The sequence below is a fragment of the Adiantum capillus-veneris genome, chromosome 14 (assembly GCF_014529385.1).
Source record: "Adiantum capillus-veneris isolate H3 chromosome 14, ASM1452938v2, whole genome shotgun sequence".
Taxonomy (NCBI): domain Eukaryota; kingdom Viridiplantae; phylum Streptophyta; class Polypodiopsida; order Polypodiales; family Pteridaceae; genus Adiantum; species Adiantum capillus-veneris.
Window position 1 is genome coordinate 132626454 of NC_140944.1, and position 144179 is coordinate 132770632.

A 144179-nucleotide genomic window follows, 5' to 3' on the forward strand; every position below is an offset into this window, starting at 1 on the left:
TACCTCCCCCCCTCCTAGTCTGAGTCCTCCCGGACGACTATGAAGTGTCTGTGGGTGAAGCATTGTAGTTGTTTTGGTCATGAGTTCCCAATGCAGTTGTAGAGCGACGATACAACATTCTTTCCAATAAAGCTGCTCTTTGTTTGATTGAAGGATTTGTGGTCGGGTTTGGGGTTGGTTTTGGCACTTCGGTAGTAGAATCAGTAGATGGGTTCTTCATTACCTTGTTGTCATTTTTTACAATCCAAATCTGGCTCCGCTTTGCTTGTGCTTGCCACAAACTCTTTGCGACCCAAACCTGTTTTGTTCTGTGTGTTGATTTCCTCGCCTTGAAATACCTAGGAGTTTCCGTTGATTGTATTGAAGTGAGTTCCATTTTACAAATCTTTGGGATCCAAATTTGCTGGCTGTAGCTTTGTGCCGTCATGAACTTCTTTGGAATCCAGATCTGTTTCACTTTCCTTGATTGTCGGGGATCACTCTGTTGTCTGGTATTGAAGACTCTGTTTGTGTTTTCTGGCACCACCTTTTTTGGTCTCCATACCATCTTTGACTCCGTTTTTTTCCAAGGTTGAGCTGTTATAATATTGCTTGTCTTCCTTATCCACTGTTGAGAATTCCTCGTCGAAGAGTAATCCGGTTGTATAGAAACTTTTGGTTGCCATTGCTTCTTCTTTTCCTCTGTTTGTTGTTTGCCCTTGTCCGTGGATTCTTCCTTTGGATTTGGCTCTGCTCCTTTGGTGAACTTAACTGATTGACTTTCACCTTCGTATTTGATAAGCACTGATTTAGAACTCCAGTCAATCATTGCATCGTATTGCTTCTGCCATGGTTGTCCTAGCAATAATGGATGTTGTGTAGCTTGGTCTTCAACCACGTAAAACATATGAGGATACACATATTGGTTAATCTGTATATGTAAAACTGTGCATCCGACAGTTTTGATTGCATTCTCAGAGTAACTCTTTAACTCTTGCTTGGCAGTTTGTAGTTTAGTGTCATTTGTCAATTGTCTATACAAACTGAGTGAAAGTAGGTTAGCTTGAGCTCTTGAATCCAATAGTGCTCTGGCTTTGATTTGGTTGGTCCCTACTTTGCATTCAATGATGGGTTCTTCTTTGTCATTCCCCATTTCTGTTATACTGACTGCGTTTATTCGTATTGCTCCTTCATTGCGCTGTTTCGGACGCAGTAGTCTTCTTTTCTCCATTCTTTCCTTCGCCTCGGCTTGCGCTTCCTCCTCAATCTTTTTCTTTTTCTGGACACGCAGCTTTTCTTGATGTATTTTGAGAAGCATGTCTTGTGTTAGCGGCAACAGATACTTTTTCACTCTGCATCCACTAATCCAATTGGGCATTTCTTCTCCGTCTAATGTAGCAAGCTTGACGGCTCCACTTGGTGATAGATCTTTAATCACCAGAGGTCCCATCCCTCGCTTTTTAAGCTTCTTAGCATGCTGTTTCAGAGTGTAAACTAGGACATAGTCCCCAACTTTAAACTCTTTAGTCCGCACATGCTTATCAAAAAATTCCTTTTGTCGTCTTTTTTGAGCGTAGATGGAAGCTCATCTAGCTTTTCCAGGTCATCTATTCTATCAGAGAGCTCGTGCCCTGTCCACTCTAGATCCTTAGCCACCCTTAAGGTTGAAATCAAGAATTCTATTGGCAAGATAGCATTTAGCCCAAAAACCATGTTATATGGGGTCGTTCCTATGGATGTTTTATACGCCACCCTATATGCCCATAATGTTGAATGTAACTTTTGGTCCCAGTCAGTTCTCGACTCAGATACAATCTTCGTGAGGACCGTGCATATGGTTTTGTTTGTTGCTTCAGCTTGTCCGTTTGCTTGTGGATGATACGGGGCTGATTTCCTATGGATTACCATGAATTCATCTAGAAGGATCTCTATCACTTCATTTATGAAATGTGTGCCTCGATCACTCACAATTTCTATTGGCAATCCATATCGTACAAAGACGTATTCATACAGAAATTGTGCCGTGTCCTGGCATCTGCTTTTTGAGTTGCCTTTGCTTCGACCCACTTTGTTAGATAGTCTGTAGCCACAACGATGTATTGTGCATGAGTCTTATATGCAGGAGGTGAAATGGGTCCAACATAATCAATCCCCCATTTTGCAAAAGCTCTTGCCCCCATCATTGGTCTAAGCGGCATATCATCTCTTTTAAGTGGTACTTTGGTCCGCTGACAGTCATCACACCGTTTAACGTATTCCTCAGCGTCCATATGTAATGTTGGCCACCATATTCCTGCGGCTAAGACAAGTTTTGCTTCTTATCACCTGAGAAATGGCCTCCACCTACTCCTCCATGAGCTTGCTCCAGGATTATCACATACTCAGACTCTGATGCGCAAATCCTAAGCTGGTTGTCTTTACCTCTCTTATAGAGTTGATCTCCTATCAAAGCGTAATCTCTAGCTTCTGTCTCTACAGATTTCTGACGAGCTTTTGACGTTCCTTTGGGAAAGTTCTATTTGTGAGATATTCAACAATATACTGACTCCATTCTGGAGCGATCATTATCTGATATAATGTTGAATACTCGGCTGGCGGTTTTGATGAACATACAATACATACTGTGACATATTCATGTACGCTTTCTTTCATTCCTGGCCAATAGACTCCCAATTGTAACAAATTCCTATATGTGTTCCTTCTTGAACAATGAAATGCACATTCCTGAACATGTGCTTCGCGCAGATATATACTATATTCCTCAGGATTGATGCATAGTCGTAAAACATGATCATTTCCCAATTGATACAACCTTCCTGCAATCAATTGAAGATTCTTGGATTGCTGAATAGCAATATGTTTCAGGTTGTATTTCTTCTATCGAACTCTCCTCCATAGGTTAATAGGTCAACGACATTTTGAGACCACCTCGGTATCATTTCTATGTTGAACAAGTACGCGTCTGGCATGTCGTCATCTACTCCTATAGGGTCTTCTCCATTCGTCAATCGCGAAAGATGATCAGCTCTAAGATGTGTTTTTCCTTTCTTTACTACTACCGTGAAGTCGAATTCCAGTAAGATAATGAACCATCTCACTATTCTCCCGGTATTGCATGGTTTATTCACTAGGTAGAGCAAGGCTTGGTGATCCGTAAAAAACACAAACTTGTTGGCTAGAAGATAATGCCGAAATTTCTTCACAGCATATATCATTCCTAATCCCTCTCGCTCTGTTGTGGTGTAATTCTTCTCTGCATGGTTGAGCTGTCGACTGGCGTAACAGATAGGAAAATCCATGTTTCCTTCTTCTGGCTGAGCCAGAATGCATCCTATTGCATATGCCGAAGCATCTATGTGCACATGGAATATCTTTCCCAATCTGGTGATTTCAAGACTGGAGCGGTAATGAGTGCCTCTTTCAATTTCTTGAATGATTCCTCACACTCCTCTGTCCATTCAAAGTTCACTATTAGCCTGTAAAGTGGTTGGCCTATTATAGCGTACATGTAAATGAATCGTCTATAATATCCACAATGTCCCATAAAGCTCTGTACTTGTTTCGCATTGGTTGGTCTAGGCATATCCACTATAACTTTTATCTTCTCTAAATCCGTGGATATTCCGTTTTGTGAGACAATATGTCCCAGAATTCTGCCCTGTCGGACCATAAACACACATTTCTCAGGATTGAGACAAATGCGATATGTCCTACATTTCTCAAATACTTTTCTTAGGTGTTCTAGATGCTCATCTCTCAGTAGAGAATGTACACATAAGTCATCCATGTAGATTTCTAGAAACAGCCTTAAGTATTCTTTGAAAGCATGCGTCATCAGCCTCTGGAAGGTTGCGGGAGCATTGGTTAGACCAAAAGGCATAACCCGATAAGCATAAATTCCCCACTCCGTTGCAAAAGCTGTTTTATGTTGATCTTCCAATGCTATGGCTAGCTGGTTATATCCTGAAAAACCATCAAGAAAGGAGTATGCTGTTTTCCCTGATACACGCTCCAGAACATGATCAGTTATCGGCAGGGGATAATTGTCCCTGATTGTTGCAGCATTCACTTTCTTTAGGTTGACACACACTCGGAGTTTTCCGTTCTTCTTAGGTACTACCACAATCGGAGATACCCAATGAGTGTGTTCAATCTCGTATATGAATTCAGCTTCCATTAGCTTATCTATCTCTTCTTTGATTCGCTTAGCAAACGTATCATTATATGTGTATGGTCTCTGTCTGCTAGGCTTTGCGTCTTGTTTCAGTGGGATTGTGTGTTGGCATATCGATGGGTCAACTCCCTTTAAGTCCTTATAAGACCATGCAAACACATCCCTATACTCTCTGAGAAGACTCAAAAGTCTCTCTTCCTCGCCTGGAGACAAATCTGTGGCTATGTACACCGGTCTAGGTGGCTCACCTGGAGCTGCTAAATCAACTTTTTTTGCATCCTCCGGTCCGTCATAAGATTCGTTCTCCTTCCTCTCTCGAATAGGTGGGGTTAATATCACCTTCCTATCCTCTATTGTGAATTTCCTATAGTGAGAGGGAACATCCATGTTTTCCTTGATTTTGGCGTTTTTGTCCTCTCCACTCTCAATTTCTGTCGTCCAAACTTCTTTCAGAGTTTTCTTGAGCTCTCTGTACTTGTTTCTACGTTCTAGCTTGGACTCCGTGTGTTCTCTGTTGCGCTTGTTCTTTTCTGATTTTTCTGTTTCAGTTTTCGTTCCATTCTTTTGAACTTGATTTCTTGAGCCTCTTTTGTCTTTTCGTAAGCTCTTTTGATCACTGCCTCTCATTCTTTCAGAAATCTTATCCTTAACACAATCTTCAGCCTTTACTAGCATTAGGAATTGATTTTTTCCTCTTATTCTAGGCATCGGATTGGTTCTAACCCCTTTTGTTTTTTTTTTTGCTCTATAGTGTTTCTGGCGTTGTTTAGTTTGGTTCGGAAAATCATAAAATCGGACATCCATTATAGTTTCTTCGTTTCCGCTTGAATTGTCCGTTGACTCGTTGTCTGCTTCATTTCCCCACTCTGGATGATTGGGAATGTCGTGAAACACCTCTTCTTCATCTTCCTTTTCCAGTGTATCGTTCTTTTCAGTTTCTTTTTTGAGTACAGTTCTCAACATGAAATACGGAACCACGTCGTACCCGTCCTTGTCGCAAAATTTCGTTGTGGGACCATCCGGAATTGCACAAACATCTAGGGTTGCTAGAATGTGTGTCCATTCTAATGGTTCAAACGTGTCCTCTGGAAAGGGTTCTCCTACATAAGTTTCGTCTTCGATAGCCCTTTCTAAAACACATTCTTCTCGTTTCAGACTTCCACATTTCGAAGCTCCACACATCCATAACTCCTTGGGTTTACCTAACCAAGCTGGAAATTCGGATCCCGCCAAAGTAGCTGAATCAAACTCCTCTACCGGTGTTCGGTTCACATCTTTGTAGCTATGGTCTTTCAGGTTCACACGTGTAGTGGTTTCCATATTTCTCAGGTATATGTGATCGTAGCCCCAATCCTGGACCATTTTCAACTGTCTCATGAATGGTCTTCCCAGTATGATATCATAGTTATTCTCCTTGCCAAAATCGACAATAGCGAAAGTATGTTCGTATTCAATGCCGCAAGAAGTCACTACAACTTTCTCTAATAACCCCATAGGTTTCTCCATGTGTCCATCTGCTAATTGGAGTTTCAACCTAGTCTTCCTTATTGCTGGTTTCCCCCATTTTTTCCAGATTTCTTTTGTAGCTATGGCTACCCCAGCTCCGCTGTCTAGTATTGCTATTGTGTTCACTCCTTGGAATTCAACTGGTAAGGTTGTATTCCCCTCTTCACCTTCGCAATACTCTCCGACCTTGTTTAAGGGTACATGCTTAGCGTTCTTTTGTGGCTTGCTCAGCTCCTCTATGATCTCTTGCAATCTCGATGTTGGATCTTTTATCCCGAATTTCTCCAAGCATTTTCCTACAGTGGTCCACATATGTGGTCTTAGCCTCAAAAGCTCAGCTAGAGTGATAGTGCATGTCACTGGTGTTGACAAAATCTCTATCAATCCTTGCGAGTCCATGACTTTTTCTGATGAGATTTTTCGTGAGGGAAGTGCTCTAATCTCGAATTTTGCTTCATACTCTCCTAAGTATGAAGGTAAAGTTTTCAGTGAATGAGGTTTGCTCTCCATTGTTCTAACAGAGCCCCCATCTCCCCAGTAAGATTGCAGATCCAAGTCCACTTGAGATCCTGCCTCAAATTCCACTATGGGAGGATTCCTGATGTCCTTTTCCCAATTTGTCTGATTAGCTTGGCAACTTAGCTCGTTTGCAAAGTTTGCCTCTCTCACTTGTTTCCAAAATTCATTGTAATCATCATCTCTTTCGTAACTCCTCTGTATGACTGGATGAAAACTCTCTATCTCCTGATCGGTTGTGTTCAATACTATGCGGTCATCCTTTTGTGTATTTTCAGGCTTTTGTGCACTGGGAGTCTTTTCAGCTACCCGTGAAATGATAGTCTCTTGCTGAATTGGGTTTTCCTTTCCACAATTCATTGTTTCTTTTGGTGGTTCTAATAAGGCTTGTGCAGTCTCGATCATTCTCTGGCACATTTCAAGTCTCTGCTTTTCCAATTCCGCGTTTGGGTATGTCATCCACCTCTGTTCTTGTGTTTGGTTGTTCTTAACCTAGCTTCGTAAGCTCTCATCAGTGCGTCCAATGGTTCGTGTACCTTGTCGACTAGCACTGATCCCCCTGAGCTTAAGCTCGTTGTTTCTTTGATACTCTTTTGTTTCGTTCTTTCCGGGCTCATCTCTCGTTTCTCGTTTTGACTCTCAAGTTTTTCTAATCTATCTTTAGTTCGCTTTAGTTCCTCAGCTAGAATAGCGTCTTCACGTTCTTTTCTCAACTTCATGCGTGCTTTTCTAGCTTTCCATGTGTTTTTCTGACTCCGCGGTCCTTGACTAACCATTTCAGTCGCTAACTTTCCATTCTCAGGTTCTCTAGTGGTTTTCTTAGCTTGAGCTCTAGTAACAACTTGCGTTGGTATCAGAGTTTCATTTTCAGACCCACTGCTGGTAGGAATAGTTTCTAGCATATTCAATGTCGTCTTTTGCACTTTGTTTGGATTCTTTGAACAATCCTCAATGAAGTGAGTAACCCCACACTCAGTGCAATAAGCGTTAATTCTAATGATTTCCGTATGTGGGCAAACATTCATCAGATGGTCACCTCCACACTTGTAACAGGGTCCTAGTGCTGGTCTTGGTCCCATTTGATTCGTCCTTTGTGGATAGGATGGTCTTTGTCCTGTTAACCCTCCATGAGCTATGAACATCAATGTTCTTGCGTCCAAATTGTATCTCTCTTCATCAGAAGCACTTGTAATTGTTGGTATTCCAACATTCCCCATCATGCCCCATGGTTCTGGTTGTTTTGGTTCTTCTGGTGGGTAATACACTATCGGAGACATGTGTGCACCCGATTCTTCATAATAGGCTTGAACAGGCACTAAGGCTTGTTCTTCCTGATTCTCTAAGGTTGGTGCATATCTAATGCCCACTGGTCTTGCTCCTGGTAAAGGTGGTTGTTGTCCCAATACCGGTTGCGGTCTTTCTATCCCCATAGGTCCTGGTACATTTCCCGTTGGGTATCGAGGTACTGGATGTATCTGAGGTGGTGCTAATTGAGCAGGAGGTGCATACTGGCGCTCCCTTACATACCCTTTGTTGTAATAGCACTCCTCTGTTGGATGATTTGTCCATTTTTGTTCAATAGCACACCATTTCAGTGTTTTTGGCAATGGTTTTTGGTATGGTGCCATCCTTTTTAGAGCATCTTCTATCATTTGCTCTACATTTGGCATGGTTGTTGTTTGAACATTCTTTTTAGTGGTAGTCTCGCTCGCTACGGAGGAGGAGCTACTGGATGCAAAATCTGTATCCGCTGACACCTCTCCATAAACCGTACAGTTATCCACTAAGTACAATGCCTCTCTCGTTACTTGCTCGAAACTTGTACAAGCTTTCAAGTGCAAGTCCTTCTTGAGAGTGTCGTTCCTCAGTCCCTCAATAAAGAGAACAGATAGTCTGTCATCTTGTGGTCGTTCACGTACTGGACATCTCTCAATGTATTGTTTGAAGCGAAGTGAAGCTTCCTTCACTTTTTCGTGTTCTCTCTGTTTAAAAGCATATATTTGTGAGACCGTATTGTGCTTAATCCCTCGTTTTGAGAATTCCTCAGCAAACTCTCTTAGCAAATGGTCAATGTCATGGAATCCCCCAATGTTCATTGGTTGAAACCATGTCAATGCAGTACCTTCTAGAGTAAGACCAAATCCCTCGTATTGTGTATGGAAATCTGTTATCTGCTCAGCTCTTAAGACTTGCTTAAAGAGTGACACATGTGCATACGGATCTCCTGAACCACCATACTTCTTTGGCATACACTTGGCTACTTGAGATGGTCTCATACGTCTATGATCTGCTACCAATCTCATTGCTCCTGTATCCCGGCTAAAGCTTTCTCTAGCATCATGGACTTCATGGGTTACCCTTGTCGGTTCCCCCGCCCTGAATCTACTACTAGGAGGTAAATGTGATGGTTCCGCTTCAAATCTTGGACCTGGAGTGGTATAGGTGGGGATTGGAACTGCACTACCTCGATTCGTCTCCATTGACTCTCTGGAATGTAATGATCCCATTGGTCCGAGCTTCGAGTCCCAAGGTTGACTGAAAGAGTCAGCAACCTGAGTTCTTTGTCCTCCTGTTGTCATTGAGTTTTGCACTCCAGTTGTTGGTGCTGGTCTATGTGAGCTAGAAGTAAAATAATACTGATGTAGCGGTCCCCCAAAGTATGTATATCCTTCTAATTCTTTCTTGCCCATTGTTAAGTATTGCCTGCCATACTTATCGTAAGCGGCAATTTTCACTTCCGATCCCTCTGTGTAGGTAAAGACATAAAGTCTTTTTTGGTCTGTCAACTCTCCGGTGTAGGGTTCTTCACATCTATAATAGAGATCTTGCTCCCCATTATTATATTTGTACAGCCCCACATAGATGTTATCAGTGTTGATCCTTGTAGTTTCATTCTCTCTTCTTAACCTCGCATTAGGGAAGTTCATTATTGGTGCTTTCTCCTCGAGTTCTTCATCTATTTTGGCTTTGGTGCCCATCAATCCCCACTTGTCCACAATGTTAGGGTTTAGGACTACCAAGTACATGGTACCCTCGTCATCTAGATATCTATCTCCGCTATAGCTCACAGGCACTAAGTCCTTGAACTCACTAGGTCTATCTTCTATCTTTACACAATAGCGGTCCATTCCATCTTTGTAGATCTTGGCACCTTGCTCATTGTCGTACTGGTATTTTATGAACAATAGCTTCATGGTGGCGGAAGGGTTTGATGATCCTGCTGCCATATTTTCTCTGTTGTTCAGGTTCAAGTGTTCCAAGTTTTCGGTGAAAATCTCGTAAGACCTCTCCGAAGAAGTATCAGAGACACTTCCTTCAAAGATCGGCTCTAATGGTTGCACCCAACTTTGGTTTACACTTCCCTCGGTTGATATGACACTTGCTGGTTCCCCTTGTTTTGGTTGATTATTCCGGAGATTCCTGCCCGATCTCAAATTCATCAATTCCCCTAAAGGACTTTAACTTTTCCGTCTCGGCAATTTGTTTTCCTCAAGTTTTTGTGGTCAGAATTGATCCAAACTGACTGATACTTGGTCAATTGTTTAATCTTGTCAGTTGGACAACTTCTGTTTCATCAAGTGAGAATTTTGTTACTGTTATGCTGAAAAAGACATTATACACGTATGATGTCTTTTTTCACAGATTTTGACTATTTTGGTTATGCTCACTCTCAGTGGCCCCTTTATGCTCTGTTCACTCACAAAATTCAGTTTGAACTCTGTTTGAGCAAGTTATGGCTAGTTCAGACTTTTCTTGGCAATTTTCTGCTTTTGACTTGTTTTCTGGGTCAATTGTGATCCAAATGGGATGAAACTTGAAATATAACCTCTAGACAGCTATTACAATGGATCTGGGTTAGCAAAGTATCAAAATATGTCCAAAATTAAGTCAAAGACATCATACGCGTATGATGTCTTTTTCATCAATTTGGGTCCAAACTTGATATTTATGCCTCTTACAGTGCCTGTAACAATCTTGTCAGGTCAGATTTCAAAAATAAGCAGTGGAAGTGCCAAAAGACATTATACGCGTATGATGTCTTTTGTCCCAGATTTTGACTATTTTTTGGTTTTAAGCCTTCTCCAATGTTTATAATTGAGTTTCAAGTGTTTTTGTCAGGTTTGAATGTAAAAACAAGATCTGAATCCAAAATTTCCTATTCTTTGCGTTTCTTGGACTCCGACTTGTCTTTTCGGGTTTCTTTGAGTGTTAATGCTCTTGTTTTAAGTTGATCTTAGGGTAAAACCCCCTTTCTAAACACTCTGGCAATGTCAAATTTTCAATTTTAGTCTCTGTTTAGGTCCTAAGACATCATACGCGTATGATGTCTAAAGTTGCAGATTTCCAGTTTTTTAGCACAGAACTCTTCCAATAGCTCTTTTAAGTGCTCAGCAACAATCAGTTACACAGAAAATTTTTCTGAACTTTGTTTATTGCATATTTCACTACCAAAGAGACTTTTTCAGTGATCTAACATGCAATCAAACACATCAAGCAAATAGAACACCAATCGATAGCTCTAGATCAGGATCAAATCAGGCCCTACCTAAGCTACTTCTAATCATAAAATGGATTTTTTGCAATTGAAAATATAAAGAGATTTACTACCACACAAGGAGTAGCAAATGCTTTTTATGTCAACAACCACTTAAACACCATCAAAAAAACAATCTAATCTAAGCTAGACTAAAAATACTGTCAACGCGGAAGACCCAGGAATACCCCACTTCCTAGTATCTCTCGAGATCTTCGGAGTCCACCACTCCTAGATCTTTTCTAACTAAAGTATACAAAGTAGTTTATACGACTCACCTCGTAGGATTAGTCTAAGGTCACCTACTTAGGGCTCTCGTCCCCGGCATCGGCGCCAAATGTTAAAGCGGTTACGCCGCTAGCGGAAGCTAAATAGCGAGAACTCAACCAACAACAGAATTTGTCAGACGAGGACGAAGCTTGACCCGCAGGCGCATGGAAACAACTAGGTGGGTGTCAAATCACCTACTCGACCTTCTAATGACAATCACTACTAAGGAAATCAAATCTAAGTTCTAAAATACGCAAGTGACTGAAATCCATACTACGAACGAATGCTATACGAAACAGGATCTAGAATCATTGAATCGATCTCAAACTCAAGGGGAAGTCTATACACTAGGTAAGAACAACACCCTAAAGACTTGAACTGCAAAATCAACCTATAACCACTCCGTGCGGTAAACGCGTATGAAGACAGGCCGAAAAATACAGGTGACCGAAACTTGACCCCGTTGGTACTAATGTGTAGCTCTACTCGTTGTGGTTCTATAGATATGCTGCACGCTCTATTCCGACACACGAGTTGGAAGAAAACTCACACCGAAGCTCGTAGGAACTTACCACACATAGAAGCCGATAGCGCGCACTCTTGGTATCAGTGCGTAGCTCTCGCCGTTGCTAACACAATGGCGGTGTCGCTTCTCCAATGGCGGCTCCATAGCTCGCGTAGCAAGTAGATAAGACTCTCTCTCTCTCTCTCACTCTCTCTCAGACACAGTCACGGCGCTCAAAAACTCACTTTGATTAATAATTGAATCCCTTTAGGTTACAAAACTTTGGCTTATATACCTCAGCCTTGGAGGTGAGAACATCTCTAATTATTTACATCAGCAGGTGAAATTACGTCGGGATTCCAAGCTGGAAACTCAATTGAGTCCCGTTACTTAATGAATGGCTCAAATCAAAATTAATGTCGGAAAGACATTTATTACAATCAATGGTTACAAAATGATGGGTGGGAGAAAAAATGCGGGTGTGATCCTCTGCTGGCTCAACAGCAACAACTAATGGAATCTCAATGGAATCCTTCGCTATCTCCAATGCCTAAGACATCATCTCCTCATGTGCCTTGGTCTGCCACAATGCCAATAAATCACATGTTTGTGCCTTGAGACCTGCCTAATACACCACATGTGTATCCAATGATGAACTGTCACCGCAAGATGCCATAACTGAGCGCAAAACGAGTGTAGGGATCAGTCCACACAAAATGTAAATGAACTATCCATACGTGTCACCATATACATGTGGTAGTGATGTGTGTGAGAACACTTAGGACCGACGAGGCATTTTTCCCTCACTAGGAGCTTTCCCCCCTTGTGCATTGTATACAAGCCCATCACTCTAGGGCTATCTTATCTTTCCATTGCACACTAAGTAATACACTCTCTAATATGTTCCTTGAGCTTCCTTTGTCTTCTCCAAGCTGTGTGTGTTTTCTTGCAACCCTAATTCCAACAATTGATATCAGAGCAGGTTGCATCCTCCCGAGCTTAGTCGCCAATAGTGTCGCCAACAGCTCCAACACACGCCTACTCACTTTATCTGATTTTTGTGAGCTTTGGTGAGTGTCAGCACACCAAAAATACTTCAAGAAAGCTTATAGAGCTTGGTCTGATCAGATTTTTTATTCGAGCTCCTTTTGGCCTCCGTTTCCACTACAAATAGTACTACATATGTAATTTTGTCATTTTGTGAAGAATTTTTGTGAGTGCCATTTTCTGCATAACAAGTCCCTTACAATTTTCTATGGTTCTTCCTATATAGAACGTGTTTCTACCACTTTGTTTCTCCACTTTTTGGGCAATTTTCACATCAGGTGCAACATTCACCATGACTGACAACAACACAGATGTGTTCAAGATGTTTACTGTTTGAGGATAGATTGGATGGGGATAATTACCCTATGTGGGCTTACATGATGCAACATGTCCTTGTGTCAAAATGTTTGGAACATTTTGCAGGGCATTACGTTCTGGTTCCGAGGATGTAGGCGATGTTGAGGATGTTGTAGGTTTTGGTGGTAGGATTGCTGCTGCTAGAGTTGTTTTGCCTACGGCTGAGCAAGCTCATTGGGATGTAAAATATGTGTAGACTCATGCATTGATGGCGTTGTCTATGAAGCACACAATTACTCCCCACATTCATTCATCAAAATTGCAAAACAATCTTGGGATATTCTGGCTGGTCTTTATGCAAGTCACAATGAGGCAAAAATTGCATTTCAAATGCACAAATTTGGCATGCACGTTTTGGGCATTTTAGTTTTGCCAATTTGTTGTGTTTGCAAAAATCTGATATGGTTACTTCTTTGCCGCATCTTGAAGCACCTGTCAAACATGTTTGTGAAGGCTATATTTTGGATAAGATGCAGTGTTCGAAGTTTCCAAAGGATGGTTCGGTTAGGGCCTTATGCATAGTGATGTTTGTGGACCCATGCAAACTCCATCCTTGGGCAATTACCTTTACTTTGTGACTTTCATTGATGATTACTCTAGGCATGCATGGGTGTTTAAAGCAAAGTCCAAAGTGTTTATGTGCTTCAAACAATTTGTGGCTATAGCTCTCAATATGTACTATGGGCACGCTCCGTTCCGATCAAAGGGGGGAGTATATGTCTCATGAATTTAATGCATTTTTGGCTAGTCGTGGGATAAAAGACCAATTTATAGTGCCTTATACACCTCAGTAAAATGGTGTTGCTGAGAGGAAAAATAGGTCACTTGCAAAAATGGCACGATGTATTGTCAAAAGTCAAGCTTTGCCGTATTAGTTTTGGCTTGAGGCCATCATGTGTGCCACTTATGTACTTACGAGGTATCCTCCAAAAGCTTTGCAGTCTATGACTCCATGCAATGCATGGCATGATATAAAGCATTCTATTGAGCACATGCGTGTCTTTGGATGTTTGGCATATGCTTTGTTGCCACAAATGCATCATAAAAAGTTGGATGATAAAGATGTCAAATATATTTTCGTTGGTTATAGTGCTGAAAGCAAAGGTTACAGGTTGTATCATTTGCAAACAAAGCGTATCTTGGTCTCGCATGATGTTGTGTTTGCAGAAGATTCTGTGCAGCCCTTGCTGTCATGTACTAGAGACGGTAATGTAAGCTCATAGGACATTTATGAAACTTTGTTGCCTCGTTTTAATGAGGAAGTTTGAATGTAAATTCCAATGAGGCAAATGGAAAGCCTATGGGGGTTTTTGAAAATGTTACAAATTGGCCTATTATTGATGCATATGTACATGATGTACTTAATGAGGAAAGGGTTGAGAATGAGCAGGCAAGAGGTATTCCTAAATAGCTGGTGCATACTTTGCATGACAATAAATTGGATGCACCTTTTTTGAGTTGTACTTGTTCAGGTTCTTACCATGCATCTTATGCATCAGATTGTTATGCTTTGGCTGTGTCTAGCTTACATGATGTTGAGGAACCTCTGTCTTTTGATGAAGCACAAACTTCAAAAACTTGGATGGCTGTCATGCAATCAGATTATGATGCACTTATAGAAAATGACACATGGACTTTATGTGATTTGCCTCCTGGGAAAAAGGCCATTGGTACAAAGTGGGTTTACAAGTTGAAACACAAGCCAGATAGTGAGATTGATTCCTATAAGGCTTGACCTGTTGGAAAGGGTTATGCACAACAAAAAAACATAGATTATGAAGAGATTTTTGCTTCCACATGCTGTATGACTATTGTGCATTTTTTATGTGCATTGGCAGCTCATTTTATTTGGGATGTACATCAATAAGACATTGTTACTGCTTTCTTGAATGGTGACATATTTGAGAAAGTCTATGTAATGTAGCCTCGCGGTTTTGTCAAGAAAGGACAAGAGGATAAAGTGTACAGATGTAGGAATGCTTTGTATGGGTTGAAGCAATATTCTTGTGCTTGGTATGAGAAGGATGGCACTCATCTGGTCAAACAAGGCTTTTGTAATAGTCCAACAAAAAGCACATTGTATGTAAAGCATAAGGGTGATGTACTTCTCATTGTGGTTCTCTATGTGGATGATTTGTTGATCACTGGACCAAATGAGAGACATATTGTTGAATTTAAGACTGGAATGCTACTTTCAAGATGAAAGATTTGGGGTTGTTGCATCATTACTTCGGTATACAATTTAAGTAGTGTGATGGTGGTATTGCCTTGTGTCAGACCAGTTACATAGAGACATTGCTGTGTAAGTTTGGACTTGAGGATTGCAAACTTATTGCCACTCACATAAAAATAAGTTTGAAATTGAGTCTTCATGATGCTGGTGATCTTGCTGATGTCACTACTTACATGCCTCATTTATGTATGCAACACGAGGCCGACTATTCAGTTTGCAGTATCATAGGTCAGCAAATTTATGCATAGCCCAGGGTCTAAACATTGGCAGACTGTCAAGAATGAGGGGCACTTTACATCTTGGCTTGTTTTATTCCAAAATTGGTTTTTGTTTCATGCTCGGCAGTTCATATATCTCATGGTTGAGCAAGAAGCAACCTACTATGGCCACTTCAGTTGTGAGGCTGAGTACATGGCAGTCTTCACAACTACAGTTGAGTGTGTATGGCTTAGACACCTTACGACTGATTTGGGTGTTGGACAAGACACTGCCAACACTATCTACATTGAAAGTCAGAGCACATTGGCAGTTGCAAGGAACCCAGTTTTTCATGCTAGCATTATACTATGTTAGGGAGAGGCTCTCAACATGAGAGATCAACTTGGCTTATGTGCCAACATAAGACAACCTTGTAGACCTTTTCACAAAGGCATGGTCTCGTGAGAGAGAAGTTCAAAGCTTTGGGCTTACTACCCTTTGTGGACTGATTATGTCCTCAGGGCATGTCACTTACCTTTCCTCCACTATAAGAGGAAAATTCCACAACCGCTAGCATTGGCGCAAAAAAACAAAGGAAAATAGAAAGAGAAAATATTGCATGTGCAACAATCGTAGCGGCAAAATACGCGGTAATGGTTAAACAACAATATACACAGTAATAGTCGCAATTATATACCCGCGGTTATTACCGTGTGCATCACCGCTGCTATTACTCTGTATATTACCGCTAAATGTCTATTAAAAAATAAAGGTGCTCATACTTTGGGTGGCCCAAACGAGCACCTTTATTTTTGACCCGCATAAAACATATGAAACATCAATTTTTTTTTAAAAGAGTATACAGAAAAAAGAACAAAATTGAAATTGAATTTTCTTTACCTTGACAATTTAGTGTGAAGAAGATTAAGTATTTAAAAAAAGCTACAAATAAAATGAAAATAGTTATATATACATTGTGCCACATTAGGACTTTATGAGAGTTTAGACAAATAATTTTGTATCTAATCCCCCTTCTCCTCATCGTCATCCACATGCATGTATGTTTGATCACCGTGACTCTACATAAACCCAAACCAAATTAAACAAATATCAACAGCTAAAAACAATTGATACAAAAGTATTAGTTTAAACTTACTGCTTGTACTGATCCAACCATTGTGTTGAATTGCTCGCAAGAGATGTGGTTGTTCTCGAACAATTATCGCCAAGTTTTAAATTATGTATGCCGCTCCCGAAACTTGACCATCCCTCTGGTTGGTTGACTAAGAGTGATATTTTTCTAAGTTAGCAATAACAACAACAAATCATCAACTAATATCTATAATCACCGATTTAGATTTTCATTTAGGCAATCTTACATATTTGTCCTTCCATGCTGCTTTGCCTCTCGAGCCATAGTGTGTGGGAGTTTGTCCGGCCCAAGCTTCGTGTTGTTGTCTGTAGGATGAGTACGTTGTAGCCTTGTCGCTCTTTTCTTGTATTTCCCACTCCCACTCAGCATCTGCCATGTTTCCATTGTGATAGATCCTATCTGGATCTCTAACTTGGTTGGCTGCTGCGCGTCGTACACTAGACTGCTTGTTTTTCAAAAATGTTTTTATGTAGCCCTCCAACCAATGTTGTGAAAAACGCTGATCGGGGGACATTTGGAAATCTAGCATGTAGCGTATCCTGAATGAAGCGTACATGATTGGGAAGCTGGTCTCTAAACTTTACAAAACAATTTATATACGTCGAATGTATAAGAATATGAAGATGGCATCAAAATGCCCTGCCTTGTGCTGTACCAAAGTCTACCTTCCCATCATACTTTACCTTGTAGTAGCACCCATGCGTGTCTCGCACGGGTGCATTAGTATCCTTATTCTTTGCTTCAGGGGTAGAATGCTCTGAAATAGGAGACTCCATGCCCCCTCCACTAACAAAACAAGTGAAGCCACAAGATCCCCTGTCGCTCTATCTCTCTCTACGCTAGTTGCCCTGAGACGAGCATCGGCGCACACCGCTAGAAGAAGTGCGTCGATGGTGCTATGGAAAATTAGGAGTGTAATGGAGTGGCATTGGACCGTGTCATGCCATGGGAGTGGGACCCTGCGATGGAAGGGGAGTAGGATGGTAAGAAGGGGCCGTAGACTAAGCTGGCATCGGTGCAAGTCTCTGGATGTAAGGAGCCCCTCCCTGACTCCCCCATGGCATGGGTTGTGGAGAAAGACCGTAGGTTGCAAGCTACTATGGAGTGTACCGACCAAGCAATGCATCCGTAGAACGGAGGTATTGGTCCTGTTAAGAGGTAGCCCGTTGTAGGTCTAGATCTACCACCGGTGGAGGAACCTGAGTAGAGTAGGTGTAGGATGGCCATGCTTGCAATTAACAAAGATAAACCTATAACACTCATCGTTTAGGGTTAACTAGCCACAAATAATCTTGATTTTTTTGCTTGGTCTCACTGCCTCAAGAGTGGGGTCCACTGGAGGTGATGTCCACCTCGGGTGGGAGCCCACCTGGGATGTGAACCAACCAAAAGAAGAACCAGATGGCTTCTCCCCACTAGGTGGTCTCTTGTCTAGCATCTACATTACAGAGAGAAATATGAGATTTAGCTTTCTCTCCCTACTCACTCATCTATATATATGTACACAAGTATATATGCACACAAGCACGTAGATACATATATATACTAGTAGACCTAAGCAGGGGCTAGTAGTGCCAAAGGTCAAGTGGCACCTCTTTAAATATCATCATAGTCTCAACCATGGTAAAATCAAAGATACATTATGGTAAATTATGCATGAGTGGATCAATGACTACAATTACACTATTAAAAAAGGACTATATCCAGCGTCTAACCTTCGGGTGCTATGCTCCCCTACTTAGTATCTACATACATGCCTCAACAAATATATACGTACCCCCCCCCCCCCCCCCCCCCCCCCCCCCAACATAGTTTAAGTATTTACAATTACATACTCTCTAGAATTAAGTATAATTTAACTATATACAGTTAGCCATCATTTTGTGTTGTGCATAGTGCAAGAGTGCTTCTGCCTCTTAGAGTGTTTTGAAGAAGAGCTTCTTCATTGTGCTTCTTCGAGGGACTACTGTGCACATTACATGCTTGCCTCCATTTTGAGGTACTGTGCCAAAGATTTCCAGCCTAATTCCGCATCCATAGAGAGAAAGAGAGGGAGAAAGAGAGAGAGATAGACAGAAAGAGAGAGAGAAAGATAGACAAGGTAGAGAGAAGAGCATAGAAAGTCACCTCTAAACTCCATCTTGGGGATGTAAAAAATATCTTTTCCAAAGCACTCTACAGAAGCCACAAAACGATGGCTTCGCTTATAATCATTGCTCTTTCCTTACTTTCAAGCTCACATGTGCAAACGGCTATCTCTATATATATCTCTCGCTCTCTTTTCCTCTCTCTCTCTCTCTCCCTCTATCTCTCTTCTCTATCTCTATCTCTATCTCTCTTTCTCCCTCTACCTCTATCTCTATTATGTTTTTCCCTCTTACTCTATCTCTCTATCCCTCTCTTCCTCTATCTCTATTCTCTCTTTCCCTCTCTCTCCCTCTCTTTCTAATCCTCCCTCTCCCTCTCCCTCTATCTTTATCTCTCTCCCTCTCCCTCTCCCTCTCTATCACTTTTTTTTCTCTCTCTACTCTCTCTCTATCTCTCTCTCTTTCTCTCTTCCATTTCTTTCTATCTCTATTCTCTCACTGTCTCTCTCTCTCTATCTCTCTCTGTGTTTATCTATGGTTACTCACTTTCTCTCTACCTATCTCTATTCTCTCTCCCTCTATCTCATTCTATCTACCTCTCTATCTCTCTTTCTCTATTCTCTCTCCCTCTCTATCTCTCTTTCTCTATTCTCTCTCCCTCTCTTTCTATCTCTATTCTCTCTCTCCCTCTCCCTCTTTTTCTCTATCCATGCATTGTATACAATAATGAGCAACTTGAAGTGGTAGATAGCTTGAAGTACCTTGGCCATGAGGTTCCATCCAATTATAAATGGAAGGATTGCGCAATGTGTCGCTTGGAAGCTAGAAAGAGGGCTTATTATGCATTTGAGAACATGTGCAATGCTGGAGAGATCTCGTGTTGGGCTCTCAAAAAGTACCTCTTTGACACATTGGTGACACTAGTGATTCTTTATGGAGTGGAAGTGTTGGGTGGTAGCATCGGGAAGTCTACTTGGAAAGAGTTTGAGAATGTCCAAAAGAATTTTCTCATCAACTTTCTCCAAGTCAAGACACAAACACCCTACATGATCTTACTTCTTGAGTCCGGATTGCTTCCCATTGAGGTCTTGGGCATGCAAAGGGTTGTGGAGTACATGCTTAAGACACAACGTAGCCCTTTGTATCAAGTTCCTAGAATTGCATATGAAGCAAGTCAAAAGGTCCAAAAGACATGCAAGAGCAAAATACTAAGTTCGGGGTGGATGCTTGACATCAAGAAATGGTTTAGAAGATGGGAGGCATGTCACTTGGTCAAGGATGCGCCAATCGACTCCCAAGTTAATGAGACCTTCTTACAACACCAATGTATCACGGCTTGGGAGAAATCTGGAGGTTCTTGCTTTAGCCATTACACCGCACACATTGCCCCAAACTACAAATCTCTCTTCTTCTCCGAGCGAGGTATCCGAACCCATCTCTACATACTTGAGCCCATCCCGTTGAGTGTGATCCGCACCATTGCCTCCATGCATCTTAGCTCCCATTCTCTATGCTGCGAGACAGGATGTTGGGGCACTGGCGAGGAGTCTCATCAACTTTGCACCTTATGCCTTCGTCAAGTGTGAGAGAGTGAGTACCACACACTACTTAAGTGCTCAGCTTTTGACCACATTAGGTCCTCTTTTCCCCATATATTCAGCCATGAGCTCTCCCTGCATACCTTCCTTTCCCAACCACAATGTGGACTCTCTATTTCGACAGTCATTTCAGTCATTTTGAGCATCGAGAGTCACTTATGACCTCCACTCACACAATGTGACATGTTCATTTGGTCCCATAGGTCATATTTGACCTCCGAGGATGATAACAGAACTATCTATGTGTGTGTGTGTGTGTGTGTGTGGTAATGCTAGAGATTAGAGAGGCAAGGGAAAAGGCAAGATTGCCTTTTACCGAGATGGGAGAGTGGTAATATTAGAGCGACGCTCCACATGACGGTGTGAGGCCTATGGGACCACACTCAAAGTTGCTACCTGGAATTGTAATGGATCTATGCGCCTTGATGTGGGTGCTTTTGAGGATAGTTTTATGGGAAGAGACATCATCTTCTACTCTGAGACACATCAGGCCCCTGGGCAGTCTATGACTCACATTAATGGATACAGATGTTAGACAACCTATAGACAGGAGACACGGTTAGAGCATAGAGGGCTGGGATCAAGAGGAGTGGCAGTGTTATTCAGGGAGGAGTTGCAACCATTGATACATATAGCTCGCAGGAATGAGCAAGCTAGGTACATGTGCATGAGATTGAGAGAGCAGAAATAGGCATATATCTTTACATTTCTATTTACTAATTTCCCTTGAGTATGTCCGTATATGCACCACCCAGAGGACAGTCTCCCTTTTCTATTTTGGATGATGACATATGGGAGTTCTCTAGAGATGGAGACATCATCATTCTAGGGGACATCAATGCTAGGACTGCCCATCATCAAACAATTTTTTATGATACCTCAGAGGAGATGCTGAGAGAGCTGGATGTTGCGGAGACAGGCCTATCCAGGGTATCACAAGATGGGGAACATACTGAGTATGGATGAAATTGATAGACATGGGGACTGCACATGGATTGGTAATCTTGAATGGCCTACAGAGATTTCCCACTACGGGGGGTTTTACATGCTTTCCACACAGACATGGAGCCAACACAGTGGATTATTTCATGTCACAGGCGAGCCTCATCTCTAGTATCAAGGATCTCACGGTTGGACCTAGACCTGTTGGTGTGGCAGTGGATCATGAAGTGCGCGAGCGAGAGCGTGTGTGAGTGTGTGCAGAGATAGAGGAGAGAGGAGAGGAGGAGACCTTGTGTTTGCAGGGGTTGAAACTCACTCTCTACATGTGAGCCCCCTTATTCTATTATGTACATAATGAATAAGTATAGTGGGAGGGCACCTGGCCTAACCAGCCACATGGCCCGGCTTTACCCCAACAACCACCCACGTAAAGGCCAATGTGGCCGTGAGACAGAAAAGAAAAACGTACAAAACCTGTACAAGGCCATCACAACTATGACCTCAGCCAATGCCCACTGGCTCACTGAATCTATGTGCATCCAGCTCTAATTGTAGAGGAAGTATAGAGCGATCGACACCATACTCCTCACCAAAGCCGCACACATCCTGCAGGTATCTCACCATACACTGCAAAGTACCCCTATGCTCAAGGCCAACGTCAGTCACTGCATGACTAACCTCTCCCACTGCAAATGCACCTAGTGCAAATGCAATCTCGGGTCGGGGGATGAGTATCTCGTACATGAGACTCGCGAATGCTGATGCAATCCTAGCAATATCTGCCAATCTGACCATCTCAGTCAAATCTGGCTCAGAACTCCACTCATGGAAATCACCCTGACACCCGAACTCCAATCCCTAGAATCCATCCTCATGTCCATCGCATGTCACATGCGCACCAAGAGCATCTGTCTGTCCTGAACCTTGTGTGGTAAGAGCAATGTCTAGCTCTAACTCACATACATCAGCCTCTGGTCTAAGCATATCCATGAATGACCGAATCACGGATGATCCTCAGCACTCAAGCCATCCATATCCGTCATCATATCCCCGAATGACATGCGCTGCTGCACAACTGTCTGCACAACTGGCTCAACATGCTCACAAACTGGAGCATCATGCAACCTATTTGCAAAGAAGACATGCCTCGTCTCTCTGCATGGCTGGGTACTCACAAAAACTGTGCCGTCTCGCACATGACGTACTCACATCGCATGAATCATGCCAACACTAGAACCTCTAGCTATGACTAGTTGTAGACGATGCAATCGGAAACTGTGCTCATCCAACACTACCTGGCATCCACTGTCTCGTAAGTGACTCACAGAGATCAAGCTCTGTGTCAAACCTGGCACATGGCGTACATCTCGCAACACATATGATGCGCCACTCGGCAACGATAGTCTGACATCTCCTAAACCAACTATGTCATGCACTGAACCATCAGCTAGACACACATGTCCAAGCATACCACTAGCACATGTGCTAAACCACTCACGAGTCAGTGTGACGTGCAACCTAGCACTCACATCTAGTACCCAATGCAAAGGTAATGTGTCGTCAAAAACTTGGCATAAGAAAGTCAAGAGTAAACATGGAAGCAAATTCGACATCTCCGTCATGCATAGCCACATATGCTACATCTACTCCCACATCATCCAAAGTGATAGCATCCCTCTTGTGCTATCTCCTGCGTTGTCTCATCCGTCGAAAACGACGCCTACGTACATGCCCTGTATGACCACAATGCCCGCACACAACATCTCTATGTCTGCAAGATCCTTTGACTGTAGGCATCTCTCTAGACTCATTTGGCACATTACACAATCTTTGCCATAACTCTCTAGTTGTACATGCATCCAAAACAATGCGATAGACAGACTCACCAAGGTGTAACATGATCGTCGAACGTGCAAGCTCATCCAAGTCCTCCCACTCATCGTCAGTCATAAACTCTGGCCTAGCATCCATGCCCTATAGTGGCAACACTTGGCCCAACTGAGTCAATGCATCATGTATACCTGCTTTCCAATGCTCAAAGTTTGAACCATCAAACTTTGTATGGAAGAATCATAAACCCTGACAATGATGCACATGCCAAATCCATGGCGTCAACCTGTGACAAGACCAAGCACAAATTGATCTACTGACAATAGCCAAAGCCTGGCTAACTCATACACCAAGTACTGTCAAAATACAACATAAGCTGTCTAAGAGAAGTATCAGCAAATATGGCGATCAATGTAATGAAACAAGTGAGCAAAACTGCTCAAATGATGCCAAAACACCCGCTCTAATCCAAGAGCACTATGTGGTATCGATGAAACAACACTCGCTCTAATCCAAGAGCACTATTTGGTAATCGATGAAACTATCATCAACAATTTCCCTCCGGAAGAGATTACCACATGTCTGTCAAATGACATAATCCAGTGAGCAAACACTCTGACAATGCGATGCCAAAACACTATGGCAAAGCAACCACCGAGTGCCAAATGCAATCAAAACACGATTGCAAACCATGCGCATAAACAAATAAACTCGTAAGAAAAATATGGCAGAGTTTCGACAGTGTTTGGCTATCTAACCATAATAACCATACATGCTATAAACATGCTCAAAACCATGAGCAAATCATGCGCAAAATCCGCACTCAAGTATACATGAGCTGCCCCAAAGTCTCAACTTCTTAAACTTGGAAAACAATCCTGTAATCCGAAACACAAAGTGCATCAACCGCACTCTACAAGCGAAGCATATACTAGCATAAACTTGGATGCAAACCAACCAAAATATGACACAAATTGATGCTTAAAATAGTTGAGAATCAGCCCACATATGCCATTGCAAGGCAAAGAATACCATACGCCGAAAAGCGCACATCATGTGCATCCACATTGCAATATAAACGAGCATCAAGCATATACCAAATGTGTATCAAAGAGCATCCAAATGAGCTGAAAATTCAGCTCACAATCATGCCAAAAATGCTTGCAAAACTCTCTGCAAATATATACACCACACTTTTCAAAATCTGCTCAATCGCATAAGTCAATGCATATAACCTGAGAGTCCACAAGAATGCATACATCCACGAAGTGTTCTCAATGTGTACGCCTAAATGTGTTGAAAATATCAACCCACACTCTCTTCACTGAGAGCAAAACATCAATGCACAATACAAGAGAATGACAAAGCTCAATTAGAGCTCTCCAAATGTAGCAAATCACCACAATATGCATACATAACCTTCAACTTTTCGAATACCTTGCAGCCTGTCAGCCCATATCTTCCAAATCGCTCAGAATTTGCAGAAACTTCCTTCTGCAAAGTTGTAGACCACGCGAAAACGGCTAGGCTGCTAGAGAATGGACCTGAAATGTGCTCTTTATACAGGTCAAAATAGATATGTAAAAATATGTACCTGTGTACCCTAGACGTGCAGGCAGTCTCAGTGACGTATCTCAAAATTGGTGAAGATTTTGAGAAAACTTTCTTCTGCAAATTTGAAGAGGATGAAAAACTGGTCAAGATTAATAGGAATCGGCTTGAATGAAAACGTTTTGGTAGACCAAAACAAATCTGTAAAAACGTGCTGCAGTTTTTGCTGCTTCTCTGCCTGCCTCCCCACCGCCGCTGAGCTCCAATGGTGCTCCCAATCCCTGAGCTCTGATACCAGTTGAACTGCGCGAGCGAGAGCGTGTGTGAGTGTGTGTAGCGATAGAGGAGAGAGGAGAGAGGAGAGGAGGAGACCTTGTGTTTGCAGCGGCTGAAACTCACTCTCTACATGTGAGCCCCCTTATTCTATTATGTACATAATGAATAAGTATTGTGGGCGGGCACCTAGCCTAAGCGGCCACATGGGGCTTTACCCCAACAGATCATGCTCTTGTGTGATTGAACATCTCTTTTTAGTGTAGTGTAGCTCACAGGCCACAGGCAGAAGCCCCTAACTGCTACACCTTCACACGGGAGATAGAATCTGTATACATAGATGGGATCTACAGACGCCTGTGCACAGAGGAGCTAAGGTGACTTCTGGAGGAGCTTACTACTATAATGACACATACACTACATGATCCAACAATAGAGGCATACCCATATACCCATACTGAGCAAAGATGCCGTTTGGGGAGCATGCCCCAGAACAGTTGGTATGATGAGTAATGCCGGGACACTAGAGCTAGACTTCAGAGGGAGGTGCTTTTGGGGGACATCACTCACATACAGTCACAAATTGACTTTCGACGCATAGTGTGGCGGAAGAAGAGGGCATTTTTGGCTCGCCTAGAGCAGGATCTATACCAGCTATTCTTGATTTAGGACTCACCGTGAGGCATGGTGGCTCTTTCATGAGCACTCCCCCCCCTCCCCCCTGCCATCACTTCTATAGAGGCCTGGGGCTAGTACGCATCATCTCTGTACACAGTTCTTGAGCACCCCCCCCCCCCCCCCTTCCCTACCCCCCTGATCCATGCCCACATCCGTGTGCTTTTTGCACCGTTGCGATGGTGAGGAAGGATGTTGACAGGATGAGGATTGGGAGAGCATATGATCATGATGGCTTAGTGGCTGAGCATTTCATGCATGCCAGAGATCTACTAGCAGAGCTTCTAGCAGTTATGTTTAACTGCGCCATGTGTGAGGGCTTGCCTGATACTTGGAGCCTATCTACTATTGTAGCTATCTTCAAGTCAAGAGACTCTATGGAGCCTAGGAATTATCACACTATCATGATTGGACACACATTGGCACGGTTTTACGTATCCATTCTTGAGCAGTAGCTGAGTAGATGGGCAGAGAGGAAGGGGATATGTGCACTCGGGCATGCAGGGTTCCAAAGAGGTTTTTTTGCTCTTGACCATATCTTGATGCTCAGAGCCATCATTGAGGAGGGCAGATCACATGGGAGACAAATCTATTGTAGCTTTGTGGACTTCCACAAAGCATTTGACACAGTACCAAGAGCTAGATTGATGTGCATATCACACGAGATGGGAGTACCCATAGAGCTCATTTGGAGGATCATGGCATTATATAGGTAAAAAGTGGGGCATGTACGCACTCAAGGGGTCTATCTACACCGATTCACTCTAGTATTGGGGTGAAGCAGGGTTGCCCACTCTCTCCCACCCTATTTGGTATGTATGTCGATGAGGTTTGTGACTACATTGGGAGAGATGGTGATAGAGGTGCACAACTAGCAGGGACATGGATTCCACTATTGTTAGGTGATAATGAGATTGTGTTGATCTCCGACTCTTCGGAAGGGATGCAACGTCACCTGGTTGCTTTGCATAGGTTTTCCATGAAAGTGGTTTGTCTGTCAACCTTGGTAAAACCAAGGTCATCGTATTTAATACCACCCCATAGTGGATCAGGAGGTCAGTGCCCGCATTTACATACGGCCAAGAGGCAATGGAGTATACAAATGCTTACACTTACCTTGGAGTGGTTTTTAGTGGACCATCTTTTTCATTGAGGAGAACAGGCAGAGACTAGGTTGACTAGAGCCCATTTGGCCCTAGGTAGATTAGAGAGGATGTGTTCACAAGTTCAGTTTCACAATCCTTGGACAAAGATCTGGCTCTTTGACACATTGGTGGCTTCTGTATTGCTCTATGGAGCTGAGATATGGGGGCCTTCATTGGATCTTCACGGGAGGACATGTCGCACTGATGGGTGGGGGAGCATGGAGAAGCCTATGGTCTCTATGATCTCGCGGCTCACTAGAGCCAAGGCTTCAGTACCACATGCCATTATCCAAGCAAAGCTAGCTGCCCCCCCACTAGTGGTTGAGGTGCTCACCAGATCTGTCTCCTTCATACACCACATGTGGGCACTTCCCAGAGACAGATATGCCCGCCTTGCACTTGAGTCCTCTCAGTAGTTAGCCATGCTGGGAGATACAACATGATGGGAGATACAACATGCTGGTATAGAGAGATGACATCATGGTTTTAGGCACATTGGTTCAGCATAGACAGATTGCCCCCCTTCTAGTACTCATTGGATGCTCCCTCTCTGATTCTTACACAGTCCAAGATCACTAGGCTCACATCCGCAAGGACCTGACTCAGATAGACACTGAGAGGACATGGATACAACCATGACAGGAGCTGGCCATGAAGATGGATTTCCACGGAGAGAATCTTCTCTAGCTTACAGAGGACGGTTTTGTGATGAGGCCGAGATACATGGACACCCACTTGTCTCATGGGATACAATGTGCTATTGGCTAGATACGCACATTTTCACTCCAGTTGTTGCGAATCAAGACTGGGAGATACAGTGGAGTACCAGCAGCTTCCTGGACATGCCTCCAGTGTGACATGGATCCTGAGAGAGTTGCAGTACACATGCCACTTCCCCGTCTATTACAAGATACGAGACCGCTTCCACTACTTGTTTAGAGAGGGCTTTGCGCCACTCTTCAGAGTTTTGTGGTACGAGGATCAAAGATGCTTGGGTCAATTTTTGCTTGAGGTGCACAGACACAGAGAGAGCATGATGAGGGGAGAGGCTAGCCAATCTCAGAGACAGATCAGAGACTTCTTTAGAGCAGACACTGGACATCTAGAAGAGCTACTACCACAAGAGAGCTCATCACCTCACAGCAGAGGCACACTAATCGATCGAGCAACCGAGCTGGGAAGATCCAGATGCCCATGACTGTGGAGGACCACACAACATCGATGGAGGCTGCATCAGAGGAGTCGGATCACTCTTGCCCACCCGACATGCACGACGCTCGGTTAGACTATTGACCATGGAGGAGATTGATGAGATCTGCCAGGCGACCAATGCTGGATCTCTTGTGATTTAGCTATCCCAGCTAGCTGCTTAGTTCACATCTAGCAGTTTAGGATTCCATAGTATTATTTTGTCAGATGTCATTTTTGTTACTGTGACTTTGTATTACATCCATCATATTGTAACTTTCTGGTCTCATAGGTCACTTTGGCTTTTTGAAGACGTTAATATAACATTTCATTTCATTTTATTTCTCTCTCTGTCCTCTCACTCTCCCTCTCCCTCTCCCTCTCTTTCTCTTTCTATCTCTATTCTCTCTCTCCCACTCCCTCTCTTTCTCTATCTCTACTCACTTTCTCTCTACCTCTATCTCTATTCTCTCTCCCTTTATCTCATTCTATCTCCCTCTCTATCTCTCTACCTCTCTCCCTCATTCTATCTCTCTCTCTCTCTCTCTCTCTCTCTCTCTCTCTCTCTCTTACTCTCTTACTATCTCTATTCTCTCCCTCTCCCTCTCTTTCTCTATCTCTACTCCCTTTCTCTCTACCTTTATCTCTATTCCCGCCCCCCCCCCCTCTCTCTCTCTCGCTCTCTCTCATTCTCTTTCTATCTCTATTCTGTCCCTCTCCCTCTCTTTCTCTAATATCTCCTTCTTCCTCTCTTTCTCTATCTCTACTAACTTTCTCTCTACCTCTATCTGTATTCTCTCTCCCTCTCCCTCTCTTTCCCTATCTCTACTCACTTTCTCTATTCTCTCTCTCTCTCTCTCTCTCTCTCTCTCTCTCTCTACTCCCTCTCTCTCTCTCTATCTCTACTCTCTCTCTCTCTCTCTCTCTCTCTCTCTCTCTCTCTCTCTCTCTCTTTTTCATTTTTTAAACTTTATTTCTTTATCTACTCCCCTTTTTCATTTCTCACATTTTTTAAAATATTTTTTACTTTAACCTATTTCTTTTTCTATTTCTTTCACAATCCATTTGCAAACAAATCTACTCATACATTCATTTGCAAACAAAGCTACTCGAGTATCCATTTGCAAACAAAGCAAACAAGTTTACAACTACGCGCAAAAGATTTATCCACTTCACTAAGAAACCAACATAAAAAAATCATTAACAATAATCCCTATTGCATCAATTGGTCAAATGAATGAGATATGTGCACTTCTTAATCTCCTATCGTTTCTATCTTTATGCATGTAAGTGTGTATGTGTTTGTACGTGTGTGTGTGGAGTAGAATACAATAGGGAAAGAGGGAGGGGGGGAGGTTTTGTGCTTACCTTAAGTTGCAGATATGGTTGACTGTTAGGTTAAGCATCCTATGACAATCACGATAAGCCCCCCTTCAAAGACCCCTTCGTAAGACGATCCAAAAATGTGTGTGTGTGTGTGTGTATGAGAGAGAGAGAGAGAGAGAGAGAGAGGAGAGATGGACAAGAGAGAGAGGTAGAAGGTGTGGAGGTAGAGTAGGAAGGGTTAGCCAAGGTGCATGTGTAATGGCGGAGAAGAACAGGGTAGAGTACACCGTAAATACACGACATACTCTGCCCTTATTTTTTTAAAAGGTGCCAGTGATTACCATGGATATTACCACACCCATTATCCCGCCCATTACTGTGTAATGTCATTTGAAACGGATACAAACATATCCAAGGTGGGGGGGGGGGGGGGGGGGGGGGGGGGGGGGGGGTACAAACCACCCCCTTCTACCCTTAGATACACATAATATCATACATAGCCTTCTGACTTTTTTAATGATTCTTTTCTTTTGCTTAATTATATTATTGAAATTTTTAATGCTAACATGTATTGAAACAATAAACATCTGTGTGTTTATTTGTAGAAATTTTAGACGTTTCTTATATGTATTTTTTAATCCTTTTGTACCATTTGCGATTAAAAATTGAACCATTTAGTATAAATAATAATTGCACTTTATTTAAAAAAATTATAGTACTTTATTCTCTTTGTATTTTTAGTCATTTCTCTTTTTTTATTGAAATATGTAATTGACACTATTTTTTCTAATTAATTGTTTATTTTTTAGGACACATATAGTTAAATATAACTTTTCTGAATTATAATCTCCTTTTCACGTGTGTGCAGGACAACTGGGATGATTGTGGCCCTTTGAACGGCCATGAATGCGATCGGTGGCTCAAGGACAAACTCCCTTGTCCTTGCGCCAAGTGCAAAAGGGCAATCCCTCGCGTGAGGCGCATTGCTTTAGAGCACGTGGAGAACGAACGGCGTTGGAATCCTTGAAAAAACGCTCGGAGAGATGAGAGAAGCACTCATCCCTCGCTTGAGGAGGTGCCCCAGTGGTTTGTGATGGTGGTGGTGCATTGGTGCACAAGGTGGAACAATAGAGACAAGAGATATTGGATGGATTAGGTGTGGCGCATGGTGACCCTCCCACTAGCTCTACTTCAAAAGCTCCTCCTCTGGCGTCTCATTCGCACTTTGAGGTAGAGGATGAGCACATGTTTCTCAACATGTGTGATGAGTTACTGGATCATGAACGCGACATGTGCGAGGAGGATTGTTAGCCATGCACTCAACAAGCAGCGACAAAGGAGGACATATTGTTTATGAGTGCCCGAACTCCTCTTTACGATGGTGCATAGTACTCAATGCTCCGGGCATCGTTGGAAGTCCTCAACTTGCAAGTGAAATTTGGTTGGAGCAATGCAAGTGTCGATGCACTCCTTGGGTAAGTTTGTTATATGGCGTTTTATACATCTCTCTTGCTTCATGGTGCCTCCTTGCAATTGTATTAATACGTTTGTTTATTGTAGTTTGATGGGAAAAATGTTGTAAAAAGATCACCACATGCCTCCGGATCGTCAAAAAGCGTATGTCACTGCACTTGGCATGGAGTATGAGCGCATCCACGCGTACGTCAACGATTGTATACTATACCGCAATGAGCACACACATGCTACCTCATGTCCCGTATACGGGGAAGCACGCTACAAGACTGGAGTCAGTGGGGTGCACCTACCCCACAAGGCATTGAGACATTTTCTATTAACTCCTCGCATTCAACACATGTTTAAAAGCAGGTTTATCGTGGAGCTTCTTGTGTGACACGCCAACCACTACTCAAATGATGGAATGACGCGTGTCCCTACCGATTCACCTTCATAGAGGCACATCAAAACTCAATGGCTAGAGTTTGGGTTGGAGCCTCAACACTTGAGGCTTGGGTTAGCAAGTGATGGTGTCAACCCTTTTGGCACTAAGTCTACTTCATGGAGCACTTGGCTTGTGGTGATTTTCAACTACAATGTTTGACCATGGGAGACAACCAAGAAGGGCAATATACTTCTTTCCTTGCTTGTGCCAGGTTAGTACAAAGTGTCAAATATTGATGTCTACCTCGATCCCCTCATCGAGGAGTTGGAGGAGTTATGGAGAGGCATCCCTAGTGTAGATGTCTCACTTGCAAAGAGGGGGAGAGAAGCCATTGTGAGGGAATCCTTATGTGGACTATGCACGACTATCCTAGGCTTGGAGAGATTTTTGGTATCTCCCTTTCCCTTCTCTCTCTATTTCTCTCCCTTTAGTTTGAAGCTTCTCACTAACAATATGATATGTATGCAGGGTTGTCCACATCGGGCCACAATGCATGTGCTACTTGCGGACTGTCATTGGTGAAAGAGAGGCCGGATGCCTTGCGCAAGGTAATCTATCCAAACAACCATCTTTTGTTACCCCAAGGTCATAGCAAGCACAAGGCTCCAACAAAAGGGAAGACGCCTCTAGAGCTCATGATGGAAAATTGGACAACTATTTGGGAAGAGCACTACAACAACAATCTGGCTCTGAGTACTCCAAAAGGTATGTCAAGGTATTCCATATTTTTAAGGCTTCCATATTGGAAGGACTTAAAAATAAAACCTCTTGGATACCATGCACATATTCAAGAATGTAGCCCACACCATGTGGGACCACATTATTGGCAAGAAGGACTCATTGGGGGTGAGGGAGGATTTGAGGGTCTTGAAATGTATCCTTGCCTCTGCTACTCCCCGTTGTGGCCCCAATGGGAAGATTGGGATGCGTAAATCACCATGGATGCTAGCCAAATAAGAATTGGACAAAGTGAAGGGTACCATTGTGTCTATTTGCACACTAGCAGGATACATGAGGTCGCTGAAGGGTTTTTCAAAAAAGCAAAGAAAGTTTGAAGCGTTCAATTGTATGGGTTGAAGTCCCATGATTAGCACAAGATGCTTCAAGTAACGTCCCTTATTTCTCTATTCTCTCTATTTCTTGTTTTTTTGGACACATATGATTTGTGTGTATGACTTTCTCTCACTTTCCCTTCATCTAATATACATTGTAGTTCATTTTTCCGGTGAATATGTGTATATGCCGGAACAAGAAAGTCAGGGATGCTATTTTTAAACTTGGAGAGCTAGTAAGGTACAACACAAGACTCCACTCAACTACACTTTTTTATGTACACAATAACCTCAACTAGCACTTAGTGTATTCTTGTGTGTTCTCTTGTAGATTTGTGAGCTCCAAGGAAATTTACATAGATGCTATCCCTACTGGTCAAACACTTATAGTAGAAACTGTGTGTGCCATTGAGGTTGCATTTTCTCGATCGATCCTTCTTAGTCAAATCCACCTCTTGGGTCATGTGGTTGAGGAGATCGCTATATGTGGAGTAGTGCACACACGATGGATGTTATTTTTTTGAGAGGTTTTTAAAGACTCTCAAAGATTTTGTGCAGCGTGGCTACGATCTCAACCAGAGGCATGTATGGCCGAAGGGTGGATTGTGCTTGTTTACATCTCATAGTATTTGTCACAAGTTGATCCTTCAATGCCTCGCACGTGGTCAGACAAGGAGGACGAAAGGATAACTTCACACTTGACAAGTGGAAAGGAAAAATTATTTAACATGGATATGAATCTATCCCAAGTGGTCAATAACTTTTGTATTCTCAATGCAAAGGTTATGACCAAGTGGGTGGACTTGTGGACAATGGCAAAGGCAAGGTGTTTGCAAGAGAGAGAAGCATGGAAATAGGTACATGGAGGAATTCGGGCACCCCTAGTGCCTAGACACCTGTAGGTTTCCCAGATCTCATTAGTGTGGAGTGGATTCATGAGAGCATGATAGAAGCAAAAGAGCATGGAGAAGACATCACCGATAAAGAATGGGAATATGGACGAGACTGCGTATCAAAGGTAGGGTACTCATATACCTAAACCATATTATATAGTTTTTTCTTCATTTTATCTTTGTCATTGATAAAAGATAATTTTTTATTTTGGAGTGCCTTTCCTTTAACTCTATGTGGTCAAGGTGTCGTCACTTTTGTACATGCCACATTGACAAGTGTAAAACCACCATGGAATGTGGCATCATGGGCAAATTTGACATAGATGGTGATGAAGCCAGGTATTGTGGAACTATTGAAAGGATACTAAAGGTTAATTTTAAAACCTTTCATACCTTCATCTTTGAGTGCAAGTGGTTTGCAAATGTGTCTAGACAACATGAGAATGCCCTCTACATGGTGGACTCTAGTGTGCATCACACAGGTGAGGTATGACAATTTAGTTTTGCTACGTAATTGTGAGCAGGTGAGTGACTACCTTTTTTATTTTTATTTTCTTGTAACATTAATTATACCAATGTTACTCACTTTTAGCTTCTCTTCTATAGGTCAACTATATCCCAACAATCCACCAACCAAAACTTTGGTTCGTAATGCCCGTAACACCTTAGGGAGAACCATTTTTGCCACTAATAAAGTGGAGACCATCTTCGACCCTCTTCCACCTCCTACTTTGGATTAGGGGGAGATAGAGGAGAGGGAGATCAATGATTCAAATCTGGAGGCCACAAGTCTTAGCGCGGATGATTGTCATGATGATGAAGATGATGAGATGGAGGATTAAAAATTTGAAGATGATGAAGCCAACGCATCCAAAAATGACAATTCTATTTCTCTCTTTATTGATTTAAGAGCCATAGGCTTAGAATTGGATGATGCTTCTTGTAGGGATATTTTGGAAGATGATTCATAAACATTTTGCATACTTTAAGTCATGTATTTTGTTGGTCATGTCATCCATTCGTCTCTCTCTCCACCCTCTTCCTCTTTCTAATTTTGTGAAGCATGCTAAATTATGTTTAATCAAGTGATAGTGATTAGTTTAGTTGTAACCAAGTGTAATCCCACATAGCTAACTATTGTTCCATGTCTTCATATCTTTGTTTTTTAAATTTGAAAACTTCATATAATGTTCTTTAATCTTTATCAAGGGGAAGGGAAACACCAAAATTTGAGGGGAGGGAATGCTTAAGCCAAAATTTGAATATATAGGTGCTAACTGCACTTTGAGAATAAATGAAATAATTCTTACGGCAATAACAGAGGTAACTATCTCCGTAATAATCACCAAAATAAACATGGTAATATTTGAAATGAAAAAAAGCCCCCCCTGTCCTCTTCTCTCTTCCCTCTCCAGCTCATTTTGGACCTTCTCTCTACAAAACATGGTAAAAGGCTGAGGTAAACAATTAGAGATTTTCATAGTGCTCTATGTGCCAGCTCTCGTTCACCGCATCACTCACAAGGGGGATTTGTTACCATATACATGTTGTAGTGATGTGTATGAGCACACTTAGGACCGACGGGGCATTTTTTTCCTCACTAGGATGTTTTTTCCCTTGTGCATTGTATATATGCCCATCACTCTAGGGCTATCTTATCTTTCCATTGTACACTAAGTAATACACTCTTTGTTGTGTGCGTTGAGCTTCCTTTATCTTCTCCAAGCTATGTGTGTTTTCTTGCAACCCTAATTCCAACAACAAGAGCATAGCCCCTCAACACAATGCAAAAGAAAACTAGCTGATCAAACACCTGCCACCAAAACTATGGCAAAGATTACATGATCACATAAAGTGCATAATCTTCTGCCAAAAACCAAGAACTAATCATGCATAAATCATGACCATACGCAATGAGTGTAAGGAAAATGACCATCCATATGGGTAGAAGCCAAAAATTGGCTAAAACAGCTCTCTAGCACCTATCACAAAGCGCATAAGACCTAGCAAAAAATTGGCAGAGTCTGGAGCAGAATGGCACCAAAAAACAAGAAAATAAACGACACCAAAACATTATGGTAAACAATCCCAAAATCCCTAGATCAAAATCAAAGATCATAAAGCTCTTACAATGTCAAGACGAGAATTGTACCTGTTGCACAAGACATTGCAAACCTGTGAGCTAATGGCCAAGCTCACCTAGTGCGGTATTGAGGCATACACTCACTAATCTTCCACATGCACAGAATACACTTGTGAGCTAATCATCAAGCTCACCCAATGTGGTATCAAGGAATACGCTCACTAATCTCCCACTTGCAGACAATACTGCAAAAAAGCCCTAAGTGCAACTTGGAATCATGACCTGGATTGCATAAAATCATGTGCATAAAATTGTTGGGAAAAATCTACCAAAGTTGCGACAATAAAATGGCTATAACCAACAATCTACCAAGCTCAAACACGAGCAACGGATGTACATCAAACTGCACTCAAACATGAAAAACATCTATGAAAATTGTGTCCGGAAAATGCTCATGAAGAGATCCATATAGGACCATATATAATTTGCATTCATTAAGCATCATATCCTCCCACTTGATGGAAAACCTAGTAACAATACCACTCTCACTCCTTAGAGCAAACCATGTGAGGAATCCATGTGAGCAAACCATGTGAGGAATCCTTGATGCACAACAAACAAAATCCGGCAACAAAAATGGAATGAACAAAACTCCTGTAATACAAAAATCATGGGAGAAATTTTAGAGGTAAAAACCAATCCAAATAGTCATCACCATTGCGTCTGAAGCATGCCTAAACCCCAGGCTACAACCTAACCTTGCATAAATTGCATTCCGTATCAAAAAGTTATGCAAAGAACACTATTTTGGAGCCCAAAAATTGACCTGCAAAAATGCAAATTTTCATTCTTCTTGCAAATAGGGCTTCAAAAAAGGCATGCACACTTGCAATATACTCTCCTCTCAAGATTGGGAATTCCTCTCAAGCTTCCATGAGCATAGATTCTGGTGGTTGCTCACCAAAATCAATCTCCCACTGAAAGCGAGCTCACCATAGCCAAAAGATCACTTCTCTATAGCACTACACCCATTGCAAAACCAAAGCTTTGATACCACTTGTAGGATTGTTGCCGAAAATGTGGAAGTGGGATGAGCATGTGAGACAGTGGAAAACGGAAGAGATTATTCACTCATTGGGAATAGAGTGAGCGAGTCCCGTATTCATATGTATATAAAGAATAAGGTATGAGTAGACATGTGGACAACCAAACATGGTGAGTGGCCGGAATCTGGGTAGGTGCGTGAGCCTTTACCCCAACACAAAATAGCCCCTAAAGTGTAACTTCTAATCAACTACTTTGATGAAGATTTTGACCATACAATTGGCTTTGAAAGGGTGGTAAAACCATAGGACACTTGATGGAAACTCTTTCAAATTGATCCTTCTCCTCTTTTTGTGCTTGAAGTGCTATCTACCCTGTTAAAACCATGATCATTAAGCATGCAACTTGTGAGCCCTTTACACTTCTCCAAAAGTGTTTGCTTTTTGCATGAATGCTAAAATTAGCTCAAAAACCTTGATTTATTTGCACAAAGCTTTGCATCTAGAAGTTTCTATTCCTTTTTTAGAAAATGACGTGAATTATGTACATATGTGTCCAAAAAAATTTCAAAAATCCTAAGAGTTCCTATTTTAGCCACACTATAAAGTGACCAAATGAAACACCTTCACTTTCACATACGTAAGAACCCAAAAAGAAAATTTGTTGGTTATTTCTCATTGTGATGGCATAGGGCACGACTTCATGGAGGGTATGGAGGTAGTGTTGATCTCCTTTTGGGAAATCAAATGGACCAACATCACAAGCTTGTAAATACAGAAAACTGAAGCCAAGATCTCTCAAGTCCACCCTAATGCCAAGCATATCCTTCTTTTCAATGAGGTGATCCCTCAAAAAGCTTCCTACATTCTTAAATATGTGCTTTGGATGTAGGAGGTGGTTGATTTTCAAATTTGTCTAATAGGGAAGCTCAAACCATATTGGAAACTTGTTCATCCTTAGAGGAAGGCACTCATCATGCCTCTCTTTCAGCTCCAACTACTCCAAGAACTACTCCCGAGCAACATCCTTTTCCTAGAAAACTCTCTCGTAGATCATGGTTCTCTGGAATATGTTCTTGATGAAATTCAAAAATATACTTCCTCAATGCTAGCAATTAGTGGGTGCATAGCCTTGCGCAACATGCAACACATGCATTGTAACCACTAGTTTTAATGCAAACTAAACTAGCATGCGGTGTGAACATTGTTTGCATAGCATTTAAGGTGCATTGGATGCTTACATGAGCATTCTTAATGTAAAATTAGTCATGCATTAGCCACATTAGAATTCCTATAATGTGGCATTTCCCCTCATGCCCAACACTTCTCTCTTCTTGCCCACAACTATTGTAGCTCTTCAAGGAGAGGAAAAAGATATATATCCATATTCTTTACTTTATATCAGCATGATGACAGAATCAAGCATAAGAACAATGTTCCTACTTAGGTTCTAGCCACGTTCAAAGAAAAACTTTTCCATACAATGTAGGATGTGTAGTGTTTCTTAAATAGGTCAACATCATCCATAGCCAGCCAAGACGCAAATCCTATGCATTTTGTGCAAAATCCAGCCACGTGGCATCTATGTGCCTCCATGCCATACTATCCATACAAATCTTTAGCATGACATTTGAAGATTGATTTCTCCTTGTGCCATCGTGCTATATCTACCATTGATTTCATTTAAAGAAGGGGGGAAGAAGTGATTCAAGGTGAGGTATAAGCAAAAAAGTATCTTAGCACCTTCGGTGGCACCTTTTGTCCTTGGAGATTTTTTGATATCTATCTCCTTCACATTTAGACATATTTACATGTCTGCAAACTCTCCTCTAAAAAAAATACAATCATTAAGGCAAAGTATGAAGGGAATTATAATCTATTACCAAATATTATAAAAAATTTCTTGGATGGAATTGACTCCCACTTAGCCAAGCAGTCCAACATGGTGAACGTGGGAGGTGGAAGATTGCAGCAATGTTCGCATCCTAGTTCTACTCTGGTGTGTCTGGGTCTAGCTTTATTAGGTTATAGTATGTATAAGGTTGTGGCTCCTTGTAAAATCCATAATATGAACATTTGTCTCTTAACGGTATGGTGCTCATGGCAAGATTATTACATGAGTCTTTGTTGTATATGTTTTGGTCTATTTCTATAGCTCACTCTAGGGAGCATTGCTATATATTCAAAAAATTCATGTGCAAAAGAGAGTACATTTTAATCTCTCTCTCTCTCTCTCTCTCTCTCTCTTACGCACACACACTCATGCACAGTAGTAGTTTTTTTTAAAAATAGACTCTCTCTCTCTCTCTCTCTCTTTCTCTCTCTCTCTCACACACACACACACACATGCATGCACATTAGTAGTTTCTTTAATAAAAATAATAGACTCTCTCTCTCTCTCTCTCTCTCTCTCTCTCTCTCTCTCTCTCTTATACCCAAGTGGAGTAGCCCTCCTCCCCCATCACATTTTACATATAAGACACACCTCTCTCTCTCTCTCTCTCTCTCTCTCTCTCTCTCTCTCTCTCTCTCTCTCTCATACCCAAAAGGTGGCAAAAAGAAACTTTTTTTTTGCATGTTTCATTTCAAAATTATTTTCTCACTTCCTCTCTCTCTCTCTCTCTCTCTCTCTCTCTCTCTCTCTAGCTTCAAAATTGGATAGTTTCTCCACAAAGGTCTACCTCCACGATATTTCCCTAAAAACAAGTCCCTTGAACCCCACAATAATTGACTGGGTCATTTATTTTTATATAAAGCCAAGATACAGTTTTAACCTTTCTAGGGATAATTTCCCTGCATAAATATTAAAAATAGTTTTTTTATATGTATATAAAAAATATGGCTTAAAAACAAAAAAACAAAAAAATATAACTAAAACTTGATCACTCCCATTCTCTCTTTCTCTCTCTTTTGGTTTCTCTTCCTATGATCAAGAATACTAGGTAGGTTAAAAAAATCCCTTGAGTTCTCTCGCAATTACTATCTCACCTGATAAATAACACTTGAACGTATAAAAACCATTCCCCATTTTTTTTAAAAAACTCCATCTATAAACCCTTGGAGTGGTTAAAACTTAGTAATACGGGATGGTTTTTACCTCGCGTTCAACTCTCCTCGTCGGCTAGATTTTTTAAGGACTCTGGGGATGATTTCCTATGTCGTTTAAAACTCTCGTCTCCTTCTTCTCTCTCTCTCTCTCTCTCTCTCTCTCTCTCTCAAATTAGGGACTTGCAATTTTTTCAAACCTACGTGGGCTTCCCCTATCTTGATCTCTTATCTTCCCACCAAATACAATTTGGTGCCAGCCATAGCCATCTAATACAATTACTAAAGATAAGGTATCAATAGCACTGGACAATACTATAAGAAAACTACAACGCTCTCTGTAGAACGTACCCAAGAGCACAACATAAGAGTGTTTTGGCTCTGCGTTTCTCTCTAGCCTGTAATTTGGAGGGGTTTGAAGCACTCTCAGGCATAAGTATACCTATTATAGTACATACACCAGCCTCTTCCACTGCGCAGGGTATTCGTAGAGCTCGAAGCCTATTACCTACTGCTCCGTACACTCACACACCAAGCCCACACACACACACACACACACACACGCACATGCACACGCACACGCACACGCACACGCACAAGCACACGCACACGCACACGCACACACACACATATACAAGCCATAGGGACACCTTCATAGAAGAGAACGCATGCCAGATTATATACACACACACACAACACACAATCTCTAGTTTTTTGAGTTATTCTTAGAAAAACGAACTTGGATTATAAGGAAGCAATTCAAAAGGGGGTCCCCAAGAGCTACACATGATGAGAAGTACACGCACACAGTGATATTCAAATTGCGGCAAGAACCACTCGAATCTGCAAAAAAATAGCATGAAGGTATTTCTCTAACCACACAAGATCGCGGCGAGATTTGACAAAACAATACACGCCTCCAAAAGAAACCCTCGACACCTCAGTTATGGCGGGAACTTCAAACCACGTAGACTCCTGGTCTACTGAGATGGGGTTTGTACATATTTAATGATGGTTTTTAAACGCATATAAGCTTTCATACAAAGTAAAGATTTGATTGTAGTCTTTTAAAATATCAATATCGTAAAGGCTAACCTGTAATTGACTTTTATACGATGTTGCTTCATTAGTTTATCCTATGTCCATATTTCAAGGTCTTTATTGTTAATAGCTTTATTTTAGAATACATGAAAGTTAATATTAACAAATTCGGATGAAAAATAAGATGCACGTACATGGCTTATGTACAATCATGTGACAGGACTAAAATAATCATTTACCATAGAAAAAAAGTAAATATAGATGTACAAGTTTTGGTCAGGCTTATTGGACGGTCTCAATTGTGTTTAAAAATACAAAGATGTTGAAACACGGTAGCGTCTTCAATACAACAACAGTAGGAATAAAACACATAGATAAATAAAAGCACGATTGTATACAGAAATCCTTGAGGTGAGGTAGCAAGATATGGCTCAAAAAATGGTTTTATTTTTTACAAAACATTCAAAAAACAGAAGAAACTCTGGCAAATTTTTCAAAAAATCTAGGAAACCTTTGGTTTTTTCTTAGACACATAAAAATTCATTCTTAAAATTGGTACTTACTGGCAGGCTCTCCCCTTTATTTGTTTAATACTTAGATTCCTCCATGGAATCTTTGATCCCAAGTTAGTCAATACGTTAGCTTCCAAAAGCAGGACATAGTATTCAAACTTATAGACTAGGACTCAATCCACGGCTGGCTTAGACCAACCCACCTCCACAAAATCCGTGATTCTAGCCCCAATGTTAACATTAAAAAAAAGCACACTGCTCGTCAAGTGCAGACCCGCCCACCTGCGCTCCCACTTGGTCTCCGTCTTCGCCTCTTTCTTCGCGTTTGGCATGACCTCCGTTTTCTTCTATGGTTGTAATCTCTGCGCCCCCCCCCCCCCCCCCTCCCCCCAACACACACACACACACACACACACACACACACACACACTCCTCCATTCCATTTTTCCTACTTCGGTGGCGATGCAGTATCATATTTTATTCGCCCTTGTATTTTTTTTCCGAAATTGGGTACCCCCTACTTACAATAAAAAACAAGAAACAAAAATCAATGCTCCTTCTACGCATGTTGCCCTAGTTAGGGAAGCTGATAGGATCTTCAGCTACCTCCCCCCTCCCTTTTATCATGAAACTGATTGTACTTATTATGTGAAGGACAATACATGTACTCTGCTCCTAGAGCATAAGCTTTCCTTGGAGGTGGTTAATCCAAACATGCATAAGTTTAAGTACTTACCCAATGGAAAACTTCGACCGTCACACATAAGGGATTTCCTAGAAGGATGTGGGCCAAGGTTTCTCAACAAACCTAAAGTTCCAGAAAACTAGACCATACCATTGTAGGAAAGAAAACCATTATGAAAAGTATTACACCAAAGCGAAAAGCAAAAGACCTTCCTCCTAACATATACAAGGAGAGTGAGGGGGTCTAGGGCCGTGGGACAAACATAACAAGCAGAATGGGTTGTTTGGATACCTTTCTTCCCAACAAGGTTGTCCAAGTTCTAACTGGATGCTTTTTTGGACGGTGGTAGGTATAAACCTATTCTTGTTATGGAGCTTGTTCAGTCTCTTGCTAGAAATGGATGTACCAAAATAATTTCACTTTATATAAAAAATTCTTTTGTCTCTCGTCATTCAATTATAGTTTGTCATGTTTCAGTATATGGTTCTTAAATGAAGGGATTTTAAATATAAACTCTCTCTCCTTGTTTCTCGGGTTGTCCTCGGTCGGACAACCACCATATACTGAACTTGACTTCATTTTTATTACTAAATTTGATATATAACAATCTCTTTCAGGGTGGATGGATAACATCTCTAGCACACCTTGGATGTTCTGAAGAAAAAGACATCCCTATCCCTCCTATCAGTACCCAATGCTTACTTTCTTGCTTTAAAGGAACAGAATTTCACAAGTGTCTTCTAGATTATGAGAAAAAGGCATTGCAGGAACAACAACTCTCGGCTTTGAAAACTGCCTCAGTAAATGATTGGTTAAAACTCTTAGCATTAGCAAGGAAAGACCCTGCTCAATTAGATATTGCCTTAGGATCCTTCTTGGCCTCTTTATCTTATTGATGCCCAAGACTGTGCTGATTTGGTAATCTACTTTTCTTTCCCTAACCACTATTGCTAACAAAATCTATTTCATAAACAACCTCCCTATTCTTCCTATCGAAATCACACAATCCCATGAGGTTATAAATCCTCTTTTAGATCTTGATCTACTAGAGTAAGAGAGAAGGATGCCCTAGGCTTCTCAAATGACCCCACCTTTCAAATATTAGAAAAATCTATGCACATGCATTGTTTTGAAATTATTCCACTTCTTCCCCACAGACAAAACGAAGTAGATGCAATCCATCTAGAAAATAAACTTTGGGACTTTGAGATCTTGAATCAGTGCGCGCCCTTTACTCTTGAATCCTGTGTGTGTGTGTGACCATGTTAGCAAACGCTCCAAAGGCGATTTTGCATATGTCTGCCTCACTTAGTAGTTGCTGCATAAGAGTCTAGGCAGCTCATTTTTTATTTCGGTCCAGCCTTGCATCTTGATTGTTCTAGTAAAAAAAAACATTGACAATATGCATTAGTTTGCACATATCTCTATAGCCCTCATCCGTGCTTGGGAAAATTGTGTATCAGCTTAATATCGTGCTATGTTTCATTACCAAAAAAATTTGGCTGAGGGTGAGGGGAAAGGAAGAAATTCTGCCCAACCATAGGGGGAAAAAACAAAAAATAAACCTAATTTTCTCAAAATTCCCTTTTGGTAGATTTCAAGAGAGGGGCATTGTTTGTTTGAAAAAATGATTTTTCCAAACGATGATCATCAGTATGGCAAGCCTTAAAGGCATTCCTGCGATGTCAATTTTTTACTACCTAAGAGACCACCTTATCATTGTCGAGTAGTTTCTAACAAGAAGTTATAGTCCATCGTACCCACTGAGGAGAGGTAGGTATATATAGATAAATTTTAGATGTATTTATGAGTATTCAAAAGATCATGTCTGCGTGCGTGCTCCTAGTTTTAGCATTTAAAACTTAATGTAACAGTAGGAGTTATCACAATGTGTGTGTGTGTGTGTGTGTGTGTGTGTGTGTGTTCCCGTCCAAACTCAGGTACACTCACTCTATGAGGCAGTAGACCCATAGAGTGGGGCCCTACTGCCTCATCAACTTGATAATAGTATATTTATTAGCCTAAGTTCCATGCCATTCATTTGTTTTAAGAGATTGAATAATGGTATTGAGTATTTTATGCCTTAGAAACCCATTGTGCATAAATTTGTTTATTAATTTAGAGATTTCTTCAAATGCAATGAAGGAATCACTAGAAGAGTACATAATAAGGTATAGAATTCTTAAGCATGTATATATAGTGTTTTTATATGGATTATTACTTTTCTCTTTGATAAATTCAATAGAAGTAAATTGAGATTTATCTCTTTTCCAACTATACCTTGTTGTAAAGTCCCCTGTAAACGGTTCAAGTAACGTGATTTTTATTATTGTAAGATGAGTTGTACTAGCTGTGAAGGGTTATCCCTCTAATGCAATTATGGTTTCATACGTATCTTCTATTTTAAGCACATTCAAGAGATAGATGTTACTAAGTTGTTCTTTAAAACATTTATTCTTTAAATTGAGAATATCGTCCATTATCTTGTAGTATGTATAAACTGTGTAAGTTTTTTCTGTGTCTCAGAGTTATGTAATTGTTTGATATACCATTTGTATTCAAAGTAAGCTAAATAAAGGTTACATAGTACTGGTGAATAGGAAAATCCCATAGGGATCCCTTTTTTTGTTTAAAATAGTTTGTTCCAAGTTGGATAAAACTATTGTTGAGTAGCCAATGAAGGTGAATTATCAAACTAATTTGATTAAAATGAAGAGGGGTATTGTGCGTACATTTTTTTAACCCAAGTTGGTTCTTTGATGAGAAAGATAGAAAATAATGGTTTTTTGCTTTATTTCTAAAGGCAAGATCAATAAGCTCTTCTAAGATCGAGAGCAAGCCATAAGGTCCAAAAATAAGAATGTTTTTGTAGCATTGCGTAATGTTTGCCGTATAGACATGTGTAATATGTTCTAGGAGGTTTAGAAATAGTTTGGTACTATTTTTAATAATCCAAAATGGATTTTAATGATCCACAAAAACTCGAGAGTGGTTTTTTGTTTAGTTGCACAATTGAGTTCTAGTTCAATTAGGATCAAATTAAGACATTTAGTCATGCAAGCCATAATTTCAGTATAGATTCCATTGGAGGCATCTAAAATCCATCTAAACTTATGTTATGTGCTTTGTAAGTGGTAAAAAGTACATGTAGTTTTTAGTTTTTTGCTATCCATAATGTAACCAATTTCTTGAAATTGAGATGTAAGTAGGTTCCTAGTATCTATTGGGTTAAGGGCAAAAATGGAGAATTCATCCCCATTCAATCTTTATAGTGCAGCTAAACACACCAATTGTTTACAAATAATGGAAGCTATGTTGGTAGCCTTGTCTAATCCCACAATAAAGAATTTAGATGCTAGATCTCTAATTTTTGTGATTATATCAAGAGTAAACCAAGTAGTGTACGTACTAAGCCATTGTGGGTTCATGTTACCTACTTTTTTTGAAAAGTTTTGAAAAAGTAGTTGAGAAAGGATGTGGATCTTCATTAACTCCTGTTGGATTTTATTAACCAAGTTGGTTAAGCAGTTAAGAAGGGCAGCAAAAGCTAAGCAAGGGTTGAGTGGTGGTAAGGGAATATGATTCAATCCTTTGTTCAGTAGTGCGCAAATCTCATGATCCTCGCATATGTCTAAGTTTAAAGTACAAATGTGTGACTAAATTTTTCAAATTGTGATGTACAGTCTGTATATTTAGCACAATTACATGTAGGGTTGTCGTGTAATTTTAAAAAGTCAATATGGTAAAACCAATTTTTCAATGGATATGTGTATTTCCATCCAAACAAAGCAGAATGAAGTAGAGAAATGTTACCAAGTGTTGATGAAACATTTCCATAGAAATGGACTTAGGTGTGTATAATTCTAGAATTTTGTTAACAAAAAGACGATGCACAAAAATTTGGTTCTGAGCCTCCTACTTTTTATTCAAGATCTTTCTTGCCGGCCATTTTGGTAGTAACCTGGGCATATTAGAATCACATATCAAGAATGTTTGGAGGTGATAACAACATACAAGTGCCCACCTAGCCAAGGCGCCCGTTGGGTCAGCCGGCCAAAGTTTTGATGCGGTCACATTATTTTTCCGATGTTTAATACATCAAACCTTGTAAAAGCCTAATGTCAATCGTCTATGTCAAGTCTAAGTCAAAGATGTAAATTGTCCAATGATGTATGTAAAGGTCCATGAGAAGTTGGCTGTCGGCCACTTTAGAAAGCCCTAGGTATATAATACACTAAGGTTAGTGGGAAAGGAGAGATTCTTTTTGGAAGATAAGGGACTATTGCGTTACGCACAGAGAGCTACTTCTTTGCTCCAACTTGTAATCATCGCTTCTGTGGCTACGGTAATCCAAATTCAGTTTTGTTTCTTGCATTGTGTTTCTCTTACTCTGATATTTCATTCAAGATTCGGTGAAGGTTTCAAACGCATCCACTTAGGCCTTAAATTGCTGTTTTGAGTGTTTATATGCGTATTTTATGTTGTTTTGACCCTAGGAGAGGCTTTAGGTACCCAAAAATGACCCTTTAGGGTCATCCGTTTACTATTTTTTTGTACTTTGGGACGAACGATCGCGATCCATGTACCTCCCCAGAATGTTGTGACAGTGATAGGATATGTTCCTGATAGTCTCCTGTAGCTTCCCTTCATGTTTCGTGTGATTTCAATATGATTTGCATGGTGAACGGGCGTGATGACTGTACAACTGTGTAGAAGGTGCGATTGATTTTGTTGTAGAGTTAGTAGTTGCATCTCTTCGAGTTCACTTCATTAGGGTTGACATCCTAGTGAGTTTCCATGCCTCATCCAAGTCGCTTTCCCTGTATCGATAATTTTATGTTGATGCTTGAGAGCTATGCTATGGACGTCCGTCGCGGCGACCAAACACTCCCCCCTTCCTAGCTCGTGTCGTCCCTTGACACGACCATTTGTAGTCTGATCTTCTTTTTGATGTGACTCCCCCCTTTCTTGATTGAGTTATATCTGGCATGTTTTGCTTGTTCAAATGGGGTGCCCATTTGCCTTTGATGGATGAACATGTGTTCTTCGTGATTTCGATGTTGTGGATGAGGCATTTGTGCATGTTGTTGCACATCCTGCTTTACCTTTCCATCTGTGCAGTTGGTCGATGATACCTGCTTCCTGGTGCAATTGACTTTTTATTGGAGCTCGTACCTCAAAATGTTTGAGACTTTGACGTGTGTGCACTGGCATCTCCAATTTGATTTTGTTTGCCACTTTGTCAATAGAGCTTTGTTGGTATCTTTGAAGATAAGAGCTGCTCTTGTCGAAGCATAGTTGAGAACAATGTGGCCCCAAGTCTTTATCTCTTGGAAGATCATGTAACAAATTCTTTATTGGTTTCATTTGATGGAAGGAATATATACAATAGAATAGTGATGGATGTTTCTAAATTAGGGTCTAGAACCTGAATGACCAAAGGGAAAAACCCAGTGGGAAAAAATGCCTTTGGTATACGCTCTTATTGGGGTTGAACACTTGGAAGTTGAGTACCTGTTCATGCAAGGTGAGTGCTTGGGAGAAATAAAGTAAGAGTGCGTAATGCAGGTGCAAATTATGGGACACTCTATATGCACACAAGAGTTCTTTCAAGAAAATCATGCGGTGTGAAAAATGAGTTGTTGGGTGCTTCAAGCAACAAATGTAGCACATGTGATGTCCAAGGACATCTCAATAGCTTCCACATTTCCAAGAAGGGTTTTTGATGTTGAAGCTTCTCCACTCATAACTCACTATGCATAGTGCATGAGTGTCTTTTGGACTCTCTTCTCCACTTTACCAAACTTAAAATACATAGACTTGGACTCTTATGCTCACCTATACCAGCATGAGCGACACAACATAAATATGCTCAACTCCTCCACCTTGAGCAGTACCTAGAATAGCTAAGACTCTAAGACCACATAGAATATTACTTGAAGATTTGGGACTAATGCCTTGGTCATTTAATGGCTCAACTGCCCGACTCTTGACTTTTATGCCATGTATTTTTAATGGAGACTTGGACTTACCTGTTCATGGCCTAAAACCCAATGCCATAAGTTCTTGAGATTAAGGCCTCTATCATTGTGTTGGTCTTTGGATGCCACCATTTTGTCGAGTATGTTGGCATATTTTGGCTCCTCTTGACTTGCTTGTTGTATGTTGATACTTCTTTGTAAAACAAGTCCTTCAGCTCTGATAGGGCTTGATATAGCCTTTGCATTAATTTCCATGAGAAGCTATTGTCGAGATGTGTGGGTTCTCTATGATTGAGTTTCCACTAGCAATTTTGGAACCCATCTTGCTTTTGGTCCTTGTGTGATCGTCTTTGGCATTTTATCTTCTTCTATAATTTGATGGACACTAGGCTTTGGTATCCAAACCTGATGATTTCCGTTGTACAAGCCTTTCTTTTGTAATTGATGACAAGGTATCCATCTTTAGATTGCAGCAGCCTTGGTTGTAATTGGCTTCTGTTGGCTTTTGGTTGTCATTGCTTGCTTTGGGGTAGAAGCTTGTGCTGCTTGATTTCTCTTCGTTGTTCCCAATTGAGCTACAATTTTTGGTAACCATATTGGAGTGTTACCTTCATAAACTCCTTGTGCTTCAAGTAGCTTTACTGGAATCGCTGATTCACCTGTTTGTGTTGGGTATCTTCGTTGAAGTCTGATTTCGGTACCCAAACTTTTCGCGTTGCCCGCTTGGAAGGTCTTTTTGTTTGCCTTTTGTTGGTGTTCGTTCGGTTGCCTGAGTATTTTGTATTCCGTTGATAGCGCGTCTTGTTCCTTGTAGAACTCGTTGGTTGAGGTGGGTAGGTCCCTACTGTTACTTTAGGCTTTTTGGCCCAAACATTAGTGTTTTCTTGGAAGTAGCCTTGAGCAGTGATTGACTCATTTGATGCCACCCACCCTGTCACCTTTTGTTGTTGTGGTTGAACTCATGTTTCATGTATCCAAACTGGGTCTTTGACTTCGATGTGTTCTTTGGATACCAACACTTGTTTGACATTCTTCGGATTTTTTTGGATGCTTTTTTGTGATGGAAACTTTGGTTGATAGACTTTTTGCTTTGGTTTCCGTTTCATTGTTGATGGTGTGGCTCTTGATGTAGAGACTTCATGGGAAATTTGATGGAAGCTCGTTGAAGGTAAAGTCGTCTGGCGAGGTTGATTTACTTCAATGTTTACCTTTGCTTTACCTTTTTCCGTGATGGTTGGCGATTTCTTCTCTGCATGGATTTGAGAAGCTTCATGGAGTCTTACCGTTGTTGTTGTTGAAGCTTATAATTGTTGTCGAAAGAAGATGTTCCTCTGGCTTTCTGTCAGGACCAGACTCTCTTTGATATGATGGGAGTTGATTATGTAGAAAGTATCTTTATACTCCCCTGTACTCAATTTGAGTACAGCTTCTGCCACTGCAAAGCTAGGAATCGACATTTTTGAACTTGTGTAAACTGTTTCTTCTAGATCATTGATTGGTGGCTTTCCCATCATGATCCACGTTCCATAAGTCATTAGATTCTTTGTTGCTTCTGGATCTATCACAGTTGAACATGTTATTTTGAGTCCTATTTTTCCGCATATGCTGAATTTGATCATCGTAGGAGATAGTCTATCTTCTTCCTTGTCCCTGTTCTTCTTTTGATCTTGCGTTTGTTGAAGATTTTCCGTTGAACTTGGAAGCTTTTCTCCTTCATCTACTTTCATTTGCACTTTTTCTGGAGTCGGCTTCTTTAAAACATCTTTTGTTGTTTCATCAGGTATGTCAATAATGATGTATTCTTGTGGTTGCTCTGCTTCCTTCGTTTTCAATTTTGACTCATGCTCCAGGATGTAGCTATCTGTCTCACTTTTTCTGCTTTCACACTCACAAACTTCATTAGCTTCCTTGAACACCCTTATTGTAAATAAGGGAGTTATATCATAGCCTTCCTCATCATAGAATTTAGTCAGGGTCGCCTCATTCACACACACATCAAGAGTCGCAAGTATTTGATCCCATCCAAAGGGTTCAAATAACTCCTCTGGAAATGGTTTCGGTATGTAAGCTTCATCGTCCATTGATCTTTCTAGGATGCAATCCTCCTTCCCTGAGCTTCCACACTTCGAAGCACCACACTCCAAAGTTCTGGTTTGGTTTGTAGCCATGCATGTATCTCTTTCCCATTGACTATAGTAGAGTCAATTTCTTCTAAAGGAGTTCTATTCACATCTCTATAGCTATGGTCTTTTATGCTTATTTTTGTGGTGATCTTTTTATGTCTCAAGTAGATATAGTCATAGTCCCAATCTTGAACCATCTTAAGTTGACGCATGAAAGGTCTTCCTAAAATGATATCAAGATTGTTCCCTTTTCCAAAATCTACTATTGCAAATGTATGTTCATATTCAATTCCACAAGAAGTCACAATAATTTGCAATAGGATACCTAGAGGTTTTTCCGTGTATCCATCTGCAAGTTGCAGCTTCATTCTAGTTTTCCTAAGCGCTGGTCTACCCCATTTTTCCCAAATGTATTTTGTGGCTATGGCTACTCCAACACCACTATCAAGTATAACCAATGTTTTAACTCCATTGTATTTTACAGGTAAGGTGGTGTTTCCTTCTTCTCCTTCGCAATATTCTCCCACCTTGTTTATTGGCACAGGTTTAGCGTTTGTACTTTCTTGTTGAGTTTTGTTTGATTGTTCATTTGAGGGTAGATCTTGAAGAGGTATCTTTAATCCCATATTCCCCAAATTGTTGCCTACTTCATCCCACATATGTGGTCTAATCTTAAGCAGTTCAGATAAAGTAATGGTGCACTGTATTGGAGATGACATCAACTCTTGCATACTCTTTGTATCCATCATCTTGGATATGGTTTTCCTATGAGATGGCACCACTCTAGTCTCTGAGTTTGCCTTATATTCTCCTATGTATGAGGGTAAGGTCTTCAAGAACTCTGGTTTGATTTCAATTCAGGAATTTTGGGTTCTACCTCTGATCCACTTGGAGAAGGTAACACTCCCACAACATTCATTGTTGTCTTCCCCTATTTGTTTGGGTGTTTTGGACAATTAGGAACAACGTGTGTAATGACACACTCCAAACAATATCCAATTATCTCTACACGAGAACAATTCTTGGCCCAATGTTTACCTCCACACTTGTAGCATGGTCCATCTTGTTGAGTCACTGGTGGCACAATTGATGGTTGTTCTTGCTTAGCCAGAATGGTCTCTGGTCTACGCTCTTGATTGGCTATGAACATCAAAGTGTTCTCATTCAATGAATAGAGTTTGCTCATAGGTTCTTGCCCTAGCCTAGTTTGTGATACCTCAGCTCTTTGTAAAGCCCTTGATACAACCCTATTTTGAAATAATGGATGATTTGGTAATGGCATTTGTTTTTCTATTTGATGTCCAAATAGTATCCCCCTCGTGTAGGTTTGACTATAGTAGCACTCACTCATCTCATGATTGGTCCATTTTTGCTCAATGGCACACCATTTTATTCGTTGTGCTACTTGCGCTGCTAGTTCATCTAGGTTGGTCATTAATTGAGACATAACCACTTGCCTTGTGTTGGTTTCACTAGATACTAAAGGAGCATTATCCATAGTGATCTTTGTATCACCAATTTCCTCGCCATAGGCTTTACAATTGTCAACTAGGTATAACGCTTCTCTCGTGACTTGTTCAAAGGAAGTACATCCTTTTAAGTCCAAATCTTTCTTGAGAGTTTCATTTTTCAAACCCTCTATGAAGAGAATTGATAATATTTCATCCTATGGTAACTCGCATTCCGGACATCTCTCTATATATTGTTTGAAGCGTAGCGATGCTTCCTTCACTCTCTCATCTTCTTTTTGCTTGAATGCATAGATTTGGGACACTGTGTTATGCTTGCCCCTTTTAGAGAACTCCACAACAAATTCTTGCAACAGTTGTTCAACGTTTGAAAAGGAATTTTTTGTCCAATGGTTGGAACCAATTCAATGCTATCCCTTCCAAGGTTAAGCCATATCCCTCATACTGTGTATAAAAATAAAATACTTGTTCGGCTCTTAACACTTGTTTGAACAAGGATGCATGTACGTATGGACCCCTTAATCCATCATACTTCTTCTTGACACATTTGGCCAATTGATATGGTCTCATTGGTTCTGGTTCAACCATGTATCTTAGCGTGTTGGGGTCTCTCACAAAGACATCCCTCGTTCCTTCTTCTCATCTTGGAGCAAATCCTGGTGGAATCCCCTTCGAGACATGTTTTAGAAATGTTGATGGATTTGTAAGTCTAATTGGTGGTCTCTTCGTTCCACTCAATGAGGTAGGAGCTATACTCCCGTGAATAGCTATTTTGGATGTTTGAGGTCCATTTGATTCCATAGTTTCAATGTTAGCTTCTTGCAAATCAGTCTCAAAAACCCCTGGTACGCTTATACTCGGTTGAAAGTAGTAAGCAGAGATTGGAGTACCCATGTATGTATATCTTTCCAGCTCAATTGGGTTGATAAGTTTGTACTCTCATCCATACTTATCTACCATTAGAACTTGCACTCCCTGGTCATCTGTGTATGTGAAGGCATAGAGGTTCTTGTAGTCTGTTAACTCTTCAATGATGGAATTTAAACATCTATAGAAGTTGTTTTGATCCCCAATAGGTAACCTATAAATGCCATCATAAGTGTTATCCGTTAGAACTCTCGTAGATTCATTGGTTTTGATGAACCTCACGTTGGGTTTTTTGATTAGAGGATGCTTCTCCTCTAAGTCTCCAGCAATTTCCACTTTTGCTCTTCCAAACTCCCGCATTTTAGTTGATTGGTTTGGCTTCCAATGAGCTACATGATCACTTGACAAATATCCATGAGCCCTGCCTTGATTTTTACTTGATATGATTGATAAGCTTCATGGTCTTGTCTCAACCCTCTTGTTATAGGTGTTGCAGTATTTTTGGCTCTTTGTGTAGGTGGCATAGCTCTGAGTTGAGTGGGAAACCCTAATGATGGATAAGTTGTCATGTTTAAGCCTCACTCAATACTCTCAAGATGGTCCTTGATAAGAACACCTTGGCTTAGTGCACACAATCCCTTTTTGCCCCTGGTCAAGTCTCTAAAAAGTCAAGAATTTGTGACTTTTTTGGTCTCTGGAAATTGGTTTTGGGTACCCTAAAAGTTTGGATTTAGGAAACCTAGTAAAATTTAGCTCTAAAACCTAGTGCTGTTGCCCACAAGCTTTCTTCCTAGCTATACCTGACTCAATTTGGAGTTGTCTATCAAAAGTTAGAGCAGTTTTGGTAAACTGCACTTGAAACAACACTCAAAACAGTTTCAGGATCATGACAAAGAGAGATTTTTGCTTGTATCTTGGCTTCCAGAGGGTATTTTTCACTCAAACTTGAGATTTGCGATGTACTCAAGTAGGTCTACAAACTTATGAAGTCAGATACCCTCACTATGTAGAGGTACACCGATTGTGATCGTTGACCCCATGTCACAGATTTGGAAGATTTTTGCACAGTAGCTAGCCCTTGATGTCTTGATACCAAGTGTCTTTGTATTTTTGAATTTGGAGATGTTTTGACCAATGAAAACCCAAATCCCAGGTGGTTTTGCGGTTATTGGCCTGATTGTGTAACTAGGACTTTTGACCACTTTCTTTTGCTTTTTTGACATTGCTCCTTTTGGAAAATATGTTGCACTAGATGTCCGCTACCTACTCATAAATTTTCAATCCAAAATGTCACTGGGGTACACTGATCGCGATCGTAGTTCCAACTCCTTTTTGCATGAAATTTTAGGAGTTGATAGACATGGGTATGATTAGTCTATTCCCAAACCCACTTTGCATTTGGATCACAAAAACTTGAATTTTCTCAAAATTTTGGTCTGAAGGATCAGTGATCAGTGTTTGCCCTATTTGACAACTGTCTTTTGGTTTTTTGACCCTGGTTCTTTTGAGAAAGTTGTTTGTCTAGTTATCAACTACCTACTCACCAAGTCTCAACTCAAAATTTCACTATGGTACACCGATCACGATCGTAGTACTAGCTCCTTTTCAGGTGAAACTTGTGGATATGGTAGACAATGATGTGTACAGTCTACTCCCCAAATATCTTTGAATTTGGACAAGAAAAAGTCAAGTTTTCACCAGATCTTGGTATGTTGCAGTGGTTTTCTGACTGTCTGCTATTTTTGGCTATTTTGGTGATTTTTTTTGAATTTTGACATCTCCTGGTATCTTATATAACCTAGGTGTATGTGTGGGTCAAATCTGGTCAAAATCTGGCACTGAGGTACACCGATCGCGATCGTAGTTTGGAGCCCAAATTGGATGAAACTTCACCAGCTTGTTCACTAGGCTATTTTAAGACTACCTGCCAGACACTTTTGTATTTGGACTCAAAAAAATCAAGAATTTACAATTTCTTGGTCTGAAGTTCCTGATTTTCCAATTTTATCAGGTTTGATTGATTTTGATGTTTGATTTGGGATTTGAGAGATACCTAGGCTTGTCCTATGTATAGGCTATCCCTCTGCATGGTTTCTTCCCAGTTTTGATGTGTTTTGGTCTACTGCAAGTCAATTTCTATGTCAGTTCAGCAGTTTTTGACTTGGATCTGTATTTAGTGGTTTTGACCAGTTTTTTGTGGTTTTTGACCCTAGGTCCTTTAGACTTTTATGTTTGTATACCCTTGAAGAGTCTACTCATCAAATCTGGTACAAATCTGAGGTCTAGGTACACCGATCGCGATCGTAGTTCTGAGCCCAAATTCAACCAAATTTGGCATGCTTGTAGACACTAATGTTTTAAGGCTATCCCCCAAGTCTTTTTGCATTTGGATCACCAAAAGTCAAGATTTTACAGTTTCTGGGTCTGTCAGGCTAGTTTCACCCAAGTGGCCTGATTTCCTTGATTTTTGATGTTTTTGGGTGTGGTTGCTTTAGACAAACTTGTTTAGAATCTTATCAGGAAGGCACATGTCAAATCTTGTACAATTCTGTCACTGAGGTACACCGATCGCGATCGTAGTACCTGATCCAAATCTGATGAAATTTTACAGGCTCTCTCTGACAAGTATTTACCAGTGTTTGGTGCTACCACTTTGTGATTTGAATCAATTTCAGCTTTGTTTGGTCAGATTTTCTAATTTCAGAGTCTTATGACCTTTTTGCCAAAGTTATGGTTTTCTAGTGTTTTGACTCTATCTTTTGCCCCAAATCTGACTGGAATGTGAGTTACTTATCCTACTCCTAAGTACAGAAATGAAAGAACCTAAGAAAATGAATCAAACAAAACAAACAGGATAAAAAACGGATGATGGATCAGTACTCAATCAATACAAAGAAATTTGAAGAGAAAAAATGCTTAAAGCAACCTCACTCACAACTCCCTATATCTCTCAAGAGTAGATCTAGCCAGTCCACCGACCCTAGACTCCACTAAGCACTAAACCCCTGTCTAGATGCTTCACTGAAATGTAAATGGAATGGAAATTATCTTTTGGAACAATAAGAAAACTCTGAATACGCACTCGGTCACTCATCACCTAAGATTAATTCCCCGGCAACGACGCCAATGTTTGCGGGTCGCCGCGACGGACGTCCATAGCATAGCTCTCAAGCATCAACATAAAATTATCGATACAGGGGAAGCGACTCGGATAAGACATGGAAACTCACTAGGATGTCAACCCTAATGAAGTGAACTCGAAGAGATGCAACTACTAACTCTACAAGCAAATCAATCGCACTAAAGCCAAGTAATCTGCCCATGTCCTTCTACACAGCTCTACAATCATCACACCCGTTCACCATGCAAATCATATTGGAATCGCACGAAACTTGAAGGGAAGCTACAGGGGACTATCAAGAACATATCCTATCACTATCACAACATTCTAGGGAGGTACATGGATCGCGATCGTTCGTCCCAAAGTATGCAAAAGTAGTAAACGGATGACCCTAAAGGGTCGTTTTTGGGTCTCTAAAGCCTCTCCTAGGGTCAAAACAACATAAAATATGCATATAAACACTCAAATAGCGATTTAAGGCCTAAATGGATGCGTTTGAAACCTTCACCGAATCTTGAATGCTTACACTTGAATGAAAGAGCAGAGTAAGAGGAACACAATGCAAGAAACAAAACTGAATTTGGATTACTGTAGCCATAGAGGCGATGATTACAAGTTGGAGCAAAGAGGTAGCTCTCTGTGCGTAATGCTATAGTCCCTTATCTTCCAAAATAATCTCCCCTTTCCCACTAACCTTAGTGTATTATATACCTAGGGCTTTCTAAAGTGGCCGGCGGCCAACTTCTCATGGACCTTTACATACATCATTGGAAAAATTACATCTGACTTAGACTTGACATAGACGATTGACATTAGGCTTTTATAGGGTTTGATGTATTAAACATCGGAAAATTAATGTGACCACATCAAAACTTTGGCTGGTTGACCCAACGGGCGCCTTGGCTAGGTGGGCACTTGTATGTTGTTATCACCTCCAAACAAAGAAGATGTTTTACAGGAAGATTTTTGGCTCTACCTTTACTGGTATACCTTTTAGCTTTACCTCTGCCAAAGTTAGAACTAGAAGTAATAGAGGGAGTTTAACAGGAAGTAAGTGAATTAGGAGTGTTATAGTAAAGAAATAGGCCATTTCAAGGAAGGGCTAGATTCTTCTTCCGTATTAGGTTTAAGTAGACTGAGAAGAGTCTTTACTCTTTTGTAGTTGCCATATGACGTAAAAAAGTTTCCACGTTTGTCTTCTTTAAGATCTTTAAGAACTTCAAGCATCATGTTGTGGAAGTGAATGAAAGCAATTTGAGCTAAAACCAAGTTACGAGCTTGTCTACCCAGCCATGAACCTATTAATGATAAGTAAAATTTTGCAGATTTGTTTGGGATATAATAATTCTTGATGATTAAGAATGTACCAAACCAAATGATGCTTGATTTGCATGCTGCTTTGTTGTCAACAACGAGCTTGCAGACACATTTGATATAGGGCGTGTAAATGTTCCGAATAGAACCTGAATAGTAGTATGCATTTTGGCTTGGAGAGAACCATAATACCCTTTGTGCGACCATTAATCCAAGTATTAGTAGAGCATTTTGCGGGATCCAAAAAGTTTATGGTAAAGGGAGAAATGATTAACTCTCCTTAATCCAAAAATTGGATACCTTTAAGAATATGAACCCTACTTTCATCCATGCAGGCAGCAGGCAAATCGGCTAAGAAAATCCAAGATTCAAATGAGATAGGCGCCAGAAAGCCTTTGTTAAGAAGGGTCCAAAGTTGATTGTCCACACTTGCACCTTCAACCTCTACTTGTTTCGAAGGAAGAAATGGGAAGCATTTTGACACTTTAGGAACCATTTTTAAAAGATCGGACTCACTAAGTGAGCATAAGTCATGTTGAAAATTCTTAACAGCTTCCAGTACCACCGGATTGCGACTGACGATATTGCTTGTAACATTGACTGTTGGAGCAGCCGACGTAGTAATGAAGGCTGGGTTGAGTCCACATAACTTTTTAAGGAAATTGGTTAACTCTGCACCAGAGGTAAAAGGTAGCACATTAGGAAGAGAATGAGGTCTAGGAGGGACTCTTTATTTGGTAGTTTAAGAAAGTCAAATCTTTACTATTAAGAAAGTAATCAATGGAAAGCTTTTGAATTCAAACAGGTTAAACGGCTAATTTAGTTGAATTCAAAAATTTCCCCCAAAATGGAATTTGAAATCTAGAGAGTAAAACCATATTATGTAGCATATCTATGGAAAGAGCTCAATGCATAGATTGTAGATCTATGATCTCCGCTAAAATCAAAGATCGCACGTGGGAGGTATGGAAGGCTGAAATTCATAAAACTATCCACCTCCTTTTTGGGGGGGAAAGGGCATCCTTTGACCACTTTTACACATCCATTACACACCCACCATTCTTGCACACATGGCATATACCTATTTGTCAAAGTATTAATCACCTCCATAATCTCATGGAAAATAAAGAGACCCTCCTAGACCCTTTCCTCTTCCTAATGAAGTGGCTCTATGTGCAATTTTTGAAGCAGAGGAAGTTATTTTAATTCCTCTTCTAAAAGTTTATGTCCTTCCTTCTTGTTTTTAACGAGAGCTACTAAGAGTTTTATCCAATTGTTAAATGAAAGAAGTTGTAGTAAGGAACTATGAGGATAATTCTCTACATTTGGTGATCCAATAATAAGTTTAGATGCAATTACATCTTCAATTCAATGTAGAACATAAATACTCGCTTTAGAAGAAGCAAGCTCGACAGGAAATTCCAACCCAAGGGCCAAGGAATCAATATGAAAAATAGATAAATCATCATAAATTAGAGGAAAGTAGAAAAAAAAGTTAAAAAAGGGTTACAATCAAATTTTAAAATTTTTTGGCAGCTCTAGCAAAAAAAGGTCTATATCTATTTGCAAGAAACATCAAAGGACGCCTAAGGGTATGTTTGTACAATTTGGAATGGGCCATTCTCAAATTTTTATTGATAGCTTCTATGTTTTTTGAGGAGTTAAGAATCCGCATTCGGGTAGTGTATTTGTAGGGTAGAGATACCTAATAAAAAGTGAATGAAAAATTAAAGAGGTAATATATACAACCTTTAAACCAACCAATCCTAGGATATAATAAATGTGTGTATGTATCCCAATTAGATAATCAGGTCAACACCTAATAATCTAATTTTTATGTATCTTTGCCATACTCCTGGACATAAATTGACAAAGCGATTTTATGCCCTTGTGCCTATGCGTGTGTGTGTGTTAGAGTATTAATCTATATACTTTATTCACAATTTGAATAATATATTAAAAAAGAGACATGACAAAGATTAATAAAAGTGATTACATATATATATTTTACAAAAAAAATTAAGTACATCTGAAATGGAGTTTTGATGTTTTATTACATCTAAGAAATAAAAACGAAGTAGCAGCAGTAGAAGAAGTATCCCTGCCAAAAATTTATTTGAACAACATTTGAATTCAATGATAAAAGAAACCGCAATCCTTACATACAACCATCATGCAAGCAAAAAAATCATTAGCATTTTTGTTTAAGCATGTAATGTAGGTATAGGACAAACCTAGCAGTTGTTATCCATGTCCTCTTATCTATGCATTCAAAAACAAGTTAAAGATAAAAAATAATTTTCTGTCTAAGATTAGTTATAAGAACATGGATGGCTAGAGTAGATACTCTAATGATGTGTAAGCAAGCCAATGTTTATGGACTACTTCAAGTCCTGATTAAGGGTAAGAATAAACTCTATCATTTATAGCTAGTGAAGGAGCCCATAATGTCATAGTGTGAGGCATCATGTTTAGTAAATTGAAAGCTATAAGTCTTTGTGATTAAAGTAACAAATTAATATCCAATGTAACCAAGAGTGTTGTAAGAACTACAAAGAAGGAGTTAATGCTTTTATTCCTTGAAAATCATATTTCTATAAGCATTAATTCTAAATCTTTGATCAAAGTTTTTTACGATTTTAAGCTAGTTTGATTGGCTTATCAAAAACCAAAAAATTGTTATAATAATAATAGTCCACAATCTATTCAAAGCTGACTTCAATCATTATTTTTAAGAAAAAGCTACAGTTCTAAATTGCAAGAGTAAAAATTACTTGCAAAAAAATCTCAAAAAAGTTAATTTTATGCATGCTAGAGATCATATTGAGTGAACACAATGATTTTTATGTCAAAAAGGGTATATCTAAAAACCAAAATTAATGTGAAAGAGGAAAGACATGTGTTTCCTAAGGAAGAAATAGATTATATAAACCTTCCACATGAGAGGAGGATGCACTGATAATTTCATTCGCGGTTTGTTTGTCCGCCATGGGTACAATGGTACTGCAGTTCTTGTAGATGACCGGCACTGAGAACTTGTCTTCTTACGGTAGATTTGGCCTTTGTTTTTGATGTTTTGTCTTTTGAGATTGTTGTAGTCTAACTGAGGTAGTTTAAACTAGTGCTAACAATTGGAGAGATAAGCATTGTGAACTTGAATGCAAATAGGTGTATGGAAAGTTGGATACTAAGTGATCATATTGAGCCATGGATAACTGAATGTATCATGCTGCCAAAACGAACTAAATAGGGGAGGACTAAAGTAAGTAATCAGCACAGAGGAAGCTCAACACTCGTTGTGGGCACTTTGGGGTACCTGGCACCAAAGTTTGCTCGGACAGGCAAGGCGATGAGAGCCATGGATGTCTACAACTTTGGTGCCCTGATTCTTGAGGTGGTGTTGGGGTGTCGGCCTATTGAGCATAGGGGAAACAATGTTGAGGACTTCTTGCTTGTGCAGGGGGTGTGGGAATTGTACACAAAGGGCAGGCTTCTTGAAGCTATGGACAAGAAGCTTGATGGGTTGTTTACTATTGAGGAAGTGGAGAAGGTGCTCATATTGGGGCTTTTATGCTTGCATCCTACCCTTTGGCTAGGTCGACAATGTGGCAAGTTGCAAAAATACTTAGCAATGAGGCACCCCCTCCCTTGCCACCATACCATGTCAATTTATCATCTCAACGTCCAGGTACAGGTGAAGAGTAACGGTGGAACGATGCCTTTCTAAAACAATAAGAAAGTGATAATATCATTAGGTTGAGTTCAATTGGAAAATTCAGTGTTTGGGAAAGGATTGCCTCAACTTTAGCCTTGAGCCGATTGAAAATTGAGATTAGCCGATTGCAAGCCATGGTAAAGGGAAGAAACATTGGGGAAATATGTGAGAAAATAGTTAAAAAATCCTACAAATTTTAACTTTATGCTAGCATTTTTGTTTTTCTTCTTTGTGAGGAGGAAACTTGTCCAATGATCGCTTGATAAAAGAGGCTTTCTCAAATAGTGACTAAAATTAAGCTATAGAATGCAAGAAAAATCAAGCCATGTGAGGATATGAAATGAAATGTGAAATAAAAAGAACTCATCAAAAATATATATAAATGTGTGTGTGTGTGTCTAAGTGTGTACGTATGTATCTATAGAATTTACTAGATTTATGCAAGGTGAAGCTTCAATTTTACATTCTAAAACAATAGAATGCAAGAAAAGAAGAGAAAAGTCATGTAAGGGTGTGAAATTGAAATAACATCTAAGGTAAGTCTCAATCACCACTAAAAACATTGAAAGTATGTAACATTTAATGGCCTAGTAACTTGTGTGTAGCGGAGAATAGCATGAACATAGTAAGCATTTTATTAGAATGGATTCCTAATGAGTATAACAAGAGTGCTTGGGTGGAGAGAGCAACAAAAAGCATAACACATAGTTAGATAGCATGAACAATACTTCAAAAGAGAGAGAAATTTAAATTGTATTGACAATAGTTGAGGACCGGATTTACATGGAGTCCGTCCCCCCTCAAAAATATTTGTATTATAGGTTTCTCCCATCAAGAGAGACATTTTACAATACAATTCTTTGTATTCCTTCAATACTAGCTAGTTCAATGAAGATGGAAGCTTCAAGCACTAAGCAAAACACTTATAAAACACAACATCAATTCCCTCACGGTTTCAAACCCAAGACCTCACACACCTTTGAAGATGGAAGCGGGGTACGAGAGTAGATTGAGAGAAAGAAGGAGTAGTCTTACAAGAAAGATGTACATCTCCTCACGAAATTACTCATATTAGCATAGCATAGCTTAGTAATTAGCATGGTAGAGGAGATGAGCATGCATTGGAGCTTGGCTCTTGGTTGGATTTGCATCACAAATCCAAGAGTTGTTGGTGTAGGCCTCCCTTCTCACAAGCTTGAAGTAGGTGATAAGATTTCCATTAAAGCTTGAGAAGGAGAGAGAGAGAGAGAGTCTTCTTGATTCACACATGAGCTTGTGTGTGAGATAATGCCTTTGAAAATTCAGCCCCCTCTCTCTCTTGGTCAACCCCTCTTGCTATTTTCTCATGCTACCATCCCATTGGACCTCTCCGGGCTTAGCCAATAGGATTTGAGGAGCATAAGTGATAGCCTTGTGACATGTGTCCCCCTTTCCCCTTTTGTGAGAGCTTTAGGTAATTAATTAATGCAACTAAACTCTCATTGGATCCCTTTGTCTCTTGGCCAATATGAATCAGGCAAGCCATTGGGTTGCTGAATGCTCATTGGACCCCTTGGGAGACTGTCCAATAGTCTTCTAGAGAGCTTAATTCTTATTGGTTCTTTTATTAAGTGTTTTTAAATTAATTAAACTAGATTTACTCTAGCCTAATTCGCATTGGTCCACCTCCATGGCCATCCAATAGGATTTGAGTACACCTTATGGGCATCTGGGCTAGGGAGCTGACATGTGTCCCTCATTCCCTTTGTGTAAAGGAGGCTTGTGAGTGTGTGTGTGTGTGTGTGTGTGTGTTTCTCTCTCATCCCCTACTTCTAGGGCTCACCCCCTCCTATGTAGGAACTATGAAGACTTTTTTGTACACACACTAAGCATCCAATTTTTCCCAAGCTTGACCATTGGACACAACCTTTGAATTTTGGAACCTTAGCTTTTTGGAAGTCTTAATGGGTTGAGCCTTAGGGTCTTTAAAGCCCATTTTTAGACCTTGCTCTTTTGCAGATGGGTCCCCCCTTTGGATCCCTATTTTCCCTCCTTTGGATCCATACTGTGGTCGGTCTTTCAGCTTAACCAATATTCTAGCTTTTTCTCCCTGACACTTCCCCATATTAAATGATCAGTTTAACATGAGAAAATCATTTAGGAGAATTAGATATTAGTTATTATGACATTACCTCTCTCTTGAAATCATAGTCGTCCTCGACTATGGGATAGAGAAGATAAAGCCTAATCATTAGTCCTTTTTCTAGCGGGTAGAGGATCCCTATGTTACCCTACGACTTGATTGAAAGGAATCTGACAACATGGGAAGCCAAGGTTTGTCCTTGGTGGTTGGATTATCCACTAGGAGTTATTCCAAAGCAAGAGTTGGAATTACGTAAGAGTAAGTATCTTAACACTAGTGGCTCTTTTATTTTGAGAATGTATATGTATTACTTTAGTACTAATTTATGTGATATTGTGCTATATGGTTGTTGAGTGAAGGGTTTCAAAATGAGAGTGATGAGTACTTACAGGAGACACAAGAAGAGTCTCTCCCTCCCGTTTCTCAAGGAGTTACTCAAAACACCATTGAGAGTGGCTCTCAAGGTACTCCACTAGCAAGCAATGTACTCAAGAAGGGTAAAGGGAAAATGGAGCCTCCAAGTACATCAAGGAAATCCACTCCTTCTTCAATGCCTCCCATTGTGCCAATTGAAGAGCCCGGCATGTCCTCTTTGGGTACCACTATACCCCATATGGCACCCTCTTCTAATGTGCCCACTACATCCTCATTGGTGCACACTACTTCGTTCGTTGCAGAGTCTTCACTTGGGCGAGAGGCTTGGGAGAGAAGGCCAATCACACGATCTGTTGGTAAGTTTAAGAAAATTGTTAGCATATCTGTCTTCCATATTTCCTAATTCAAAGCTAATTTGGATAATGCTTGTAGGGTTCCATTACCAAACTATTGTAGATGTTTTGCTTGTGGATATATCACAAATTGATAAGTTGCCCTTGATAGGTAGATTTTCATAGTGCTTACTTATTTGCATTTTCTTCTTGCATTGTTCTATGATTTTGAACATAGTTCATGTTTGGTTTTCTTATAGCATCAACAATTTTTTTGCGACACAGAATACAAATCTATATAGCAAATATTGTGTGCCATGTCGTGAGGTTGCTAGGCTTATCTTTGCAAATTTTCCTACAAGTTTGCTTGTGGATGGTCTAGGACCAATCCCATTGGGTAAGTAACTTTTCTTTGGACTAGTACCTACAACTAACTATGGTTGTATGCTTACATGTCATCATTCACTTTTGTAGAGGGCATGAGTGTTCCCAAGTGGAACACATTTTCCAGGGGTCTAGTGACAGGGTGCATGGATGTTGCTCATGAGTTTTTGGCCAATGAGGGGTTTTTAGTGACCATGTGCATGGCCGAGCATATTGAAGATTTTATTGCAGATGCAACTAGGGTAGGACTTGTGCTCTTATGTACATGAACTCTCATGTGTAATAGGAAGGCATATCGGCATCCACTCACTAGAGAGGCGGTAAGATAACAAACTTAGTTTCATAGTTTAATTTCCTAACTAAAAACATTGTAGCTATGCCATTCATTCTTTGAGTTTTTTATTCATGCAGGTACTTGATCTTACCATGTGTCTTCGGTATTGTACTGGCCATCCTGTGCCACACTATGATAGAGAGGCAGGGGAGAAAATTGCCGAGAGATTGTTTCCAGCAGATTGTAGCTACATGATAGATGATGTAGTCTTCCCCATTGAGATTGATGGTGTTATTCTTAGAGGCGGGGCAGAGCGGTCTTCTTTGTTCTTTCGTTAAGACTAGTCCAAAGTATAATACTAGTGAATGTTATGGTATATATGTGTTTTCATTCGGTTTCTAATTTATTTTTTATATGGTCAGGTGGTTGCTGGCAACATTTACTGAGCCTCATGACTATGTTTTGGACTTGTTTGCGGGGTGTGGTGGTTTGGGCCGAGCTTCTGCGGAAGATATGAGGCATTGCATGTGTCTAGAGCTAGATCATGTGCTCTATGAAAGATGTTTGACCGATATTGCATGTGGACCTGTGAAATGTTGATTGCGGATGCACATTTGGTTGAGGAAACTCTATTCTGATAGTACACATCTTCATGTTTTGATTTATGTTTTTATGTACATGGTAGCCATATGACATTGACATGGTATTTTGGTATGCTCCATACATTTCATTTGGATATTTCATTTGTGTTTGTTTGGTACATGACCGCCACATGATGTGGAGATGACTTTGATTGGAGCTTTCTTTTGTAGTTAGATTATGTTGACACCATTGGCTTGTGTGTTGATTTTTGTGAGATAACAAAATCATTAAAGTGATGGAAATAAGAGTTTATGTGAAAGAAATCCCATGTGGGAGCCCACGTTTTCAGTACAGCCTCAAAAATACATACAAATGGTGCTTTTTATAAAGTTTCATTTTGCATAAGCATAGACATGCTTCCATATTTCTTAAAAGTGTTTGGTAGTTGAAGGATTGTACTGTAAGGTTTTGAGTTTTTCCACTATACAGTGATATTTAAAGATATCATTGGTGTAAAATTTGGGTTTAAAAGCTCAAAAAAACAGTTCCAATTGTAAAAGCTCGAAACTGAAAGCTTGCAAAAATAAAACCCCCGTTCTAGACTAATCCTCTGAGGCTTGTTTACCTCCGATCTTGTGGATCGTGACTTTGATCTCTTGTATGATTTCACAAAACCTTGCCACAGCTAGATCCCCCTCAAACACACGGTGGTTCCTTGCTTGCCAGATATGCTGAAAGAAGTAGTACCTGATTATTTGAGTGAAGACAAGCAGAGCAGGACTTCCCAACTTGTTACTAACAAAGAACAAATCAGTCTTGAAGAACTTAATTTTCCATGTCCTTTGAATCCACTTGCATATTTTCCCAGTCATGCCACTGATTGCCTGGCATCCCATGAAAAGGTGGGCTAGGTCTTCACTAGCTATTCTCCACCCCGAGCACCGATCGGACCCGATCCCTCTTTCTTGTATCTTATAAGACAAAAAATTTGTTCATTTTAAACATTTTTACATTTGCTTACTCTAGGGAAGCATTGACAAGGTTTATGTTATCGTTTGGTTGTATGCCTTGCATCCATCTAACATCTTCAAAAGGATAGTTCTTAAACTTAATAAGATAGTGTCGCACAATCTTATCACCTCTCAATACCTTGTCTTTATGTCGGAGAATGGACTCTGACTGCAACACCTCTTCTTGGTCCTCGAACTCCCGTGGATCTTCAATAGTTGGTTCTTGAGGTGGCTCTCCTTTTTAAGGCTTTAGTAGGCTCACATGGAAAGCATTGTGTATGAGCCAATGATTGGGAAACTTGAGTTGATAGGCCATCTCATTGATTGGTCTAAGAATCTAGAAGGGACCACAGTACCTTTTTGCTAACTTAGCATAGTACTTTTGGTGTCCCGTAGGATTCTTGCCTGTGGTGTGCCTTAATCAAGCCTTGGGAAATTTAAGCAAGACACAGTCATTTTCTTTAAAGGCTTGCGCTCTTCTATGCTTATCAGTAGCAGCCTTTTTCCTTTGCTGTGAGATAGAGATAGCATCCTTAATCTTTTGGAAAGATCTTGTAGGTCTCGGCTATACTCATCTCCAGCGAAGATCTTCCCGTATACCTTAAGTAGCAGGGGGCTTTTGCATCTTCCCTCAATTACCTCGAAAGGTGCTTTTCCTGTGGAGGTATGTAAAATATTATTGTACGCATACTCCACTAAGGGTAAGTACATCTCCCATTGGGACCTTTGATCTACTTCTGTTAAATAGGCTTTTAGTAGATCAAGAATTGTTAGGTTAGCTATTTCACTTTGGCCATCCGTTTGAGGGTGATAGGCCAGAGAGAAATTTAGCCTTGTTCCTAAGTTTTTAAAGAGACCCTTCCAAGAAGTATTGGTCATTTGAAGATCTCTATCCAATACTATGGACATTGGAAAGCCATGGTACTTGAAGATTTGTGATATGAAGAGGGTTTCCATTTGATGGGCTTTGATAGTCTTTTTGACAGGTATAAAATGAGCTTGTTTGTTGAACCTATCTACTATTGTGCATATTCCCGTATTCTCACGGATAGACTTAGGCAATCCAAAGATAAAATCCAAGGATATGCTCTCCCATGGTGACTTAGGGATTGGAAAAGGTTGAAGCAATCCAGATTGCTTCCCTCTATCAAACTTTGTCTTTTGGCATACCACACATTTAGAGATATATCTTGTATGTTTGCTTCCATGGCAAGCCAATAGAAATATGTTTCTATCCCTTTTAGGGTAGACTCAATCCCTCTATTCCATGCATAAGAAGAAGCATGAGATTCATACATTACTTTCTCACGTAGTGAGTTAGTAATGCATAGTCTATTGCCAAAGAGAAGATAACCATCTTGTAAGGTAAATGGTTCCTCTTTCTTCCTTAGTGCAAGGGCTGAAATCACATCTCTAAAATCGGGATAAATAGCGTACTCATGCTTGCTAGTAATGTGAGAAATATGAATATGTAATTGAAAAGAAAATTTGCCCACCTCATTTGTTTTCTGAGAGCTTGGTCTACATCATGAAGTACTTAAGGCTTTGGTGATCCGTCCGCAGAATGAAAGGAGTCCCCAATAAATATTGATTCCATGAGTCTAAGGCATGTAGAACTGTGAGGAGTTCCTTTTTATATATGCCTAGATCTTCCTCAACAGGGTCGAGCCTTTGACTTTCATAGGCTATGGCATGCCGTTCTTGGAGCAAAACAGCTCCAAGGCAATCACCACAAGCGTCACATTGGATCTCAAATGGCTTTGAGGGATCCACTAGTGTAAGCACAGTTGAGAGATAAGATTTTCAAAAGCATTGTTCTCCTTGGGAGACCATGTATACCTGACGTTTTTCTTTTTTTAGGTCATGTAATGGTCTCGCAATTTGTGAGAACTTTTCTATGAAGCGTCTATAGTATGTACACATACCTATAAAGCTTCTTAGTTCATGTAGATTCCTTGGATTAGGCCATCCTTTTATTACCTCTAGCTTTGATGGATCCATTTGGATGCCATCTTGAGAGATAATCTGACCTAAATAATGAATATCTTGTAAGAAAAACTCACTTTTCTTTCGATTAATATAGAGTTTTTTCTCTTGTAAGACTTGAAATATTACCTGGAGGTGTTGCTTGTGTTCGCCCAGTGAATTAGAGTAGATGATTATATCATCAAAGAATACTCCAGTAAAGGTTCGGTGAGGCCTGAATAGCTTCTCCATCAAGCGGTTGAATGTGGTTGGTGCATTGGTCAAGCCAAAAGGCATGACAATGTATTTGTAAAGACCAAACGTAGTGTGAAATGCAGTCTTGGCAACATCTTGATCAACTATCCTTATTTGATGGTAGCCACTTTTTAGGTCAATCCTACTGAAGTAGGTTGACCCTTGCAGCTTATCAAATAGGTATTCTACTCGTGGAATGGGAAACCTATTCTTGATAGTGCTCTATAGTCAAGACACATACGATATGTGCCATTTTTCTTTTGCACTAATAACATGGGCGAACAAAATGGACGAGCTAGGCGTAATCATGCCCTTCTCAACTAACTCATGCACTTGCCGCATAATCTCCTCTTGTTGATCTTGAGAAACTTTATAAGGAGGTTTATTAGGCGGTGAACTTCTTGGAAGAAGTTCAATTGCATGGTCATCATTGCCTCGTTTAGGAGGTAGTTCACAAGGGATGTCGTCAATAAAAACATCTTGAAATCCCTTGAGAAAATTGGATAACTCTAATTCCTTTTGATTGTTTATATTTTCTTTTGCTAAAGCATTAGGTTCATTTTGAGAATCTTTAACAAAAATCATATACACAAAAATAGAGCTCTTTATTTACTTATCAAAAGCTTGCGTATGTACAATGGGTATGGTGTTACCCAACTCCTTAGCATCTATGTACATATCTTTTTCCCTAAACCTAAAATAGATTTTCCTTTTAGGGAATGTAACATTGGCAGCCATGCGATCGAGCCATGGTGCCCCTAGGATTACATCCTTAGCATCTATGTACATATCCTTTTCCCTGAACCTAAAATAGATTTTCCTTTCAGGGAATTTAACATTGGCAGCCATGTGATCAAGCCATGGTGTCCCTAGGATTACATCCTTGTGCTTGAGAGGAGAGATAAAGAATTACTCCTTGTCCACATAGCTTTGGACATGGAGCCTCAATTTTTCAATTAAGGGAGCGAGTAAAGATTCTTGCCCCTTGAAAGAACCATCGGCGGGTAGGACTTCTCCCATCTCATAGGCTTGGATGCCTAGCTTGGTGGCCAACTCTATCAATATGAAATTGTGAGTAGAACTAGGGTTAAAGAGAATAAAATCATCATGTTCTCTTACCTTTCTCCAAGCATGGCATAGAGAAGATCCTTTGTGGTGAGCTTCCTCTTCTTGGATTTCCACCAAGGCAGCTCTAGGAGGCTCATTTTGTGTATTCTTGTGGGGACAATCATGATAGGCATGCCCTTGCTCCCCGCACTTGAAACAACGGTTATCCTTACGATAACACTCAAGATCTTCAAGAGAGAGTTTATTTTTGCCTTTATAAACTCCCTTCTCCTTAGATTTGTTGTTGTTGGTGTTGCCTTTAGGAGACTTTTGGACAATGTCCTTCCCTTGAGGCTCGTTATTATGGTCCTTGTTCTCCATGGGCTTAAGATTTATCTTAGCCCCTTGTTGGAAATTGATTTGTGAAGCCACCATGGTATGGTGTATGACCGCAGATATGGTGCGTGACCTTTGGGAGTTGACATACTCCGCCATATCTTCAGTTAGATCCACACAAATTTTTTGTTTTTACTTTCCAATATCCATCTTTTTGAAGACAGTGTCTTTGAGATGTAAGTCCCAAAACTTGTATACATATTTGTGAATAGATTTGTAGGGAGAGAAATTCAAGCTTTTCCATTCGGTGAGTACTTTGTCTTTGGCATCGGTGGCCATAAACTGCTTCATGATGGAAGCTCTTAAAGATTTCCATGTTTGTGGAGCTTCACTGTTTGCCCATAGGCTAGACCACCATTGCCTGGCAGACTTTTGAAAATTCATAGCTACATGGCATAGTTTAGAGGACTCCTTGAAGCCCTCATCTCCAAATGCCGCATCGAATTGTTGAATGAAGTCCAAGACTTTGTTCATAGCACCAAAGGTGTCATCGTAAGGAAAGAGATGTTATTTCCTCCCTCTTTGAACTTTTTTGAGATTGGACGACCTCTTCCACGCGGCAAAGGATTTCCTTTGGTCTCTTCTTTTTGGTGGTTCAAAAGTTGCACCATCGCTTTCTTCAGAAGATGAAGAATTTGAGGAGGATGGAGAAGAGAATGACCTCTTTTGCCTTTTTCTTTCCTTGTTTCTCCTTGTCTGTGCCATCACTTTCTTCATAAGAGGAAGAGGATGAAAAATATGGAGAAGAGGGTGATCTCTTTCTCGCCTTTTTCTTCTCTTGTTTTCTAACATCCGTCTTTGAATTATGGTGTGGAGAAGTGTGCGATGGTCTTCTTCGTTTAGGGGGTGTTGGAGAGCGTTTTGCCCGCCGTCTTCGTGGATCCATCTCCCTCGAGGTGGCAGGAGACTCACTTATTTCTTGTTCCTTCAGTGTGGGATCTACTATTGAAACTTGATCTCTCCTTTGGGAAGGAGATGCGTAGTCAAGTTAGTAGACTTTTGAGCCCTTCATACGGATCCTCTTCTTCTTCCCTTATCTGAGAGAGGCCTCTTTTGGAAGTCCCACAAGGAGGCTTCCTAAATACTCTCTCTTCTTGCTGGGGAGTTTGGAGAATTTCCATAAGCACGTAGCTGCCGTTGCACTTCACTTTGGAGGGATGGATTGCCCATGGCTTGTCGAAGCCTCGAAACAAGGTAGTTAACAAGCATAGGGGCATCATTAGTAGCATGTTCATTAGCAAAATCAAAGCTATCAACATTAATTTCACTCTCTTTACTATTGTCAGCCATTCTAACAACTTTTAGGTGTAAACGGTTTTAGGTGTACTTTGGAGCTTCAAGCCCTAGTTGCTACTCCTCTTAACCCCTTTAGAAAAGCACTCAAGCTCCTGTACCAGTGGCTCAAATATCATCAATTGCAGGGAATAGAAGAGAGGGTCTTTCACCACCAAAATAGTACCAGCTCCTATCAAGCTTCTAATAGCTGAATAGTGGTTAAGCCATAGGCAAGCCCCATAGGACTCCACTATTAAGACCATAGCTCTTGACGGTGATGCCCCGTTATCTGCACAAATCAGGCACACTGCAAGGCTGAAAAATCCCTATTCTACTTACTCAATTGCAATTAATAATACCAACCATTTATAGTTATCTTGAGGAGCTCCCTTCTTGAGCAAGAAAAGAGAAACCTTGTGCTTTGATACTAATGTAACCTTGTGCTTGGATGGAGAGAGGAACAAAAGCATAACACCTAGTTAGATAGGCATGAACAATACTTCAAAAAGAGAGAGAAATTAAGCTATTGATAATAGTTGAGGACCGGATTTACATGGAGCCGCCGGTCCCCCCTCCAAAAGGCTTTGTATTATAGGTTTCCCCCATCAAGGGAGACATTTTACAATACAATACGTTGTGTTCCTTCAATAACTTGTTGGTGCAATGAAGATGGAAGCTTCAAGCACCAAGCTCACACTTATAAAACACAACATCAATTCCCTCACGATCTCAAACCCAAGACCTCACACACCTTCAAAGATGGTGAGAGCTAGCAGGGTATGAGAGTAGATTGAGAGGAAGGAGTAGTCTTACAAGAAAGAAGTACATCTCCTCACATAATCACTCATAATAGCTTAGCATATCTTAGTAATTAGCATGGTCGAGGAGATGATCATGCATTGAAGCTTGGCTCTTGGTTGGATTTGCAACACAAAGCCAAGAGTTGTTGGTGTAGGCCTCCCTTCTCACAATCTTGGAGTAGATGATGAGCTTTCCATTAAAGCTGGAGAAGGAGAGAGAGAGTCTTCTTGCTTCACACATGAGCTAGTGTGAGTGTGTGGAATAATGCCTTTGAAAAATCATCCCCCTCTCTCTCTCTCTCTCTCTCTCTCTCTCTCTCTCTTGGTGGACCCCTGTTCCTAAATCCTCATGATGACACCTCATTGGACCTCTCCAAGCTTAGCCAATGAAAATTGAGAAGCATAAGAGATAGCCTTGTGACATGTGTCCCCCTTTCCCCTTTTGTGAGAGCTTTAGGTAATTAAATAATGCAACTAAACTCTCATTGGACCCCTTTGTCTTCTGGCCAATAGGAATCAGGCAAGCCATTGGGTTGTTGAATGCTCATTGGACCCCTTGGGAGACTGTCCAATAGTCTTCTAGAGATATTAATTCTTATTGGTTCTTTTATCAAGTGTTTTTAAATGAATTAAACTAGATTTACTCTAGCCTAATTCTCATTGGTCCACCTCTATGGCCATCCAATAGGATTTGGATGCACCTTGGGGGCAACTGGGCTAGGGAGCTGACATGTGTCCACTATGCCCTTTGTGTAAAGGGAACTTGCTAGAGTGTGTGTGTATGTGTGTGGTTCTCTCTCATCTGCTACTAAAAGGGCTTGCCCCCTCAAGGATAGGGATGTTGGAAGACTTTTGAGTCTTCCCACAAGCATCCAATTTACCTAGAGTTTGATCATTGAACATAACCTTTGAATTTTGGAACCTTAGCATTTTGGAAGTCTTAATGGGATGAACCTTAAAGTCTTTGAAGCCCATCGTTGCACATTTCTCTTTTGCAGATTGCCCCCCCCCCCCCCCCCCCCCCCCTTTGGATCCCTATTGTGACCGGTTTGCCAACCTAACCAATATTCTATCTTTTTCTCCCCTGGCACTTCCCCATATTAAATGACCAGTTTAACATGAGAAAATCATTTAGGAGAATTAGATATTAGTTATTATGATAGGAGGATTTTGTTTTCCATAGAAATATTTTCATTGGTTTTAGAAACTCTTCCCAGTGATAGCCATCTTGAGAAGTGGGCTGGTGAAGGCAATATAGGGGAGCATAAATTATAGAAATATTTTTATTGGTTTTAGAAACTCTTCCTAGTGATAGCCATCTTGAGAAGTGGGCTGGTGAAGGCAATATAGGGGAGCATAAATAAATCTATTGCTTTAATCCGGCTCGGGAATGAAAGGAGGGCATACTCCCACCTTCTCATTTTTGTTCAGACTTTTTCAAGGACCCATAGGACGTGATCCTATGGCAGAAAGCAAGGGGGGCAGTGGTAATCCCTACTTAATAGACCTATTGACCTCAAAGGATCCCACAATTCTATAATTAAACATAAGCTTTGATTGACTGCCAGGCCCCAGTGTATGAATTAGGCGACACATCCAAGGCTCAAAGCCAAGAGCTTCCATGACAGCTACTATATATGACCATGTTATTATGTCATAAGCCTTATCAAGGTCTAGCTAGTAAAATGCACTCTTGCTTAGTGAAGGCTGCATATTTGATGCCCACCATTGCTGCGAAGATGTTGTCATAAACGGATCTTCCTTTACTGAACCCATGTTGATGGGGAGAGATGATCCTGTTCAAGAAGGGGCTAGTTTAAGGGCTACTTCCTTGGCAATAATTTTGTAAGCTACTAAAATCATTGTAATGGGGTTCCAATGCTTAAGTTGAGAGCATTAGGCTTGATTAAACATGGGTTTGATGATCCCTCTCTTCACACTTGTATCCACCAACAATGGCCCTTTGATGTATGGATTGGTTAGCCAACCGTGTGACTGAGACCTTGAGCTCATCCCAAAATTCTCTAAAACATTCATCCGTAATCCCATCCTAACTAGGGGACTTTTCCTTTCCCAGAGCTTGCAATGCTAGTGAACATCTGTCTTTGAAGAATGCCCCTTCTAAGCAATTGGCTTTCGATTGGGGAACCTTCTTCTTGACACTCTCAAGCAAAGTCTCTCTGGCTTCATCCATTTTTTGGGATTGGATCTAGCTTAGAATAGTTCAACATTAGACCAACCATCTCATCTTGATTTTGAATTTTGATCCCTTTCTCATCATAGAGCAAGTCGATGCGGCCCCGGATCTTCTTGACTTTCACAGTCCTTAAAAAATGTGTTTGATTAAAGGCTTCCAGTTGTAGGAAGGTCTCCTTGGAAAGAAATCTTGCCTTCTTGATTTCCTCAAGTTGTTCATTACACAAGTTAGATTTAGCATCAAGCCACTGCTTGTGCTCATTCTCTGTAGCTAGCCCAATAGCCTTTTTTGAGGTTAACAGAGCCACCTCTGTTGTGAGATTCTTGAGATGCATCCACTAGCTTTTTTAATCTGAGGGCCTGAACTTTTGATCTCTTTTTGAATTCCTCAAGTGAATGGATCCCATGCCTTAGGTTTATCAAGATCCACATCTTTTTTGAGCTTACCAAATGGTTTCTTGGTGAGGATTTTGAAAAGACGGTTTTTGAATAGGTGTGACCATGTTATAAGAATATTTTTCTCCCCTTTTGGGGTATGCCCCTCCCCTTTACCTTTCTTGAGTTGTATGTGTAGGAGCATGTCATCCGATAGGCTTTTTGTTGAGACCACCTTCATTTATAGCATTGACAGATCTAGTCAGCTTGGTGAGAGAAATAACATCTGTGAAGCCTGGAGGCGATGCAGGCATACTAGAGACTTGTGTTGGTAAACCTAGGTATGCTATTCTAGAGCCCCACCTACCACAAATTGACCATAGCCCACTTCTTACAAAATCTCATCCATTTAGATTTTTTCATGCCAACCTGTTTTGTCCTTACTCTTCTCTACGATATTGAAATCTCCAACCATCAGTCGCTCCCCTTCTATTGCAGTATCCTTGAGATGCATCCACAATTTAGCTATATCCTTTGCATTGCAAGGGCCATACACATTCACAATGGTGAGGGGATGATCATCCCACCTGATTCTAACTCCCCTATGCAAGAGGGGTGGTTAAGAACCATCCTTGGTTCCAATTCTCTATCTACAATAAGTAAAACGCCACTAGAACCTTCACTTCCTTCCCCGTAGAATACAAGATTTTTTCCTAAAGCCTGATTTCTCCTACTACGAGTATGCAGGTGGTGTTCCTAGATGGCCCAACAATCGACTACTTTCTCCTTCTTAACTTCATCCTAGAAGAGGGACCTCTTCATTTTGGTCTTTAGTCCCTTACCATACCAAGAATGAGTCGCGATAGTATCCATCATTGGGAGAGAGGGACAAATTCTTCAACTTTCAACTCTTGTCTAGTCACCACATCCTTGGTCCCAAGAGAATTCGGGGGTTCCAAGTCAAGGGATTTTTTCTTGTAGCACTGCAAAGGGGTTGTGAAAAGTAACGATCCACATCCCCCCTTCTTGTTGCACGGGGAGGGGGACAAAGTCTATCCCATTAATAAGTGACATGGAATGTCACTTGCCTAGAACTCTCTTATTAGGAACAAACAAGGGGGTGTCCAATTGACTGGCAAGCATCCTGATATTATCCAAGAGCCAGCTAGGCAATGCCACAAACTTGACCCAGATGAAACCCTTGGAGGGATTCTATTGAGTCAAACATTGGATCCCATGGCATCACACAGACAATAGTCCTGCTAAAGAAGATGGGTCCTTTATCAGGCATCGGGGACTTCTTTAAACATAACAAACAAAAACCCCTTGTCTTGGTACTAGGTATTTTTGATTGCTCCTCCATGCCCAAGAATTTGTGGTCCCTAAAGCCACTGAGTCAGCTCGTACCAGTTTGTGACTCTCCCACTAAATCCAAATACAAGTGTACGTTTAGCTTGCATGGCAAGCTGCTTCTTAATCAGATCTAGTGGAAGTGCCGCTGTAATAGTCTCTCTACAACCTCCACCTATTGTGGCAGAGATTTTTTTAAAGGCGCACTAAAGGCCCAATCTACCAGCCCATCTTCAAAAAACCCACTACTTGTTGTAGCCTGTGAGCAAGTTCTTTTATTACTGTTTGGGCCGGTCTTAAATTTTTTGTCACATTCTTTGAGTTCGTGTTCTAGCCGAGTCTTTACATTCTTTAGTTTTTCAAGGTTTCCCTCGCTTGATGGCTCAAATGTTGTAGCTTTATTGCCATCCTTAGAGTCGAGACCCTTAAGAATGCTGGCAAATGAGACTCCTGGTCTAAGAAATGCATAGCCACTTGCCATCTTGTTCCCATTTACACAAATTGGACGTTGGGGCTCAATGTCCTTAAGAGTCTTTACCTCAAATTCGGTTCCCTGAGCAGCTCGATCAAGCTTTGTTTCTTTATCATCATCATCGAGGTCTTTTCAACCGCCACCGTTTTGCTAATCCCCGTGGGTGGATCCCTTGGCAAAGAAACATCTGAAATAACGACATCGATTGATGGTCTCAGGTTCTGCTCATCCCCTTCATCCATTGGCACAACTGCTTATTGCTTCATTCAATGACAGTTTCCTTTTTGCTAGCATTTGCAAGAACTTGACGATATCCTCCTCCATGGTAGAAACTCAAGGTCCATAGCTTGCACCGTGAAGGAGAAACCCTTTGCGGAAGGAGGAGTGGTGGAAAAAGAGTAAAAAAACGAGGCGTGGTAGATGGGGCTATCGCTTCATACAGAAGGTGGAGTGATTTGATACAACAACAATTAAAATTGTTGCTATAAAAAGAAATAAAGACTTTGTAAGCTAAGCTATTAAATTGTTATTTTACTTTGTGAGACAAAAACCAAAGGGGAGTGCTATTAATCGCTAATTTGGGAAGCAGTGAGCAAGACCACACAAAAAAGGAGGGTGATGTATTGATCACGTTTTTGGGCAGCAGCAAAGCAAAGGGGTAGGGGAGGGGTGGCGCCACCAGAGTGTGCTCATAGGGCACTTACTGAGACAACACTTGGTCAAGACGCAAAGCTACTTTCTAGCCTGCTTCAGTGTTGTAATGAGCTTGCTTGGTCAAGATGCAGAGCACTACACTAGCCTGTTTCCGTGCTACGATGATCTTGCTTTGGATGGCACCAATGCTCAAGGAGGACAAACGAGCAGCGAGCCCTCCACCATCGCCATCCGGCAAAAACGCCAACCTAACCCTACACCATCGTTGTTCGACACTCTCTCTAAAAAATCTTATTAAATAACTTCCTTTACGACTTTTAGATTATTTTATTAGCATTATCACATATGGCAAGCGAGGAACCGCCAAGAAAGCAGAGTGGTGGTATATACGCTAGGATGCAAGCAAGACTCAGAAGATTGGTCTACGGCTAACCATGCAATAAGTGAAGCCTAAAGCTATTGTTCGAGCTTTGGATCAAGTTTTTTTCTTCTTCTTTTTTGAGGGCCACTCTCTCTACTTCCCCTCCCTCCTCTCACTGCCCATGTGCTTCCTCCTCTTCCCTTGCTCCTCCTCCTCAGCCATCTGTTTCAACATCCCCCCTCTCCTCACTTCCCTCTATCTCCTCCTCTAGCCACCCTACTTTCCTCCATTTCCTCCTCCAATTGATCTCTCTCCATCTCCTCCTGCCTTCCTCAAGGTCCTCTTCTCCTACTCCCTTCTTTCCCTACCACCCACTCTCTCTCTCTCTCTCTCTCTCTCTCTCTCTCTCTCTCTCTCTCTCTCTCTCTCTCTCTCTCTCTCTCTCTCTCTCTGTGTGTGTGTGTGTGTGTGTGTGTGTGTGTGTGTGTGTGTGTGTGTGTGTGTGTGTGTGTGTGTGTGACTCTCTTGGTCTCAAGGTCGGGATTGGGGGGCTCCACTCATCGTGGTGCACCAGCAAGGACACTCTCGAGGAAGCAATCTCCTGTCTACATCAAGCCCAAAATTGTTTCATGGATCAACAACACACATAGGCATGTGCCACCCGAGCATTGCATACTCACTTTTAAAAACAAAGATGAGTGTATGAAGCTGCTATGCCAATCTCAACTTCTCAAGGGAAAAAATCTCTAGATTGCTGAAGAATTGACCACGAATCAACTCAAGAGCAAAGCAAATGAGCTCAAGAAGATGCATAAAGCACGTAAACAAGGCAAATGGGCAGTCTACCGAGGTGGCAAAGTGATCATCCAGGAATATTGAAATCCTAAGCCGGCTATCTAAACCCCCTTAGGTTTTGTCTCTCTTTTTATTTATTTTACCCTCTTGATGGACCCTCAGTCCTTAACTAATATGTATCACCCCTTACTCTCAGAAGGAATTTTTGTAGTGCTCCTTTTGGTCCCATGGGTCATATATGACCTCCGTGGAAGATAATTCTAATTCTCTATCTCTCTCTCTCTCTCTCTCTCTCTCTCTCTCTCTAACTTCCCTCTCCCCCTTTCTTTTTGAATATTTTTGGAGTATGAGTGACTTTATATATGCTCTGTATATACATCAAAAATCATCAAACATGTTAAAAAATTATGACTTGGTCGCTTTATGATAGAATTACCGTTTTTTTAATCAAAAACTATGATTTTTGGTTTCGAGCATAAATTTCAAGATTGAGTAGTTGGAATGGCTCCATATCTAGTGTGTTTGAGATTTTATGCTCCGTATAAACATCAACACCCATCAAACAAGAAAACAATTTTGATTCGACCACTTTACAACCGAAGTGGCATTTTTTGAGACAAAAACGACGGTAAAGAGGAGATTATGGAGTCCGAATGGATTCATATCTTGTGTGTTTAGATTTTATTATATGTATATACATCAATGCCCATCAAAAAAAGAAAGAAGTTTTGGTTGGACCCTTTTACAACAGCATTGGCATATTTTGACAAAAAGGAGGATTTCAGTTTCGACCCAAATACAAAAATCAGTTTCGACCCAAATACAAGAGATTTTGGTATTCAAATGGCTTCATATTTGGTGTGGAGGGACATTGTACTATATATATACATCAGTATTCACCGAAGTTAAAAACTTATGACTCGATCACTTTACGATGAATTAGCGTTTTTCAACAAAAACTACGTTTTTGGTTTCGGACATAAATTTGAAGATTCTTAAGTCCAAATGGCTTCATATATGGTGTGTTGAGATTTTATAATATGTATAAACATGATTACACATCAAGAAAGGAAGAAGTTTTGATTGGACCCTTTTACAATAAGATTGGTGTTTCAAGACAAAAACGATGGATTTCAGTTTCAGTCCCAAAACACGACATTTTGATGTCCGAATGGCTTCATATTTGGTGTGCAAGGACTTTATACTATGTATATACATTGATATTCACCAACCATGTTATAAACTTATGACTCGATCACTCTGCAACAGAATTAGCGCTTTTCAGTGGAAACTACGCCTTTTCGTTTCGGGCATAAATTTGAAGATTCTTAAGTTCAAATGGCTTCATATCTGGTGTGTTGAGATTTTATAATATGTATATACAGGAGCATACATCAAGCAAGAATGAAAATTTGATTGGACCCTTTTACAACAGGATTGGCGTTTTTCAACGAAAATGATGGATTTCAGTTTTGGCCCCAAAACTGGAGCTTTGGTGTCCAAATGGCTTTATATTTGGTGTTCATGGATAGTGTACTATGTATATACATCATTATTCACCAAACATGTTAAAAGCTTATGACTCGATCACTTTATGATAGAATTAGCGTTTTTAAACGAAAACTACGTTTTTTTGTATCGGGCATAAATTTGAAGATTCTTAAGTCCGAATGGCTTCATATCCGGTGTGTTGAGATTTTAAAATATATATATACATGATCATATATGAAGCAAGAAAGAAGTTTTGATTGGACCCTTTTACAACAAGATTGGCGTTTTTCGACGAAAACAATGGATTTCAGTTTCAGTCCCAAAATAGGAGATTATGGTGTCCGAATGGCTTCATATTAAGTGTGCAGGAACATTGTACTATGTATATACATCAGTATTTACCAAACATGTTAAAAACTTATAACTTGATCACTTTATGATAGAATTAGCGTTATTTTAACAAAAACTACGTTTTTTAAATTTTCGGCATAAATTTGAAGATTCTTAAGTCCAAATGACTTCCTATATGGTATGTTGAGATTTTATAGTATGTATATACATAAGCACACATCAAGAAAGAAAGAAGTTTTGATTGGACCCTTTTACAATAGGATTGGCATTTTTTGACGAAAACAACGTATTTCAGTTTCAGCACTAAAACAAGAGATTCTGGTGTCTGAATGGATTCATATTTGGTGTGCAAGGACTTTGTACTATGTATATAGATCAATATTCACCAAACATGTTAAAAACTTATGACTAGATTCCTTTATGATAGAATTAACATTTTTCAACAAAAACTACGTTTTTTAAATTTCGGGCATAAATTTGAAGAATTTTTAAGTCCGAATGGCTTCATATTTGATGTGTTGAGATTTTATAATATGTATATATATCAGCACACATTAGCAAGAAAGAAGTTTTGATTGGACCCTTTTACAACATGATTGGCGTTTTTCGACGAAAACGATGGATTTCAGTTTCAGCCCCAAAATAGTAGATTCTGGTGTCCAAATGGCTTCATATTTGGCGTGGAGGGACTCTATACTATGTACATACATCAATACTCACCAAACATGTGTAAAATTATGGCTCGATCACTTTATGATAGAATTAGTGTTTTCCAACAATGATTACATTTTTTTGGTCTTGTGCATAAATTTGAAGATTCTTAAGTTTGAATGGCTTCATATCTAGTGTGATGATATTTTATAATATGAGAGAGAGAGAGAGAGAGAGAGAGAGAGAGAGAGATATGGCTGGTGAGAGAGTGATAGAAAGGCGTTTCAACAACGCGAAAAATGTAAGCCAGAGAGAGAGAGAGAGAGAGAGAGAGAGAGAGAAGGTGCAAAATTTTTTTTGTGTGTGTGTGTTTGCATATGTGTGTGTGCGCGCGCTTCTGTGTGAATCTTTGTGGTAGGTCTGTCGTGCATCCATCGCTCCTCTAAGTGCGTAGCTGCTCCACCTCTATGGAACGACTACGCTGCATGCTTTTTGCTCCGCACATCCTTCAGTCCCTTGCTTTCTACATGGTCTGTTTGTTCATCCCTTAGCTCAACAGTGAGCCCCCTACATAGGTTCTGTTTAGCTTTTTAGTTTAGGTTGGTGTATGTTTGTGTGTGTCCATGGGGGGGGGGGGGGGGGGGGGGGGGGGGGGGGGGGGGGTGTGTAAGGTAGTGATGGTTGGTTTCGGGTGTAGTGAATCCTTCTACCACTCGTTTGTGCAACCCCTACACTGCACAAGCCCTTCTCAACGCACCAATGGTTGAAGATAGTTTTCACATGCATGTAGCCCTTCTGCCAGATTCTGGTGTGAGTGACCCTGGGTGTATCTATGTATTTACTTTCAGCAGGACATTCTTTTTGTCGGTGTGTTCAAAAGAGTCTTTCCTAGAAAGCTTAAAAAGCAAAATATAAAGTGGGTGCTAGTCCAGTGTGTTCTCTAGAAAGTGCAGTTTTGATTGGTTAGCAGAAGAAGCTGCATATAAGCGTAGGAAACAGGTGGACCTTTCCTTGATGGATGTTGCAAACATCATCAAAGAGTGTTTGTCGGAGGATTTTTCTTATGCTCGGAATGCTTGGGAAGGTGAGCAGTCAGCTACTGAATTGGTTATTTCGGTTCATCAGCTTATGGATCCGGTTGCACAATATGCATTGAATTCAGTCATTTTGTTCTTCCCTGGCAAGATGCTCTCAGCACAAGATGTAAGTCAATGGGTTGATTTCCCGCTGAAAAGATAAGCTGTCCGAGGAGCATATTTTTGTGCCCATGATTTTTATGAGGTGTTATCGAAAAACATGGAAGCTCGCTCACAATTATTTGAAATGACACCCTTCTTTATGCAAATGACACATGTATTGCCATGGGCGCTTACTAATCACTATCAAAGCTTGATACGACATAGGTGCCCAGTTTGGGTGGAAATAGTTGGATTTCCACAAACTTGGAAGCATTTCTTGACTCTCGTAGCTGCTTAGTTGGGCAAAGTGATATGCCCCCCAAACTTGGATACTAAATCCAATAGATTTTGTGTGTTGTGGATACGAATAAGCCGACGCCATGTCAGGAATAACGGTTGACTCTGGTGATCCAATGGTAGGCAAAAGGCCGTATAAACTCAAATGGGAAAAATTTGTAGGTGCATGTTTCAGTTGTGGCCAATTTGGCCATATGCAGTTTGAATGCCAGGAATCTTTGCTAAAACTACCACCTTCTGTTGTTCCTGCATTTGGAACCCATGTTGCCTCTCCCTCCTCTTCATTTGTGAGACCAAAGATGGGGGATGCTAATGGAAGCATGCACACCAAACATGGAAAAGATTAAAATAAAAGCATACCTAATGTGCATCTTGTTGCAAAGGCAGATACCAAAGGTAAAGCCAAAATGACAGATTTTATTGATGGTTGGCAAACTCAAAAGAAGCAAAAGCCTCGTGTTTTTCCTGTTTTAAGAAATTATGTGCCTGCTTTAGATGCGAGAAGTGGTGGACCGACCTTCTCATCTATATCTCACATGTTGCTCATTGAAGTGTGGGGCAGAGTGGTACACTCATATAAAGGTGCTCTACTTGGATCGACATCTGTGTTGTTGCTGCTGCATCAGAATCCCCACCAAGGAATGCATATGGAGTTTGCTTTATTGATTGTTAGTATGGAATCGCATGTGCCCATGGGCAATACCACTTGATGATAGTGCCTCATGCTTCTCTTGTAAATACTTTACAGATGAATTCTCCTCTTAGATGCTTTATGGATAATGTGCGCGGATTGTGCAGCCACGACGAACACATAGAAATTTGGCATTATATACATATGAATAAAGCAGATATAGTGGTGTTATAGAGCATAATTAACATGATTTTATAGTTCAATCTTTGTATTATGCGCGATTCTAGATTGCTTATGCTGGAATTGGTTCTTTCTCACGTGTTTTGATGCTGGTTCGTCATGAATTGCGGTCGGTTTTATCCCATGATGATCTGGCGGGGCGTTGAATGGTAGTTCGATGTCTTATCCAAGGGAATATTCTAGAATTTGTAGGGCTCTATGCTTATACTGCCTCGGCACAAAGAAATTAGTTGGTCAAATACCCTGGCATTCACATGCTTTTTGGTGCAAGGATTTTAATAATGCATGTGCAAACACAAACAACACAATTGGTCATTCGCATATGTTGAGCTCTAAATGCTCTTCTTGGGATGCCATGGTCAATAATATACGGGTGTCTTGGATCTATGGCCATCACAAACTCTTTAGAGCGAGGTTATACATTTACTCATAGGGTGGATGTATGAATAGGTGGTACACTAGCTACGCATTTTTGGGGGTGGTAGCAAGGGGGTGGGCTGGTTGGTAGCTAGGTGAGTAAACATTGAGAATCTTTTATAAGGTTTTATATGAAAAAATTTCATCAAAAGGCTTGAGCAGCGAGCTAGATTTAAAAACTTTAAAAATTATCTTTTCAGTTTCAACTGTGTGTGTGAAAGTAGTGCGAGGGGGCCACCTTACTCCACAATCATGATGCCTCCTGCCAATTAGCTGTTGCATAGGGGGGGCAACTCAGGTGGCCAAGCAGATCCCGTAGTTGAAGCAAAATCAGCCACAATTACTGGGAGGCGGAAGAGGGCCCGTCATTCATCTCCCTCGCATGATCCACCCTCAGACTCCCCTTCTAGAAAGAGGAAGAAGAAGGTCTTGACTCCTTCACCAAAGCCCTGCACTCCTATAGCAAAGAAACATTACAAAATGGCAGATGTTGTAACCCCCAACACTGAGGTACTACTGCATCTTAGTGTTGTTGGCTGTCTCTGCACAATTTATTGTTGTAACTTGTTTCCAAGGTCCATGTAAGCTCTCTTAATCTTTCTTTGAAGCAAACCTAAGTTAGAGGCTAGATGTTTGTAGATGCATTCAAGCTCCATAAGCTAATGTGCATGCATTCAAGCTTGCATTGAAAACCCGTGTAGAGGCATGCATGCATGCATTCAAGCTTGCATTGAAAACCTGTGTAGAGGCATGCATGCATTCAAGCAGATATATTTGTGCACATTGCATTTTTTACTGAACTTCAATTGGCTGGCTGCACATGCATTCATGTCTTGTGCATAGTTGGGACCGTACTCGTATGGATTGCAAATCATAGTGCTATAAAGAAGCATGAATCAGTGATACTCTATCAGTGTGGTAGCTACCACTTGCAACACTCATTTAATAGAGGGAGAGTGCATTAGAGATCATCAGAATTGTAGCATTCAGCATCTACAAAAAACATAACAAGTTGGTAGCATTATGTTAGCCAACTAACAATCAAAAAGTTCATTTAGCAAAGAAATACCAAGGTGGTAGTTACATGGTAGCTATCTGTCTGGGACACAGGTAGTTGTACCACCTATTCATCCACATGCCCAGCCTGCTTCTACTCCTGCTCAATGCAACAATTGAGGTTTAATGTGAAAACTTCTGTAGAATTGTGATATTATAAATGCTCACCATGCATAAGTTATCTAAGTTTTCAATAAATTTATGGCCGTGTATGTTTCAAGCTTAAGTGTTGAACCATACTCCAATCATACTTCCATACCCATATGCGTTTGCCGTATGGAAACAACTATGGTCTTATGTTTTTCCCTGTATTTTACAGGGTAAAGGCCGTTGGTGCACTCCATATGTTCCATTTGAAAGGAAGACAAATTTTTGCATGACAAAGAATCAATCACATGAAGTATACAACCTCCCCAACTCTCGAGTGGATGCTCAACTGTTGACTGAGGCAGATTTCACCAACAAAGATTGGTTGAAATGCTTTAAGGAGGTGCCGAAGAGGGGGCAGCAAAGTAAAAATAATGTAGAGATGTGAAGCCAGAGCTCTGGAACAGGTTTTATGTATTGTTCACATCCGTGTATCAAGAACCTCTTAGCAATTATGGTATGGAGGTGACTAAAGGATTTGCTAGAGGCTTTCTATATGAGCAGTTGAAGGGAGAGGTTGTTTTCAGAAAGTATTGTCACAAATATGGATCCAGGCAAATTACATGCAAAGAAGTAGCGATGGGCAGCTTTCCATTCCTCCTCTGCCCCTAACAGTTCATGGAGAATGACGAGGACTCCAGATCATTTGGAGGCACACCACGAAACTCCGATCGATACAGTGGATGATGTGCAAAAAAAGAATTTATTTGGTCCACCGTCTCTTACAGAGTTAGATACTGTTTACAACATGGTTATAAGCAAGAATTCTTTTGCATTGTCAGAGTATAATGAAGCTTTTAAGAAGATGGAATTGCTTCAGACTGATGTGCACCGAAATGAAGGTGCCAATCTCCTAGTGGAAAAGCTCAGAGGCCAGTTGAAAGATGCAGAGGCTGCATTACTAAAGGCAGAAGGTAGCGATGATGCTGTGGATGCAATGAAGGTGGAGCAGCTTAAAAATACTATCGACGGGTTGTCGCTATGTTAACCCTCACGGCACACGGACACCCTATGATCTATAAACGTTGTATTATTTAGAGTCAGGTACCGGGCTTGTCGGACCAATAGGAAAAGGGTAAGAGTGATCGCCGATGAGAGGCGCACTCTAACTGGGACATTCAAGGGATTAGTTGGCTAAGCATGGGCGCCCAAGAGTGAATGGGGTGAGCTCATATAAAAGCCAACTAAACCTAATTTTTACTCATTCTCTCATTTGTGCAATAGAAGAGTGCTCTTGCTCCATCTCCATCTACGTCTTCTTCTTCTTCGCCTCCTTGTGTGTGTGTGTGTGTGTGTGAGAGAGAGAGAGAGGGAGAGTGTGTGTGCGATCGAGAATTACGAAGGCACGACGGCGGCGAAGTGGTTGAGCGCGGCACGACTGCAGCTTCTTCTTCATCGCGGCGAGGAATCCACCACGAAGGCGAGCGTAGAGCGGTGAGTGACACACCCTTTGATCTCTTGAGCTTGCTAGTTTAGGCTAGTTGTGTGCTTGGAGCCGTCTGCGGCTCGCACACGGTGTATTGGCAAGTCCCTTGCTTCGACAGTGCGGCAAGGAGCGCACATTTTTGGCGCCGCTGTCGGGGATATGCCCTACACTAAGCTCGGTTAGCACTTTACGCTTTCTTGTGGTGCAATTTCTATCATAGGAAAGGCAGGGAATGAGTGTGTGTAGTTGTGTGGAGATTTCTGTTTTTTGCGTTTTCTACGTTTTCTGGTTTGCACTGCACAGTTAGCATTTCTTGCGATTTTGCATCTTCTGCATTTTCTGGTTCTGTCAAGTTTCAATTTCTGCATTTTCTGTGTTTTTTCAATTTTCTGCATTTCTTGCGTTTTTTCAATTTTTGCAATTTCTGCATTTTCAATTTCTGCGTTTTCAATTTCAATTTCTGCATTTTCTGCATCAAAGAAAAAAAAAAGCTTGAATTTAAAAAATTCGGAAAATAAAAACGCGAGTGAGTGGGCGGTTAAATTTTCAAAAATAAAAAACGTGAGTTTTAAAACGGACGGGTTGGTTTGTATAAAAGATAGATTGGGATCAGGATCATTTCCCCAAGCCCAGGCCCAGGCCCAGGCCTCAGGCCTCAGTCTTATGATATATACTAGACTCACTCTTATATTTATACCCTACTCCCTCAAGAGAGAATGAGAGCATGTGAGACAAGTCCTCCACTCTCCTCCCTTCTCTTCCCACTTGCACCCTTAGACTTTCTAGTTTGGGCCTAGTTCCCTACTGAAAATTGACAGTTTTAGGGATTCCGAGGGCATAGAGTGACCAAACGGAGGGCTGTAAAGCACGGCACGACCCTCTGACCGAGACGCTCGTTTTGAGCTATCATATGCTCTATTCTATAGCCGGGTCAAAAAAAAAGGACCAAAAAGTCAAATTAAGGAAAGACTTGGGTTGCAAAACACCCAAAAATACTAGGTGAGCAGCCTTCACGGGCACTCACTGACACTTCTAGGGGATCAAGTCATATGAACCTACGCTCTGGACGAGTGTTAGAGCACGATCACATTGGTAGTGCCTCTGTTCATACAAACACCCATTACCCATCCACGATAGGCTCTAGACCCTCAGCGGGGACACAAGGTAGCACCACCCAAGACCCTAAAATAGCCGCTAGTGATTCCTCCTCCGACTCAGAAATCATGGAAGCATACCCTACCCAAAACACTGAGAGAGAAGGCCATGCACCTCCCGAAGCTCCACAGCCTAGTACTAGTATGTTTAGCCGTTTCATGGAAACATTAGGTAGAGCTACTCGCTCGGAACCTGATGCAAATGAAGCACACGAAGGGGGTGGGAAAATGGACTCTCCTTTCACATCGCACGTGGACCCCACACCCCCAAAGAGTGCCCATATGGATATCCTACCTGGGATGACTGAGTCGGACAATGTGAATTGGGTCCACCTAGCATCAACCATAGACACTTGGGAAAATAGGGGGACAACCTGGGTAACACCTGAGGGGGATGAAATGCCTGTACCCTTAAATATGCTACAAGCAATGCATATCGCTTCCGACAAGACTCATCCTAATGTAACGAAGAAAACATACAAGTGGGTCCCTAAAGCTTCTTTAGTGACCATAGCTAGTGCTAAAAAACAGAAGCCTTGTAAGAAACATACCACTCGCTCCAAGAAAAGTAAGAAAATGTTGCGATGGATCCCTAAACGACTATTGGAAGCCCAAGGCTACTATCAAGGAAATGATCAAATCTAGGTGCCAAAACGTAGATTGTGCTCTTACCTATCACCTGACCCAAGTGAGCCCAATCCCGTAGTTCCAAAACGAATCAATGATCGTGGAAAGAAAACAATCACAGAATGCTACACACCCGCTCCCGAGCTAGTTTGGGTACCAAAGAAAGAAGGATTTGTTCCACCTAGCTCAGGAAGGGGGGAGTCCCATGAAGCTTCTAGCTCCTCATGTAATACATCCATAGAGGTAAAAGCTTCTACACAGCCTCCATCTATAGTAGTGGACCTCCATGAAGCTACCAAAGAATCCACACCTCCCAGTGTTCAAGAATCACCTGATGAACCACTTCAAGTTCGATCCTGGGAGAGTACCTTACCACCCTTGCAACTTGACGAGGCACCTAGGGTAATAGAAAACTACTGGAAAAAATCCTCACCTATTACCAACTGGAACAATTGGTTTCAAAGGGTGACAAGCTCATTTCAAACGGTATGATCTACCCAAGGAAGGGGGGAGTGTTTGCTGACAGTCATCATTCATTTGTTTCCCTCTCAACCTTTTTCCTTGACCTCTATATCTCCCGATCTTAGGGAATGTACATATAAAGCTTTATACTCACAAAAAAAAAAAAAGGAGCAAGAGCAATTCGCAAACGAGTATGCACAATAAAAGTCAAAACATTGACTCAGACCTACACATTCACATCTGGTACAGTGAAACAGAAACCTATGCCATAAAACACCCTTGATCCTCATCACTTGAGTGATGGAGGGTAGGTAAGATTAGTACGATAGGAGTGTTTCTGTTTTAGAGTTGAGTGATTAGCAAAGTTCTCTTTTCCCACTAATGTGCCTCCTGGAGGTATTCGTTTTGTTTCCTAGTGTGTACAGGAGCGTGTTGCTATTGATAGGATTTGGACCTTCATGGAACCTTTCTCTCGTTCACACTTCAAATCAAGCGCGACCATCAACACAAACCGGTGTTTTATATCCATTAGCATTGCCCATTATCTTTTTTGCATCCATGTTTGTCTGCTTTGATTGTGATTGGTAGCAGGGTAAGAGTGATCGTCGATGAGAGGCGCACTCTAACTGGAACATTCAAGGGATTATTTGGCTAAGCATGGGCGCCCAAGTGTGAATGGGGCGAGCTCATATAAAAATCAACTAAACCTAAAATTCACTCATTCTCTTATTTGTGCAATTGAAGAGTGCTCTTGCTCCATCTCCATCTTCTTCTTCTTCATCTCCTTGTGTGTGTGTATGCGTGAGAGAGAGAGAGAGAGAGTGTGTGCGATCGAGCATTGCGACGATGGCACGACGGCGTTGAAGCGGTTGAGCACGGCGCAGTGGCGACTCCTTCTTCTTTGCGGCAAGAAATCCTCCACAACAGCAAGCGTAGAGCGGTGAGTGACACACCATCGCCATATTTGAGCTACTAGTTTAGGCTTGTGGTGTGCTTGGAGCCATTTGTGGCTTGCACACAGTATATCGGCAAGTTCCTTGCATTGGCACGTGCAACATACGCGCACAATTTTTGTTATCTATGGTTCCTTATTCCTTTACTTCATGTACAAAGGCTAATAAATGAAATGACAAGTATATGGGTGTGCTATATAGGTAAATTTAATGAGAGACCAATTCCAAATGATGACTTGATAAAATATGGAACCTTGAAGTGCTTCTATTGTCAACACGTGCCCATTATTCAAAAAACCTATGACTATCAGGTATTCTACATTATGCCAACTGACAGATTCTATACTTGGGAAATGGTGCACCAAGGGTTCCATGACCATGAAGTCAAACTAGGGTCATCCAAAAGCACGATTGCAAGGGTGAAGACATTAGTGGTCGAGGCTATAGATATGCTTGGCATCCATTCCATCCTAAGAAAAATCCAAATGGATGTGGTAAACGTCATTTCCCAATGTGTGCTTCAACCTTCTTTAAATTAATGCACTTCGCTTGGACAAGAATAGTTGTCAATTCTGCTGCAAGAAATATTTCCTCTTGTTAAAAGTCAAAGGTATGGGACTTGCATTTTTTTCAACTAGTGGTGTTGTACATGTCTAATCTTCCATCGTGATATTTGTAGATTAAAAAATTGGGTGCATAAATTTCGTGGAGAGTCGAGTTTAAGAGGGGAAGAGTCACAGGTAATAGACTTGAAGAGGGGCGCTTGGCATTCTCGTTTATCCACATCGTGCTTTTCCCAAGTCAATCACATAGAAAGGAGGATAGATGTTTTGTATTCAAGATGTCAACAATAGGGCCTAGCTCATGCATGGATCTTATTAATAGAATGAAAAAAAAAATGGAAATGGAGATTTGAAAAGAGCGTGGGTATGATTTGATCACATACAATGTATAGAAGGATGGACAAATATGGCAGCACATGTTTACGACCCGAGGCAAGTAGTCTTCCACTCAAAGATTGTATAGAAATCTGCTTGTAGATATTGATAAGTATTGAATCTTAATGTGGTTTTTTCTTGGTACTTAGTGTTGCAAGAGTATATGATGATTGCCATATGAGAGATGAAAGAGGAAGAAAGTATGTACAATTTTCAATGGAGGGCCAGACAAGGTGATGGAAGGTAGGGAGCGATCTTCCCTTTTCCATTGGAAGTCTAGGGATCCACACCACAAAATATGTAGTTGATGCATTTCAAGATGAGCACAAGCGGCTATGTCGAATGTGGCGGTGTGCGCACAAAGCACTGAAGATGCACAGGCTCAATATCAATTCATTCAATCTTGGTGGGGAACAGAAAAGGTGGAAGATGGGAATCTCGGCCCAACGGAGTGCTAGTTAAGTTGGTGGCATGTGAGGTACCCTCATTGGAGGAAGGAAATCCTTGGGGTAAGTATTGATCGATGTTTTGGAATATGAGTTAGGATGTCCATGTAAATAAGCCTTGTATGATGTCAATGGGACACTGCTCCATCATTTTGAAGTCTCTAGATGACCATTACATCGAAGTCATACCTAGAAAAAATCTCTCAGAGTCACATCATGCATCATGGCTAGCAGGTGAAGGTCACAAGAAAAAAATGTATATGTATGATGCAACAATTTCGGACATTGGTAACACACTCCTTCAACAATCCAAATGAATGGCATATACGGAGGGTAAGTATATGGAAGTGGACCCAAGCATAAGCAAGATGAGAGACAAAGTAGCTTCAAGACAACTCCACACTACTGGTCTATCACAGACTAGCCGTGTTGTGAACAATGCAATAGGAGGCACTAGCCTTCCAAAGATGCCTGAGTTTTTGGAGTTAGAGTTACAGTTATAAAGAAGCACAAGACATTCACCCTTATCAAAGGCATGGAAACAAATAGTTCACACAGGCCAAAGTATGTCACTAAGAATGTTGCACGCAAGGAAAAAATTGTCGTTGGGTGTAGTAGCACAGACAACGAAAGTACCCCGTGCAGAAGGAGAGAATGCCAAGGTGATGATTCGAGCAATGGAGGTCAACATAAATGACACCATGCGGGCCATTAGAAGGTGCCAACTGGGGATTAGGTTCACCTGCCAAGGAATCATAAAAAGAGGAAAGCGCAAGAAGAAGGTGAACATATGCAGTGAGGGAACAACTGGCCCAAGTTTTTGGGGAAAACACAAATTGGGAGGGACTTAACACTGACACATGGGTATGGTTTTGTAGCGATGATGTGAAGCATTTATGTCCACACATTGTGATGCAACCTCCAAGGCCTCCACTGGAGTGTCCAATGGCATTGGGAACGTCCTTAAGAGAGCCATAAATAAAGGCACTACACCTTGTAGAGCGCGGGGCAAAGATGTGTCAGCAGCTCTAGAACAGATGTTTTTGAAGGGGCCTCCAAAATGATAGATATTGCACTAGGGCTAGAGATGGACATAGCACAAGTGGAAGTGATAAAGATAGGCAAACATGAAGTGCTTGTTGTGGAAACTCAAAACTCAAAGTTGCATGATGATAAATATAGTGTTACAATAGCTAAGAATTTGAGTTGTACTTGTAGAGACTTCCAAAGGAGGGTGGGGGAGCGGCTGACCTATGTGACTTGCAAACACTTGTATTACATCTACTTGAGAGTGTTCGTAATGAAAATAAACCACAACATGCTCGTTCATCAATTTAGTTGGGTGACAATAAAGTCAAAACTCTATTGGAGGCCAAAAGACTATTGTAAGAATTTTGCATTTTGGGTTGCCATATTCTATTTGAGATGTGAAAATGATAAGAATGTCTTGAGTTGACCACAAATTGAATTTTTGTAATATTCTCTTGTGATCTATAATTCACTTTTAAATTAGCAGGATAGAGAGAGAGAGAGAGAGAGAGAGAGAGAGAGATTTTATTATCGTCCTCAGAGGTCAAATATGACCTAAGTTATATGGGATGTAGTATGTGTATGGCTGATGAGTGACTCTCAATGCTCCAAAATTTGGTGATGAGAGTCGCAATGGAGAGCCCACATGGGAGAGGAAAGTGTGTGGGTCTAAGTCATGGCTGAAAATGTGTTCGGATGTGACCAAAAGCTGAGCACTCTAGTAGTGTGTGGTACTCGGACTCTTGAACTTGCACTGAGCATAATGTGCACAATTGATTTGACTCTTCTCCATTGCCCAAACATCCTGTCTCGCATTGAAGGAAATGGGAGCTAAGCCGAATGGATGCGATAGTGCATATCATTGACAATGGGATAGGCGTTTTCCTCTTTCAACGAAGAACATGGTTTTGTAGTTGGGGGCAATCTGGGTGGTGTAAAGTATGAAGCGTTCCACTGGATTTCTCCCAAGCCGTAATACATTGGCGTTGTAAAAAAGCTTCATTCACTTGGGAGTCAATTGAAGCATCATGTAGCAAGTGTAATGCATCCCATCTCCCACACCACTTCTTTATGTGTTGCATCCATCTCGTGCTCAAGATATTGCTTTTATGCGTCTTTTGAACTTTCATGCTTGATTCCCATGCAATTGTAGGAAGTCGATGTGAGGGGTTTTGACGCGTCTTTATCATGTACTGCACAACCCTTTCCATGTCCATAACCTCAATTGGAAGAGATCTCGACTCAAGAAGTAGGAGCATATATGGGGTGTCTGTTATAACTTGGAGAAATATTGTAAGAAAACACTTTTGGACATTCTCAAACTTTTTTCCAAGTAGACTTTGAGATGCTCCCGCCCCACACTTCAACTCCATAAAGAAGAACCGGTGTCACTAGTGCATCAAAAAGGTACTTCTTGAGAACCCAACACTTGATGTTTCCCGCATTACACATGTTCTCAAATGCATAATATGCTCTCTTTCCTGCTTCCAAATGATGCATAGCACATTCATGCCACTTGTGTGTGTGTGTGTGGGTGTGTGTGTGTGTGTGAGAGAGAGAGAGAGAGAGGATCACAAATGAACTTCTTGTATTATTTTCTTTTGATCTTTGATTCAAATATAAGTCAGTAAGATGGAGAGAGAGAGAAAAGGGTGGGGGAGAGCGAAAGTCAATAGGAGAGAGAGAGAGAGAGAGAGAGAGAGAGAGAGAGAGAGAGGACCACAACTAAACTTCATGTATAATTATCGTTTGATCTGTAATTCAAATTTAGAGAGAGAGAGAGAGAGGAAAGGGTGGGGAGAGAGAGAGAGAGAGAGAGAGAGAGAGAGAGAGAGATGGAGACATGGAGAGAGGAGGAGGGAAGAGACATGGGGGGAGAGGAAGGGAGAGAGTCTTGTGAACTATAATCAAGTTTCTCTCAGCAAAATGGAAGAGAGAGAGAGAGAGAGAGAGAGAGAGAGAGAGAGAGAGAGAGAGAGTCTTGTGAACTATAATCAAGTTTCTCTTAGCAAAATAGGAGAGAGAGAGAGAGAGAGAGAGAGAGAGAGTCTTGTGATCTATAATTCACACTTCTCCTGGTAGGATGGAGATAAAGAGAGTGAGGGGGGGAGAGAGAGAGAGAGATAGAGAGAGAGAGAGGGAGAGATAGATAGATAGTTCTATTTCATTCTCGGAGGTCAAATATGACCTATGAACATGTCACGGGGTGTGAGTGGAGGTCATAAGTGACTCTCGATGCTCAAAAACTGGCTGAAATGAGCATCGCAATAGAGAGTCCACATTGTGGTTGGGAGAGGAAGGTATGTAGGAAGAGCTCATGGCTGAGTATATGGGAAAAAGAGGACCTTATGTGGTCAAAAGCTGAGCACTCAAGTAGTGTGTGGTACTCACTCTCTTGCACTTGACGAGGGCATAAGGTGCAAAGTCGATGAGACTCCTTGCCAGTGCCCCAACGTCTTGTCTTGCAAGCGTAGAGAATGGGAGTTAAGACAAATGGAGGGAATGGTGCGGATCGCACTCAACGGGATGGGCTCAAGGATGTAGGGATGGGTCGGTTACCTCGTTTGGAGAAGAAGAGAGATTTGTAGTTTGGGACAATGTGTGTGGTGTAATGGTTGAAGCGAGCACCTCCGTATTTCTCCCAAGCCGTGATACATTGGTGTTGTAGGAAGGCCTCATTTAACTTGGGAGTCGATCGACGCATCCTTAACCAAGTGACATGCATCCCATCTTCCAAACCATTTCTTGATATCAAGCATCCACCCCAAACTTAGTATTTTGCTCTTGCATGTCTTGTGTACCTTTTGACCTGCTTCATATGTGATTCTAGGGAGTCGATACAAAGGGCTACATTGTGTCTTAAGCATGTGCTCCACAACCCTTTGCATGCCGAAGACCTCAATGGGAAGCATCCGGACTCAAGAAGTAAGAGCATGTAGGGTGTTCGTGTCCTGACTTGGAAAAATTTGGTGAGAAAACGCTTTTGGACATTCTCAAACTCTTTCCAAGTAGACTTCCCGATGCTACCACCCCACACCTCCACTCCATAAAGAAGCACCAGGGTCACCAATGTATCAAAGAGATACTTTTTGAGAGCCCAACAATTGATCTCTCCAGCATTGCACATGTTCTCAAATGCATAATAAGCCCTCTTTCCGGCTTCCAAGCGACGCATTATGCAATCCTTCCATTTATGATTGGATGGAACCTCAAGGCCAAGGTACTCGAAGCTATCTACCCCTTCAAGTTGCTCATTTTTGTGTACAAATGCATGGATTTTCATCATCGAGGGTCTTTACAAGCATAACACTATGATGAAGTTAATTGTCTAGAGTGAGCTTGGCTTACCGGAATTTACTTTTGAAACTTGCTATTAAAAGAAGACAATCTTGAGGATGACAATCTAAGGTGTTGGATGCACACACCTACTATATTTAGCCGTTTTTCATTCACTGAGTCGATGGAGAGAGAGAAGGCGAGCTTAGTGTAGCTTTATTGCTCCACTCCTCTTCCTCTCTCTCTCTCTCTCTCTCTCTCTCTCTCTCTCTCTTCCTTCAAGCAACAAGCTTCATGCTTCATGTTTTTGTTTCCCTTCTTCTTCCTCTTCTCAACCATGGGCTTCCTTCCTCACTTAGTCGAGAGTGAGAACAAGAGAGGTTCCATGGCTTTACCTCTTCTCTTTGAACTTGCTCATCAAGCCTTCTTGCTTATCCTCCTTCTTGCTTTATGCAAGCATTAGGTTTCACACTATCGCTTTCTTAGTGGAGATGAAGAGAGAGAATGGTTGAGAAAGAGAGAGAGAAAAAGTGATTCCCCCTTCACCTCATATTCCTCCCCACCACGCTATTCCCCCCTTGCCTCTCACATTCCCTTATATTTATGCCTCTCCAAAAGAGCTTCTAAAAATACACTCCCTCCCTAAGCAATGGTGGTGCCCTCATTGCTAGGGCCATGGGAATAAACCCCTGTGGCAGCTTGGACCTTGACCTGCATGAAAATTGACATGATTACCACCAAATGGGGCACCATGATGAGCTGAACACTTTTTGTTTCATTTGCGAGCTTAGCTTCTGTCTATGGCCACCAGAGAGAGCTCATCTCTTCTCCCCCGTGCCCTCATTCTCTGGTCGATGCCATGCTTCCCTCTTTTGTCTTCTTATTTTCCCAATCCACACACATTAAGGCCTCATTGGGCGGCCATTGGTCTTGCAACTTTGGGCGGTCGGCTCCTCATTCTTGGGCGGGTGGCCCTCAAAGGGCACCACATTGGGCATATATATAGACAAACCATTGCCTGGCTCTCCAAAATCCACCTTAATGGAATACATAATTGACCAAATCATTGCTCTACACGGCCTTTGGAATATGTATTGATGCAAAAATCTCATCAAGAACTTAATGTTCTTTCGTAAAGGCACCACATTTGGCATGTATATCAGCTAAGGAATTGCTAAGCATGACATATTATCCAATCATTGTCTACCATACCAATCTAATTGACTTCCCACTGCCATATTGGGCATTTCTTGCAATCAATGCTCTCCAAGAGTCGATCTTCTCAATTGAAAGCTCATCAAGAACTTCATGTGTGTTTGTAAGAGCACCAAATTTAATTACATATCAACCATGGTTGTGCCGAGCACAAGCCCACCAGTATACCCTGTTATCAATACACTGCATGAGATGACATTCTATAAAAGATGCTCCTCGAGCACTTACTGATCTATTAAGTGCACCATATTCCGGTACCTAGTCAAAGTCCAAAAAAACTCCCAGACGACACACTAACCGAGGTGACCAACCTGGCACAAAACTCACCCTTGTGGAAACTTAAACGGGTAATATCTTGGCAACCAATACTCTAATTGCTCATCTAAAAAGACCAACGTGATCCACAAGATGAGCACTCAAGCCCATGCATTCACTTCAACCCTGACCCTTCATTTTCAATTGTCCAATCTGGTACAGATCTGCATTCCACTCAACCTTCAAAAACTACCATAACTTATACATCGTAGCTCCACTTGATGAGCCGTAAAGACAAGCATGTAGAGAAATTTGAGTAATGTAGTTTTATTCAATAATCTTCCATTTGTGATCACTTCAAACATACTCACTTTTAGCATCAACAAGATAATTGTTGGCCCTCTAAAGCCGTATCTAGCATGCATTTAGCATTAAACTAGCTTGTTACCAAGCCTTGATCATTGTTTAATAAAGACATAGGCTTCAAAGAATCTTAACTTGCATTCCTTTGCCTTTTTTTGGTCATGGGCGTGGAGCCACATGACACCGGGAGGTGTGGATGCATGGCTCACCTATAATAGCCTGGCTTTGGTATGGGGCTTCAACCTTTGGTTCTCTATTGGTGATCTCCTTCAGCGGTACGGCTATCTAATGGATGGTGATTTGTCTTTGCTCCTTTTTTGTTGTTGATCCCTTTGAGACACTTTGGTGTCGGGTGGCAGATGCTCCGATGTGGTGGCATCTTGGATCTCGCCTCGAGTGATCGGGAAGTTGGGCCCCGCTCCTTCTACAACTGTTGGGTTATGGATGGTATTTGATGTCGTGTTTGTGTTTGTATATAGTCTATCTTGACGCCTTGGCTTGATTTGTGAGGAGGGCTTTCTTTATAATATTTTTAATTAGATTAATATATTCACTCATTGATGTGAGTTTTGGATCTATACTACTTTTCTATCCTTGACATATCTATCACGGCCTCTTTACCTTATAATATAGCTCTGATAAATAGGATGTAATCATATAGTATGATTTACTAATTTCTCTCTTTAGTTTTTAGCTAAACATAATGTAATTTGACTTAGATAAATATCTATACTACTTTTCTAACCTTGGCATAATTATCAAGGCCTCTTTACCCTATAATATAGCTTTGAAAAATAGCATGTAATCATATAGCATGATTTAATAATTTCCCTCTTTACTTTTTAGCACTAGTGTAATTTGACTTAGATAAATATCTATACTACCTTTCTAACCTTGACATAATTATCACGGCCTCTTTACTCTATCAAATAGCTCTGATAAATATCATGTCATCATGTAGCATGAATTACTAATTTCCCTCTTTAGTTTTTAGGTAAAAAATATCTACACTACTTTTCTAACCTTGGAATAATTATCACTGTCTTCTTACCCTATAATACAGCTCTAATAAATAGCATGTAATTATAGTGCATGATTTACTAATTTCCCCCTTTAATTTACTCCTAAAAATAGCGTAATTCTACTAAGATAATTAGTTAAACTAATTATCTGAGATTAGCATAATTATCACAGGTTATATAACATCTAATAAATCTCTAAAAATTAACTCAAGTCAATTTGAACCTATTTACTAATTTCCATTATTTAAATTTCTCAAAAAATAGAGTAATTATCCCTAATTAATTAGCTACACTAATTATTTGAGCTTATCCTAGATATCACGGATTCCTTAACACCTAATTAACCATTGATAAATATATCACAACAATTGAAATCAATTTACTAATTTTCCCTATTTAAATTTCTTAAAACATAGAGTAAGTCTGCCTAATTAATTAGCTAGATTCATTATCTGAGCTTCTCCTAATTATCAAGGATTTTTAAATACCTAATTAACCATTGATAAATATATCACAAAAATTGAAATCAATTTACTAATTTCCCCCATTTAAATTTCTCAAAAAATAGAGTAATTCTGCCTAAGTAATTAGCTAGATTAATTATCTGATCTTCTCCTAATTATCATGGGTTCCTTAACATCTAATTAACCACTGATAAATATATCACATTAATTGAATTCAATTTACTAATTTCTCCTATTTAAATTTATCAAAAAATAGAGTATTTCTTCTAAAGAAATTAGCTAGGTTGATTTTCTGAGCTTCTCCTAATTATCAAAGGTTCCTTTAAACTTAATTAACCCTTGATAATTATATCATAGGATTTGAAATCCATTTACTAATTTCCCCTATTTAAATTTCTCAAAAAATAGAGTATTTCTATCAAAGTAATTAGCTAGATTACTTTTCTGAGCTTCTCCTAATTAACACAGGTTCTTGAACTCCTAATTAACCACTAATAATTATATCACAATATTTGAATTTCATTTACTAATTTCCCCTATTTAAATTACTTTAAAAATAGGTTATTTTAGCTAAAGTAATTAGCTAGATTAATTTTTTGAGCTTTTCCTAATTATCACGTGTTTTCTAATACCTAATTAACCACTGATAAATATATCACAGCAATTGAAATCAATTTACTAATTTCCCTCATTTAAATTTCTCAAAAAACATAGTAAATCTGCCTAAGTAATTAGCTAGATTAATTATCTGAGCTTCTCCTAATTATCATGGGTTCCTTAACACCTAATTAACCATTGATAAATATATCACAGTAATTGAATTTAATTTACTAATTTCCCCTATTTAAACTTCTCAAAAAATAGAGTATTTCTGCTAAAGAAATTAGCTAGATTAATTTTCTGATCTTCTCCTAATCATCACAAGTTCCTTTGCATCTAATTAACCCCTGATAATTATATCATAGCATTTGAAATCCATTTACTAATTTCCCCTATTGAAATTGTTCAAAAAACATAGTAATTATGCCTAGATTAATAATTGTCTAATGCATCTCTGATAAATACTTCAACTTAATCTAATCCTAATTAATATTTTTACCATTAATTCATGGTTAATTTGGCTAATTTCAACCCTAATATGATAGGATAAATAATCAGCTTAGTATTACTAAGCTTAATTATAATAACGGCAGAGATTAATTAATTTAAAGAGGTTTAAGGAGCATGCATAGGCCTGATCTTTGATTTATTAACAATTTATCTTAATCTAACCTTGCTAATTAAGAAGGATTAGGTTAATTACCGTTAGGGTTAATCAATTAGAGATTAAACTCTAATGATTTTTGCGTAGTTTTTCTCCCTAGATGAGAGAGAAATTCTCAAGGCTCTGAGTCTGTGTAAAATGTGAAGCTAGGGGTCCTATTTATAGTTTTCTGGCACTCTTAAGCTCTCATAGGCTTAAAAAAACAGTTGCTTGCAGTTCAAGCAGCCCCCTACAGGTCAAAAAACGACCCCTGCTGCTAAATGAGTCCCTGGCAGGTCAGTGATGACCCTCCCATTACCTGCCAGCTTTTAAAATATCAATTATGCTATATTTTGACATATTTTTGCTTAACTGGTAAATATCTTGTAAATATCTAGGAGACCTTTAATAAAGTCTATGCTTAAATGATTATTGTAACCCTTCAATTTTTCTATTTTACTCAATTCACAGTGTAAACTTCCAGGGGTCATAACTATGCCAATTTTTATCGGAATTCAATTCTGAAAATTTCTAGCCCGGGGTTTGCTGTGCTTAAGATTTCAAAAATACCAATATTTGCCATGGTCGGACAATTCTACATTGCTTTTTCAATAATCATATCAATTTGATTAAGCTTTATACAACCTTTAAAGTTTCAGAAACTGGAAACCTTACAGATAAGTAGAGGAGAGTTTCCCATCTTCTTGCCACCAAGGAATAGACCAGTCTTGAAGAATCTAATCTTCCATGTCCTTTGGACCCACTTGCATATTTTCCTTGCTAGGCCTTTGATTGTCTGGCATTCCATGAAAAGGTGGGGTACATCTTCACTAGCTATCATGCACCCCAAGCATCGATCGGACCCAATTCCTCTTTTCTGTAATCTTTATGCCCATTGGTAGAGCACCCCACATCACCCTCCACAATATCTTCATAAAATGTGGCCACTTTGGCTTCTAGATGTTCTCCATGACTTTCTCCCATCGTTCCTCTAGCCATTGTCTCTTCCATATTTTTTTGAGGTGGCTAGACCACTTAGTCTCATGCACGAATGCATGATAGATGCCTTTAGAATGGGGTTTCTAGTAAAGACTACTTTTGGGTCATCTCCAAGCGTTCCACTCAAACCTGGATTCATAGATTTCCATTACAACCTTCTCCAACTCTTTATTACTCTTTTGACTAAAAATATCTCAAAGCCATTTAGTTGAAACTGGGCTGCTAGTAATTCAATGGTTTTTCAACTCAACTTGTTATCGTCCCAGAAGTGAGAACATGATTTAGACCCTTATTATTCACTTTTCTAGCAGTTTCTATCCAGTAGGGGCTTTATGGACTAGAGACTGCCTAAAGACCAAAAGGCATGCTTAATGAAATAAGTTAAAACTATCTCAACTACCATCTCTTAGTTTCTAAAGTTTTGATGTCCAAAGGTGAGGTGAGACAAAGTAGTTGGTAGGCTGGTTTGGACCACTAGTATTGATAAGCTTTTTTTTTTCCCCAAAACTCATTGTGAGTGATTGTATTAGAAATCCACCAAAATATTACAAATCAACCTCAAGCTCATGCCAAGCCTTGAGGGTTAGATGGTTACATCATAGAAGTATCTACTAATGTACTAAACCAAAAGCCCAATCCTTCACATCGCAAGGCTCAAGCAGATGGTGAGAATCGCCCTAAGTCAATCATCCGAGCTTTGCCTTTTCCTAACACTAATATGAACTCTTTTCTTTCGTTCACTATCTCCAAGAAGCTAGCCACAAAGAGGAAACTATCAAAGACACGCAATTCATAGTCTTCCATATATTCTTGAAGAAACAGTATTTGAAAATTTGCATGCATGTTAGAGGTGCAGGGCTTTGAAACTGTTTCCCACCAAGACATAGATCCTTCTTGAAAAACCCTATCTTCCATGTTCTAGACAAGGCATATGATAGGTTTATGTGGTCCCTCATTGTAGATGCCATGAAATCATTGGGCTTTGGGCCTCGTTTGTGTCACCTTATACGCACTCTAGGTGCAGGCAATCAATCGGAGCTCTCGTTCAATGAGAGAATTGTGGGATCCTTTGAAGCCAAAAGATCTATCAAGCAAGAATTTCCCCTAGCCCCTCTTCTATTTGCCATTGGCTTTCATCCTCTAATAATGATGCTCAAAGCTGCTATTGTGTGGGGTGAAATTCAAGGTTTAACTTTTCCCAGCAAACAACCAGCTCCTAGCCAATATGTTGGTAGAAGACTCCCTCCTCCTTCTGAAAGCCTTCCCTCAAGTACTCCAGAAGGCTCTAGAGATTGTGCAGACATTTGTTGTGTCTTCAGGATCAAAGTGCAGTAGTGAGAAGTCTAGATTGATGTCCCTGACAGAAAATGACTCATTTGACCCTTCTGTCTGGTCATGAAGGATCGTATCTAAAGGAAGATATTTTGACATCTAGGCACCCCCTTGGGGTGGACATTACGCACAAGCAAAGGTTCTAGTGGGTCATGGAGAAGATGTATAGAAAAATGAGAAGGTGGGAGTATGTGTTGTTCCCCTTCCCGAGAGTCACGTCAAAGTGATCAATTTATTTATGCTTCCTTATATTGTCTTCACCAGCTCGCTCCTCAAAATAGCCAAATGAAACTGGAAGTAGTTTTTTAAACTTGTTAAAATATTTGTATGGAGGGACAACACTAAAGCCTCGTTGCCATGGTAATGGGCAAAGTGGGAAGTTATAGCTCAATCGGTCGTTCAAGGTGTCCTTGGAATCCTCAACGCTGCGGTTCATGTTGAGGCCTTGTGTGCCAAGTTTGTGGTCTCAATTGCAAAACAAGACCAGCCTTAGAATATCATGATCTGGGATATGATTGACAAGGAAAAAGTTTTCTCTAAAGGAGGGTAGTGGAAAGAGATCGAGGTGCATAACAAACTATTTGCCCCAAAGTGGTCTAGCTTGGGACTGGGTGGCATCATGGGTGAGCTAGTGTGAAAGTGTGATAGGGCAACAAGGGTTTTGGATTGGGGTGAATTGACCAAATACTTCCAAAACTCCATCTTGCACTAGTCCCCTTGACTGTCTAAAGCCACTAGTGTAATTCTGAACCCTTATTGGAGAGAAATTGCGACAAGGTTGAACAATAAAGGACTCTATTAATTGATCCACTTCTGGGATAATAAAAGCAAGTGTTGGCTGGCTAAATTCAACTCAATGGCATGGAGAAGCTGCTTGTCAACAAAGTGGTAGAAGGCCAGGACAACATTCCGATGCCTATCTTGGAATCTACTTTTGAGTGGAAAGCTTGGAAATATGGTCCTTGGGTGGCCATTTGTTTAAACTTCATACCAAGGGAATCTACGAAGCGTTAATGCATGATGTTGTTTTCTTCACCCCTTTGAAAAAATAATGGAAGAAACAATGGCCAAAATCTAGATGGGATGAGATCACGAAGAACAATTGGAATCCACAATGGCCGTACTTTATAAGGTATTTCTATGGAAGGTGTTGTGGGGGGCTTTGCCAACATGCGTCAAGATTCAGGCACGTGGTATCGGATCCGGTGCACATCGGCTAGCGAAGACCTCATCCACCTTTTCATGGAATGCCCGGCAATTAGAGGGTTGGCAGGGAAGGTGTGCAAATGGGTACTAGTATTGATAAACTTACAAGGTATGCCTAGTGAAAGAAGTTAAAGCTATCTCATTTGCAGCACTGCAAGAAAAGAAATCCCCTGACTTGGAACCCCCAGATTATCTCAAGACCAAGTAGAAGGGGTGTGGGCATGATTTGGATGTTGAATAATTCATTCCTCTATGCCAATGAACCCCTCATTAATCATGGAGTCTCTCACTATCCAATCTTGGAATGTAAAGGTGTTGAAAACCCGTAAGAAGAGAACCCTATTCTCTGAGGAAATTAAAAAAAAATGCAGTCAACTGCTGGGCCATCCAGGAACACTACCTGGATGCTCATAGCAAGAGAAAGTAGGCTCTAGGAAAGAAGTTGGTATTTTATGGAGAAGGAAGTAACGGTTTTAGTGGCATCCTCAGCATTGCAGATAGGGAATTGGAGCCAAAGTTGGTTCTGAACCACCCCTCCGGCAGAATCCAAGGGATTAGAATCATATGGGAAGGGCATACCTTCACCATTGTGAATGTGTATGGCCCTTGCAATGCAAAAGATAGAGCTAAATTATGGATGCATCTTAGAGTTATTCGTATTGAAGGAGAGTGGTTGTTGGTTGGTGACTTCAATATGGTAGAAAAGAACAAGGACAAAACAAGATCCTCCAATATGTTGGCTGGCTCGAAAAGAACTAAATGGAAAATTTTGTGCAAAAAGTGGGCGATGATCAACTTATGGGAAATCGGTCCATGGAACAGCACGCTTGGTTTCACCTACACAAGTCTCCAGTATGCCCGCACTACCTCCAGGCTGGACATATGTTATTGCTCACACCAAGCTGACTGGATATTTTCATTGCTAGAGATGAAGGTAGTCCCAACAAAAAGCCTTTCAGATCACGTACCCCTGAACATACATTTTAAGAAGACTAAAAGGGAGGAACAGACCCTGGGAGGTGGAAAAAAACTGCTAGTAATAGGGGCACACCTATTCAAAGACCCTCTTTTCAGGAATCTAACCAAGAAAGCATTGGGTAAGCTCAAAAAAGATGTTGATCTTAATAAACACAATGCGTGGGACCTATTTGCTCAAAGTATTCAGAAAGCAATCAAAACCTCGGGCCCTCGGATCAAAAAAGCTAGGGAGGTGCACCTTCTGCATCTTACAACTGAGGTATAACAACTTACCTCCATAAAAGCCAATGGGCTTACTACTGAGGAGGAGCACAAGCGATGGCTTGAAGCCAAATCTAACCTTGCTAGTGAGCAGCTGGAAGATATTAGAAAGGCAAGGCTTATCTCCAAGGAGACTTTCCTACAACCAGAAGCCTATAATCAAGCTTAATATTTTAGGGCTTGAAAGTCAAGAAGAGTCGAGACCATGTCCACTTGCTCTATGATGAGAAAGGGATAGCAGTTCCCAACCAAGATCAAGGATGGTATGATGTTGAAATATCTTAGCCAAGTCATTGGACAGCCAGAGATCCAGTCCGGAAAAGTGGATGAAGCGAGAGGGACCTTACTTCAGAGTGTTAAGAAGAGATTCCCCAGTCAGAAGCTAATAGCCTGGAAGGGGCATTTTTTGAAGACGAATGCTCACTAGCATTGCAAGCCCTTGGCAAGCAGAAGTCCCCTGGTTGGGATGGGATGACGGTGGAATTATTTAGAGAATTTTGGACGATTTCAAGGTCCCAGTCATAATTTTGGCCAACAAAGCCATTGCCTAAGGGTCGTTGGAGATAAGTGTAAAGAGAGGGCTAATCAAACCCATCCCAAACAGATATTTTTTCTCAATTGAAACATTGGCACCCTATAACGATGATGTCGATGGCGTACAAAATCATTTCCAAGGTAGTAGCCCTCAAACTAGTCCCCCTTACTTGACAAGATCATCTCTCCACATCAACATGGGTTCATCAAAGGAAGGTCCATCTACGATAACATCTTGGCAACAATGGTGGGCATCGAATACGCAACTTACACAAAGCAAGAGTGCATGTTGCATCTGTGGACCTTGATAAGGCTTATGACAGAATAACATGGACATATATAGAAGCAGTCATGGAAGCTATGGGCTTTGGGCCTCGCCTATGTCATCTTATATGTGCACCAGGGACTGGTAGCCAATCAGGGCTCCTATTTTACGATAGAATAGTGGGCTCTTTTGAGGTCAAAAGGTCTATTAAGCAACGATGCCCTCTGGTCCCCCCTGCTTTTTGCCATAGGATCACATCCTTTAATCACGTCGCTCGAAGCTAGTGCTGAGCGAGGGGAGTTGCAAGGTCTTGATTTACCAGGAAATAACCAACTACTAGTAAAACTATTTGCAAATGATTATCTCCGATTCTTGAAGGCGTGCCCCCAGGTCCTCAGGAAAGCTCTGGAGATTGTACATGTTCTCAGTAGCTGTTGGGGTATAGGCGTCTGTGCCTTGCCCGGCCGCCCAGAGTCTGGGCGCCCACTGACTTGTATACCTTATACATAGCATAAGTGTATAGGGGGCTGCTCACTCTTTGAGTCTCCCCACCCATATCTGTGTGTCGTGTGTCTCCTTCTCTCTCTCACTCTCCGTCTGTGGTGCTCCCCGATCCCCTTCAATTGGTATCAGAGCGTAGGTGCGGAGGGAGCGCGTGTGTGCACAGTCACGACGACAGCGGAGAGCCAGTTTCATTCCCGAAATTGCGTCCGCGCGCGCGCGCACTTTCAAGAGTGCAAACAGGGTTTCGACTTCGGCATCGGCAAATTTAGCTTTCCGAGAGCGTTTCCGTCAGGTCTTTTGCCGTTTTACCCCCCTTTCGAAGCCATTCGAGCCATCAGAAACCTCATTCGAGCTACGGTTGAGGAGCTGCATTTTTCAGCCCTCTTTTGGCAGTTATGCTACGTTTTTGGGTCGAAACGGAGGTTTTTGGCATAGCTTTCACACCCGGACTTGGATACATGTGATCCAGGAATCTACCGTGGGGTTTTGGCACGCTCCGGACGCGCTCGTCATATCAGAATTTTAAAATTCTGAACACTGAATTTTCTGCAGCAGCAGTTGTTTATTGTGTGTCGAGGATTCCACACATGGTTTGCTCTCAGATGTGAGAGTGATATTTGCTGCAAGTTTCCTCACAGGTGGGAGGATACAATGTATGCCTTATGTGGTTTGATGCTCAGGGAGACTAATGTGATCGCATTTTGAGCTCGGCAATGTATGCCTCGAGCATGTTTTTTGGCAGTCATATGTAGAGAAGATATTTGTGTACTAGATTTGCAGGTGTTTGCAATGATGTATGCAAAGTGTGGAGATTGGTGCATGCATTTGGAGTGCGGTTTGATGCGCTTTGGTTGCTCATGGTTTTGAGCGTACAGTCAGTTTGGTTACTGGTTTTGTGGCCGTTTTACTGACGAAACTCTGGCGAAATTTTCCCAGGAGTTTTATGCGTATCATTTATGCGATCTAGGTAGAGATTGCGGGTTGCACTCAGCATTTGCGTGCGGTGTTCTCTGCAGGTGGGAGATTTGTGCGTGTGTATGCATCGATACCGCACAATGTGGGCTTGGTGATTAGCTCACGGTTTGACAGGCGTACAGTTATCTTGGCACACTCACAGGAGTGAGTATTGTGATGTATGCTTGTGTGGCTACACGCTAGGTAGCCGGATTCGAGCACTAATGGCTTGAGGTTTTTCAGCAGGTTTCAGCTACAGGTTTACAAGTTTACAGGCAGGTTTGAGGGCTTATTTGGGTGCTGAATTTTCAGCCATTGTTTCCTCTTTGCAGGTGTCCATGTATGGCTCAGTTGTAGGATGATTTGGGACACATTTGTGACTTGTTTATGCGGTTGTTTAAGAGCTGAATTTTGGGGCTGTTTTGGGGCTGATTTGCAGCCATATCTTACAGCCATATTTGCAGACTTTTGTTGATGCGATTCGAGCCAGTTTAGGGCTGATTTGGTTGACATTTGCTACTCATTGTTGGTTGCTCTTTTGCGAGCATTATGGCTGATTTTTCATTTGACTTCCAACGTTATGGTCTGACACAGTTTGATGGTGGAGATTTTTTTGCTTGGAAGGAGCATATGCTTATTGCATTGGCGGATTTGGGGCAGGATAAACCCTTGTGTGGTTTATCGGCGAAGCCCATGTCTATGCGTGATGATGATTGGTAGGATCTTGATGAGTTGGCAATGTCTACGATTCGTTTGCATCTGATTGAGTCTGTTGACTGGCAGGTCTCGAGAGAGACTATAACTCATGCTTTATGGCAGAGTTTACATGCTATGTACGCGACATCCATGTCTACAGGGGAGTCTAGTCCCACTTCTATGTCCATGGGAGAGATTGATCCCACACGCAAGTCTCGACGGCATAGAGACTTGACATGTTGGCATTGTGGACATAGAGGGCACATTAGGCGTTGATGTTTCAGGCGTTTGAGACAACGGAGGCGACAGATGCGTGATGCACATTTGGGCATGACAGATGCTAGTGAGATCAGTACGGTGGTTACTGAGTATGCTTGTGATGGCGATGTCACATTTACATCTAGCTTGTCTTCAGACGATCTTATGTCTACGGATTGCATATCGGATTGCACATTGTCTTCACATTGGTTACTAGATTCAGATGCTACTTTCCATGTCACGTCGCATCGTGAGTGGTTTAGCACGTTTTCTAGTGGGAGACTTGGTTGTGTGCACATGGCTGATGGTGTTGTGTATGACATTGAGGGTGCAGGAGACGTATGTTTGTCCTTGCCCATTGGTATGAGATTTACCCTGCGTCATGTGCGTTATGTGCCAGATCTGAGACGGGATTTGATCTCAGTCAGACAGTTACGGTATAGTGGATGTCGGGTATCGTTGCTTGAGCGATCTTTTGCATTGCATTTGGGTTCGCTAGTGATTGCGAGATGTGCCAAGAGTGGTGCAGGTTACCCATTGCATGTGGATCACGAGAGAGACGGTGTTGTCTCTGTGATCATGCAACCATGTAGAGAGCGAGAGAGCAGGCGAGTCTCTTTTGCTCATGGGTTGCAGGATACTTTGCATGGAGTGTAGAGTAGTGAGCTCGTTGTGCACACAGTTGGGGCACGACTTGAGAAGTCACACAGAGAGGTGACAGAGTCAGACATGCATGCTTTGCTAGTGACTGAGCAAAGCAGAGAGTCAGTTGTGCGAGATACTTCTATGCAGGATAGACAGGTAGAGCGGTCTTGCTCTAGTGAGTCACGACAGGAGGACGTTGTGCAAGAGTCTATGCATACGGAGTTAGAGCATGAGAGCTCTAGTGAGTCACAGCAGATTGAGTGGTCATGTTTGCAGTGGATGATTGCAAAGGAGACTGAGATGTCAACGATTATGTAGTCATTCCTTTCTATGCTCGACAGTGAGCATGGGGATATAGTTGTGCAGGATATGTCTTCCAGCAGACACCTAGAGCAGCTAGTTTTCTCTGAGGTTGCACGACAGGTTGATGCGTCTTTTGCGGACAGTCAGGAGATGCATGTGGCTGACACGCCTTGTCAGTCAGAGATGCCTATTGCCAGGGATATATATGTTGATGCATGCTCCGTAGAGCTAGCAGGGCCCACTAGCATTGCATCGTCATTCGGTGGTCTCATGTATGAGATGTTGATCTTGAGACCGGATATCACAGCTGCAGTGGGAGCATTTGCAGTTGGGGTTGTCAGTCGTTTGTTGACTGATGATGGCATAGTGTACGAGGGAGATATCCACGTATTGCGTACATACTTGCAGTACGTGTGCGGTACGTCTAGTGGTGTATGGACTTACATGGGAGCAGGACAGCCGGATGCACACGATCACAGCCAGCCAGTGGGTATCGGTTGAGAGCGGTTTTCTCTCACCTTTTGTAGTTTTTAGACTAGGTTCTTTTGCTTAAAGGCACAGTCGCCTTTAAGTGGGAGGCTGTTGGGGTATAGGCGTTTGTGCCTTGCCCGGTCGCCCAGAGTCTGGGCGCCCACTGACTTGTATACCTTATACATAGCATAAGTGTATAGGGGGCTGCTCACTCTTTGAGTCTCCCCACCCATATCTGTGTGTCGTGTGTCTCCTTCTCTCTCTCACTCCCCGTCTGTGGTGCTCCCCGATCCCCTTCAGTAGCTTCGGGTCCCAGTGTAATATAGAGAAGTCAAGGCTGATCTCCCTATCGGAAAATAACTCATTTGACCCATCTAATTGGTCGGGGGAGATTGTCACAAAAGGGAATATTTTTAGACATCTGGGGTCCCCTTGGGGGTGGACGTAACTCACAAACAAAGATTTCAACGGGTCCTTGAAAAAATCAGAACAAAAATGGGTAGGTGGGAGTATGCTATTCTCCCATTCCTAAGCCAGATAAAAGTGATTAATGCCTTTATGCTCCCTTATATTGCCTTCACTAGCCCTCTTCTCAAGATAGCTAAGTGTCATTGGAAAGAGTTCTTAACACCGGTAATAAGGTTTTTATGAAAAAACAACACAAAATCCTCCTGGCCATGGCAATGGGCCTGTTGGGATTCAATCGCTCGGCTAGTGAATCAAGGAGGCCTTGGAATTCTTAATCATGTGGCCCATGCAAAAGCTTACTACGCCAAATTTGTAGTCTCCTTGGCTAAACAAGATCAAGCTTGGGCTATCATGATCAAATATATGATAGAAGCAGCTAAACTTGGCTCAAAAGGTGGAAAGTGGAGAGGGGTAGAGGTTCATGACAAACTATTAGCCCCGACGTGGTCTACCCTAAGTCTGGGGGGTGGCTCAGGGGAATTGGTAAGGAAATGCAATAGATCAGCGGGAGTCCTAAAGTGGGGGGAAGAAACTAGATACTTCAAGAATTCCATTTTGCATTGGTCCCCCTGGCTTTCCAAAGTTGTAGATCCGCCGTAAAATCCCTATTGGATAGAAACAACGAGGAAACTAAATATTAAGGGTCTGAATCGACTTGGGCACTTTTGGAACAGTAACAACAAGAGTTGGAAAACCATTAAGTTCCTTCTCGTAACCCAATTCCAACTTAATAGCTTGGAGGTTTTGCTAGTCAGCAAAGTGATGAAAGAGCTTGACAATGTAGTGATGCCAATCTGTGATTTGGAGTTTGACTGGAATGCCTAGAAATGGCCCGGAAGCAGTCTCTTATGGAAACCCCATTCTAGAGGAAGTTTATCATACAAGGATGCTGAAGCAAAATTGTTATAGCCCCCTTAACAAGATATGGAAAAAACAATGGCCGGAGGAAAGGTGGGAGCAACTAATGGAGAACATATGGGAGCCAAAGGTTCCGCAACACATGAAGGTATTTCTATGGAAGGTAATTTGGGGTGCTCTACTGATGGGGGTGAAGATTTAGGAGAGAGAGATTGGGACAGATCGATGCTTGGGGTGCAGGTTGGCTAGTGAAAATCTGGCCCGCCTATTCATGGAATGCCCAGCTATCAGAGGCCTCGCAGGAAAAATATGCAAGTGGGTCCAAACAACATGGAAAATTGGTTTTTTCAAGACTGATTTATTCCTTGCAGGTGAGAATTTGGGTAGTCCTTCCCTCCTCATCAGCACTCAAATTGTCAGGTACTTCTTCTTACATAATGTATGGCATACATAATGTATGGCAGACAAGGAACCGCCGTGTGTTTGAAGGAATTCCTAAGGTGGCAAGCTTCATAGAAATTATACAAGAACGCAAAGGGCTAATATGGATGCTCGGAAGCAAGCAAAACTTGGATGATTGGTCTAAGATTACCTGTGCCTTGTTGTCAACAGATGGAATGCTTAGGAAGGGAGAAAATCCTAGCCATTGGAAATTAGAAGAGTGGAAATTAGAAGATCTCTGAAGCACATGATAAGTGACCTTGTGTATCAAGGACAAGGGGGCAGGTCATTCGGGGTGGCTCCCCAGATAGCCGATATAATTATGGTCTCTTGATGATGTCATGGCTCCACACGAACATGGCAAGAACTTGTAATTTTTTGGGATGATCAATACAATTCACTCACAGCTGTGAGTTTTGTCCACAAAAAAAAAATAAAAAAAATGTTAAAGCTATCTCGAGTACTGTCTCTTGCTTTTTAAAGTTTAATATTTAGAACAAACCTTGTATTCAATCTCAATGGCATTGAAGGGATAAATTGTAAGAATCATCACACGATACACCCACCAAGGCGTGAGAGAGACAGAGAAAGAGAGAGAGAGGGGGGGAGAGGACAAAAATTGTTACTTTTGGAGGATTGTACAATCTCATAAATGACCATTTTATTTCTCTACCAAGAGCAAAATTCTTTGAGTTCTAGTGAAGCAAAAGATTCTAAATCCCAAAAAAAAAATCTTAAAAAAGCGCCTGATCAAAACAATTAGTCCTTATCAATTCTATTTTTATATAAACCTAATCAATTTTCCTATGCAGGTTTGATTTGCCATGAATATTACTCTGGGAAATGGGACTAGAATATTACTTCTACAAATAGGAAAATAATATCTGTATGAAGAAAAAAAGAGGGAAATGTCCTCTCAAACTTTCTCAAGTGATTTTTTTTTTTGACACACCAGAGGCCCACGGGAGGAGGTGCTTATCCCTTCCAAATAGTAGCCATGTTACATAATCGGGCAAGGGCCACGCGTAGGCATCACCATGGCCACCTAATTGATGCACCATGTGCTGGGAACGACGAAGACAACTCATAGGAACCAGCTAGGAAATGACAACTCAATTGTACAAAGATGTTACATGGGGCTCCACATTCATCTCAATTTTTTGTTTGGCCAAAAATGGGTGACATGGATAAAATACTTCTTTCACAAAATAAGTTAACTTTCATAATGTTTTCATCGTCTCTTGAACTTTCAGCAAACTCACAATTTCTTTTTTTATTTTATTTTTTTGCAAAACTAACAATTGTGAATAGATTGTATTGACAGGTCTAAGTCTCTTTGAACTTAGATGACTTTAGGTACTGCCCTTTTGTTCTATTTGAAAGAACCTTTACCATGTTTATATTGATTTATCACCTCAAGAAAATAATTAGCTTGAACCTTGAGTATGTACATACTGGCCCAATTCTGCAAGCAACTCACATTAGTGGGAATCTAGGAAGATGCTGAATTTGACGTTGCATGCGAGAGGGAGGGGCAGGGCTCGAGAGGGTCGGAGGACGAGCAGCCGGAGGGCCATCTGCAAGCAGATGCTCTCTCTCTCTCTCCCTCTGTGTGTGTGTGTGTGTGTGTGTGTGTGTGTGTGTGTGTGTGTGTGTGTGTGTGTGTGTGTGTGTGTGTGTGTGTGTGTGTGTGTCTCTCAGGCGACGTTCATGACAGGTTCGCAAGTGGATGATGCTGAGGGTAGAGCTTCGCATGGCTACTCGAGAAGGTCGAGTCCCAAGCCGATGAGGGAAGTGCGCAAAGAGGCAAGAGAGGGGCAGACTGGAGTAACAGGACGATGGCCAACATGTGGGAGGTGCAGAGGCCTGCCGACTCAAGAGATGCAAGCCTGAGCGAAGTGCAAGGAGCTTGGGCGACTGTCAGCCATCGGCATCCTTTGAGCTGCATGGCCACCATAGAGTAGGCACGCGGGAGCAGGGGTGTCTGACGTGGAAAGCGGCTTTCGCTTTCTAGTTCATGATTCCTTTAGAATCATGCACGAAAATATCATTGTAGGACTTAGAATACTTGACTTCCCTCTCATTCTATTCTTTTAGAATGCCAATGTGAACCTTCATCTTGTTTAGTGTTCTCCGCTCAAAAATAAAAATAAAAAATAAAAATGATATTATTTTAATTCCTCTCTTTCTCTCTAGAAAGCATCGTGTAGGATTGCTTTATTTTAAATTGTTGATGAGTGTCGAGAGAATTTTTCTAGCTTTTTGAAAGACTAATATGTGATCTGCGTGTTGTTATGGTTAAGAAGAAACAATTGTAGTACTCTTCTCTCTCACCTTCCTCCGAAAGTGGTAATATGTGCAAACATTCTCTATGCATCAATAAGATCGTGCCAAATATTTTTGGATGATTTTTTATTAAATAAGATCATCCTCCAAGCAACTCTAGCTACCTATCATTAGTGACATCTTGTGTAAAAACATGCAGGAAACTTGACGTACTATATTTTCTTGCTCGTAGCATGGTCCATCTGTTTTAGGATCTATAGATACGATGTATAGCCTTGGTATACACGGTGTACAATTTATGAGGATTTGTGGACTTGCGTATCATATAATATTACAATCATAATTTATAGGAGTGTTGATGTTTGATTATCAAAAAATAACCTTTGCTATTATCAAAAATTGGATGCATAACACACTCTCTCTCTCTCTCTCTCTCTCTCTCTCTCTCACACACACACACACACACACACACACAAAGCGAAAGAGGATGTTCATGTATTACATTGTTCTTTCACGAAGGAAGATACGTAGTTGTATAACATGTCATTGAGAATTTTTTCTAACGACATCTTGAAGTAATTATACCATGAAGATACCTGCTAACCTAGCTATGTTCACTTATGTACTGGGCTAGGTAGTGGACACATTTGATGCATTTTGTGTGTGCATTTTAGGGTCTCTGTTAATGGCATGGATAGGCTCAAGTTGGCATGAACCTAGACATCATCTAACCCCAAGTCACTTTGTTTTTTTTTTTTTTTTTTTTAAAGGAGAGTGTTTTCATAAGTTTTCTTCAATTATAGCTTGAACTTAGACACAATGTGACCCCAAGTCATTGCTGCACTCAAACTTTATTTACTTGTATCAATGTAGCCTGGCATAGTGCTCAAAGGTCTTTTTCTACCCTAACCTACTCACTCTTGTCAAGATCCGATATAACATCATCTTTACCCTTACAAAATTGTACGTCTAAGAGTCCAAAAAACCACAGAGATAACTACGTGTAAAAATTATATGGAGCTTAGTCTACTAACATAGCTAGGTGAACATGAGATTGAGAGTTAGGGAAAGGAAGCACCAATGATTTTTAACGTTGATTCCTCACTCTCCCATGCCCTCTCTTTGTGTATGAGAATGTGTGTGTGTGTGCTACGTGTAAAAATTATATGGAACTCAAACTTTATTTACTTGTATCAATGTAGCCTGGCATAGTGCTCAAAGGTCTTTTTCTACCCTAACCTACTCACTCTTGTCAAGATCCGATATAACATCATCTTTACCCTTACAAAATTGTACGTCTAAGAGTCCAAAAAACCACAGAGATAACTACGTGTAAAAATTATATGGAGCTTAGTCTACTAACATAGCTAGGTGAACATGAGATTGAGAGTTAGGGAAAGGAAGCACCAATGATTTTTAACATTGATTCCTCACTCTCCCATGCCCTCTCTTTGTGTATGAGAATGTGTGTGTGTGTGCTACGTGTAAAAATTATATGGAGCTTAATCTACTAACATAGCTAGGTGAACATGAGATTGAGAGTGAGGGAAAGGAAGCACCAATGATTTTTAACATTGATTCCTCACTCTCCCATGCCCTCTCTTTGTGTATGAGAATGTGTGTGTGTGTGTGTGTGTGTGTGTGTGTGTGTGAGAGAGAGAGAGAGAGAGAGAGGCAAGGAAATGCAAACTTGTAGATCTTACAAATGGGAGATAGAGTTGTAACTTGGTGGGTGGGACCAAAATAAATCAAATTTCACAAGGCTAAATGTGATCGCAAGAAGGAAATTGGAGGATATTCTCATCATTTCATCACCTCGACACACAAAAATGAAGTAGGATATCTATGTCTTTGGAGCATGAATATTCATACCAAGAAAAAAATTTGTCCTCAAAGAAATGACTCACACTCATCGTCATCTCAATAGCCTTACAAATTCTTTGGTGACGCTTGATGGTGTGAAAGAGTGACATTGAATCATGATAGCCTTGATCATGTTATGGTGATGATTAAAGAGTTCAAACGACAAGCTTAAAAAGTGAGTTATGGAAACTTATAACAATCCAAATTACCACATTTTCATCAATTGCTAAAGCATGTTAATCGTTGATAGATGATCTAATGAACTCACCATAGATGCTTGAGCTTATCTCACAATCTGCACTTTGCACCTTAGAAGTGATCTAGCTTAGCTCTCATTCCATTTGATATGAGATATGGCATTGGGACTTTTGGGAAGTGTTCTACATTGTTGCATACTATGTCCCTTGCAGTTCAATACTCTTAGCTTTACATACCCTACTTGAGTGCTCATCTTTTCTCACATTTGAGCTTGCTTCCCTTACATTTCCAGCCTCCCAGCTGCTTCATTGATGCTCAATTGCAACCATCATGTCCATAATCCTCAAGCATTGAGTCATTGATCAACTTACAATAGAACATTCGACATGTTTGATTTCATCCCATTTGTCACATTATAACCTTTACGACGATAGTACTCTCCCTATCTCTTTCTTTCTACGTACACACACACACACACACACACACACACACACTTTGCTCTTCTTGGCTCTATGGGATATGGGAGTAACCTTATATATATATATATATATATATATATATATATATATATATATATATATATATATATATATATATATATATATATATATTAATTATACACTCGTTGGCTATGTGAGGGCATTCTCTCTCTCACATACACTTTCATTTGATAGTACCATACATTTAAATTTATATAATTGATTTTTCTATCCATAGGGTGTTGAGTTGTCTCTTTGTAAAAAACCCTATATGGTCAAGTGTTTTATCTCCACTAAGTTTCTATGATTATACCATAAGGGTGGAATCCCCAAATTAGATGCTTAAAGAAATGGAGCCATAAGCCAAGGCTATTTAAAAGAAAATCCAAGCTGCCTAGCATTTAGTGTAGAATATGAAATCATTAAAGGTCACAAAGAAACTTGAAGGAAGGAGATGAAATTTCCATCAAAGTGAAGCCCAAGAATAAAACCCTATACCTAGGTAAGTACACGATTGTATGAGATTAAGGCGATAATCAATGAAGCTTACAAGCTTAAGGCTACCGCCACACCTTAAGGTTCGTGATATATTCCATGCCAATCTTTTGAAACCATTTGAATATAAGTGTGAGTGTATCCTTAATGATAAAGCTTGCCCTAACACCACTGTTGAAGGTGAACCTTTGTTCGTCTATCCATTGCACTCTAAAGTGTCTGGCATGCAATCACAAAATTGAAACAAACTTAAAGTTACTAAAGTAATGTGATCATGTGGAGCTTAAAAAGGAAGTTGTAAAAATTTACATGCCAATTGTAACCCCTTAACGTCTCCTCTTCCTCTTCAGTAATCAACACTCCATTCCTCTTTGCCTCTAAGAGTGTCGCATCTAACCATCACCCAGTTGGAAAGTCAAGCAATTTCTGAAGATGATTTAGAAAAGGAAGGTTTTTAGTGGTACGGTTGCGCTCGAATTGTAAGCAATCTGTCAAGCGTTATTGCTTTTTCCCTTCGTACGTCTCTAGCCACTTTTGCATGATGTCTGAGTTGAGAAGGCAAAATCTCATAACTTTTTCTCGCATTGTGATATCCATCTTGCTGATGATGCCTTGTCCCTGCGGCTCGTTCTATGACACCTTGACGTTGACCTCAGTAGTCCACATTCGGGGCATCTCTGGATCAATTGAGCCCAAAAATTCATTCTACCAATGGCTTTGTGAGAGCTTGCTCTCACCGGGGGGGAGATCTCTCTCTCTCTCTCTCTCTCTCTCTCTCTCTCTCTCTCTCACAGTAATAGATCTCAAATTTGACTTGTTCAATCGATCTCTAAGGTGTCCCTCTCATTTAAGTAATAGATTTTGAGTTTGAACTGTCAAATGAAACTCTAAGGTCTCTTAAGATTACCTCTACAAAATTAGAAATTATTCTCATGTGTTGGTGTGTGTGTGTGTGTGTGTGTGGCGCATGAGAGATATGTATGCATACACACACATAAATAAAGAAATAAATAATTATGTGTGTGTGTGTATTTATGTATATATGTATATGTATAGATATGTAAATGTACACACACACACACGCACACCATATCCATATACATATATACATATATAAAGAAATAAATATATATATATATATATACATACATACATACATATATATATATATACATACATAAATATCTATATATATATATATATATATATATATATATATATATATAGATAGATAGATAGATAGATAGATGTATATTTTACTCTCTTTAGGAGAGACTTTTCCTAGCTTTTGGTATTTCCAATTTGCCCATGTGGCTAGTCGTACTCAATTTTCACAATTCCAATTTGTTGCTTTAGTGGCATCATAGTCATCATCATTTCTGCGTTCTTAGATATTTAGCAATACAAATAAGCCTCATTTTATATATAAAAAATTGGGGGGGGGGGAGGAGAGAGAGAGAGAGAGAGAGAGAGAGAGAGAGAGAGAGAGAGAGAGAGCAGTTAAAAATAGCCCACATGTAGTAGATTGGTTATCCAGATTCCTTTTTATAGCCCACATGTAATAGATTGGTTATCCAAATTCCCTTCTAAGAAAATGGTTCAAAGTCCCAAATTAAGCAGAGGTAGATAGAGTCTTGTTCTTCATGCTCCTCTCTCTCTCTCTCTCTCTCTCTCTCTCTCACACACACACACACACACACACACACACAATCACCATAGCCTAGATACTCTCTCTCCCATACACACACACATGCACGTGTATGACTATGGATGCATGGGATCCTTTGGAAAAATGTTGAGCAAATGCATGCATGAGGAAGAGGCCGCAAGCTGCAGTCGGGTTGGAGATTTGGCTCCCAATTTGGGACACATGTCAGTGCCTCATTGCTCAATAATGTTTTAAGTTCCATAAGGAGTATTATAGATAGTATAGAAGCTGAAGGCAAAATGTGTATTTGTGTAGAAAGAACAAGTGAAAGGATCACGATGGCTTTCTAAAACAATAAGAAAGTGATAAAATCATTAGGTTGAGTTCAAATGGAATCAATGTTCGAGAAAGGATTGCCTCAGCTTAGCCTTGAGCCCATTGAAAATCAAGATTAGCCGGTTGCAAACCATGGTAAAGGGAATAAAAATTGAAAAAATATGTGAGAAAATAGATCAAAAATCCTACAAATTTTCAATTTATGCTAGTATTTCCGGTTTTTTCTTTGTGAAGAGGAAACTCGGCCAATGACCGCTTAATAAAAGAGACTTTCTTGAATATTGACTAGAATTAAGTTATAGAATGCAAGAAAAACGAAGCCATGTGAGGCTGTGGAGTGAAATGTGAAATAAAAAGAACTCATGAATGTGTGTGTGTGTGTGTGTGTCTGTGTGTATATAAATATAGCTATAAATATAATTATGTATATGTATGTGTGTGTGTATGCATTTATATCTATACTATTATAAAAAGGAGAGGGATTCCATCCCCCCTGATACGTGATTGCACCTCCTTGATCCAGCATGTGTGCCTTGCGGCTCCAACTACACAATGATGTAATGCGCACGCGAGAGAGAGAGAGAGAGAGAGAGAGAGAGAGAGAGAGAGAGGCAACCGGCTATACTAGTATCTATAAAATCTACTAGAATTATGTAAGCCTCAGCCTATTTGTCATTGTCATTGCAAGGTGAAGCTTCACTTTAACATTTTAAAACAATAGAATGCAAGAAAGTCAAGACATGTCAAGAATCCGACTCCGACTCAAGATGTGAAATGAAAGGTTTACTATTTTAAAATTGAAATAAAATTTAAGATAACTTTCAATCATCATTGAAAACGTTGAAATTATGCATAACCCAACTCTCCTCTAAGGCTTCTTTTAGAAAGCCAAAAAGAGAGACCATTGGCCTTCAAAAAGCACAGTTGAGCCACCCTTCAATTGGTTTTCAAAAGGAAAAGTAAAGTCTTCCTTGCCTTTATATCCAAAAGTAGAGTCAATCTATTTCTTTAACTTCAAAGGTTGAAAATATTTACAGCTTTCGAGCTTCAAAAAATGAGACACGGGGAGGGCTTCTTTGGCCTTGAAATTTTCAAGATGCATTATATATAGTATAGGAGTCTTAGCGGACAACAGAGTTAGGCAGACTTTTGAAATTTAATTATTCTTCATATTGTTTGAACATGTATATATGTCAATGGGTCTTTTCGGCTTTCTAATTGGCTTTCTAAAAGAAGCCTTAGAGGAGAGTTAAATTAGCCATACTTTCAATACTTTCAATGTTTTTAATGATGATTGAGACTTACCTTTTTTAAAATAGTAAATGGATCTTTTAATTTCACCTTTAATTTCACACCTTGACTTGTCTTTACTTTTCTTGTCTTTTTTTGCATTCAATTGTTTTAGAATGTTAAAGTGAAGCTTCACCTTGCATAATTCTAGTAAATTCTATAGATACATACATATTAGAAAAATTTTGAACTCATTTTTGGGCCTTTTAAGAGTGTCACATCGTCAAAGTTGTACAAAAGAAAGCAACCCGGTAGATCCCTCTAAATATTGCTTAGAACCTCATGGATTTCTTTAAGGCTTTCCATATACTGACGATGATCTTTCGAAAAAATCATTTTTTCAAACAAAAAATACCCCTCTCCTGGAATCTACAAAAAGGGAATTTTGAGAAAATTAGCTTTATTTTTTTTCCCTTGCATTGGGACAAAATTTCTTCCTTCCCCCTCACCCTCAATCGGCCAGTTTTGGTAATAAAACATAGCACGATATTAAGCTGAAACACAATTTCCTAAAGCACGGATGAGGGCTACAGAGATATGTGGGAACTACTGCATATTTTCACTACTTTTTTTTACTAGAATAATCAAGATGCAAGGCTCGACTCAAATAAAAATGAGTCGCTAGACTCTTGTGCAACAAGGTAGACATATGCAAAACCGCCTTTGGAGCGAAGCTGACACGGTCATATACACACACACACACACATGTACTCTACTGCTAATACGCTCTGACGAAAGCTGAGACACCGGAATGGAACGGACTTTGGCAACTACATACACACCAATACACATAATATTTTATCACTTGAAACTTACACATGAATTTTCTCTATCTCTCTCTCTCTCTCTCTCTCTCTCTCTCTCTAAAAAAACACACATCTACAGGTGGTGCTCTGGCTATTTAAGCACGGCCTACGCGTCTAATTCTTGCACACACTCACTTGAACAAGCAAACTTCCCCCTCACTGCTTGCAATTCCTACATGTGTTGAGCATATGTTTCTCTCATTACTTACTTCAGTCCTCCCCTATTTAGTTCGTTTTGGCAGAATGGTACATTTAGTTGTCCCTGACTCAATATGCTCACTTAGTATCCGATGTTCCATACACCTATTTGTGTTCAAGTTCACAAGTGCTTATCTCTCCATTTGTTAGCACTAGTTTAAACTACCTTAGTTAGACTACAACAATCTCAAAAGACAAAACATAAAAAACAAAGGCCAAATCTACCGTAAGAACACGAGTTCTCAGTGTCAGTCATCTACAAGAATTGCAGTACGACTATACTCATGGTGGACAAACAAACCATGAATGAAATTATCGGTGCATCATCCTCGCAGGTGGAAGGTTATATAATCTATTTCTTCCTTAGGAAATACATGTCTTATCCTTTTTCACATTAATTTTGGTTTTTAGATATACATTTTTTGACATTCAAAATCATTGTCTTCACTCAATATGATCTCTAACATGCATAAATTTATCTTTTTTGGGATTTATTTGCAACTAAATTTTATACTTGCAATTTAGCATTGTAGCTTTTACTTAGACAAGTGGAGGGCTTCTTTAGCCTTGAAATTTTCAAGCTACAATGATATACAGTATAGGAGTCTTAGAGGACAACAGGGTTAGGCGGACATTTGAAATTTAATTATCCTCAATATTGATTGTACATGTCTATGTCAATGGGTCTTTTTGGCTTTCTAAAAGAAGCCATAGAAGTTAGAATGGAGTTGGGTTAGCCATACTTTGTCATAATAATGATTTTCTCATGTTAAATTGATCATTTAATATGGGGAAGTGCCATGGGAGAAAAAGCTAGAATATTGGTTAAGCTGGAAGACCTACCATAGTGGGGATCTAAAGGAGGGAAAATAGGGATCCAAAGGGGGGGACCATCTGCAAAAGATCAAGGTGCAACAAAGGGCTTTAAAGACCCTAAGTTTCATCCCATTAAGACTTCTAAAATGCTAAGGTTCCAAAATTCAAAGGTTGCCTACGGCTTAACCACTATTGACCTATTGGAAGCTTGACAAGAGCCGGTGTTGTTTTGGTGTCGGACGACCCTCTCTTCTATTCCTTGCAATTAATGGTATTCAAGCCACAAGTACAGTAGCTTGAGTGCTTTTTCTAAGGGGTAAAGAGGAGTAGCAACTAGGGCTTGAAGTGCCAAAGTACACCTAAAAAGTTTACACCTAAAAGTTGTTAGAATGGCTAACAATAGTAAAGAGAGTGAAATTAATGCTGATAACTTTGATTTTGCTAATGAGCAGGCTACTAATGATGCCCCTATGCTTGTTAACTACCTTGTTTCTAGGCTTCAACAAGTCATGGGCAATCCATCCCTCCAAAGTGAAGCGCAACGACAGCTTCGTGCTCATGGGATTCTCCAAACTCCCCAGCATGACGAGAGAGTACCTAGGAAGCCTTCTTGTGAAACTCCCAAAAGAGGCCTCTCTCCGATTCGGGAAGAAGAAGAGGATCCATACGAAGGGCTCAAATTTTTTTTTCTTGATGATACATCTCCTTCCCAAAGGAGAATTCAAGAGCCCCCACCAAAGGAACGAGAAAGAAGTGAGTCTCCTACCACCTCGGTGGAGATGGCTCCACGAAGACAGCGGCCTAAGCGCTCTCTATCACCTCCAAAACGGAGAAGACCACCGCACACTTCTCCACCATAATTCAAAGAGGGATGACAAAAATCAAGAGAAGAAAAAGGCAAGAAAGAGGACACCCTTTTCTCCATCTTCTTCATCCTCTTCCTCTTATGAAAGTGATGGTGCAGACAAAGAAGATCAAGGCAAGAAAAAGGCGAGAAAGAGGTCACCCTCTTCTCCATCTTCCTCAAATTCTTCATCTTCTGAAGAAAGCGATGGTGCAACTTTTGAACCTCAAAAAGAAGAGTCCATAGGAAATCCTATGTTGAGTGGAAGAGGTCGTCCAAGCTCAAGAAGTTCAAAGAGGGAGGAAAGAGCACCTCTTTCCTTACCTACGATAGCACCTTTGGTGCTACGGACAAAGTCTTGGCCTTTATCCAACAATTCGATGCGGCGTTTAGAGATGAGGGCTTCATGGAGTCCTCTAAGCTACCTCATGTAGCTATGCACTTTCAAAAGTCCAGCAGGCAATGGTGGTCTAGCCTATGGGCCAACGGTGAAGCTCCACAAACATGGAAAGCTTTAAGAGATTCCATTATGAAGCAGTTTTTGGCCACCAATGCCAAAGAAAAAGTACTCACCGAATGGTGAAGCTTGAAGCTCTCTCCCTACAATTCCATTCACAAATATATAGACAAGTTTTGGGATTTGCATCTCAAAGCCACTATCTTCAAAAGGATGGATTTTGGAGAGCAAAAACAAAATAATTATGCGGGCTTAACTGAAGAAATGGTGGAGTATGTCAACTCCCAAAGGCCATGCACCATATCAGCGGTTATAAACCATACTATGGTGGCTTCTTGAATCAATTTCCAAATAGGGGCTACGAGAAATTCAGGGTTCTAATGAGCCTAAGGGGAAGGACAATGTTTAAAACTCTCCTAAGGGAAATTCCAACAAAGCTAAGGAGAAGGGAATTTACAAAGGCAAAAACAAACTCTCTCCTGAAGAGCTTGAGCGTTGTCGCAAGGATAACCATTCTTTCAAGTGTGGCGAGCAAGGGCATGCATACCACGCTTATCCCCAAAAAAACACCCACCATGAGCCTCCTAGAGCTACCTTGGTCGAAATCCAAGAAGAGGAAGCTCACCACAAAGGATCTCCTCTATGCCATGCTTGGAAAAGGTAAGAGAATATGATGCTTTTATTCTCTTTGGAATGGAGAAGTTATTCAGGCCTCACCCACCAAACATTTATGAGGCCCACCAAACATTTACTGGTGTGTTCTTTGATGATATTATCATCTACTCTAATTCACTAGATGAACACAAGCAACACCTCTAGGTAATATTTCAAGTTCTAAGAGAGAATAAACTTTATGTTAATCGAAAGAAAAGTGAGATTTTCTTGCAAGAGATTCAATATTTAGGTCACATTATCTCTCAAGATGGCATCCAAATGGATCCATTAAAGTTAGAGGTAATAAAAGGATGGCCTAAACCAAGGAATCTTCATGAACTAAGAAGCTTTATAGGTATGTGTGCATACCTATAGATGTTTCGTAGAAAAGTTCTCACAAATTGCAGGACCATTACATGACCTAACAATGAAAAATGTTAGGTATACATGGCCTACCAAGGAGAACAATGCTTTTGAAAAGCTTATCTTTCAACCTGTGCTTACACTATCGGCTCTCTCAAAGCCATTTGAGGTCCAATGTGATGCTTGTGGTGATTGCCTTGGAGTTGTTTTGCCTTGGAGCTGTTTTGCTCCAAGAAGGGAACGCCATAGCCTATGAAAGTCGACGGCTCGACCCTATTGAGCAAGCTCTAGGCATATATGAAAAGGAACTCCTCGCAGATTTACATGCCTTAGACTCATGGAAGCACTATTTATTGGGGACTCCTTTCATTCTCCAAACAAATCACCAAAGTCTTAAGTACTTCATGACACAGACCAAGCTCTCCGACAAACAGATGAGGTGGGAAAATTTCCTTTCGCAATTTCATTTTATATTGCTCACATTGCTGGCAAGCATAATCAAGTAGCCGATGCACTCTGAAGACGGCCGAGAGTGAATGCGGTTTCCATAGAAATTCACCATGATCTATCTTCTATGATAGATGAGTATGCTATTGATCCCGATTTTAGAGATGTGATTTTAGCCCTTGCACTAGGGAACAAAGAGGAACCATTTACTTTACAAGATGGTTATCTTCTCTATGGCAATAGACTATGTGTTACTAACTCACTACGTGAGAAAGTAATGTATGAATCTCATGCTCCTCCTTATGTGGGGCATAGAGGGATTCAGTCTACCCTAAAAGGGATTGAAATGTATTTCTATTGGCCTACCCGAAAGCAAACATACAAGACTATGTTTCTAAATGTGTGGTATGCCATAAGACGAAGTTTGATAGAGGGAAGCAACCTGGATTGCTTCAACCTTTGCCAATCCCTAATTCATCATGGGAGAGTATATCCATGGATTTTATCTTTGGATTGCCTAAGTCTATCCATGGGAATACAAGAATATGGACGATAGTAGATAGGTTTAGTAAACAAGCTCATTTTATACATGTCAAAAAGACTATCAAAGCCCATCAAATGGCAACCCTCTTCATTTCACAAATCTTCAAGTACCATGGCTTGTCAATGTCCATAGTGTCATATAGAGATCCTAGAATGACTAGTAATTTTTGGAAGGGTCTCTTCGAGAATTTAGGGACAAGGCTAAATTTCTCTTCGGCCTATCACCCGCAAATGGATGGCCAAAGTGAAATAGCTAACCTGAGCATTCTTGATCTACTAAAATCCTATGTAATAGAAGTAGATCAAAGGTCCCAATGGGAGAAGTACTTACCCTTTAGTGGAGTATTCCTATAATAACATTGTACATACTTCCATGGGAAAAGCACCTTCTGAGGTAATTGAGGGAAGATCAAAAAGTCCCCTGCTATTTAAAGTACACGGGAAGATCTTCGCTGCAGATGAGTATAGCCGAGACCTATAAGAATCTTGCCAAAAGATTAAGGATGCTATCTCTATCTCACAGCAAAGTCAAAAGGCTGTTGCTGATAAGCACAGAAGAGCCCAAGCCTTTAAAGGAAATGATTGGGTCTTACTCAAATTTCCCAAGTCTTGATTAAAGCACACGACAGGCAAGAATCCTACAGGACACCAAAAGTACTATGCTAAGTTAGCAAAAAGGTACTATGGTCCCTTCCAGATTCTTAGGACAATCAATGAGATGGCCTATCAACTCAAGTTTCCCAGCCATTGGCTCATGCACAATGCATTCCATGTGAGCCTACTAAAGCCTTACAAAGGAGAGTCACCTCAACAACCAACCATTGAAGACCCACGGGAGATCGAGGACTAAGAAGAGGTGATGTAGCTCGAGTCCATTCTCCGACATGAAGACAAGGTACTAAGAGGTGGTAAGACTATCCAACAATATCTTATTAAGTTTAAGAATTATCCTTTTGAAGATGCTAGATGGATGAAAGGCATACAATTAAAGGATAACCTAAACCTTGTCAATTCTTACAATGCTTCCCTAGAGTAAGCAAATGTACAAATGTTTAAAATGAACAAATTTTTTGTCTTATAAGACTCTCTTTTTCTTTATTGTGCATAAAATTGAACTAGTCTGCATGCTTAGATCAAGTTTGCGGAGACGACGTCTCCCAAACACCAAGTAGAGCTTGTCACTCTACTATGAAAGATTGATAGGACTAATGGGCAGACATGCTTGTGACAGCTTAGGCTCTCAAGCGCCAAATGGACTAGTCATCATTGAAAACAAAGAGTTGAACACAAGCATTGCTTGCAAAAAAATGAGAGTCAACATGCAATTAACAAACTTATGCATTGGAAGTGTCAAGTGCAAGAAGCAACTCTGCTTCTTTTGCTCTGGACAACTCAAGGAATTGGCAATGAACACTAACATGGTATTGACCATTGTCCAAGTACTCTATCACACAACAAAAAAATCATCATTTGTAAAAATAAAGCTTTACAACAAAAGAGTGAAAAAGGTGAAAGATCTTACTATCTTTGATTCTCTTCCACCATGTTTATAGCCTATGGTTTCCATCCCATACCAGGAACTTTTTTCCTTTGAGCTCCTGCCATTCTCTACCAAGTGATCTCTCGAACTCAGCATTTCTTTCCCGCCAAAGTGGTCCCCATTCCTCCAAATCCGCTGCGGTCACGGGAATGATATCTCCTCTAGAATCCCCAACGGACACAAGGAAATGCCCCATAGTTTCTAAATACCCAGCAGAATCAAATGAGGAAATGAGCCATTCTACATCATCTCTAGCAAACCTAACAGCCTCATGCACCATGAGCCGACAAAGTGGAACCGGAGGAGGCAATGTCTTCTTCTTTACATAAAAGTGACTTAGAACATCTTTCATCAAGCCAAGCGAAATTTGCTTGCCTAGTTGTTTGGAATGCTTATTCTCCTCATCCCCTTCAGGATCACTATCTTCTTCATTGTCATGATGATCTTCAATGTGAACATTGGTCTCTGCATAGAGATAACAAGTGACAAACATTCAATTGTCCAAAAACATATGCAATTAGGATTAGATAGTGTAAAGTATTTAATTTACATAAGTTTTGCCAGAGTCTCCTTTGTACGGAGACAACTTTAAAGAAAACAAAAACCGCACACCCTATATAGGGCTCTCACATGAGATTTAAGGACCTTTTCTCCAACATAAACAAAAACAATACTTAATATTTTCTCTAGCAACTATCAATGGTATGTATATAAAAAATAGTTCACCCTTTCTTACTCTCCCACATGGTTATTAATTACCAAACTTTCCAAACGAAAAAAAACGTCCATCAAATTTAACAATCTATCATTGAAAAATTTATAATATAAACTACGTATTGACATAAAATTATAGCATACACTGATAATTTACCTGTGATCTCTACGTCATCTTCGATGTTGTTGGAGTCTTCATCAACTTGAGCCTCATCATCAATAAAAACACACCTTTTGAGAATCCTGTTCTTTTTATTTGGTGGAGTGTCCAAATGTCGGACTCGTGATGATGCCTCCTGATCGATAGCTCCCTTTGGTATACAACCGGACCTAAGCTTCATTCTCACTTGACGGTTGCTAAAAGGAGAGACTGGAGGTTTTATTTTCTTGCTATCCCTCTTTGGTGCCATTATCTACACAACACATATAATATAGTTTTTAGTTTATATAAGACCACATAAAAAATGCAAAAAAAGGGGGAGGCAGAGCTTCCCCATCATCTGCGTGCGCGCGGATGATGGGGGAGCTCTACCTCCCCTTTTTTTGTCGACACAGATGATGGGGGAAAAACATTTCAAAAACCTTAATCAAAAGACTATTTCCAGCAACACCATTGACAAAGCTCACCAAATCTACAAAAAAAAGGGGGAGGTAGAGCTCCCCAATCATCCGCGTGCGCACGGATGATGGGGTTGCTCTGTCTCCTCTTTTTTTTGTGTTTTTGATGTGAATAATTTAGGTTTTATTGCAATAACCTCAAGCAAAAGCATTTTTCCTACAATACCGTTGACAAAGCTCACCAAATCGACAAAAAAAGGGAGAGGCAGAGCTCCCCCATCATCCACGCGCGCGGATGATGGGGAAGCTCTGCCTCTCCCTTTTTTGTAGATTTGGTGAGCTTTGTGCTATTTTCGTTAATTTTGTGGAGTCAATCCCAAAATTTAATGACATCTATCTAATAGATTGTATGCTTTAATCCAAAATTTCCAAAAAAAGGGGGGGAGGGCAGAGCTCCCCCATCATCCGCGCGCGCGTGGATGATGGGGGAGCTCTGCCCTCCCCCCCTTTTTTGGGTAATTTCTGATTAAAGCATACAATGTATCAGATAGATTTGTTATGAACACCTAAATCATTTTTAATCAGAACTTGAAGAAAGCCAGTCATCGTAAGAAGATAGACCGCAAAGAACCGTTCAATGCGGAAAAAAAGGGGGGCTCATAGCCCGCCTATCATCCGCGCGCACCGGAGAGAACCGTTCAATGCAGAAAAAAAGGGGGGCGCAGAGCCCGCCCATCATCCGCTCGCGCGCGGATGATATGCGGGCTATGAGCCCCCCTTTTTTTCCGTGTTGAACGGTTCTCTGCGGTCTATCTTCCGACGCCGCAACGACAATAGTGTGTGTGTGTGTGTGTGTGTGTGTGTGTGTGTGTGTGTGTGTGTGTGTGTGTGTGAGAGAGAGAGAGAGAGAGAGAGAGAGAGAGAGAGAGAGGAGGCACCAACATGATGTGTGCACGATGATACTAGACTGTGTTAGCTCGAGCAGATAGACGATTGGTTCTCGAAGTAGTAATGCTTCAAACCTAAGCTTTGACATTCACTATTTTTAACCTCTTTCTAGTCTTAAGCAAAGCGGCCACAACTTTTTTTTTTTTTTGAGTCCACGATTCTTGGCCATTTTCAGCGAGCCGTAACTCCCAAATGGTTCAGAATTTGCTCGGGGCCAACTCACATGAATTTGTTTGCCTTGTTGAGCTCTTCGACAGTTGTGTGATACAAAAAATTCATATCCAGCTCAGTTTGGCTGGAAATTCACCTGCAAGTTGACAATTTCTACAAAAATAGCGCAAAACAGCATTTTCTCACTTTTTTCCTAATTTACGGGCTGAAACGAGCATCAAAATGAAGGAATCTGAAAAAACTTAAAGAAGCAATATTTTTCCTCAAATTGAGGACTACAATTCCAACATACAAAACTTTTCCAAATTTTGACCTTAGCATCCTCAAAAATAGCTCCCAACAGGTGTCCCAGGTCAAAATTTGAAACTTCACGAAAACGATTAGAATAAAGTCCTAGACTGTGGAAAATGGTGAAATGAACAATAAATATTATATAACATTACTATACTCTATATTATGTACAATATATGTATAATCACAATATATATATATATATATAATATACTCTATATACTATATAGTCTATTTACTATATACTTTTTACAGTAAGTATAACATTATATACTATATAATCTATATATACTATATAACGTACTGTAGTGCTACTGGACTGGACTGGACTGGTCACTTGTTCAAATGTTTGCAAGTGTATGATCTATTATGTGATGCCAAAGGAAACAACAATAACACGTTTGGTGATCCATCTGGGAGTGCATGACCACAATGTACAGCTAGGTACTAGAAGGGCAGCTCTTACAAAAGTGCGCAATCTTGTTAAGACAGTTTTAAAGATTGAGAAGGGGGGTCCTAGAAAAGTACAGATGTTAGTTGCTCGTCAAATGCTATTTCAATCATTGACTAAAGAAGATGATTTAGAAGCCACTGATGTAGAGCTTAACCATTTTCTTGAGGAAATGATGCCCCTTGTTCAAAATAGGGGATTCAAAAGTATTTTGTCAAATGAGAAAGCTAAACAGGGTCAGGTTGTTGGTGATGGATACGACAATATACTATTGCTACAAAAATGATTTGTTTTTCCATTCTTTCATGGAAGTTGTTTTACAGGCCAAGGTGGACCTAACGACAAATATTATGTATTCAAAATGTCCACAAAAGGACTTGCTTCGGGAGTTGAACTAGTCAATAGAATGAGGCGAGGAGGGACAGGAGATTTGAGTAGTGCTTGGGTGCACTTTGATCATACTCATCGAATTGAAGGATGGGCAACTATGTCTTGCTTGGTTTATGATCCTGGGTAAGTGAATTTATAAAAATATGTTAGATAGCATGTTTGATATAAGACACATGTTATTACTTATTTGTTCTATGTGTACAGCATGCGAGCATTGCAAGTGATTGCAATATGTGAATGTAAAGAAGAAGACGAAGAAACACAAATCTTGTTTTGGAGAAATTTAAACATAGTTATGGAGAGGTTTGGGCATGAACCAGAAGACTTTGTTGGATTTATGTCTGATGAAGCTGGGGCTAATTGGCTAGCAATACGAGTTGTATACAATGGTGGACGGCATAATGTAATGGAGGGAAGGGAGCGCTCGTGTCTTTTCCATTGGGAACAGAGTCTACACAAACATACAAAAAAACATGTCGCTACAGATAGACAAATGCATCACATTGAAATGTGTGAAGCATGGCGCTTAGCAAAGACTACAAATGAGGCCTCTCGTATAGCTTCCACAATACGAGAATGGTGGGTGAAATATGTGATAGGGGATAATAAAAAGGCTTTAGAGAGATGGTTTAATTGGTGGGAGCAACGGATTGCCGATTGGGGAAGCGCTGAGACAATGGTATATCAATCATTTTTTTGGTTCTTATTAAATACTTGAAAACAGAGATTTACATTTATATGGTTTTAATTGTTTTGTATTTATAGGTCAGTAAGAGTCCATGGGAGAGAGCTCAAATTCCAAGTATAAACTTGTCAGAGAGCATCATGCTAGTTGGCTGGCAGGTGAAGGTGGTAAACGTAAAATCTCACTTTATGATGCATGTGTCAATGATGTTTTGAATGCATATATTCAATGTGCAAAAAGATTGGGATACACCACAGGCATATACATCGGAACGGGCCCTTCCATAGAAGCAATGATGGCCAGTTCCAAATGCAGAGAATCTCCAAATCCAAATCATTTTACGAGTACATTAAAAGGCTTGGTTGCTGGTAGTCCTTTGTATGAGGAGCCTATGATGGAAGGTGACAAAGAGACAGTACAACGGAAGAAGAAAACACGTGAAGTCGGTACAAGCTCACATACACCTGGATATGTAATGGAAGCAAGACAACGAAAAACCAGAGGGAGACCACAGAGTATACATTTTGATAGAGAGGATAATGAAGAAGTATATGTTGTCACTGACAGTGAAGTAGGAGATAACATTCCAATGCATCCTGGGGAGAATTCAACAAGGTGTATTCAAGAGGTCCAAGTTGCCCGTGAAGAGTGGGCTTTATGAAGGATGCCAGCCAATTGCATGAGGAAATTTTTTGGAATGGTAGGGAAGAAAATTTGTGGTAACAAATTACAAAGCCGTAATGTGGGAATGGTTGCTCCTTGTTTTTGGTCTGAGAGAACTTTTAAAGACAAGACAATTGCACATTGGATATGGTTTTGCAATTATGAAGTAGGCCACACACAAAAAGTACAGAGGCAAGTTAAATTCTCACTTGTCGTTCCTACTTTCTGGCAAGTGGATATTGGAACCAATTTATCAAAGGAAGAGAGTGACAGCTTGGTACAAAGTGGATTTCAATTTGTAGATTTTGCAACACCACTACGACGATGAACAATACAAATGCTACTCTTACACAAGGAGGCTCCAGTAGTAGCACGAAGCGTAAGTGGAGACATGGTATTTCCAAAGAAGCGCAAAAGAGATTGGAGTCAGCTGCAAGCATGGTTGCAACGTTCTTGGACGAGAAATTAGAAAGTGAACAACACATAGTTTTTTGAATATTGATAGAGAGTTGTTATGATGTACACATTAAGGTAGAACCTAGTTGCACTTGTCCCGATTTTCAGAAGAGAGAATCTATACATAAAGCGTTTTTGGCATGTAAGCACATGTACTATGTGTATGTACATATTCTAGGGCTTCAACCAAAAGAGCACATGGTCATTCATCAGCCTGCACTAACTCCCACAGACCTTGCATTTGTATTAGGGCAAACCCGCAAGATAAAGCCTGTGGTGTAGTGAGCCTAAATCTTAGAGATTGCCCTGTAGAGGTATGCATTGAAGTAGATTTCTCTTTTGTACTAGATGTGGAGTAGCTTTTTTAGACATATGAGACTTTATTTCTCCTTTTAGTAAGAGAAGCATGCTTTGTGGTATCTATCTAGACAATTGTACAAGCTCAAAATTAGGGCTTTTGGAATCTTGTACATGTTTTTGGTGTGTATCGTTAAAAGAGACTCAAAATATTAAGCCAATTTTTTGTGAGATTATAGATCTTTTTGGTCGTGTATAATATTTTGATGTCTTTGTTTTGGATTAATTTTTTGTGTCGTTAGAAAAGGCTCTAAATCTAAAATCAAAAAGCTCGTAAAATTGGGTTTGATTGCAAAAGCTCGAAATTGAAAGCTCGCAAATAAAACGCACTCGTCTAGAACAATACATATCATGATGACATCTTGTAATAAGTAAATCCTAGGAGTAGTTGTGGTTTCTCTGTCAAGCAGAGAACTTGTAATCCTTTGGCCCTCAAGGCTCGGTCTGAGCTTGAGGTTGGTGTTTATTGTTACCATATACATGTGGTAGTGATGTGTGTGAACACACTAGGACCGCCGGGGCATTTTTTCCCTCTTTAGGAGGTTCTTTCCCCCGTGCATTGTATATACACCCATCACCCTAGGGCTATCTATCTTTCCATTGCACACTAAGTAACACACTCTCTATTGTGTGCCTTGAGCTTCCTTCTTCTTCTCCAAGCTGTGTGTGTTTCTTTGCAACCCTAATTCCAACAATTGGTATCAGAGCAGGTCACGCTCTCCCGGGCTTAGTCGCCAGCTGCTCCAGCACACGCCTGCTCACTTTCTCCGATTTCAGTGAGCTTTGGCGAGCGTTTGCAGGTCGACAAATATTTTGGGACAGCTCGAAGAGCTAGGTCTGCTCAAAATTTTGATTTGGGCTCATTTCGGCCTCCGTTTCCACTACAGGCAGTACTGCACAGGCTATTTCGTCATTTTATATAGAATTTCTGTCAGTGCCGTTTCTGCATAACAGGTGCCTTATAGTCTTCTACGGTTTGTGCTATATAGCACAGGTTGTTCCCACTCCATTTCTCCTATTTTCGGGCAGTTTTCACTCAGGTGCAGCATTTACCATGGCTGACAACAACAACACAGACGTGTTCAAGATGTTTGCTATTGAGGACAGGTTGGATGGGGACAACTACCCTATGTGGGCTTATATGATGCACCATGTTCTTGTGTCAAAGGGTGTCTGGAACAATGTGCAGGGCATTGATGTACGTCCTGGTTCTGAGGATGTAGGCGATGTTGAGGATGTTGCAGGTCTTGCTGCAAGGATTGCAACTGTTATAGTTGTTTTGCCTACAGCAGAACAAGCTCGTTGGGATGTTAAGGATGCGCAGGCTCATGCATTGATTGCGTTGTCTGTGAAGCGCACCATTGTTCCTCACATCCGTTCAACAAAATCTGCAAAACAGGCTTGGGATATTTTAGCAGGTCTTTATGCAAGCCGCAATGAGGCTAAAATTGCTTTGCTGCGTAAAGAGCTGGAGTCGAAGATTATGCATGAGGAAGATGATATGGAAACTTTCCTTGCTAGTGTCAAGGATATCAATGAGCAGCTTATTTCTGCAGGTGAAGTCATTTCAGATAGTTCCCTACTGCAGACTGTTCTTGATGCCTTACCAGATTCCTACCAGACTTTTGCTAGTACTTGGAGACTTATGACCCAAGGAAATCCTGAAGTTGTCAAGTTTGATGCATTATGCACATTGTTGTTTCAAGAGTCACTTTCCAGAAAAAACAAGACTAGGCAGCGTGAAGTTGAACAGGCTTTTATTGCTTCTCAAAGAAAGGGTGGTAACAGTAATGCAGCCACTTCTTATGGTTCTGCTGCGAGTGGCAAAATTTTTGTTCCTAATGCTTCTGCTGGAAGCACTTCGTCTGGCAATTCTGGTGATAAGGGCAAAAAGAAGATGTGTTGCCATTATTGTAAATCCAATGATCACTTGATCAAGTCGTGTCCTAAGTTGAAGGCCAAAGAGGCTAAGAAGAAAGAGGGTGGTTCCACTGCAAATGCTGGTTCCACTACAAATGCAACCATTGTTGAGTATTCTGTGAAAGGAGACTGTGTTGCTGATGTTGATGCAGAATGGGCTTTTAGCGTAGAGTGCACTTACAATCCTGTTGTCCATGATGCATGCTTTTCAGTTGCTGCAGATTCACATGTGTGGTATTTCGACAGTGGTGCTACAAAGCACATTACCTCACATCGTGAATTGTTTACCTCTCTCGAGTCTGTCCCTCATGGGAATTCAGTCACTTGTGCCAACAACGCCTCCTATCCAGTTCAGGGAGTTGGAAAGATTGTGCTCATTGCTGCTAATGGCAGTTCCTTCACACTTGTTGATGCACTTTATGTACCTGGGATCAAGAAGAATCTCTTGTTTGTATCCGCACTTGCTAGGCTTGGACTTGTAGTAAAATTTGTGGATGACAGATGTATAGTTCATGATCTCATTTTTGGTGATGAAATTGTTGCATCTGGGCTTTGTGCCGTGGGCTGTATAAGCTCACTTTGTATGACAAGTGTGAACAAAATTTTGCAAATGCTGTTGCAGATTCAAGGGCTATTTCAGATGCAAAACTTTGGCATGCACGTTTTGGTCATCTGAATTTTGCCAATTTGCTGCGTTTGCAGAAATCTGATATGGTTGCTTCTTTGCCGCCTCTTGAAGCACCTATCAAACATGTTTGTGAAGGCTATATTTTGGGTAAGATGCAGCGTTCTAAATTTCCAAAGGATGGTTCAGTTCGGGCCACATGCCGGTTGCAGCTTGTGCATAGTGATGTTTGTGGGCCCATGCAAACTCCGTCCTTGGGCAATTACCTGTACTTCGTGACTTTCATTGATGATTACTCCAGGCATGCATGGGTATTTCCGCTTAAAGCGAAGTCCGAAGTTTTTATGTGCTTCAAACAATTTCTGGCTATGGCTGAAAATGTCCGAAATGTACTATGGGCACCCTCTGTTCTGATCGAGGGGGGGAGTATATGTCTCATGAATTTAATGCATTTCTGGCTAGTCGTGGGATAAAACACCAATGTACAGTGCCTTATACACCTCAACAAAATGGTGTTGCTGAGAGGAAAAACAGGTCACTGACAGAAATGGCACGATGTATGGTCAAAAGTCAAGCTTTGCCGCATTCTTTTTGGCTTGAGGCCATTATGTGTGCCACTTATGTACTTAACAGGTGTCCTACGAAAGCTTTGCAGTCTATTACTCCATATGAAGCATGGCATGATAGAAAGCCTTCTATTGAGCACATGCGTGTTTTTGGCTGTTTGGCATATGCTTTGGTGCCACAGTGCAACGCAGAAAATTGGATGATAAGGATGTCAAATGTATTTTTGTTGGTTATAGTGTTGAAAGCAAAGGTTACAGGTTGTATCATCCGCAAACAAAACGTATTCTGGTTTCACGGGATGTAGTGTTTGTGGAAGATTCTGTTCAGCCCTTGCTGTCATGTACTAGAGACAGTAATGTAAGCTCACAGGACATTTATGACACTTTGTTACCTCTTTTCAGTGGTGGAAATACGAATGTAAGTTCCAATGAGGCAAATGTACAGCCTATGGGGGTTTCTGAAAATGTTTTAGATCAGCCTATTACTGATGCAGATGTACATGATGTACTTGATGAGGAAAGGGCTGAAAATGAGCAGGCTAGAGGTTTGCCAAAATGGCTGGTGCACACTTTGTGTGACAGTAAATTGGATGCACCTTTGTCTAGTCGTACTCGCTCAGGCTCTCGCCATGCATCTTATGCATCAGATTGTTATGCTTTGGCTGTGTCTAGCTTACATGATGTTGAGGAGCCTCTGACTTTTGATGAAGCACAAAATTCAGAAAATTGGATGGCTGCCATGCAATCAGAATATGATGCACTTATAGAAAATGACACATGGACTTTATGTGATTTGCCTCCTGGCAAAAAGGCCATTGGTAAGTGGGTTTACAAGTTGAAACGCAAGCCGGATGGTGAGATCGATCGCCATAAGGCTCGACTTGTTGCAAAGGGTTATGCACAGCAAAAAGGCATAGATTATGAAGAGACTTTTGCTCCCACTTGTCGTATGAATACTGTGCATTTTCTATGTGCATTGGCAGCTCATTTTGGTTGGGATGTACATCAATCAGACACTGTACTACTTTCTTGAATGGTGACATATTTGAGGATGTTTATGTAACGCAGCCTCGCGGTTTTGTCATAACAGGACAAGAGGACAAAGTGTGCAAATGTAACAAGGATTTGTATGGGTTGAAGCAATCTCCTCGTGCTTGGTATGAGAAAGCTGACACTCATTTGGTCAAACAAGGCTTTCGTAACAGCCCAACAGAAAGCAAAGTGTATGTAAAGCGTGAGGGTGATGTACTTCTCATTGTGGTTCTTTATGTTGATGATTTGATGATCACTGGACCAAATGAGAGACATATTGCTGAATTTAAGGCTGATTTGAATGCTACTTTCAAGATGAAAGATTTGGGGCTGTTGCATCATTATTTGGGTATACAGTTTAAGCAGTGTGATGGTGGTATTGCCTTGTGTCAGAAAATTTACATAGAGACATTGCTATGTAAGTTTGGACTTGAGGATTGCAAACCTATTGCCACTCCCATGGAAACAGGTTTGAAGTTGAGTCTACATGATGCTGGTGATCCTGCTGATGTCACTCTTTACCAAACTGTTGTTGGCTGCCTCATTTATGTATGCAACACGAGGCCGGATATTCAATTTGCAGTCTCACAGGTCAGCAGATTTATGCATAGCCCAGGGTCTAAGCATTGGCAGGCTGTCAAGAGGATTTTCCGCTACCTTAGTGGCACTTTACATCTTGGCTTGTTTTATCACAAGGGGGGATCATTGCCGCCAGACTTACATGCTTTTTCGAACTCAGATTGGGCTGGTTGTTTTGACACACAAGTGTCCACAAGTGGTTTTTGTTTCATGCTTGGCAATTCATGTATATCATGGTTGAGCAAGAAGCAACCTACTGTGGCCAGTTCGAGTTGTGAGGCTGAGTACAGGGCAGTCTTCACAGCTACGATTGAGTGTGTATGGCTCAAACGCCTTATGGCTGATTTGGGTGTTGGACAGGACACTGCCAACACTATCTACACTGACAGTCAGAGCGCATTGGCAGTTGTGGGAACCCAGTTTTTCATGCTCGCACAAAGCACATTGAGGTGCATTACCACTATGTCAGGGAGAGGCTCTCAGCAGGAGAGATCAGCTTGGCTTATGTGCCAACACAAGACAACCTTGCAGATCTTTTCACAAAGGCATTGTCTCGTGAGAAGCTTGAAGCTTTCCACAAAGCTTTGGGCTTACTCCCCTTTGTGGACTGATCCTGTCATCAGGGCATGGCACTTCCCTTTACTCATGTGCCAGCTCTCGTTCATCGCATCACTCCAAGGGGGATTTGTTACCATATACATGTGGTAGTGATGTGTGTGAACACACTAGGACCATCGGGGCATTTTTTCCCTCTTTAGGAGGTTTTTTCCCCCGTGCATTGTATATACGCCCATCACCCTAGGGCTATCTATCTTTCCATTGCACACTAAGTAACACACTCTCTATTGTGTACCTTGAGCTTCCTTCGTCTTCTCCAAGTTGTGTGTGTTTCTCTGCAACCCTAATTCCAACATTTATTTCTAATGTTCTTAATAGTATCCACTCACAACTGTGAATTTTGCACACAAAAAAAGACTCTTTTTTCATTTATTGTGCACAAATCTTAAGAAATATGCATGCTTAGGATCAAGTTTGCGGAGACGATGTCTTCCAAACACCAAGTAGAGCTTGTCACTCTACTATGGAAGATTGATAGGACTATTGTGCAGACATGCTTGTGGCAGCTTAGGATCTCAAGCACCAAATGGATCCTCTACCCGCTAGAAAAAGGACTAATGACTAGGCTTTATCTTCTCTACCCCATAGTGGAGGACGACTATGATTTCAAGAGAGAGGTAATGTCATAATAACTAATATCTAATTCTTCTAAATGATTTTCTCATGTTAAATTCATCATTTAATATGGGGAAGTGCCAGGGGAGAAAATGCTAGAATATTGGTTAGGCTGGTAGACCGGTTACAGTAGGGATCAATGTATCAGAGCAATGTCATATTAACTAATACCTAATTCTCTTGAATGATTTTCTCATCTTAAACAGATCATTTAATATGGGGAAGTTCGAGGGGAGAAAACGATAGAATATTGGTTAGGCTGGCTGTTAACCCTCACGGCTCACGGACACCCTATCACCTACAAGACAGACGTTGTAACCTACGACGTACGTTGTATTATTTACTTGGTAGAGTCAGGTGCCGGCTTGTCAGTCCAATAGGAAAAGGGTAAGAGTGATTGCCGATGAGAGGCGCACTCTAACTGGAACATTCAAGGGATTAGTTGGCTAAACATGGGCGCCCAAGTGTGAATGGGGCGAGCTCATATAAAAGTCAACTAAACCTAAAATTCACTCATTCTCTCATTTGTGCAATTGAAGAGTGCTCTTGCTCCATCTCCATCTTCTTCATCTTCATCTCCTTGTGTGTGTGTGTGTATGCGTGAGAGAGAGAGAGAGTGTGTGTGTGAGAGTGTGTGTGATTGAGCATTGCGGCGGCACGACGACGGCGAGGCGGATGAGCGCGGCGAGGCGGCTGAGCCCTCTTCTTCGCGACGAGGAATCCTCCACGTCAGGAAGCGTAGAGCGGTGAGTGACACACAAATGCCATCTTTGAGCTTACTAGTTTAGGCTTGTTGTGTGCTTGGAGCCATTTGTGGCTCGTATACGCTGTATCGGCAAGTCCCTTGCATTGACACGTGCGACATACGTGCACATTTTTGGCGCCATTTCCGGGGAATTCCATACACTAAGCTTGAATGGCACTATGTGTTTCTTTTGTGGTGCAATTTCTATTGTAGGAAAGGTAAGGAAGGAGGGTGTGTGTGTTGAGAAGAAGGATTTTGCAATATAGTGTGTATTGTTTTTGTTAATGGAGTTTTCAAAGGTACTGTGTTTATTCTCTGTGTATTAAGGTTGTTAGTTTTCTGTGTACAGTAAGTAGGAAGTAGATCTGTGAGAGTTAATAGAGTGTGTTAGTGTGTAACAGTAGGTGTATTAGTTAGAAGTAGGTAGATAGAGTGTGTGTGTGTGTGCTCTCGCGCAGGCCGCGGCGACCTTATTTTTAAAAAACTTAAAAAAATTAAAAATAATAATTTTAAAGGTAGGACCGGGATCGAGAATATCGCCCAAACTCAAGCCCAAGCTCACGCTCAGGCCTAGGCCTCGTTCGCCTTTTAAAATTACGAATTTTAGCTTCACACGTAGCTAAAAATCGATTTTTTGAGGACCAATGGAACTTCACATGCCCAAAAATTGTGTTGTAAAGCACACAGCAACCCTCTAAGTGATACGCTCGTTTTGAGCTATCTTACACTCTAATCAAAAAAATCAAATATTAAAAAACATTAAAAACGTAAAAAACACGAGTGAAAACGGACGCTTAAAAAAGTTAAGCGGTTAACCTTTGAGGTTATTCGCCAACGCTTGTAGGGTGCCAAAGGCACATGCATCTGCGCTCTGGTCATGTACTAGGGATGGAGCAACTAGAGAGAATTTCGACTTATGCGAGTTCTCAACATCCACCTACTTTAGGTTCCGGGCCCTAGTCGGTGGGGACCCAAGGTAGTACAAACCAAGACCCGAACATAGCGGCTAGTGACTCTTCCTCTGACTACGACGTCATGGAGGGTTTCCCAATGCCTGATCCCGATAGCTCAAGCCAAGACATGCATGCCATGGGCCCGCGGTCCGGGCCGAGCGTGCTTATCCACCTGAAGGAAACCTTTAGTAGAGCCACTCGCTCCGAACATGGAGCTAATGATGTAAATGAGGGGGGTGGGGAAGTAAATTCTCCATTTGTGACCAACGTAGACCCTATACCGTTAGAGAATGTGCACGTGAAAACTTCATTCACTGCACCTCCTGACTCTTCAGAGTTATTTCCCTCCGAGGTCATATTACTCGATGGTAGAAGCCTTGCTGAAGTGCAAGAGGTTGAGCGATATATCCTTGCAGCGAGGGAAAAGGAAGTCGAGAGCTTACGTAAGGCGGAGCAACGAAGAGAGTTAAAAGCAAAAGACCCTATGTCAATATCCTTGCTAAGAGAGCAATCGAGTGCTCTTGACTTAGCAACCGCTAAGGGCCAACCCCTAGAAAGCAACATTGCATCTAGCTCAAAGGACACCCCTAGCACCTCAATCCTAGATGGAGTGTTCCTAAATGAGAACTGGGAGTACGAACTACAAAAAAAAACTCTGACCGAGACCTATACACAGGTCACACCTATCACGTGGGTTGGTTAGATGTCCTACAATCCACAATGGGCGCTACTAGTGTGGAGGATCAACAACAAAGAGTTTGTGAGGTCATCCATAGTGTCATTGAGTTAGAGAGACCGAACAAGGGGATCAACATGCCTTCAACGGGTCTCGTGAGATTCTTAGATACAGAAAAGGCTAAACAATCGACATTATCGCAAATGGAGACTCCCTCGGTAAGTCCGATGGATCCTCCATATGTTGTTTCTCCAGGGGTCTCACTGCAATTTGAGCCCACAAGTGATAGCTTCACCTTTCCAAGTCTAGCTCATCTTTCCCTTGATGACACCATGGCTACCATGCCTACCCCAATGATGGGCGTGCCGAGAAACACGCCATGGACCTCATTTGTTAGTAAAGCACCACTACATGGTAGCTCAATGCCTGCAACAGTACCTACAAGTGTGTACCAATCGTATGCACCTATGGGTCATCGCACTCATGTAGTCCCTACCACTCCCATTGTCTCAATTACCTATGCTCCACAACCACAACACCCAAGCTCTTATTTCCATGGGACTATACCGGCTAGCATTAGCATGTCACATCCGACGTCTGCTATGCCTAGGGCCACACATATGAACTTTGGGCCACCACATGGCACGACACCGTACCAAACATGGAACCCAAGGGCTTCCTATGTGCCAAGCCCAATGCCAATACCTACTCCACATGTAGTCTCTGGAGCGTCTTCACCCACGGTGCCTGCTCACTTAGGTGACTTGGCAACATTTTCTCAAGCTATTGGTCGATCTATTGTTGAGAATATGCATAACGTGCCTGATAGAGAGCCTAGAAGTAAGGCAGTACAAATAGCCAAGCTCACACAAATATTTAGTGGAGACGGGGATGTGAGAAATCCTATTGAAGTGTTTGAACAAATATGGAATTCTCTAGGAGAACACAATGACCTACATAAGAGCAATGCTTTAAGCCTAACCTTAAGTGGAAAGGCTGGGGATTGGTATAGAACCCTAAGGGTGGAAGAAAAAATGATTTACCCTACTCTTAGGAGACTGTTCTTAAAAGAATACATACGAGAGGGAGTACTTTGGGGTGTAGCCTCTCAGCTCCAGAAAGGCCAACGAGAGGAAGGAGAGTCGGTGAGAGACTTTATTAGTCGCTTGAAGCATTTGAATTCTCGTTGCAATCCAAATGAACGCTTCAACAATAACCACTTGCTCGATAGATTCATTAGGGGGTTACGACATGAGGATATCTACAATGGCTTAGTCATTAAAGGTATTACCACTTGGGAAGCAGTCACCACCAATGCGATCCAACTGGAGGATAATTTAATGATTCAAGGAGAAAGAGTGTCTATTGAGTCTAAATCTATTAGCTCACAAGCATTGGGGCATCAGCCAATGACCCTAAAGCCTATTGCTAAGGAGCCAAAGATATCTGAGATGACTTTAGCAGATCTCACCAAGGCTATTCAAGAGAGTCTTAGAGACAATCGTGCTCCGCAGAACAATCATATGTATCCAAGAAGGGATCAACAATGGTGCTCAATATGCTATGGACCGCATAGTACCAGTGAATGCCCTACTTTTAGAGTAAAATTCAATGGGAATTGCAATGCCTGTGGGAGGTATGGTCATCAAGCTAAGGATTGCATAGTAATTAAGCGCGCGATGGCCAATAGACCAACCTTAGCATGGACAGACACACCTCGAGTGCATGCATTGATTCCGGCCCCACCTCTTGAACAAACAGCACAACACATGGTCCCTAGGGCCCAAAATGTTGTTCAAACAACACCCTTACCACCTCCAGTGCTAGGACCGCAACCACCACATCCCAGAATCACTTATGTGAATCAAGTGCGTTGTGAGTCATCTATTGCTTGTTTGGAAGGTTGTGAGGAAGATATAGATTCTAATATCTCATATGGGATGGATGTGCTTGAAGAAAGTCCACAATACTACATGGAGGACTATTGGGGACAAGTCAAACTTGTATATCAAGTAGCTGCTCTTGCGGCAAGAGGCCAAAATATCAATTACACTGCTAAGAGACCACCTCTTCAATGCTATGAGTGTGGAGGTCCACATCGTGTAGCCAAGTGTCCTATTAGGCTACAAAAGAACGCCACACTAATGCAAACCAATCAAGCGAGCACGTCTACAATGCCGATACTCATGTGTACTCGATGTGGCATAGATCATTTGATTGCCCAATGTCCAAATAATCCAAATGTACCGAAGATCACGCCATTAAACTTGATTGAAGTTACCAAGGAGCCATCACAAAGTACACCTGTGGTACCAGTAAACGTACTCACACGATCAATGCTCCAAAAACAAAACTATATTCTTGAGGAAAGAGACACGGCATCAATTGCCCAATCTCAGAAAAAGAAGAAAACATGAAGGAAGAGATCGCAAAAAACAGCGAAGTCAAACCCCAGTTCAAATACCAACATAGGGACTGGTGATGACCCCGTATATATGAACGACACTGAAGAGGATTCTGATTCAGGTGAAACCATGGAGACCAAAACGTCGACTAAGAGATATTCATGAGCCACAATGGCCAGGATCCAAGAAGAAGATAGGGACTTATCCAAACCCTCCAGAGGAGATTGATCGAGTCAAGCAATTAAGGAGTTTGGTAGAAGATACCCAAAGGGATCTAGAATCAGCACCTAGGCAGATCCAGATTACAGATACCGTGTTCCGTACGAAACAACAACCTCACCAAGTCCATAGACCCTTAGCCATACCTAGTGTCATCCAAGAAGAAAGTGACTTAAAGTCATGGGAAAGTGGGCATACTCACTTCTTGATGGAAAGAATGTTTACAGAGGGACTACTTGATCCTATCGAAGAAATGGAGATCCCATCTTCCCCACATCAAGGAACTGAAGCCCAAAAGGTGCCATTAAACATTGCCAAATTGATGGATTTCATGTCTTCAGAAGTTAGAACCACCATCATGTCCAAACTATATAAAGACCCTGAGCTAGTCTCAGCTCTCCGAGCCTTCCTCAATGGAGAACTAAAGTTTGGGCTACCACAATTTGCACATATGGATGGAGCTGGGGAGATGCCAATAGAGGAGGAACACTTAGATCCACAACCCAACCTAGATGAGAACCTTGTTATAAAAATACCTGTTAACAAGTTGGGACAATGTTGAGGGTGATGAATCCAATGCGACCATACCAATGACTACTAAGGGATTAACTGTGAAGGGAATCCTTGATGGTGGCATTGGGGTTAGCATTGTGACTAAAAATTGTTGGGAAACTATGGGAAGACCTCACCTTGCGACCACAACCACAGTAGTGAAGATGGCCAATGGGTCTATTGTTAAATCTATTGGGATGCTAGAAGACCTCAAGATCAAGATCTTTGGACATAAAATAAGAGTTACCTTCATTGTTATGGATTTCTCCAAACACACTATGGCATCGGAGATGATCTTAGGACGTCCTTTCATGAGGGAAGCAAAAATGGCGCATGACTGGTCTAAAAACCATGTCTACTTGCAGTTCCAAGATTCTGTCATTCGAGTGGATCTTGTTACTGGGCGAGCACATCCTCTAGGAAACAGGTTTATAATTGATCATAGATTAGACACCACAGTTCACTCGGCCCCATTGCAGTATTGTTACATGTGTAAAGCGGACACTGATGTTGGGGAAGATTCTCCTTATATGGATGTACTACCTGGGAGGACTGAGTCGGACAATGTGGATTGGGTCCACCTAGAAGCAACCATAGACACTTGGGGAAATAGGGGGACAACTTGGGTAACACATGAGGGGGATGAAATGCCCGTACCCTTAAATATTTTACAAGCAATGCATATAGCTTCTGTCAAGACTCATCCTCATATAACAAAGAAAACATACAAGTGGGTCCCTAAAGCTTCTTTAGCGACCATAGCTAGTGCTAAAAAAACGAGGCCTTGTAAGAAACTTCCCACTCGCCCCAAAAAATGTAAGAAAACGTTGCGATGGATTCCTAAACGACTATTGGAAGCCCAAGGCTACTATCAAGAAAATAGTCAAATCTCGGTGCCAAAACATAGATTGTGTTCTTACCTGTCACCTGACCCATGTGAGACCAATATTGTGGCTCCAAAACAAATTGATGATCGTGGAAAGAAAAAAATCACAGAATGCTACACACGCGCTCTAGAGCTAGTTTGGGTACCAAAGAAAGAACAATTTGTTCCACCTAGCCAAGGAAGGGGGTAGTCCCATGAAGCTTCTAGCTCCTCATGTAATGCATCCATAGAGGTAAAAGCTTCTCCACATCCTCCACCTACAATAGTGGACCTCCATAAAGCTACAAAGGAATCCACACCTCCCAGTGTTCAAGAATCACCTGATGAACCACTTCAAGTTCAATCCTGGGAGAGTACCTTACCACCCTTGCAACTTGACGAGGCACCTAAGGTAAGAGAAAACTACTGGCAAAAATCTTCATCTATTACCAACTAGAACGATTGGTTTCAAAGGGTGAGGAGCTCATTTCAAACGGTATGACCTACCCAAGGAAGGGGGAAGTGTTTGCTGACAATCATCATTCACTTGCTTTCCTCTCAACCTTTCTCCCTAACCTGTCAATCTCCCAATCTTAGGAAATGTATATAAAGCCTTATACTCATAAAAAACAAAAACAATAAAGAGCAAGAGAAATTAGCAAACGAGTATGCACAATAAAAGTCAAAACATTGACCCAGACTTACACATTCACATTCGGTATATTGAAACAGAAACCTATGTCATAAAACACCTTTGATCCTCATCACTCGCGTGATGGAGGGTAGGTAGGATTAGTACGATAGGAGTGTTTCTGTTTGAGAGTTGAGTGATTAGCAAAGTTTTTTCTTCCCACTGATGTGCCTGCTAGAGGTATTCTTTGTGTTTCCTCGTGTGTACAGGAACGTGTTGTTGTTGTTAGGATTTGGACCTTCATGGGATCTTTCTCTCATTCACACTTTAAATCAAGCGCAATCATCAACACAAACAGGTGTTTCTTGTCCATTAGCATTTCCCCTTATCTTTTTGCATCCATGTTTGTCTGATTTAATTGTGATTGATAGCATAATATTCAGCACTTTGGTTTAGCACCAAACATTAAATTCAATGTAATTTTTTGTCATAATCACTTGTCTAGGTTTAAAAATCAAGCAGTCCGACTAAGCTAGTTTGACCAAGCTAGGTGTTAGAGATCTTCTCTTAATACCATGGGGAATGCCTTCCTAATAATCAATGGTTACTTAGGTTCTTAATCCGATTTAGGCAGCATTGTGTGAAATGTACTAGGGCTTTCTAGTGGGCTTATTCCCTATTGACCTTTAGCTTAAGTATTATAAAAGGAGTTTACTAGTGTGATGAGCCTGGGGAGGGTAACGGTGTTATATGACCCCCCAAAGTGACAAAATTA

General features: G+C 40.9%; 1 pseudogene; it reads left to right on the top strand.

The window, feature by feature from the left end:
* The first annotated feature begins 31334 nt into the window (after positions 1-31334).
* Positions 31335-83798, top strand: LOC147443155 (uncharacterized; annotated as a pseudogene).
* The last annotated feature ends 60381 nt before the right edge of the window (positions 83799-144179 follow it).